This window comes from Alligator mississippiensis, chromosome 2, assembly GCF_030867095.1.
Source record: "Alligator mississippiensis isolate rAllMis1 chromosome 2, rAllMis1, whole genome shotgun sequence".
Classification (NCBI taxonomy): Eukaryota; Metazoa; Chordata; order Crocodylia; family Alligatoridae; genus Alligator; species Alligator mississippiensis.
Genome location: NC_081825.1, coordinates 118396810 through 118540988, shown reverse-complemented (window position 1 = coordinate 118540988; position 144179 = coordinate 118396810). Strand labels below are relative to the sequence as shown.

The window sequence follows — 144179 nt, the reverse complement described above, 5'->3', positions numbered from 1 at the left end:
CTATATCTGTAAAGAAAATGTGTACAGCACCATGAAGTAGAGTTCTCTTATCACTTTGCTTATCTCAAGCTCATTCTTCACAGAATGTTTTAGCAATCCATCCATCTGATGCTGGGTAATAGGTGGTTGATGTGATGTGTTTTGCTAAGTTTTGCCATAATTTCTGAAATGCTATGAAAATAAGCTGTTGACCGTTTGAAGAAAGATCCTCAGGCTAACATGTTAACCAGCACTTCAGTTGTTTATATACCAAAGGTAGTTGTTATGTGCTATATGTTTGACCGCTGATAATAGACATCAACCAACATTCAGCATGGTTGTTTATTGTGTTCTCATTCCCAAGGCTTCATTGCCTACTTTCATGAATGACAGAGACCTGAACCTGGAAGGTTCTGATAGCTATTATGTCAAACACTATAACTACTTTCCTTTTCTATGTCCTGATCTAAAACCAGCTTCCAAAAATAACTTCTGGTCATCCCTTTCATTTTTACTATCCTTCAGTCTTCCTCATATAAATCTTTTTGATATTTTTACTTGAAGATCCCATAGCAACTAAGCAGTTTCTGAGGATAACTCAAATTTCCTGGAAATAATAGCATTTAACTACTTTAGAGTAATGCAGCACAGACATCCCAAAAGTGTTATAGTGCATTACTGTGGCAATATACTGATTTTGCCTGCCACTTTAAGAACATCAGAAAAGCTGTGGAGAGCTGGCAGGTGGGTGTACACCCTCTTAGTAAGTTACCTGACCGCAACGGGCCACCTGATTGGAGGAGGGCTGGGCAGGGAGGGTATAACCCCAGACTCTGGGATCAGAGCTGGCAGTTACTGGGGAGCTGGAAGAAAAATGTTGCACAGCCTGAGGTCTGCAGCTCACATAACACCTGGAGTTTAGGGTAGGAACTATAGGGATGGAGGAGGTTCCTTCTTGTCCTGGGTAATACCTGAAACTGCACCCTGCTAGGGTTGGCTAGTGTGGTGGGACTGTGCCTATGGTGGCACAGCCCCCAGGGAATGCCACACCTGTGCCTCCCCAGTGAAAGGCAAGGATGGGGTGCTGTAAAGCCTCAGCCTGTACTGCCTTATCGGTCACCCTTTAGAAAGGGAAGGCTTGGGGCCAAGGTCCAGTAAGTGGGACCTGAGGCCCGAGGGGAAAAAGATACACTGTGAGTGTTTGGCCCAGTAAAGGGGTGGAGTGACTGTGTGATCCAGACATGGGTTGGAGTGCAGTCCAGTAGGGCCAGGTCCCTCAGTCCACCTAGAGGGACCTGACAGCTTTGTGAGCCAGTAAGGGTCTGGGGGAGTAGTGAGGAGAATTGGAAGCAACCTGTGAGGCATGGGACAAGGTGTAGGGATGGTTCAGAGCCATGTGATTGACTCAGTACACCAGGGCCGCAAATGGGCCAACCTCACCCCAGAGGAAGTCGGCAGTCCTTGGGGTATTGTGGCCCAGCTGCTCAACCTGCTGGGGGTGGGGAAAGGGGGAGGAGAGAGGCTGCCTTTCCAAAGAGAGGGGAGAGACTTTTATCTAAAGTGGTTGCTGGCCCTGTCCCTCTTATGCTGATGGCTGTGAGGGTTGCCTGTCATGTAGCCATGCTCCTCTCCAGCAATTGGTGGTGAGGGGTGGGTCTGCATGACGGTCAGCCTTCACAGCCAATCTGTGGTGAGGTAGGGCCACTGGGGTCCATTGGCCAATCAGAGGTATGGGGGGCCCACCATACTCTGCCCATGAAATAGCTGCTGGGCCCAGTGATGTATCCATGAAATTGGTTGGCAACTGCCTCGACTTAGGTAGTTTCCTAATTATGGGTAGGGACCTACTTAATCCACAATTTTGCAGAAACTGTGAAATCTGTGACTGCAAAATCAACTTAAAACACTGGCTTCCCAGTGGGAGCTAACTGTCCTCAGTACCAGCTGGCAGGGTGGCCCGAAGGGCAGCTAGCAGCCATGATGGCGGCTACCCCTTTTTCCCTCCATTCCCCCTGGGTCCTTTTCACCAATCAACAGTGAGGGGTCTGGCCACACAAAGGGCAGCCAGCAGCCAAGATGCTGGCCACCCCTTCGTCCCTCCTTCCTCCTGGAGCCACACTGCCAATCAGTGGCAACGAGTGGAGCCACTAGGAAATGCCTGTGTAATTGGCTCTTTGTGCCATGACCAAGCCATGAAAATTCCTTGTTCTCTCCGTGAATTAAGTAGGTTCCTAATTATGGATAACTCCAGAGGTACAAATTGACTGGAACTACTCAGTTTCTTTTGGTCATTTCCTCAAATGCCTTATTCTCCTCTCATGTCCAAAACGACTCCATATGTTTCTATAATAGGACAGACAATATGAACTAGTTAATATTGTAATAAATCTTCATTAATAATTTATCCTGGTTAGAAACATCCTTGTTACTAGAACAGTCATAATAACTGCTGTCTTTTAATGACTATAATCCCTGTGCATTTATACAGTGCCCCAGTTAACCCAATTCTTTTAAAACACTTTTTTTTTTACATCAAAACCATATTTTAGTAATCTGTTTAACAAAACTTTGAGAAGGCCCTAATGTTCTTTTGAATGCCTCCAATTAATATGTCATCCAAATAAGAGTACTTGGTCCATTATCCTTTGAAAAACAACAAATGCACAAGTTAACTCAGTCAGTAAACTTTTGTAGACTTATGGGCTTCAGCATCAATTACTTTTGACTGGCTCCAACACTACCTGCCAGTAGTTTTGGGACAGGTCTAATTTAAGAAATTACATTCCTTCTACCAGCCCTAAAGTCATCTCCACAGTTCCCTCTTGTGGCAGTTTCTTCTTAAAAACAATATCCAACAGCTTCTCCCTCAGTCCTGGATGTTTTACTCCAAAAAAACCAAATTGATCCCTGGGGGCCTCTTTAAAAACAACTAGTAGCAAATAATTAAACTTGTAAAAAATTCAAAGACTTTCTCCTGTTAATTGTTTGTTAGATGAAACTTGCATTGTTCTTTGTAAAATATTGTGTTAGGCATATGATCTTTTTAGAAGCTCTGTTATGCCTTTATTCTACACCTCACCCAGAATATTGTGAAAACATCAGTCTTTAAGTACAAAAAATATGTAGATTTCTTTTTCCAATCAATGTAAGGATAATAGCTCTTTGTTTAGGCATACGTTCTATAGCATTAGGCAAAAAATCTGTTTGAGTCTCTGAGTAAATATTTCAAAATCTTTCCCTTTCCATAAAATTGGAAACTGTTTCTGTTGTCACATGTTAGCTATGTTAACTTTGCTTTTTTCCCTCTTAAAATCCTATTACTAGTTTTCTCTGTTATGTGTGTCAAAAAACAAAGACAAGTTGAAAGAACATTAAAAGTCTTCCTCAAGAAGTAGCAGCATAACAGTGTCCTTCTTCATTCGAATCAAGAAGAATAATGCTACACTTCCCTAAAATAAGGCACACTGACAGAGACAAACAATTTAGTCCACCTTATTGCAAAAAGCCTAAATAGTAACTGAAACTGCAAACAAGGTTGTGATTATCTAGTTTTACTGAGCCCACTAGCCTGCAAGCAGGAAATAGGCAGCCCTTTGAAATATGAAGTGATAGCCCAGTTTCTCAGTCTATACCCCAAGGATGGATTGTGCTAACTGAACAAAGATCTTACTCAGTACTGTTTTCTTTTCATTCCAGGAGCTTTCACATACCTTATGTACTGAACATCTTTCAAACATTGCTTTCTATGTTGTGCAAGGTTTCTGTTCATCCTTCTGGTATCTGAGTACTTTTACCTTCACTGCACTGCTATAAAGCAAAATATCAACACCATTTGATGGAGAAGTGAGACACCAAGATAGTGAAAATCAAAATGGCCAATAGCTTTGGGTGCCCAATTTGAGATCTTTATAGCCTAGTCTTTTCAGACGTGTTAGAGTTTTGCAGCCCTTTATGGGCGCATCCACACATGCAAGCATGTGCGCTTGCAGGAGCTCAAATAGAAGTGGTGCAAATATGAGCTGGGGCTTTTTGCTTCAGCGCACGTGCTTGGACATGCACTTTGTTGTGTGGAGCAAATTGTGCCACTTGGGGCAAAATAACCCTGCCTGAGTCCTCCCAGATCTGCAGCCAGGGGGAGCTAGAGCCCAGGGCCAACACCTGTGCTGTCCCCAGTAGTATAAAAAGCCACCCTGGAAAGTAGCTCAGGGATACTAGCTCTCAGGAGTTTTTGGGGCCCAGCCAATTGGTACCTGGGGACACTACCCCTTGTGCCAGCTGGGCTGCTAAAGGAGCCCTGAGAGTTCCCTGCACCCTCTACCCACTGTAGCAGTCTGGCAGCGGGGGCTGCTAACTGTCTGTGACCTGCTGTGCACCTGCCAGACCCAGATGGGGACTACACAGCTAATAGAGGCATCTGCCCCTCTGGGCCAGCTGCCAGTGAGCAGTAGCTGCAGAGTTGGCCTCTGTGCAGCACTACTGCCACATATGCCCCCTGCCCGGCCACCTGGGAAGCTATTGGCTGGAAGATGTTCCAGGTGTGGTGACCTGCTTTGAACCATCAAAGCATGTCCTCCTGTCAAGCTGTCAGCCACAGCCAGCTGGGTCCAAGGTGCCAGATCTGAGAAGGCAGGGTCCTATCACTGGCCTGGCTAGCAGGAATTCTGGTGTTTCCTATTGGAAAACTGAAAAATCCCTGATTTAAAAAAAAAAAAAAATCCAAAAGTCACTCTGTAAAATATCCCCAAATCCATGTTCCTCCACCAGTAAAACAAAAGACCACTATAAAGAGAGAGAGCATAAGAAAGAGACAGGGATCAGTTGGACAATGTTTTATTGATATATAGAGAGTGTTAAAGCATGTCTCTTATCAGAATAATAAAGTGAACTCTAAATACATGTTTCATGAATATATATCTTCCTGCCCTCCCACAGGGGCTATGGCCCCCACACAGGGGTTACAGCCCCAAAACAGGGAATTCAGTCCCCACATAAGGGCTATGGCCCCCCAACAGGAGCTACAGCCCCCACACAGGGGCCAAATGGCCCTCACAGGGGTACCACCTCCCTGCAAGGCCCACATGCCCCATCTCAGCCCCCTGATTGCTGCCCCACATGGCCCATCCCCCACTGGCTGCTGCAGCCCCCCTGATGGCTGTCCTGCCGAGCCCCACCCCCCACTTACACCCCCAGGCCCCCATGACTGCCCCTCCAACCTCAGGCACTATCACTTTAAAGAAGAAAAAATGGGGGGTGGAAACCCTACTTACCCTAGAAGTGGGGGAGGGTGTGTGTGGCTCTGGGGCCTCTTGGCAGAGTTCCTTGGGCAGCACAGGGCAGCAGGGTGCAGGAGAGCCCAAGCTGGGGCTGCTGGGGCTGTCCCTCTGCCCTGTGCTGCGTGGGTGGGACCCAGTGACCCTTATGGCAGCTGACCTGCCGGTAAGTGCCGGGGTTTTTTGTTTGTTTGTTCTTTTTTGTTTTTTAACTTTAGAGATGCTGGGGTGGTGGGATCGGGGGGGGTTGGGGGGCTGGGGCCAGGCAGAGCAAGGTTTGGGGGGGGTCAGGGGGAAGTGAGGGGTGAGGACAGGCAGGGAAGTGATCAGGGGAGCAGGCGGGGGGTGGGGCTGGGCAGAGCAGGGATCGGGGGGATGGGGAAGTGGGTGAGGCCAGCAGGGGTCCCCCCATGGTCCCCTCCCCCCCATAGCCCCCCAACCCCTTACTTACTGCACCGGAGCCCTGGTGTTGAACATGTGGCCTGGTAGGCCATGCGTTTCAGCACAGAGACACTTTGGCAGTCAGAGCGTCTCCATGGAGGACCCAGCTTCCGGTTGCCTTAAGGCACAGTCCTGGACCATGCCCTACCCTGCCTTTTTAAACTTACTTTATTTTACACCCCTGGATATCCAAGGGTTTAATTTTCTCACTGCACTTCAAGTTTGCGGTGTGGGGAACATTTGTTTGTTCCTGAACGTGCCTCTTGCCCCATCTCAAAGGGGTTTGAGATGGGCTAAGAGGCATGTGCGCTCTCATCTGGATGAATCCTGTATGTTCAAAGCACATATAAATTGCAGTTATTTGTGTTCATTCTTGGAAATGTGACTCGGTGGTCTCAAGTGTGACACCGCAGAACCTGGAAAGAATACAGGTAGTACACACCTGTGAAAAGTTTGGTTTAAGTGACATAATGAACAGCTACATTGTTTTGTGAAACAAAACCACTACAATTTCTATAGTGGTTTAAAAATGATACTTGGACTTTCTGTTGTCAGATGCCAGCAGTTTCTTTTAGTTGCATATGTCTAGATCCAGCTTGCATTTGTGAAGAAGAGGTAAAGACTTGGGCAGGGGAGAGAGGGAAGGGAGACCAGGGGATCCAAGACTAAGGAGGAAACATGTCCTAGGTTTCTTTTGGGATGGAGGTGGAGAGGCTCTGCTGAGTGGGGCTATTTACTATGGCTGTGCGAAACAGCACCATTTCATTTCAACTTCTGCTTTGCCATTTTGAAGGGACAGTATTTCATTTCATTTTTCCATTTAATTTCATAGCACTGTTCCGTTTCGTTTTGTTACCACTGTTTTGCTGTTTTGATGCATTTTAATGATTCGCTCATAGGCTATAATGGGGAACCATGGAAATGCCTATAACTTTGTCACTTCTTGCCTGATTGTGATGAAACTAGCAGGGTTGGTAGCTGCTTCTGAGGGCATAAAGACTGCCACGTTTCAAGGAGATGAGTGTAGGGGTTTCTGAGAAACTTCACCTCAAACTGTTCAAAGCAAAACTCATATCACTTGATGGCAGCGGCAGCCTGCTGTCTTCCCGCACACAAATCTGGGGGCCCATGCCTAATGGGAGGGCTGTGGAGCTGTGCTGGACTTTTTGCAGGGGTGCAGGACCCTGGATCTGCATGTGGGATGACAGCATGCTGCCACTGCTGGCTAGGGCCAGCACCAGCACCCGAGTCTGCCTGGTGCAGCCCGCCTGGTGCAGCAGTGCTGGTGCTGGCCCCAGCCGGCAGCAGCAGCCTGTTGTCATCCTGCATGCAGATCTGGGGCCCCGTATCCCCTGGGAGGGCTGTGGGGCTGTGCCAGACTCCTCCCAGGGTGCACAGGCTCCCAGATCTTCATGTGGGATGACAGCATGCTGCTGCTGCCGGCTGGGGCCAGCATCAGCATCAAGCTTCCCAGCATCATGCCACGTGCAGATCCAGGGGCCCTTTCTCCCCTGGGAGGAGTCTGACACAAGCCCACAGCCCTCCTGGGGGGTATGGGCCCCTAGATCTGCATGCGGGATGACAGCATGCTGCTGTTGCTGGCTGGGGCCAGCGGCAGCACTAGGCTTCTTGGCATTTGGCATGGGCTGCGCCCAGTGGTGATCACACCTGGAAGCAACTGCCTCCTGTCATCCTGCATCATCTGGGGGCCTGTGCTCCCTGGGAAGAGCTGCAGGAAGTGATCAGAGAGATAGGGAAAAGATCAGGGATCTGGGGAATCCAACTGGGAACTGGGGGAATGCTCAGGGACCCGAACATTCCCCAGTTTGATTCCCCAACTCTCTGATCACTTCCCAGCAGCCTGCTGAAACCCCATGTGCAGATCAGGGGCCTGCGCCTCCCACGAAGATGTGGGGAAGTGATCAGAGAGCTGGGGAGTTGAACAGGGAGCTAGATATCAGTATCAGAGAGCAGTCCTTCCCCCTCCCTCTCTCTAGTCTCTGTTTAGCTGCCACAAGCCTGGCTTCAAAACTCAAAACCTTTCAAAACTTTTGAAACATTTCAAGTGCCTTTGTTTTGTTTCGATTTTGCTGTTTTGAGCTTGAAACACATTGAAACAGCTTCGAAATGAAACACCAGTCAAAATTTCGCACAGCCTACTATTTACTATATTAAGAAAAACTTTCTCACTAGTAGGGTAGTAAAGCACTGGAACAGGTTACCCAGAGAAGTTGTGGAATATCTGTTTTTGGAGGTTTTTAAGACCTAGCTAGACAAAGCCTTGGCTGGGATGATCTAATTGGTGATGGTTCTGCCTTGAGCAGGGGATTGAACTAGATGACCTCTTGAGGTCCCTTCCTAGCATCATTTTCTATGACTCTATGATCCCTTTGGGCTTACCAACCTGTCTCCTGCCCCCTTCCCAGCTCTCTGTTTTCCTGCACTGCTGTTACTGTCCCATGAAAGGAGAAAACCACCCACTTGATGCCGCCATCACTCTCAGGACTGAGTTCAGCCCCCTGAGGCTGCAGCAGGTGAGTAGGGAGATGCTGAGAAGTCATGAAGGGTGAGGAGGAGGAGGACATGTGAGCAGGATTGAGGGGGGTGCTGGTGAGTTCTGGTTTGGGTGGAAGGGGTGGCAGGTCCTGATTTATGCTGGAGGGGAAGGGGTGTTGGTGGGCCCTGATACAGGTTCGCAGGGCTTATGGGCCCCAATCTGAGCTGGGGGGGTGGCCCTAGCAGGGCCTCTATTCTGAAACCTATACAGCCCTAGAAAGCCAGTGAGCAGGGAAAGCATGGAGCAGACTTGCAGCTCCTAGCCACACCTCTGGTCACCAGACTTCTAGGAGCAGATCAGCTCCGTGCCTGTTAGTGAGGACATTAACACTTACCACATTCTGTGAACAGTTGCATGTTAACTTTAACACAGCTTAACATTTCTTAGGGTTGGTACCTACTAATTGTAACATGTAACAACACCGAAACTCAATCATTTGAGCCTTCTAAACACTTATATCTTAAGGCTTTACCATGGAAATACATCTACTACAGATGTATCTGGGTGGACTGATGAAGTGTTTATTTTTTTTATATGAATTTTGTAATAAACTGCACTTATCCTTAAAATTCAGGGTTCTTAAAACAATATATCTGTGCTATTTGTAATAATGTATCCAATTTATATTTGCAAATGCATTGTGTGATGGAGGTGCTGAGGACAGCTTGCAGTTATGAGGCATGTTGCATGGGATCTAACATTAATCTATGTATATACAGGTTGTTTGAATTAAATCATGAGAGTTGTTCATACCTCTATTCAGGACACAGTTATAAAAAAACTTAAAATTATGTAGGAAGAACAGTTTAGCTTTGTTGTAGCCAAAAAGAGAACAACTTATGGATGGACCGTCATCTTGCTGATTAGTAGCTGGCCATGTGTTGTCTTCGTCGACACATTTCATAGAAAGGGTGGTTTAATGAAGGACGGAATTGGGGAATAATTCATTCCGTGCCATGAGGTTAACCACAAGACTTACAGAAATCACAGAGCTCACTGCTCCTGCAGATGTGCTGGAACTCTATTTTGAGACTGGATTTTTTTCAACACTCTATTTTTTTTCTCTCTCTCATTGTGAGGCACACACCTATCTTGTAGCCAAAACTTTTAATAAAAAATAGATTTATTTTTGCTGTTTCCAAAATCTTTAGCAACCTTCCAGCAATTCAGATCAACCAAAGTCAGAGCAATAAACCCAGAGAACATGGAAATGTGTGCTTTGCAGATGATCTTTTCCCCCCTTTTTTCTTTTTTTCTTTTTTTTTTCTCTTGCTCTCTTTCTTTTCCTTCAGGACGTCTTCTAGAGTGATTGCTTCCCACCCTTTTTTACAGTTATGTGCTAAATAGGTCTCCCAGGAGAGACCTGATATGGAGTAGCCCCCCTCTCTAGAATCTGCTTAACTTTTCCAACCAAAGATGATTTATTCCTGGGTCATGTACAAATACTTATAAGAAACATTTTTTTTTTTTGCCATGACCCAATTTGTACAAGATATAACCGCTCCTTAATTGAACTGACTACGCAGTGTTCTTTCCATTGCTTCGGATGAGACAGAGGAACATGGTGTTGTCCTTGACTACATCAGAGACTACACTAGTTTAACTTAAATTTATTTTTAAACTAATTTGATTAAACTAGAGTGAATTTCAGTGTGGACACTTTTCTGTATTGGTTTAGGTTAAACCTGTTTCCAACAGAAATAAGCCTGGTTTAAATCAAAGTGCTTACGTTTTCCAAGGCCCATTAGTTTAAATCAATGCACCTTTATGTGGACAAGAACAAAATATATTTTTAAGGAATCAAGTTGAACACTTATAGCAAATGTATTTCATGTATGCCCATTCTTTTCTTTCTTTGGCTGCAGTTATCACAGAGGGTTTTTGTTTGAATAGGAAAATAAATTGATATGTTCCCAGTCCTCTATTCTTTTTTTGTAGAACATGTAATCCTAGGGTTACTTTTGTGGGAGTGCTTTGTTAGAATATTGACACAGCTTTTGGGCAACCTTATGTGCTGGGCAAACTGAAGACCTTGACTCCATGATATGTGGACATCCCAAAACCTCCTTAGGGAGTCAACAGATGTTGAGGATATGCTGCAGCTCTTGGGTCACAGACCAACTAAATCTGATCGCTAGCATTTAGTTCAGCTACATCTGCTTAAAAAATAATTTAATTAAATTAGAATATTAGCTATGAGTTTGTCCATGTTGCCTCTATGGTAAACTGGAGAACAATTCTGGGATGCATGACTTCCACTCTGCCCATGCCAGAGCCTGGAAATTGGTGGCTGCAGCTAGTTTCATGTGTCCCTAGAAGCATGCCTGGGACAGATTGCCTGAGAGGCCTGTGCTGATCTGTACACTAAACAATTACATTATTTAATTTTGGGGCTTCAGTGAACACTGAATAGGAGTAAGCAACTATGCTTCTCTTAGGCAGGACAGAGACAGTAAAGACTCAGACTCGCATTTGACATTTTTGCTATTCCAGCCACAAAACGACCCAGGCTTTGGGTTAGGCTGTACTGGTGTCGATGGCTGCATCTACACGAGACACAGACTGTGCAGTGGTTACTGTTCAGTCATTTAGTACCTTCCATTTACAATGGGCAATGGTGTACTAAGCAAGTCCTAAGTGATTCCACAGTAATTGAAGTTACTGCATAGTAGTGTTGCCGAATGGCTTTTGCATGATGCTGACTGCACAGTAGCTCATTACTACTGTGCAATATGTCATGTCATGCTTCCTGCCACATGATGCTACTATGCAGGAATAATGAGCTGCCATGCAGTCAGCATCTCATGTAGATGTGGCCAATGGAAATAAGGTGAGGGAACAGATATGGAATAGGAAGACATTAAAATAAGAAGGGGAACTTAAAGTCCCATTCACAAAGGCTTGAAATATCAGTAGTAGTATTTACACCAGTTGTTCAAAGACAATTGTTCCACGGCCCATCAAAGTCCTGTTCAGGACTAAGCTAATGAAGAAAAGACTGTGAATTCACTTGTATAAATGGCATAAAAATGGAAAAGGTATTTTCTACTTATTTTATATCTCTAATCCAGTGTTTATGAATTCCTTGTAAATTCATTGTTACATAAGTATTATAAGTAAAGATGTCACTCTTGGAGTGTAAACCCAAAATCATATTTTTCAAAGATTTTGGGGAGTTGTTCAGCATTTCTAACAATCATTCTGAATCATATAGAGAACCCAGTTTTGAAAAATATGAGTGTGAATTTCCCTTTGTATTCTATGTCTTTGGACGTAGATAGCCATATGATTAAATTTTCCTGAGCTAAATGTGTGTGGGTATATATAACATGCCAATTACTCCACAGTAATACAGGGTTCCTGTGTACATACCATTGTATGCTTTCATTTACTGTGGGGTAAAAGCATACACCTAGGTAGTAGTGCTGTGCGAAATTTCACCGGGTGTTTCATTTTGACACTGTTTCAACTCATTTCAAGCTTGAAACAATGAAAGTGAGACAAAATGAAAAGCTTTGAAACAGCCTCAAAACAAAATGAGGGCACTCGAGATGTTTCAAAAGTTTCAAAATGTTTCGAGTTTTGAAGCTGGGCTTGCCTGCAGGGAAACAGAAAGTAAGGAGAGGGAGGGGATAGAGATGGGAAAGATTGCTTTGATATTGACTGTGTAGCTGGCCAGTGACTGTGATCCTTCCCTGAGGTCGCTTCCAGTCCTAGTGCTCTGGGGGAGGGACAGAAAAACAGCTTTGCCTTAACACACACACAGTCACACATGTCATGAGTTTTGCTTGTCAGCAGCTTGAGGTGCAGTTTCCCAGAAACCCCTACACCTATATCCTTGAAATCTGGCAGGCTTCATGGCCTCAGCAGGGGCTACCATGCCCACAGTTTTTACCACACTGTGCCTTAACACACAGACACAGTCACACATCATGAGTTTTGCTCTGAACAGTTTGAGGTTCAGTTTCCCATAAACCCCTACACCCATCTCCTTGAAATGTGACAGGCTTTGTGGCCTCAGCAGGGGCTACCCTCCCTGCTGTTTTCATTCAAATCAGGAAAGAAATTAGAAAGTTATAGGCAGGTTTGTCGCCCGCCTTGGGCCAGGTCAACCCGAGCGCAGGTTTGCCTATGGGCAAAATGTTGAAACAGCAAAACAGTTTTGACGAAACAAAATGGAACAGTGCTTTGAAATGAAATAAAACTCAAAACAAAATGCTGTCCTGTTGAAATGGCAAAACAGAAGTCAAAACAAAATAATGTTGTTTCACACAGCCCTACTAGGTAGTACCAATTTATGTGCCCATGTCCCTTAGTTGGCTTTGGAATGACCTTAAATAGCAAAAAAGTTTACATTCTTTTGCTGGTGATGAGATTTGTACATGTAAAGAACCTTGAGGTACAAGAAAACAAGAAATGGTGTGAATGGAACAGATATGTTCATAATATATTACATGTCTGCCAAGTACAGACGGACAGAAAGCCCGAGGCTGAATCGATTCAGTCTTCACAGTTTTTAGTCTAAACAGCATAGACTGAATGGATAAGCAAGGGAACAGACATTCATTTTTAACTCTGGAAATGCAGCCACATGCCTGCAGTGGCCCAGGCCAAAAGCCAGGGGTGGGGGTGGGGGACACTAGAGCATACCTCCCTGCTAGCCCACTTACACTGTGAGACAGGTTTGCAGGGTTGAAGCAAATCATTTTGGGAGACTGCAAGTTAACTTGAATCTGGAGGGGATCTGGGACAGAAGTTAAGTAAATCAATTTAATCTAAATCAGTTAAGTCTGATACTACATTCATCTAGATTTATCTTAAACTGGTTTCAGCCATTTTGAAAGCTGCACTGAACTTCTGTTGTGTTATAGATTTGAACTGGTTTCTGATCACTTTTAGCATTTTATGTAATTACTGTCTCTAGCCATACTACTAATTACCACAAATGTAGGTCTGATTTTCAGTCAGAGAATGTAGTGTTTGGTATAGTAAAGGAGAATAAGACTTCCATCCCTCTTGAAATGTTTGTGCCATACAGAATGCAAACAGACATCATCCTTGTACTGTCATAAAAATGTTTATGGTGGCACAAATTGTGAGCAAACAGCTGTCCTATCCCCTTTTTGTGCTCCAAGTGCCCAAATGTGTTGCTGCAACCATGAACAACGCGTGCCCTTGGAGGCTGGGGGCAGAGGGGGCATGACGAGCACCCGCAAGTGGTGGCGGCAGTTGGGGGCGTGGCGGCGGCAAGCGGTGAGCTCCCGCAGGTGGCCACAGCAGTGGGAGTGGGGGTGGTGAGCAGTAACTGTCTACAGGTGCCACCAGCAGCATCAGTGGCACTTCTATCAGGGAGTGCACCGCCAATCTCAGGGGGTGCACGTGCACTCATAGATTCATAGATTCACAGATGTTAGGGTCGGAAGGGACCTCAATAGATCATCGAGTCCGACCCCCTGCATAAGCAGGAAAGAGTGCTGGGTCTAGATGACCCCAGCTAGATACTCATCTAACCTCCTCTTGAAGACCCCCAGGGTAGGGGAGAGCACCACCTGCCTTGGGAGCCCGTTCCAGACCTTGGCCACTCGAACTGTGAAAAAGTTCTTCCTAATGTCCAATCTAAATCTGCTCTCTGCTAGCTTGTGGCCATTGTTTCTTGTAAACCCCGGGGGCGCCTTGGTGAATAAATACTCACCAATTCCCTTCTGTGCCCCCGTGATGAACTTATAGGCAGCCACAAGGTCGCCTCTCAACCTTCTCTTGCGGAGGCTGAAAAGGTCCAGTTTCTCTAGTCTCTCCTCGTAGGGCTTGGTCTGCAGGCCCTTGACCATACGAGTTGCCCTTCTCTGGACCCTCTCCAGGTTATCCGCATCCTTTTTGAAGTGTGGCGCTCAGAATTGCACGCAGTACTCCAACTGCGGTCTGACCAGCGCCCGATAGAGGGGAAGTATCACCTCCTTGGACCTATTTGTCATGCATCTGCTGATGCACGATAAAGTGCCATTGGCTTTTCTGATGGCTTCGTCACACTACCGGTTCATGTTCATCTTGGAGTCCACTAGGACTCCAAGATCCCTTTCCACCTCTGTGCCACCCAGCAGGTCATTCCCTAGGCTGTAGGTGTGCTGGACATTTTTCCTCCCTAGGAGCAGCACTTTGCATTTCTCCTTGTTGAACTGCATCCTGTTGTTTTCTGCCCACTTGTCCAACCTATCCAGGTCTGCCTGCAGCTGTTCCTTGCCCTCCGACGTGTCCACTTCTCCCCATAGCTTTGTGTCATCTGCAAACTTGGACAGAGTACATTTGACTCCCTTGTCCAAGTCACTGATGAAGACATTAAAGAGTATCGGTCCAAGGACCGAGCCCTGCGGGACCCCACTGCCCACACCCTTCCAGGTCGAGACCGACCCATCTACCACGACTCTTTGGGTGTGACCCTCTAGCCAATTCGCCACCCACCGGACTGTGTAGTCATCCACGTCACAGCCTCTTAGCTTGTTCACCAGTATGGGGTGGGATACCGTATCGAAGGCCTTCCTGAAGTCTAAGTATACAACATCCACCCCTCCTCCTGTGTCCAGGCGTTTCGTAACCTGGTCATAGAAAGAGACTAGGTTGGTCAGGCACGATCTGCCCGCCACAAACCCGTGCTGGTTTCCCCTCAGCATAATTTGCCCTGCCGGGCTCTCACAAATGTGAGCCTTGATAATTTTTTCAAAGACTTTACCAAGGATGGAGGTGAGACTGACTGGCCTATAGTTGCCCGGGTCCTCCTTCCTCCCCTTTTTGAAAATGGGGACCACGTTAGCCCTTTTCCAGTCCTCCGGGACTTGGCCCGTGCGCCACAAGTATTCAAATATTCCCACCAGTGGCTCTGCAATGATGTCGGCCAGTGCCTTCAGCACCCTTGGATGGAGCCCATCCGGGCCTGCCGATTTAAAGGCATCCAGTTCTTCCAAATGACTCTGCACCACCTCAGGATCTACGTATGGAAGTCTGGTGCCTTGCTGCTGCCTCTCTACAACCCCAGTGAGAGACTTGTCGTGCCCCTCACTTAGGAACACTGAGGCAAAGAACTCGTTGAGGAGTTCAGCCTTGTCCCCCCTGTCTGTCACCAATTGTTTCTGCCCATTTAGCAGGGGTCCTATTCCTCCCTGGGCCTTCCTTTTACTCCCAATATATCTAAAAAACAATTTCTTGTTGTCTTTTACTTGGGTTGCCATCCTCAGCTCCATGGTAGCTTTGGCCCGCCTAACTGCCTCCCTACAAGCACGAGCAGAGGAGGTATATTCATCTTTACTGATCTCACCCTGTTTCCACTTTTTATGTGCTCCCCTTTTGGCCCTTAGGCTGCCCTGGATTTCTCTGGTCACTACGTGTCGCCAATGGCTGCAACCAAAGGTAGCATACCAGGGAATCCCACTGCAGGTGATTTTCATGGTGTGCATAGCAGGATGCTGTGCCTCAACTCAGGGCATGCATCTGCAAGTGAAGGAACCTGAATGGGAAGTTTCTCCACTTGCCAATACATGCCCTGGTTTGGAACGCAGCACCTAGGACTGTTGTCTTGCAGGCTCAGGTCTCTGAAGCCCTGGGAGTGGCAGGGACCCAATACTGCAAAACAGTGGTCTCAGTCAATGTCTGTAGACACCAATAAATTGGATCAGTGGATACATCCAAATTTAACTTCTGTTTATACCCGTGGAGAGAAAGTTGTTGGTACCACTTCCCTAAAACCCTTGAGAAGGTTTCTGGGAATAATAGCCTTGTTTATCAACCCACCCTACATGTTCCAGACTGAGATGTTTCCCTACTTCTGCCCTTGATCTGTCTCCCAAGTGTTTTAGTGTGTCAGCAAGTAGCAGATTTACCACCTAATTTGTGAATTTAGGGTCATTGGACAGGGTATGGGTCTTGGTGGCATTTTCTAGGGCACTGGAGAAGCAGCATGGGCATACCATAAGTGAAAGTTTATAATAATTTTTTCAACTTTTTAGGAAAGTCTGGGCCTAATGCTGCTCTTACTTTTACCAGTGTAAGTTAGACCCTATTTTAGAAAAGTAAATGGAGTTACAACTGTGCAGCCACAAAGAGACCCCGTGACTTTGCAGAGGGTAAATGGTTCCATCTGGATATGCAGCACACAAATTATGATTCAGGAATGTGCAGAAGGAAGTTTTGAAACTCATAAGAAAAACACAGTTAGGTGGTAGCATGTTATAAAGCAGGAGGAATTTCTACTGACATTTCATATGCTTAAATCAGAACATTAAAATCGCGACCATATGAACAACAGGTTAAAATTTTCAGATGATGAAAATGGTAAAGGATACCATGTGTCTCACTATTTGGTAAAGATACCATGCAAGAATGCAAGTGAAGTGAACCTGCACTTGGTCTAATGAGATGTTGGATATTCTAACACATGTAGCAAGGGTCTGTATCTTCAACTTCTTTGGTTTCCCACTTCTCTGCCTCATAACAATCTGAAGCCCTGTTCTTTCCAGATACAGCACTGCAAGCCACAACTCCATCAACTTTTACTGTCAGCAGTATTCACTGGTCCATTGCAGTCATGATCCTTCCAAAACTCTCACACTGGTATATGCAGTGATTATGCTACTGGGGTATCTGGAAAAATAAAATCAATGAAATAAACTTTCATATCAATTCTATATGTCTTTTATAGCTGTTTAACAAAATTCTACTTCTGTGAAAATTCCATGTTGGATCCCTATCTATGAAGGGGTTCCTGTAGGCACAGACAGTATCGTTCTGCAACATGGCACTGACCTTTCCACATAACACTGAACTTTCCTGTATAAAAGTGTAGTAAAGCCATATTTTATGTATGATTTTTTATGTTGCTTTTTTAAATAAACCATAGGAGGCAAGGCATGCTCTTGAATCCACAATGAGCACCTGTTCCCTGAAAATCAAGTCTTCTCAACCTAGTCCAAGCTGAGAACCTAAAACCCTTGCTTGTCTTGAAAAGTTAACCTAACTCAGGAGGTTTTACAGCACTGCTCCTCAAGTTTTCTTGGCTCTTTAGATTCAAGGCACCACTTGTAAAATGTCAGCTCTTACTATCCGCTCATATCTGAATAATTCCTCTGTTAAAAGAAGTTAAAAAGACCACAACAGGTCAGAAGGATTTTTGAAGCCATAGATTATTATTCAAAATGCCTGGCTGTCTCTTGTGAATCATGTGTAGGTGTTAGCAGAGCTAATAGTGCTAATATTCTGCAGCACCCTTAAAAGAATCTTGCAGCACCCTAAGCACCACAGTTGAGAATTGCTGTTTTAAAGCATGTTGGATATTGACTTGAAGAAAAGTTCTTTTTCAGCAAAAATATTGGGTAAAGAAGGAAACTCTCCTAAGTTTATGCTTTTAGAGCACTAAGGGGAGATAAGGAAGAGTTGGTTGATAAGGAGGTGTCAGGTGCTCTTCCCACATACTGGGAGAAAAAGTTCTTTAGAAGATCTCTGATGTAAGCCCTATTTCTTCCAGGTTTCTCAGTGTGCAAGTATTTCTATTGGCTTTGTCCGTGTTATAGAATCATAGAAAATTAGGATTCAAATGGATCTCAGGAAGTCATCCAATCCAACCCTGCTCAAGGCAGGCCTAATGCCCAGTTACATCATTCCAGGCAAGGCGTGGTTGAGCTGGACTCTAAAAAGCTCCAAGGATGGAGATTCCACCACCTCCCTAGGTAACCCATTCCACTGTCCTAGTGAGAAAGCTTTTCCTTATGTCCAATCTAAACTTCCCTTGCTGAAACCTGAGACGAATGCTTCTTGCTCTGATATCTGCCATCACTGAGAACAGTCTAGCTCCATCCTTTTTGGAAGCCCCCTTCAGGTAGATAAAGGCTGCTATCAAAATGTCTTTCTAGTTGTATACATAATATTTTGTCTCTGTGTTAAGTAACTTTCAAACCTTGGAAAAAGATTCTGATTTGAAATCACTTCATGACTTGGGCTAATCTTTTCATTCTAAATTAACCACACTAAGAAAGTGAGATTCTTTAGTGCTGCTTTACAGTAGAATTTAACCCTAGCCCTAGCCAAGGTCCAGAGCACCAAAGGTTTTATGTGATCCTTTTTTTTTAACAGAATGATTGCATCTTTATTTAAGTGAAAATAAAGCCAAAGTAATTGATTTCAATTTCACATTCAGTGGAGACAGAACATAAAAACTTCACACAAGGAGAAATGTTGCAATGAACTACACTATTCTGTATTAAATTAGAAACATATGGTGATGAAGAATACAGGACATTTTGCCTTTTGTCTGTCAATGAAGTGAAATGCAAGAAGTAAAGCAAATGGAGAGCTTGATTCTGCTCTCATTGAAATCAATTAGATATTTGCTATTGACTTCAGTGGGGGCAAAATTGGTCCTGGAGTTTCTGCAGAAGAAGAAATCCTAGTGATGATTTCAACAGTGTCTGAATATAGATTATACCCAATTCTAGTTCTTTCTGCACTGTCTTATTTCCTTTCTGATCATCTCAGGATGTGGGATTGAAAGAACTGATACTAGTAACCCAGAAACTGGTCTTGAATTAATTACAGGAAAATGCTTTTTTCAAAGGTTGTGAATAACTTCTGATGGTATAAAATAGAAATGGACAGTCAACCCTTCTTAAATTTTTTCTGGCACAGACTAATGAGATTTTTCAATTTTTATATTGGAGTTAAGTTACCTTAGTGTGATGTAACCTTAATGAAAAAATAGGCCCCAAATCACAAAATGTTATTTTCTACACCCCTTGCTCTTACCAGCTCTCCATTCCTGAGTCTACGTCTATCTACAGTTATAAAAATGCAAATTATAATGGACAAAATTAGGGCAGTCATCTTTGGTAAGTTGCATACATTTTATATCACAGTCTTTAAGCCTTTCATCTTTTTCTGATGTCTTCATTACCTTTCAGGGTCAGAAAGCAACTTCTTTTGTACTTTGCCCAGTATCATGGAGTCCTACTCAGGATGCTAGCTTTTGGGTACAAACATATATATGATTATCAACAAAAAATAAAGCTTAATGCAGTATTGCTTATTCTGTGTGCAGAAGGCAAATACATCTGAAAGATGCCATGTGAATTATAACATTGTGTAATCCTAACTAAAGCTCCTGATGAGGTTAGGGTGCATAAAAAGGCCTATTCCCAAACTATTCTTGTTCACCTGGTATTGGTTCTCTTTTAATCTGAAACTTTATTCAGAAAATGGCATCTTCTTTTGCAATGGATCTGCCTCTTGTATGTATTCCATTTTTGTCCTGCTTCTGTTGCATCTAAAATAAACTTTGCCACAGATGTATACTTTTTAACACTGGCCACAAAGCAGCAACGAAAATGAGCTGGATTCTGTCCCTTTTTGTGCCTCGTGTATAATATAGTTTATATTATAATGTAATCATGCAAAACTGTGAAAACCATGGAATTCTACAGTGACAACTCAGGTATAATGTAGCCTACCGAACCTTTTTATATTGGTGCTGGCACTGAGAAGGAAGGGACCCAGATGGATTTTTTAGCTAGCAAAATCACCTAGTAAAGAGACTGTGGTTGATAGGGTAATTGTTGAAAGCCAATAAAAAACAAACTCCACAATTTATTTATTACAGAGGATAATTCTATTTCAAGCTAAAACGATAGACAACACTATAAAACTGAGTGTGTATACAGACAGAAATTAAGCTTTGATTTCCATGATTAGTATTTTTCTTATCATCTTCCCCTTTATTCTTATTTGAACAATGGCTGTTTCAGTCTAGATTTCCTTCATTAGAAATCACATTTGAATTTACATAATCCTCTGCCAGCTTGGGAACTTTTGACTGCTACAAACAAAATTGGAAACCTTAATTGTCATGCTGGCTGTAGGTAGCCGGGTCAAAGTCAGGAGAAGCCACGAGATCCAAAGCCAGGACATCTGTCTGGGAAACAGTGTTGGAGGTCCAGGGGGTCAGGCAAAACATGAAGTCAGGAGGCTAGCTGGGTCAGGTATTCAGAGAATCCAACAGAATCAACAGCAACATAACCCAAAGGTGCAGCAGCCTAGGTACAAGGTTGCACCTTGTTGCCCAAACACTTCTCCTTCCAGGTCAGAGGCTTATATGGGAAGGAGTAGAAGGTCAGATGATCTTGGCTGGCCATTCTGGTGGCAGGGAGTGGGCATGCACCTAGCCTGCCCACCTCTCCCACCCCATTTCTGGCTACGTGCATCAGCCTTGGGGCACTTCTACATGTGATGGGGGGTTAGACATTAGGGTTGCATTCTATACCCCCTAAATGGAAACAGTGTGTTTTTTATTTAAAACAGTGGGATTGTATTTTTCTGTCACTGTTATGGCAAGGGGCCCAAACCTTTTCTTTTTTTCAGCAGAGCCTGTGGCTGGCAGGTGAGCTGCTGGTGGGGTGAGCAGCCCCTGATGTGGGGGCCCCCGTTCCTTCCCTCCATGGTGGTGGTGCCCCACAGGGCTACCCAGATGGATTGCTAGCAGGCTGGGTGCTGCCCCAGGTTGGAGGCAGCACCTAATCTGATCCAACTCTTCCATGACCCCAAGCTGGGGCAGTACCCAGCCTGCTAGCAGTGCACCTGGGTGGCCCCAGGGGGTACCACCACTTTTCAGGAAAGGATTGCCCCCCCCACCCCCCACAGCTCAGGGGCCACTTAGCTTGGCCATGGGAGAAGCAGGTTCCACTGGAGAAGAAAAAGAAAAGGATCAGGCCCCTTGCTGTTTCTGTATTTAGCAGACACCTGCTGAAGGTAGAAGCAGCAAGAGGCCTGATCCTTTTTTTCTGTGGAGCCTGCTCACCTCTCTGTTGGCCAGGGAGTGAGCTGACTAATAGCTACAATGCAGCGTTGAAAATTAAACTACAACAGAATGCAGTTTAGTTTGCAATGATGTAAACTCATTTAAAACTACGAAAACTCTTGCACGTGTACAGTGTGACTCCATTAAGCCGCACAAAGTGACATTTTTGCCATGTGTACATGGTAATGGCATCGAGTGTACAAGCAGCCTTAGTCATCCACTATAGAGGTGGCAGACCAGGTTATGCCTCTATGCCAGGCTACCGGGGCACTAGGTTCAAGGTGAAAGCCTGCCTTCAATGTAGCCAAGGCTCTCTGCACCACATTTGACACGATGGTAACATAGTGGCAGGTCTTACAACATTACTAATATCACTGGAGCCAGTATAGGAATTAAAAAAAAAAAAAAATCTCTAGTGTTCTCAAGGCACCTATTTTTATTGGAACTATGCTTTAAATTGTTTGTTTGTAAAACTGTAGCTATCTATGGACGGTTATATTCCATGAAGTCTTTCATTCTTCTGAATGTGATCCAGCATATTTTGGCTCTCTTGTCTTTTTTTTTTTTTTTTCTTTTTTACATATGACTTCTTTATATCTTAACTGTACAGATATTTGAGCCAAGTGCATTTTTCCCTCCTCCTTTCTTGTGTTTTGCCAATATATCTTTTAGCATATATCTAAGAACAGCTTTTGTTTTGCTCACTATACTTTTTGCTCCATTTCTAGTGTTATAGTTAAGTGGTTTTCAGACTTTGTAGGTCACATGTCACATTTCACAGGGATGATAGCAATACATTGGAGGTGATTCAATCCTTTCTGTTTAATTTCATGCTAGTGTCTGGAAGATGTTATCTAGGTTAGCCAAGCAGAAGAATATTGTTCTTTTTGTAAATCACCTTTAATTGCTAGACTTTTGACAATCCCACTGTTACTTGGTGTACTATATTGGTTTCATTTTTACAGATATTTATCAGGAGCTGAAGTGTGTATAGGACAGATAAATTACTAGTGTTACCCATTCAATGTGGGTTCATGAGCTGACTGGATTGTCTGAAAAACAATTTTTTTAAAAAAATTAGATGTTGTATTAAAGGCACTGTGAGATTTCTAGAAGTACATTTTGAAATTTCTGGATTATTACACATTATTTCCATTTTATGTTTAATGTCAGTTCTTCAGAAAGATACTTTAATGCATTATTGTTACTGTTGACATGATATTTATCCTATACATTGCTATTCATTTTATTGTTTATGGTATTCTTATTTGAGGAGAACGGAGTCAGAAAAGCACATATATAAAGTATTCATTTAGTGTAAAGCTAACACAATGGAAATGTAAGATACAATGGAAAAAGACAAACATAGCTGAACCTGTGTGTCATGGACAGGTGCAGAATCTGTCCATAATAAGAGTTCCTTCAGAGGATGTTAATAATGAATATAGCAGCACTTCTATTTTATGATTGCAGCTGGTAAACTCTCTAACCCCTCATATATTTGCTCAAATATAACATGATTTGTGAGTGTGCCAATTTTAGTTATTTATTTTCCTTTCTACTTCATCTTTCTGTATGCAATGTTCCACTAGAGTGTCATGACATAAACTATGACTGTCTATGTTGCTTATATACACTGACAGAAAAAGGAACAAGAGCTGGAATAACTGTACACTTGGGTCTCTCTTTAGGCAAGTTTGTTTTGTGGAAATTGGCTTATGTGCAAGACATTATTTACACCAGAAATTTGCTTTGTGTGGGAAAAATTTGCTTTGTGTGAGGCTAGCAGAGTTCCCCCTGCAGGGGGTTGGAAGGAAGTGGAAGGAAGGTGGTGACACAGGGGACTATGTGCATGTACAGCACATGAACATGGCCCCAGGTAGCTTTGAGAACAGCTTTGGTAGGTAAGTGGGGGGCAAGATGGGGATCGAGGGAGCTGGGCATGGCTAAGCTGGGAATGCTGCCCAGCTGGGCAGTGCTTGGCGCCTAGGCTACAGTGTGAGGCTGCAGGACCCCAGAGGGGAGCAGGATGGGGCCTCAGGTGGCTCATTGGGGGAAGAGGAGGGCCAGCCAGGCTGTGAAGGCTCTGAGACAGGGAAGCAGGGCAGCAGGTAACAGCAGGGCTGCATGGAGAACCTGATTGCCCAGCTCTGCCCTGGCAATGCATCCTCTGCACCTGCCACTGCTTGGAGTGCAGAGCTCACAGCTTCTCCACGAGGCCCTGCTGATCCCAGCCACACCATGTTGCTCCTGCTATAGCTACAGAGCCTGGGGAGGGAAGTAGGGCAGCAGGGAAAGGTGGCTGCATGTGCTGCTTCCCTCCTCTGGGCCTGTACAGCCCAGTGGGCCCAACCCAGCATGGCTGGGATCAGTGGGGCTGTGTGGAGAAGCTGCGAGCTCCACACACAGGAGGCAGGTTGCCAGGGCAGCGTGGGATGAGCAGCAGCAGGCGGCGAGATCCCTGCACAGCTCCTCTGCTGTGGGGGAAGGAAGCCGGGCAGCAGGGAACTATGAATTCCCTGTAATAATAGATTCACTTTATGCAAATTCACTTTATGCAAGCATTTTTTGGAATGCAACTCTCGCATCAAGAGAGACCCGAATGTATTTAAATTAGACTTAAAGCAAGGTAAATGGGTTTTCATCTAGTTCATTTAATTGTACATACATACAGGCATGCATGCATACATACATACATATACAAAAATAAAACAACAAAGTATGGTGTGTATAATGAACTAGATACAAGTATTAGCAATTGATTTGCAAGTACTGTAAAATTATTTTTAAAAAGATTTAAATGTATTGCTCATGGACAAATAATGTTCTGTATGGGAAAAAATCTTCTATTAAACCTGCAATGAAAGAACCAAAAAGTGGACTATCCAATCTTAAAATGCATTATTTTTAGTATCAAAATTCTATTATTGATCTTTTTCACTAATGGGAATCTGCAAAGGCCAAAGAAACAAACTGCAAAGTTTTATTACAAAATAAATGTATTTTAAAATGAAACAGTTGAAATAATGACTAACTTAAATATGGAATACACATCATCTGGAAACACTGTAGTATTAAGTCCCATTTCTATTTCCATTGATTTTAATGTAAAAAATCCTGCTGAATTTGGTTAAAGCAGAATTAGGCCCTGGGTAGCAGAACTTGAAGAGGGGCAGAAGAAACCCCACTTTAATTAGATTTAACAAGTCAATAGATACTAATAAGGAGTATCATCCTTTCTCAAATCTACATGAAAAGAGAGAGGTAATTAGCCATATTAATCTTAAGTCAGGCACAGAGCAGGGCAGGGTAGCACCTTAGGATATGTACAGGAGTTACATTTAGATTGACCTAAACAATTGTACAAGTGTGCAGAAGGTTTAAGTTGAACCCCAAAATGACAAGCCCAGTTTAAGTTTGTTCACTTGAAGAGGTGCGCTAACTTAGGTTGGGATCAGGTTAACACAGTCTAAGAAAGGGTTAACCCAATCTTGTGAACATGTTAATATGTTCACAGCATGGCCCTGGGGTTGGAAAAGTCCAGCTACTTGCCTCAGTCCTTGGGCTGCACTATTCCCACCCCACCAAGCATAACTGGGTTATTTTCAGTTTCCTGACTTCCCCCCCTTCCCTGAATGGGGCAACCCCCCATGTGAATTCACCAGCTCCCCCCCGCCACCCCAATCCTGCCAAGTCCCTTGTGGACCCATCAAATCCCCCTGTGTACTCTGTAGCTCTCCTGATCTCACCTGCCTTTCCCCCTCTCCCTGAGTTTCTTGCACTGGTTTCCCTGTGAGGTTTCTGGGACTGGCAAATAGCTTCATGCACTGCTCCTGGTCTACATTCATACAGATTAAAGTAAACCCCATGAATATAGACTGGGTGCAGAAAACAACTGTATGCACCCTTAGAGACTAACTTTAAGTGGACCCCCTGCCCTGCCTTCTCTCAAATATACATGTTAGAAGATTTATCTAGTAGTATATTAATTGCTTTAAATAGGCTGCAATTATTAGTACATTTTCATAAAGTATATAAAATATTAGTACATTTTCACCTGCAACCTTTTTGGGAGGGGGTGAGTATATGGTATAAAATTCTGAATTCAATAGGATAGGAGTAACATTACTTATAATAGTATGGACTATTTTCAGTAACTCCTTTGCAGTTAAAGTGTATTCCTCAATTGCCTTCTAAGGAAGCAGGTTCAGACTGATGATGATGAGTGAAAAAAATTAATTTAAATTTTGCCATTTAAGACTTGTGCTTGAAAAATAGTAAGTAGAGCATGTTTTCTGTTTTATGATTCTCAGTAATAAAGATGTTCTAACAATCTGAATTTAAAGTGACAGTAACTACAAAAGTTTATACAGATAATAACCAATTCCAAGCCACGTGTAAGGATGCCAAAGTCCTATTTTTATATTGAATATAATTAGATAAGTTTACAAATGTACTAATACAATAATTTCAGCTTCGCTATTGAGTGAAGAACTTAGAAGAATTTTTGGTAAGGACACAGGTTTCAGTTATCCTTATAAACCTATAGGGATGTATAACTTTATAGGTAATACTAAAATTTTAGCAGTTAAAATAAAAACCACACAACGGGATATACACCTGGATTCACAACCATTAGATGCTAAGTTTTTAAAAATGCAACGTGATTGTTCAGTAAAATCAATCATCAACTTTCGTAAATCTTATCAATCTGTATTTGAAACAGCATGTTTTTGAGTAGTGGCAATATTTATTATAGTAGCATTATTTATTATCAGACTTACTTTTATTTAAAGAATAAGTAAAGGAGAGAGATTACAAAACAACCCCTTTTATATGGCATGGAGTGAGTTTGGCATTGGTAAGAGTATAGATTGCATGAAAAACAAGGCAAAAATCAAACCTAGTTATAAACAAACAGGATTAAAAAAGAAGGGCCTTGTTGTAAATTAATTTAGGCAGCTCCTAGCACTCTTAACCCTTGGATTGTCCACACATTAACACTTGAAACTAGTTTTAAGCTCACTTTAGGCCATTCCAGGGTGGGTTTATCTGTGATCCGTGTTACCCAGCTCATGTTCCATTAATATGTGACCACTCCCCACAGATGAGCCACCCAAGTTGAGGTCTTCCAGCATCTTGGGATACAGTATCCTCTTCCCAACCCTCCTGTTCCATGTGGACAAACATTCCACCCCCGAACTCAGCTGTCCAGGGGGCAGTTCAGGAATTGAACCAAAGTTCTAATTTGAGTATATAAGTATGCTGGCAAATATCTAAAACTATAGGCATTTATACACATACATTTGTCTGCTCTGATGCGCTAGAGATCCAGCACATCAGAGCAGACTCAGTTAGTTGAGTCAGCTCTTCATATGAGCTGACACACCTAGCACAGCATCGTGTGTATTTGTATAAATGGCAAAATGTGCATCAGCGCACAGAAAATGGCAAGATGTGCTTTTGAACTAAAACACCTTCAGTGTGTTTTACTTCCAAAGTGCGCTGCCACCATTTTCTCAGCACTGGCACGTTTTGCTTTTTATGCAAATGCATGCGCCGCATCACCAGGTGCTTTTAGGAGAGCACGGCACTACAGCGCAAGCATGTGTACAAATTCCCTAAGTTCCCAGAACTATGAAATACAGGCTTTCTTAGTCCTTGGTATGATTCATTAGTCCATTAATCCTTAGTGCGATTAGTTTGATGATTCTGGGACTTGCTGAATAGGGAGACCAGGGAAAAAGAACTTAGAGTCAAGTTTTGAAAGGGACTGTGAGTGGGAGACTGTTGTGTTGGAGGAGGGTGAGATCAAACAAGGTGAAGGGGACTGATGATACTGGGAATGCCAGGAATTGTCTATGGGACAATGAGTATATGGTACAATTTTTGCGAGGGGGTGAGTATATGGTACAATAATGCATCCTTACATGTGGCTTGTAATTGGTTATTATCTGTATAAACTTTTGTAGTTACTGTCACTTTAAATTCAGATTGTTAGAACATCCTTATTACTGAATCACAAAACAGAAAACATGCTCTACTTATTGTTTTTCAAGCACAAGTCTTTAATGGCAAAATTTAAATTATTTTTTTCACTCATCATCTTCAGTCTGAACCTGTTTCCTTAGAAGGCAATTGAGGAAGACACTTTAACTGCAAAGGAGTTACTGAAAATAGTAGTCCATACTGTTATAAGTAATGTTACTCCTATCTTATTGAATTCAGAATCTTGTACCATATACTCACCCCCTCACAAAAATTGTCTATGGGACAATTCCTGGCATCCCTTTCCAAGGAGAAGGTGGGACTTAGAACTAGGATGGCAAAAACTAGATTATCTGTTTTTTCTTATATAGTCATCAGAGATTTTATATTTTAAAGGTAATTGTCATTGCTCTACTGAAAATTAGGAAATAATGCTGCAATGTTATATCCAGAAAGCAATTACTAGTAGTAATATAAGGTTGTAGTTAGAGTGACCATGTGTCCCGGTTTAGCCGGGACAGTCCTGGATTTCAGAGGTAGAAGCAGGTCCGTGCTGGCTCTTGAGAATTATAATTGACATCCTGGAAATGCAGGTGTTCAGGGCACAGTTTGGCCAGGAGTCAGAGCAGCATGAAGCACCTTTCAGGTGGGCAGGTTTATTTCTGATCTGTGTTACCCAGCTCATGTTTCATTAATGTGTGGCTCCTCCCCACAGATAACCCACCCAAGTTACAGTCCTCCAGCATCCCATGATGTAGTTTCCCATCTCTCACCCCCTGTTCCATGTGGGCAGTGTCCCATATGTCCTGGGTTTTCTTACTGTCAGCCTAGTTGCAGTATAATTCTATTATGGTAGGCTTGAACTGCTATAAATAAATAACCCCTTTTTGGAGATGGTATTCTTGGTACTAACTAAGTGCGAGAGCTTGAGCAGTCACTAGCTAAGGGGAGCTGGGGTAGGATGACAATAACTATTGTGGTATATCCTTGCTTTGCATCATTGGGAAGCTGTTAGCCAAAGTCATCATTGTAATGCTGCAGATCCTTGTGGAAAGTCTACCCTGAGTCTCAATGTGGTTCAGATCTAGTAAATCCACAACAGATATGCTATTTTCCTTGAGACAACTACAAGAAAAGTTCTGTGAAAAAAGAAAATCTCTGTACCTAGCATTTGTCAATCTTACCAAACTTTTGATCTTGTCAGCAGAGACGGTTTGTTCTGAATCTTGAATACAATTGGCTGCCCTCCTAAGCTTCTGAACATCATTGTGTTCTTCCATGTCAGTGTGTGAGAAACAGTGTAGGCCAGTGGGTCACATTCAGAAGAATTTGAAATCGTGTGGTGTCAAACAGGGTTGTGTCCTAGCTCCAATGCTTTTTGGGATTTTATTTTCTGTGTTACTCAAATATGCCTTCAGCAGCTCCTCAGAAGGAGTATATCTTCAGACCAGATCCAGTGGGAAAGTCTTTAACCTCACTTGTTTCAAAATGAAAACAGAAACCAAGAAGTTCCTGTCTGTGAAATGCTCTTTGCTGATGTCGCAATGATTATTAGTCATTCAGAAGCAGGACTGCAAATTGTAGGCATATACCACACTGTTCCATGATATTAGGTAAGGTGGCTTCAGCTCACAAGGCCCAAGAATGGGGGCCCTAAGAGTTCTGGCTTTGGGGGAAACAAACCAAATTAGGAAAAGACCTGGAAAGCCCAAATTAGGATCAAGGTTCCCTCTAAGGTGCACGTGTGTGCAGCCATGCATGAGTAAATGTCTGGCCGTGCACAATCTTTTTCAGGCTGCGCACCCACTGGGAATGGAGCTGGGCTGTGGTGTGGGACACTTAGTACTAAGGTAAGCTCCTTCCTTAGGTGAGGTGGAGGCAGGGGCTGGTATGGGCTTCACCAGCTCTGGGGAACTGCTGTGCTCCCCCGCATTGCCTTGGGAAGTGAGGAGACAAGTGGTGTCACGGTTGGGGAGTGGAGCACTTGCCGGAACTGGCAGAGCCTATGGAGCAGTTCCCTGGAGTCAGTGAAGCCTCACTCGGGGCAGCAGCGGCTCCTCCCTGAGGTGAGGCAAGACAGGGATGGAGGCTGGGGCGGGGGCTGGTTCAGGCTCCACCAGCTCCAGGGAACTGCTCCATGGGCTCTGGGAAGTGCTCCACTCCCTAGCCCTGATGCCACATGCCTCCTCAGTCCCTGAGGCAATGCAGGGGAGAGGAGCAGTTTCCCGGAGCCCACGCCAGCCTCCAGGCCCCAGCTGCTCAGCCTCCACCCTCCAGCCAATGTTCCCTCTAAGAAGTAGCAGTCCATGAGTGCGCCACTTCTGTCCATGAGCATGGAGCTTTGGTCCGTGAGTGCGCCACTTCAGTCTTGCCTCCCCCTTTCAGTGCAGCATGGGACACTTACTGAAGCTCCTCACTCTTCACCCAGGGCAGGCAGCGGGGCCTGGGGGGCTGGGGAGCTGGGGCCTGGGGGGCTGGAGTCTGCCTGCCCCAAGTGAGGCTCCGCTGGGGCCTGGGGGGCTGGAGCCTGGGGGCAGGGGGGCTGGAGCCTGGAGATTGGGGGGCTGGGGCCTGGAGGCTGGCACGGGCTCTGGGAAACTGCTCTGCTCTCCTGCATCTTCTTGGGGAGCAAGGAGGCACATGGCATCAGGGCCGGGGAGTGGAGCACTTCCCAGAGCCTGCAGAGCAGTTCCCCAGAGTTGGCAGAGCCTGTGCCAGCTCCCACCCCAGGCTCCACCCTAGCCTCCATCCCTGCTTTGCCTCATCTCAGGGAGGAGCTGCTGCCTGCCCTGAGTGAAGCTCTGCCAGCTCCCGGGAACTGCTCTGTAGGCTCTGCCAGGTCCAGGAAGTGCTCCACTCCCAGGCCCTGATGCCAAGTGCCTCCCCACTCTCCAAGGCCATGCGGGGGGGGGGGGCTAGCCGTTCCCCAGAGCCAGTGAAGCCTGTGCCAGCCCCTGCCTCTGCCTTGCCTAAGGGAGGAGCTTACCTTTACTAAGTGTCCCACACTGCAGCCCAGCTCCATTCCTGGTGGGTGCACAGGCTAAAAAAGTTTGTGCACAGCCAGACTTACTTGTGCACAGCCATGCACATGTGCACCTTAGAGGGAACCTTGCCTCCAGATCCCCCGGCTGCCTGCCCCGGGTGAAGAGTGATGAGCTTACCTTCAGTAAGTGTCCCATGCCACACTGAAAGGGAGAGGTGGGACCAAAGCGGCGTGCTCATGGACTGAAACGGCATGTCATGGACTGCTACTCCTTAGAGGGAATATTGATTAGGATGTGTGAATGTGATGGGCTTGTGAAACAAAAGAATATGCTGGCAGGACAGAACTTGAACAGTATGATGACTACAGGAAAACAAATCAGCGATAGCCATGGATGGGGAATCAGCAGGGGAAAAGAACACAAAAGAATGGGATGTAAAGTAGAAAAGAGTCCTGAGAGAGGAACCCGAGATACCATGTACCGAGGGCATACCACCAGCCCATCTCAGTCACCCCACTGGTTGGGGGGTGGGGGGGGAGGCGTCTTGGCCTCTGACCTCCAGGCTGCTGACATCTGATATCCAAGAGAGAACCTCACAGTGAAGCTTGTGTCCTGGCTAGATGTTCCTTGACTTTGATAACAGCCCTAGGATGGGTAACTATAGAATTGCTTGTATTATTCTTTTCTGTTATCACTGTGTATCAATAATTTTGCCTGTTATTGAATGGAAAGGTCATAGTCAGCCTGAGGGTTTTGGTTCCCCTCAGAAAAAGACATCTTGGTCCTAAATTCAGTGCCAACAGTAGTCATGGGTCAACAAGTTGACCACCCTGTTGAATAATGAAAGCCTGAAAATGATTAAAAAATTCACTTAAGATTCACCATCTCATCAAATCTTGGCTTGGAAGCCAAAATTAATGCTTGCATTGGAAAGGAAAGCAACACCATAGCTAAACTTCAAAAGAGAGTTTGGAAAAACAGAGCATTCACTTTTTCAACAAATATGTCAATTTACAGCACTTGCATACTTAGCTTTCTGTTGTACAGCAGCAAAATATGGACTCAGTATGCTGGCACAAAGTCAACCAAGTTTGTATGTGTAACTTGCCAGAGGGTCTGCTTGTTGCACATCGGACTCCTGAGCCACTCAAGAAGCTGTGGTGGTACCCAGTAACTGACCAAAGCTTCAATCTCCACGGTGTCTCAAGACCAATGGTTGCCAATGTAATTCTTGGTACTATATAACAGTAAGAGCTTAAGCAGTTACTAGTTAAGGAGAGTTGGGGTAGAATGAGAATTCCAAGTATAAAAGGTAAAATTTCTGTTGTAATATTTGGTAATTCTTTCCATTTTTCACTGTTGGGCATTCTCTTTAACAAATGTCAAAACAACTTACATGAACTTACTGCTTTTTTACTGCTATTTGACTATTTACTTTCTTAACAGACCAGATGTCTCAAAAATGAGGCATGAACAGAAAAAGGGATCAGTTAATCATGCAAAAATATCAAACTTGTCAAACTGGGGAACACAGTAGAATCCTTGAAATCATAAGGGTGAATCCTGCAACTCAGAAAACTCCCTTGGTGAATTAAACACATCACTCTAAAGTTGCAATAAGCTGATGGAATATATGAAGTCATTTTAACAATAGGTAAACAGAAAGAAGAATCCTTTTAATAGAATCAGCAATTGGATTTGCTGGAGACAATGGAGACCCAGCAGATGACTGTACCTATTGTCTCCAAGCCACTGGAGGCCACTTTTATACCTAAAACATAAAATTACTATGACTGATTATGTCACTCGTTATGGAATATGTTCAGATGTCTTTTGCATTTAACAGACTAAGCGCAGAAATCATCTAAACAACATTGTCCTGGGAAGATCATAAGAATGAACAAATGTAATGAAGGAAGTAAATTAAAAAGGCATTTTGATCCAATAAACCTCATTTTCAGATGAAGTGATCTTCCCTTAGTCTCTTTTTATGGAAAGAAAACCCCAAATTTTCTACAGTTCGCATAGCTAGCTTGAGGAAATGGAGAGTTATTGAAGAATCACACCTTGTCATGTTGTTGGGGCAGTCAGGAAAATGAGAAGCAGAGTTATAACTTTCATCCAAAATAATTGCTGAAGAAGCAACAGGGCTGATGCACTCTTTGGTGGTATGGTGAGAGGCAGAATAGGACATAGCATAATAATAATAAAGACTAGGAAGGAGATATTACAGTTGTCCAGGCACTGATATTTGGATGTTGTGTAGAGACCTCTTTTCCTGTACAGATGCAAGTCTCATTTAAAGTATAGAAGCTGGAGGTCACGGGTTACTTTGAATATTAAAACTTGACTTACTAGTACCTTGAAAGTGGGCAAAAACTTTGATTATTACCTCTGCTCTCTCTTGACTTTTGCTGGAATGAGGGAAGAAAAAAGGAGATGGAAAATGTTTCAGTAGTATTCATTCTTTTTTGTTGTCCGTCTGGTACAGATTCTGTTTATTTTCAGTGAAAATAGTTTAGGCAAGGATTGGTATTTTGGCTTTGTGTTCACACTCTAGTTCCATAATCTGTGTAAGAGAGAGCCTGACCCTTTGTTAGAAGAGTGAAACATAAAAATCTTCTCATACGTACGTACAAGTAATTCTCAACAAGTAATCTCGTTGATATAAATCAGAATCTGTTGTTATTAAGTTTAATAAGGAAACTCGTTCAGTTGCACACAATCTGAAAACAATAAAGGCATGGCTTCTATAAGCTAAATCCATTTAAAAATAAAAATCCTCCCAGTTTTATTTGTTGAAAAAATGAATTGAGCAGATAGATATGTGGCCACCCACTTGTTTGTGCAAATTATTGGAAGTGAAAATAACTTGTGACAGAGTGCCTGAAGGTTTTGTTTAGCCCCTCACACATGGCCTCAATAACTTTGTGAAACAGCACGCCCCTTCCCCCAAAAACAGAAATCTGTAAAGCATTTTTCAAATTAAATGTGCACTGTTTTTCCTTTAAGTTTTGGGAGCAAGTGGCTGAAAGACATGCTGAGTGATTTGGAAACAGTCTGCATCGTCAACAGAGGGAGATGCCTGCTGCTTTGCAAGTAATGCAGAAAATATGCCAACCATGCAGACCTCTCCATGGTAATAACTTCAGAGTTACTTGATGTGTATATGTGCTATACGCTAGGCTTTTCCAGGCCACTATAGGAAGGAGGGTAGATTTAAAGCACCCTTGGAAAACTATTACAGTTCAGGTCATAATTTATTAGGATACAATATCAGATTTTGAACTGACATTTGTCCCTTGATCCAAGATAATGAGCTCTCTAGAACTGATGTGTGCTTGCTCCCCTGCTGCATGTGTGTAGGTGAACAGGTACTTGGTTTGTCTTTGCTATACAACTCTAGTAAATCTTAGAGTTTGACTGTTTGACATACAGTTAAAGAAGCTGTCATTCTGTCATACTTAAGAAAAGCGGGCAAGACTGTTTTCTGATGGGGAACTGATTGTGCCAGAAAATGTTGGCAAGCATTTTCATTTTACATTTGAGGAATGAGTAACCCAACCTGAGCAGGCCTGCAGCACTTCACAGTGCCATAGGCTGCCAGTAAAATTAGCTTTACACTAACAGACTTGAGATGATTAATAATAATAAAACAAAATAAGAATGAGAGGGTGTGGTGACCCAAATATCTTAAATAATCAAGAAGGAAACCTCAAAAGGTGCCTGGATTAAATTTAAAAAAATGCAGTTGAAATGAGACAATTGGTTGATATGCATTTGTGTTCAAGGTAGACAGGTATATACGGGATGTTTATCATATCCTGTCAGCCTTTCCTCTTTGCCTATACATGGACAGACATTCGTCCTGGTTCGAAGGACCTTGAGAGCAGAGCAGTGGGATGTGGTCAGTCCATAGGAATGTAACAAAATACAGTTAGGTAGGGATTGCCTATTGTAAGCCACATAGGTACCCCTGGGTACCATTGTCAGGCTGTAATAGTGGTCCAACTAACTAGGAAGTGAGGCGGTTATTCCGGATTCCAAACCCTTGAGGAAATCCTCCACCATCTCACTGAGTTCCTTGAAATATACTTCCGGTTAATAAGGATTGTGCTTTTAGTGAGCTAATGAGAAGGTAACATGGTAGCAGTTTTAAACATTTTGTATGTTTAAAAGCTGTTAATTCTCTCTGCTAGGCAGGAAGACAAGGGTAAGGAAGAGATTAAAAACAGAAGATTTGACCATTTAAGAGTTAAATGGTCAAATTCCAACAGGCAATTTGGCCTTACTCTACTATTTTAGGTGCCTGTTTTGAGATTAAGATATGTTGGCATCAGGTTAAACCAGAGCACACTTGAAATAATGAAAGAAAAGGTGAACTTTTATTAGTCACACTTTAGGGTGTATCAGTAATAATAAGTATTTTTACTGTGGAATGGCTAAACACTAAGACATTGCACGGTACTTTAGTTGTCTAAATGTGTATATTAATTTTATTATGATACCTCTAGCATTTGTTTTTACAACAATCAACATACGCTTTTCTCATTGTGTGTAGAAACACCGATTCATTTATATCAGTCAATGTTAATGCATACACATTTGCCATATAGACCTGTAGGTATTAGAAAATCAGAAATAATTCATTGGGCCAATTGAAGACATCGGTATTCCTGTGCTGCTTTGGAACCCTAGTTTAGGTCAGGATATACCATAAGCAGCCTTTGACAGATGGCAGTAAATACCACTTCTTCAAATAGCACATTGGATCTGAACATGATTTGGTAAGTATGTGAATATAAAGTACTTATAATACAATGCTGCATAATCTGGAATGAATATATAAAATATAGTTATAAAAATCATGTCCTGATTGCTCAGATTTCTGTGTATTATATCTTGATCTCTTGTGTACAACATTTTACTTGAGAAGAATTTAGATACATAACATGCAGAATAAATAAAACAAGTTACACATGAATAAATGATTAATAATAATCACACTTCATAACTAGAACACTGTAAATTAGAAATCTTAAAACTGAGAGTTAGAAAATCTTTAGACTTTTTCCCTTACCCCTGGTATTTTTTGAAATACCATTGTTAAATAACATTATCAACCTTAAAAAATATGGAATGGTTATATCATCATCATTCTAAAAGAGCTGGAAGGATAGCAGTGTGACCAAAATTTATAGCACAATCCTTTTGTAATTTCTTTTTTTTTATTGTAGCTCAGTATTCCCAACCCAAAATACACTGAACATTATCAATTGAATCTCAGACTGATGGAATGATTTGATAATGTAATCATTTACAATCATGAAGGTTAGAATTTTTTTAAAAGAAAAGAAAATGTTAGTGCATAATCAGTTGACTCCACAAGTCTGGCCTTTTATAAGCCTTCATTTTAATACTGAGACTTTAAACAAAAAAGTTTAAGTGGTGTAAGGTTGCTCAGCAGCTTAAACATCAAACAGTTTTATTAAATATGGTTCACATTTGAAATAAATAGAATATTAAGATTTCTCCAGCTTTCAAAATCATATTGCAAAGTCCTATTATTCCTCCTCAAAGTACTCCTTGAGAGAGAATAGTCTTCCAATTGTCTACAAAATATTTGTAGCCCATATGCTGATAATTGATGGATTTTAAATGTTTTCATATAGCTTATATCTGTAAAGCTATAATTTTTTATGTGCCACAGACATGGAATTCCCAGGAAATAAAAGGATCAGGAAATAAACTGAAAAAGCATGTAAAGATTTTTTTTTTTTGTCTTTGTGAAAAGGAGATGCAAAAATGTTGCAATATCAGCAAGCAAAATGTAGAACAAAATGATTTAATCGTCACAGAATACTGAATTCACGTAAAGCTAAATTATCCATCATCATCATAAATACAATTACACTGCTTAGGTCAACCATGATTATTTGCCTTAAAATAATATCTTGCTGTTTCCTACTTTTTTCATTCAGACATGAATATTATTTGTGTTCCATATCCAGGTATTATTCTGCATGTTGTTATATAGAGTATGGTATACAGTTTTCCAGAAACTGGAAAGCATAAATAGAGACTTTCTAATTTTTTACAGAGCAACACTGATACTGACACAAGTACTAGGAAAAAAGAGGACAGTTAAATGTTCTGTGAAATGGCTCCTATGTCATCCCCATCGAATGTCAGAAGCAATCACTGTCTGGAATTTTTAAAGATGTTGGTACTGCATTTGTAGAAATAGTTGCTGTGCTTGTTAAATTCCACATATGGGTTGTTATGTTACATGCCAGCACATAGTAGGTATTTCTAGTTAGTAGAGTTTGTGATGGAAAAAAGCATTGTGGTTATTCTGACATTTTCCCCTAAAAGATTAATTTGAAATCCTATGTATTTGCTTTACTGGTCCCCTTATCTTATGGATATTTAGCAGTGATTTATTCATGACATTGCTAGCAGGGGTGGGAAAACTATTCAGAATTCTCCAAGATGTGAACCGAGGTATATAATATGTCATAGTATTTAAACATCTGATCATGCAAACCACAGAGGAAGGGGGAAGTACCTAGAGTGCTGAGCATTTAGAATCTGGAAAGGATTTTTGTCATCTTCTTCTACTACCCAGACAGAGTTGAATCACTACCTGTAGCATAACTTGTCCTTTGTCTTTCCTTTTAAGTATTTTGTAACTAATTAGTGGTATATAACCCCAAATTTACTTTCAGTATATGCAGTATTACATGGCATAGAACAGTAATCCACTTAGAACAGTGAATTTTAAACAAGGTGGTTTCTGCGCCACTGGCATTGTACCACATATGGTGGGAATAAGGTGTAAGGGACTGGGGTGTAGGCAATCTTGCTTAATGGTTAGGCCACTAAGGGGAAGCAGGGCCTGGGGCTGGGTCAAAGAGCAGGAGCTATATACCAAAGTCAGAGGGACATCCAGAAGTAGCCCATAACACAGTCCAGGATCAGGATCTGGGGAGTCAGATGCCGACTACCAATCTGCAGGGCAATCCATAAGGCAAAGTCTAAAAACAGAGCCAAACTGGGGTCTTGATCCCCCTTCCTATATTATTGCTGCATATTATCAATGTGATCAATGTGTCTGTTTTATTTCATATTGTTATTTTATTTTATTATATCATCATTTATTTCATTCCTGATCAATCTCATCTCCTTCTATGACCAGGTGACATATCACCTGGACAAGGGAGAAGAGATTCACATCATATATCTGGATTTTTAAAAAGCCTTTGATCTAGTGTCCCATGATCTCCTCATAGAAAAATTGGTCAACTATGGCCTCAGCTAAATCAGAGTCCAATGGCTGGGGAATTGGCTCCAAGGCCAGACCCAGTGAGTGGTAGTCAATGGAAGTGAATCAGCATGGCGCTCCAAGACCAGTGGTGTCCCCCAAGGCTACGTCCTTGGACTTGTTCTCCTTAACGCCTTTATTAATGATGTGGACACCGGTGTCAGAAGTGGACTGGCCAAGTTTGCCAATGACACCAAACTTTGGGGTAGAGTGTCCACACCTGAGGATAGGCCGGTGATCCAGGCTGACCTCAATAGGCTTAGAAAGTGCGCAGATATAATCCTGATGACATTCAATACCAACAAATGCAAGGTGCTCCACCTCGGGGCAGGGAACCCGCAGCACACTTTTAGGTTCAGCAGTGCTACGCTCACTATTACCAAGGCCAAAAAAGATTTGGGGGTCATGATTGACCACAAGATGAACATGAGTCACCAATGCATTGTTGCAACTAGTAAAACAAACAGAACTCTGGCTTGCATCCATAGATGCTTCTGAAGTAAATCTCAGGATGTCATCCTCCCGCTGTACTCAGCCTTGGTAAGGCTGCAGCTGGAGTACTGCATCCAGTTCTGGGCTCCACAATTCAAGAAGGATATGGAGAAGCTTGAGAGAATCCAGAGGAGAGCCACACGCATGATCAGAGGGCAGGAAAATAGGCCTTATGAAGAGAGTCTGAGAGTCATGGGACTCTTCAGCCTGGAAAAGCGCAGGCTCAGGGGTGACTTGGTGGCAGCCTGTAAGTACATAAGGAGTGTGCATCAGGATCTGGGGGAACACCTGTTCACCAGAGCACCCCAAGGGATAAAAAGGTCCAACAGTCACAAACTCCTCCAAGACCATTTTAGGCTGGACATAAGGGAAAACTTCTTTACTGTCTGAACCCCCAAGGCCTGGAATAGATTTCCTCCAGAGGTGGTTCAACCACCTACTCTGGACTCTTTTAAGAAATGTTTGGTTGCTTATTTTGCTGGGATTCTTTGACCCCAGCTGACTTCCTGCCCCTGGGGCAGGAGGCTGGACTTGATGATTTTCTGAGGTCCCTTCCAGCCCTTAATATCTATGAAATCTATGAAATATTGCTCACAACCCTATTTATAATTGAACTTGTCAATACCAGGAAATGGAAAAATGGTTGCACAAAAAAGGTGTTTTAATTATTTTAGCTGAGAATGGAATAGTTTACTTTTTAATTTAAAATCTTTGAAAGTTTGAGATGTCTCTTTTTCTGCAAAAGGAAGAAAGGGACAATTCTCCTGGGTAGAGCTACTTTTGATTCTTACCTCATCTTGAACTCTTCCATTATAAACAATATTAGAAAAAAAATAAGGAACACTCCCCCCTGAAAAACATATGCTTTTTTAAATTTTTGACTACACAGGTGAATGCATTTCTATTTCCAGCTGTGTATAAAGCAGATGTCAGGCTCGGAAACTTGATTTCCTTTCTGATCGATATTGCAAAATGGATTTTCCATAAGCCTCTTTATTAAGAAGGAATAGTTCTTTTTTTTTTTTTTAAGAGAAAACTCTCGTGTCTTTTCTATCAAGAACACTTTCACAGTAGATTTTAATGTATGTGTTGTTTTTCTGGAGTCTGAGATAGGTTACCTAGGTGTTTAGAATGTGATAATGCTGGTCTGCATTTAGAAGGACTCATAACAGGGATACAGAATAGATAAACATAAGAGGAGAATTTCCATATCCTTAGCCAGCCATTCAGAAACAATAGTTACAGTATGTTTTAATAATAATTAAAAAAAAAATCCTGGACAAATCCTGGAGTTCAACTGGACTTGAACTCTGCTCAGTCTGCAATTAATTTTGAATAGGAAAAGTCCAAGTGATTTTGGCTTTCTTATTAGATGAAACACTGGGATCCATTATCGTTCAATAATCAAGATTTCAGATAGGAAACATTGTGATGGAAAAAGCTATTATATTGTCATGTTGTTTTAAAGGCTGAGAGTTTTCATTTGGAAGGCTCCATTACAAAGCTATTGCTCATTGTTGGCTAATTAAGTAAAATCTATTCTTTCAGGGATAGATGCTTGCTCTCCTTGCCATAATCCCTTGCATCATCATCTAGGAAGGTACAACTACAAACCATTATTTAATACTTACTCATGACTTAATGATGGATTAGTTGGCATGTAATACAAAAACAATAAATTTAGAAGTTTTAAATTGAGATGTTTTCCTTTCCTCAATCTTTGTTGCCTGCAACAACAGCAGTTTCAGAAGTATTGGAGAATTCCTTTTTCCTTGCCTCCTCTGTTACACCAGTTGATCTATAAACTTTCCTGGTGTATGGGCTTAATATTGCCTCCCCATAGGGTTGCAAGATTTTAACTTGAGAGCAAAATTTGAGGGAAAATTCTAATATTCTTACTTGTACTGAGTTTTATACCTAATTATACAAGTAGCCCCACTGAAGCAATTGAGTTTAATGGCAGGATATTAGAATCTGGCCATTACTGGGCATGTCTACATGAGACGCTTACTGCTCAGTAGCCTAATGACACTGGGTAGTAGCGTGCCTGTCAAAAAACATGCGATTAAGCTACTGTTCAGTTTTATTAAACAACTGCTCAGTAACCGTCACAAAAAGAACTGTGCGCTTGGCACTACTATGCAGTAAATGTAGTAAGTACTTCAATAAGGATGTACTAATCTAAATGTGCAGTACCTATGGTGCATTCGTGAACATGTAGTTATGCCCACTGTCCTTTTGCTCTAATATGAAGTGTTCTCTTGTTTCACTTTAAGATATATGTCAAAGAAACATGGAATAGCTGAGTCACAATTTTGAAATGTGGATATCAAGAGCAAGAGGTTCTGAACAGTGTTTGTTTATTGGAGGTGGGGTGCTTGTCACCTCTTAATCAGGTGTGATACAGGCATGGTTTAAAATCTGCTGGAGCCAAAGGCTAAGCATAGATGGTCAAGAAGCCCAAGGCTGACTCATTTCAGTCTTCACAAGTCTAAATCTAAGCTGCATAGATTGAACTGATAAGCAGGTGAACAGACATTATCTTTTGATTCCAGAAATACAGCCACATGCCTGCAGTGGCTCAGGCCATAAGTTTGGGGATGCTAGAGTACACGTCCCTGCTTGTCTGGAGCAGACAGCTTGGGCCAAGGCTAGCCTGCCCACCTTGCAGCTGGGGAGCTATGGGGGAGATTCAACGTTTCTTGGGATGCTGGAATACTGAATCTGGAAAGGATCTGGGATAGAAGTTCAATAAACTGATCTAACCTAAATCAAGTAGGTCTGATACTACATCCATCCAGGTTTATCTTAAACTGGTTTTAGCCATTTTGAAAGTGTTTTATCTGCACTGAACTTCCATTGCATTACAGATTTGAATCAGTTTCTGACCTATATTGGTTTATGTGTAATTTCTCTCCATACCCGAAGAGCTCTTTTCAATTTATCTGAATAGGCATTAGAAGATGTTGTCATTATGGATTTGATGCCTGAACTTAGGCCTCCAGAATGATAGCAGAAGTAACTTGCCTGAAATCATTCAAGAGGACTGTGGAAGAGATGAACAGTATTTACAGATGCAGTCTTATTTCTTAATGGTATAATCATCACTTTTCCCTTGTGAGACAAATACAATCATTATACTCTTATTGGAGCTTGGAAGCAGGCATGATTTTGCAGAGCATATGGATTTCGTTTTCTTATAAAGGTAAAAATGACTTTTTTCTTGGAGGACCCACATTCATTCATAGGTGAGCAAGGAAAAAACTGCAGTAAGTAATGTAAACCCAGTAGTAGGTAGTGCTTGTGGAACCACTGCTGTTTGTCACTGTTGTTTTGTCTTGTAGGTATGCATAGCATCATTTTCACGAAACAGTGGCACTTCTCAGGACCCACAATAGTAGTGAGGTTTTTATTTTGCCATATATGTCTCTAAACATCTGCAAGTCTTATGATGAGAGGCTGAGAGCCATGGAACTCTTCAGCCTGGAAAGGCACAGCCTCAGGTGTGATCTGGTGTCTATCTATAAGTTTATCAGGGATGCTCATCAGGATCTGGGAGAACGTTTGTTCACCAGAGCACCCCAGGGGATGACAAGGTCAAACGGTCATAAACTTCTCCATGACTGTTTCAGGCTGGACATAAGGAAGAACTTCTTTACTGTCCGAGCCTCCGAGGTTTGGAATAGGTGCTTGAACCACCTCCAGCGGCAGTCTACTTTGAATGCCTTCAAGAGACATTTGGATGTTTATCTTGCTGTGATCCTATGATCCCTGCTGACTTCCTGCCCCTGGGGCAGGGGGCTGGACGCAATGATCTTCCAAGTTCCCTTCCAGCCCTAATGTCTATGAATCTACGAAAGTCCTTGCTGATTCTGACATCAGTGTCTAACAGTGCAGGCATTCTTGTTTTCTGTTTTTTGTTGAGCAAAATGTCAGTGGGTTGCAACTCATGCCTCATTGGTGCCATTTTATAATTTAACAGTAGTAAATGTAATCATTAAGTAGTCTGCAATCTTTTTACCAGACTTGTTTTTACACTATTTTCTGGTGGCCCGTTTATTTGGGGATAATGGGCACTGGCAGTTGCACGTCTAAACTTGTACTTCACTGCAAATTGCTGAAGCTCTTCACTAAACTGTGGCCCATAATCAGGCATTACAATGCCATTGTAGCATGCCTGGTAAAAAAGAGGTTTGCTATGCATAGTAATCTGTTTAGTTGCATTGTTTTGAAGCACTATCTGAAGGAAGTGAGAATAGCAATATAGGGCAGATAATGTTTATCCCACACAAATTAAAGAAATCTGTGCCAACTTTCTACTTTTTTTTTTTTTGTTCCACCAGGATAGGCTCCTTCAGTTAATGTGGCCTATATTTTTGGCATATATGACAAGTTTTTCACCTTAATATCAGTCTTAATTTGAAGGCAGTATAAAACATCTCTGTTCCTTTGCTGTGATACTTCAGTTTGAGTTATCTTTACGTATCCTCTGGAACCAGAGATCTCCCCCTTTAACAGATAACAAGCCTGGGAATATGCTGTTTTGCCCTCTTGATCTAATAGCCTTAATTATTTTCTCCAGAAGTACACAGCAGTAGCTCTTGTAATCACAGTCTAATGTCTTCTGCGAATGGAAGATTTTCTTTATCAAACTGACATGTTTATAACCTAACACTGGACTTTGGTCTCCTAAACTTCATTCAGATTCCCTAGAGAGTGTCTGAAACTACCTAATTTATCTTAGGTTTGCACTAAAGTCACAAATTCTACATTTTCAACTGAAAAAATAGTATCTATATGTACACTGGGGTGTTTGCCAAGCCCCTTTTGGCAATGCCAGTAAGTGGTTTATGGCTAGTTTCAGCTAATACTGACCTTCCATAAATAAAGGCATGCGGTTTTTTACACCCATGGATTAAAGCCAAATCATCCTTCTCATTTCAAGTATATTTATTTCAGTTAATATTAGTACCCATGCATAAGTCATTGGTTTCTAATTTTGACCATACTATTGTTAGAGGACTGCATCAATACGCTCTTTGTAAATGTGCAGACACATTATTTTTATTCTCATGTCATCTCAGGACTATGCCATGTTTAGTTAATGCCTTGAAGGTACAGACAGCAGAACAAATTGTAGCAGTATAAAAATGGGGAAAGAAACTTCCTGAATGTCAGCTGGTTTGTAGCAATTGTTTCATGTGTCCATTCCTAGCCCACAGTAAGTGGAAGCTAAACCAAGGCATCATAACCCTTCCTACCTAGTTGTTTCACTACCTCTCTAGTTTACCATCTCAAAGAATCTTTTTGTACTTTTCTTGTTTCCTGGGCAAGGGACAGACATTACACACAAACCAGTTTAAGTGATCAGAAACTGGTTTAAACCTGTAACAGAACAGACATTCAGTGTACATAAACCAGTCTGAAAATGGTTGAAACCAATTTGAGATAAACTCGGTTGAATGCAGTATCAGACGTAACTGATTTGTCTCAAACTGGTTTATGCAATGTCTGTCCCATACCCCTTGCTAGTTTAAGATAAATCAGAGTCCCTCAGCACCCCGGCATGCTCTCTGGCTGGGTAGGGCTCTCTGCTCCACAGCAGGGCTGACCCCTCCCCTCTGCTGCCTTGCTGGAGCTCGCAGTCTCTGCAGGTATCTGCTTGGCTTCTGCTCCACCCCTCCCCTCCCCACTCTGTGCTAAGCAGGCATTCCCCCATCCCTCACAGACACCTTAGCATTAGCTAGCAGACCACATGCTGGTTACAGTCCATGCTGTGGGAGATGACAGAGGCAGACAGACTTTTTGAAGCTATTCAACAGGTAGCTTAATGTTCTTGCTTGGAAAAATTGTTTAAGAGCTGTTTGCTCCCCCTCATGACTTCCTGCTAAGCAGAAATTCCCCCCTGCCCTCTGCCTTGCAGAGAAGGTATCTGTGTATTAGCTAGCAGACCACATGCTAGGTCTGTGCTGAATCAACAGGCAGAATCAACAGATAGCTGGTAATGTCCCACTGTTTTCTTAATGGGACGATAAACGGAAAGAGGGGTGACACTCTTCTCAGCCCCTTCCACCCCTCCAGCTTGCTTTCCTGTCAGTTTGCTGCAGACAGTATACAGAAGCAGGGAGAGAGATTGGAAAACCCCATATTATCAGCAGATGCATGCACTGCACACGTCCCCTTTGCCTCAGTGCTAGCTGGGGGCTGGCAACACTCCTGCCCCTTGAGCTGCAAAAAGCCTGGGACTGCAGGCAGGCTGGGGGTTTACACCCCTCCCTAATCAGAGCCTCCTGCTGGTACCTGGCCATACCTGCCTCAGCTCAGCTCTGCAAGGGAAGGGAGGGCTGCTGTAGTGCCCTCCAGCTTCCAGCCTGAGCCATTGCAGGCATGTGCCTGAATTCTTTAGTCCAGAGGGATTGTTTGTATGGTTGGAAGCTGGTTCAGCCTAGCTATATTAGATTAACCTGCAAAGGTTGAATCAATTCAGGTTCCAGCTTTTTGAATGCCAGCCCCTAGCCCTGGAGAAGGCATTCATTCTACTGTGCTCTATTTACCCCAGTTTACTGTGATCTGTTGAAACACTTTGAACAAATTTTATCTGCAGTATGCTCTGACTGCAGCCGGAACTTAGGTTTTTCTTTGGCTAGCTTTAGCTGAGAAATACTGGTGGTTTCTTCAGTGAGTTCAGACCACTGCTGTTGCTTTTTGTTTTGTTTAAACGTTCTCTCAAATCAAAATGTCACCCTGGTATATCTTAGTGCCCTCTCTACCAGTGATTTGCAACAAGGATGCCAGAGCATTTTGGGGTGCCTTGAGATCCTTCCAGGGGTGTTGGGGGAGGTGATACACAGTGTTAGCACTGTTAAGTTTGAAAACATTTCACAAGACAAACCCAGAGAGATTTCAAGTAGAAATCCATATTTGTGATCTTTCTGGGTCCTTCACAACGAAAAAAAACAATGATTATTTTTCTGTAGTCAAAAAGCGTGTGAAACACCTCAGGTGCCAAATATAATCTAAATGACAGTCTGAAGAAACAGCATATCCCAAAATGGATGTTGAATGTATCCAAATGTATGCCTTGTTTTTCTAAGGGCACCTGCCAGGACCCTGCTCATGCATCAAATGTAAAAAAATATTTGGCCATTTCCCCCCCATCACCAAAAAAACCCTGTTTTTTCCTTGTATTCAATGGAACTTTTTCCTTTTTTTAACACATTAAAATGAACAAAGTGTTACAATGACCAGGAAGTATACATATTCTCTTGATTGTTCTGTTTACTCTGATTCCCAGAACAATGCACCTATCTAACTATTTATTTTAGCATATGTCTGAAAATAAAAGGGGCTTTCTAAGGGACACTATTTCATGAGCTCTTTCAGCACTGTGAGCTGATTGCTAACGTTTAATATTGATAATATGCAAAATCTGAATCTTATTCAACAGCAATATTATAAAGCAATATGCAATGTATTCCCAATTCAATTTAAATACCACTGTGCTATATCAGTGGTGTTCAATCTTCTGGCCTCATGGGCCAGGTGAGTGGTGTAGAGCTAGTCTGCAGACTGGACTAGGCCCCATGTCAGTCCTGCATGTCAGGATTTTTTTCTGGGGTCCCACACCTCTTCTGCATGCTAGAATCAGGCTCTGGGCCCCATGCTGCCTGTGCCTTCTGGGATTAACCCCATGTGCTGGTGTGGGGCTCTGGGACCCTGTACTGCCCCTGCCTAGCTGCACACACTGGGATCAGGCTCTGTATCGGCCTACTATCCAGCTGGTGGGGTTCCCCATGGGCCTGAAAATTTGATAACAGGAAGGTTGCCACTGTTCCCCCACTGTCAAATTTTCAAACGTGTGGGTAGCCCTACAGGCTGGATCACGTGCCACCAAGGCCAGATCTGGCCCATGAATTTGAGCACTCCTGCATTATGTAAATAAGATTCACCACATGCATGTAGTCTATAGGTGGAAAGCAGCTTTATTTGTGTAAATCATTCTTGTTTCCCTCTTTAAATCTTGTGAATGGATAGTCAGTGTTCAGATACATGCCTGAACATGTACTTCGGTGTGGGGTAAATTGTGCCACTTGGGACAAAGTGCCAAGTTTCTCCTGGATCTTCAGCCCGGGGGAGCTAGTGGTTGGGGCCAGCAGTAAAAAAAGCTGCCCTAGTGAGCATCTTGGGGCCACTCACCCTCAGGAGCTTCTGAGGCCTGGCCAGTTGGTATCTGAGGACACTAGCCCCCTGTGCCAGCTGGACTGCTGGAGCAGCCCTAACCTAGAGTGGCCCTTACACCCTCTGCCAACTGCAGCAGTCTGGCAGTCGGGGCTGCTGCCTGGCTGTGACCTCCTGCCACCTTTGACAACATCCAGCTCTTGGACCTGTGGCTGCATGCCTGCCAGACCTGGCTGGGGACCACATGCTCACCTGGGCTGTGGTATGGCACTGCTGCAGAGCTGCCTGCACTTCTGGTCTAGCTGCCAGGGGACTGTGCCTGCACAGCTGGCCTTCCTGTAACACTGCTGTCATGTCTTTCCATGTCTCTGCTTTGCCATCCAGACAGCTATTATCCAGAAGATGTGCTCATTACAGTGGTACACTTTGAACTGTGGAAGCATGATCTCCTCGCCAGGAAGTCAGACACCTTCTCTGCTCTCCAGCTGGGTCCCGGTGCTAGCTTTGGGCAGGCTCCTCTGCCTGGGTCCTGCCACTTGCCTCACCAGCAGGGATCACCAGTGGGGTTTGTAGGGGTGTGTGTGTGTGAGGGGAATTTGGAAGGCTGGGGCAGGGTTTTTTGGGTGTGGGGTCCGTGGGGGGAGCAGCCACATGCCCACCTAGTTGCTCCACCTCATGGTGCACAGCCCCTACCGCCAACAGCAGCAGCAGCCAGCAGCAGGCCTTTGGGCTGCTTATGACCCGCCACAGGCAGAACCCTCCAGTGGCATGTGGCACCATCTGAGTCCTGGGGGCTATATGTGGTGCGTGGAGCTGGCCCAGCCCACTAGTGTAGCCTTCACCCAGGACCAAGCTGGATCCTGTTGCTTCCCAGGCTTTCAGCACTGCAGGCAGTAGCTGTGTGCCATTGGACTGGGCTGACTCCCACCTCCACAGGTCAGGCACATGGAAGCAGGAGCCAGACTAGGCTGATGGCGCCCAAGCCATGTAGAGGCTGGAGCCAGCCCAGCCCAATGGTGCATGTTTCCTGCCTGCAGTGCTGGGCATCCCATATGGTGGCAGAAGCCAGCCCAGTCCTGCTTGAAGATGCATGCTAGTAGGCCAGGGCAGCACTGTGCACTATATATGGCCCCCAGGACTCAGGCAGCATGACACACTGCTGGGGTCCTTTCCATGCAGGGGTCCCACCTCAAGGGCCCGCTGCTGGCTATTGCCATCAACAGCGGGGGAGAGGGGTGTGCCATGGTGGGGGACCCACCCCTCCCATAGAGTCCCCCTCCCATATAGCCTGCAGTCTTCCCCATCCCCATGTCCCTGCTTTACAGGAACAGAGCCTGGGTTTGCTGCCAACCATGCCTCGTTCTATTTCCTGGAGCAAGCTGGAGCAGCAGGGGCACATAGCAGGCATGGAGACATTCTGGCTGGATGCTAAAATGTCTCCTAGGAGGACCCAGCCTCCAGTTGCTTTGGGGCATGCTCCAGGAGTGTGTCTTGTGCCACTTTTTTCTGGCGTGTTTTCTTCCAGCAGTGCCCGGCTGGTAAGTCTGTTGGGGAGGAAGGGGTGTGGGAGAGGGAAGGGGTTGGGTGGGGGAAGATCAAGGCACCTGGAGTGAGTGAGGGAGAGAGTGGGACTGGGGCAGGAGCCAGGTGCTGCCCAGCCAGGGCAGGGTGTGGGATAGAGCTGCACAGCTCATTCAGGGAAGAAGGGGAGGCAACTTCGCCGCTACATGCAGCCCCGGGGTAGCCATGGTGGGGAATGTGCAAGGGGTGAGGTCAGGTTGCCACTGTGGGATGGGGGCAGGGCTGGTGCAAGGCTCTTCCTGGTGGGGGTCTGGGCTGGGGCTGCACTCAGGGAGGGTGGGGGAGGGGGTTACAGTGTGGTCCACTCCATAATTTGCTGTAGCGCCCCCCTTCTAGTACTACTGCTGCCTGTCCTGAGTGCAGCCTCAGCCCAGCCCCCTCACCACTGGGAAGAGACTGGTGCTGGCCCCATCCCAATCTCACACTGGCAACCTACCCTTGCCCCACAGACAGGTCCAGGGGGCACACACCCCCCATGGCTCCTCTGGGGGCGCACATAGCAGTGGAATCCAGGCACCCTCCTTCCCACAGCCCCCAGATGAGCTGTGTGGCTCTCTCCTGTGTTCCACCCTGCCCTGGCTGGGCAGTGCCTGCCCCCACCCCAGCCCCACTCCCTCCCTCCCTCACTATAGGGGCCTCGATCTACTCCCCCATGCCCTTTCCTTCCCCCTCCCCCTTCTCTCCAAACAGACTTACCAGCCAAATGCTACTTTCTAAGCTGCCAAGCTGGCCGTGTGCATGCTGTGGCTACATGAATGCATGGAGCATTTTTTGGTGACATTATCAGCCACATCAGCCAAAAAAAGCCAATTGCCGATAATGTCAATTTTCCTTTTATCAGCGCTTATACAAAATGGACTGATGTATCGGTGCACCTGTGTGTGTGTGTGTGTGTGTACACACACACACACACAGACTTGCAACTTTCAGCACTTAAAACTAGGCTGTTATTTTAGTGGGGCTTAAGTTATAAGATGGCTAGCATATGTAGCTTCAAACAGGTGAGCCTGTACACTGATAGTACTTTTAAAATCATGTCACACCAATCAGTTTGAGCTAAAAAAAGTGAAACCTTATTTATTTGCCTGTAAAAATAGATATAAGAGCGACTATGATATATATGGAACATACTGTCAAAGAGCTTCTAATCACCAGATCACCCTACTACAGAAAATTCTGTAAGTTTAGTTTAATTATATGGGCAGTTAGATTTTGGAGAAAGGATATTGATGATGTGGATACAATTATTTGTAGAAGCTGAGGTATGGTCAATTGAGTTTCTCCTTTTCTTTGACTACAATAATTTATGCACAGCTGTTATAAAGAAAAAAATTGTTTTATTAAAAATGTGTTGCTGGTATTAAAGATTAATGTAGCACTATTGATTTATTTTAGTCTTTGATCAAAACTGTATTATATATTGAAATAGTAGTAGCTTTGTATAGCTACATACTTGCATAGGTCATATTAAAGTCAAAGTTCACTATTTGATATGGGGGCTTAGTGGCTCCAATGGCAGGTGACAGAATTCTGTGGCAAACAGAGATATTCTGATGATTCCTAGAGCTCTGAGTATATTGTCTGAATACACCTAATATGCCGTTTAAAAAATCCAGCATGTACCTCTAGTGAATGTGTACCCCTTTAAGGTGTCAAGCACAGATGATATAGTTTTAATACTCCTCCCCTCCATTCATTTTGAGCATATAGTTCAGGAGCTCACAGAATTAATCCTTGATAGATTTATCTTCACAAAACTCTTAAAGCTTTGTAGTGCATGTCACTAAAATACGTTTTTTAAAAAGACAGTGGATCACTGGGCCAAATATTCTTTTGTACATAGTACAACCTTAAATGGAGTAGATTTTTTTCACATTATTTGGATTAATATTTATTGTCAAACAGATTTTCACAAGTATTTGATTATTCTCATCAAGGAACAGATTCCTCTGTCCCTTTTGCTGTTGGGTAAAAATGCCATATCACAGAGTTGTGGTTTGTTTTTCTTGACTTGTCTTTGCTACTTGTCAAGCAGCAATCTGGGGTGGAGGGAAAGACTTCAAAATACTTTTGTAAAAACTTGACACAACTCAGAAAAGAGGGAAATGGAAAGTGGGCTGCAATATCTGCCAGTTGGCCAGTACTCAGTCTAGAGTGAGACAGCTTGTTCTGCCAGTCACGAAGAATGCTAGTGGTCAGCTAGCACGTTACCGAGCAAGCTCTCTGGATTCCAGATGAAGGGAGGCAAAGGAAACCATCATTTCATTGCTGGCATTCACCATGTGATATATTGGACTATTTTAGGTTAATCTTTCTGGCCATAAATTGGGAACAACTGTGGTTAAAGCATCCTGTATTCTGTGGTTAGTAGTTGGTGTTGGCAAATTCTGTGGTAACATACTTGGTAGCTAATGCTTTTTATGAATTCCAGATTTTCTTTAAAGACTGGAAGTATGGCTATCCATGCTGCATTGCATCAGGGACCAGGAAGATTATTTGGACAAGAGTTATGAGAGGCTGGTACTGAAGAGGCCAAAGGGCAGTGAAGAGAAGTGGCAGTATGTGACTACTTAAAGAAGGAGGCTCCCCAGAACTGAAGAGCATCAGACTGAAGTAAGAAACTACTTTCAAGCATTCTGTGATGAAAATGCTGAGGAGCAAAGGCAGAAAAGAGGACATCTTCAGGTCTGAGGCAGAGCCTAGAGGGAAGTACAAGGCATTAAGGACACTGCACCAAGGAGGAAGAGTTGGCAATTCTCTTCTGTGGGTGACAGAGGCGCCAATTGGTTATCCAGATTTGGGGGCCCAGGAGGTGTGCTGCCTGCCTGGAACCTGAATTCAGGACATCACAGAGAGACTATCAAAGCTCATCCATCCTTTGGACTGCTACCCCTTCCTGCTTGTCCTTGTAGGTGACAACCCAGGATGCAAAGAAGGATCTACTCAACAGCTCCTTTGCCTCAGTTTTCAAAAAAAAATTAAGCTGTGGCCAGACACCTCATGAGGATTATTTGGATGTAGAAGGAGGCAAGCTGAGGAGGAGATAACTAAAAGGAATCCTGTGGATATAATGTATCTGGACTTCCATAAGACTTTTGACAAGGTCCCACACAGCCTTCTCATAAACAGATTGAAGAAGTAGGGACCAGATTAAATTACTATAAGGTGGATAGATAACTGGCTCAGTAGCCACAAGCAAAGGATAATTATTAATGGGTCCATATCAGAATGGCAGGTGGTTTTGAGTGGAGTCCCACAGGGGTCTGTTTTCTTTAAATCTCCTCCCCCTGCCTCTGCCTCACTGTGCCGGCCTGGCTAGCATCCAGCCATGCTGCCCGCCTGCTGCCCGCCCTCTGCCTGACTCATGTTGCCCGCCCCTCTTCCTCCCTCCTTTGAAGGGAGGAAGAGGGGTGGGATGTAAACCTTCTTTCCCCTTCACCTCAGCATGCTGGCCTGATTGGCATCTGGCTACCTCCCTGCTCCCCACTCTGCTGGAGCAAGGCAAAGGCTAAGGGACTGCTCCACCCCTGCCAGGGAGACAACAGCTGGTGTTTAGAGCCAGGTTTTCCATCCTCACCCCCTTCTCAGTCAGCCAGAGCAGTGATAGTGCTCCAGCTAAGAAGCAGAGGCGGGACCAACCCTACTCCACTGGAGCAGACAGCACAGCCCAAGGCTGCAAAGCAGTCTGGCATGCTGGGGAACTTTTGAGTTTTTTGATCACTTGAACTGGGAAGTGGTCCAGGACAGAAGTTCCATAAACTGCTTTGTCCAAAATCACTTAAATCTGATACTACATTGAACCAAGTTTATCTTAAACAGGTTTCAACCATTTTGTAAGTGGTTTAAGTGCACTGAACGTCTGCTCTGTTACAGGTTTGAACTGGTTTCAGATCACTCAACCTGGTTTATGTGTAACTTCTTTCCCTAGCCTTTGAGGTCAGGCGGGAATTTTACCCCATGATCCAATTGGTATGGACTGTGCCTTCCTCTTTAGTAGGGAGCTTGGCCCTCTACCTGGGGTATCTTGAGTATATATTGGCATCATTTCCTAAAAGCAGGTCACTGGCTGTGATGGTCCCCCTGCTCTACCTGTGGCAGGTTAGGGTGTTAGTCTTATGTAGAGTTATATTATGGGTTGTATAGGATTATTTGGAAAGGTATGATCCTGTGTCAAGCAGGAGTAGATGACCTCTGAAGGTTCCTTCCAGCTCTACTTCTCTAGGATTCTAGGGTTCCTCCTGGGTAATTATGGCTTTGGAGCATACATCGTGGATTGTCATCTGGTTACCTTACTTTTGCCTAGAAGATCTCAAGTCTCTCTTTTCTCATATGTCCTTTATATGTTCTTTGGTAAATGACATGGAGGAATGCTTGCATGTTTGTAGCTTGATTTAGGACATTTATGTGAGCTAGATGGTACAAATTTCTCATTTAAATACTTCAATATATGCTGTATTTTTCATTGATTTAGCAAGGAAACTTAACGGAAGTGAAGGTTACCATGTTATCTATGACCGGCAAGTGAAACCTGGCTCCTTATCTGTGCTTTGGAACATGTGAACAAGTTGCAGTAGGTTAAAGGAGTCAGGGCTTTAGAGGTTCAGTTGCTCTTTGATTACACCATAGTAAATGTGCCCCTTATGTTCCTGTGCATTCTTCATTACACTGTAGAGATGGGGGGAGCTTGGCTCTGAAAGAGACAGACTGGATGCACTGCAGAAGCTTGAAGAAAGAAGAAAGAATAACAGACAGAAAATCGGAAATAACAGGATCAAGAATAAATGAGAAAAATGACAATAGGGTTATATATAGATATCTCTATACATATGTAGATAGATATTAATGGGAAGGAAAAGCTTCCATTTCTAAAAATATTTTTCATATTACATATGTATTTGGCAGAACTTCTGATTCTTCCATCTTTAATGAGAATCCAAGTCTGTGCACAGGGTCTTTGTAAGTAATGTTCTACCTCTATTCCCTCCTGCTATTTCTTTTTCTCCTTGAAAATCCCACAGGTTATGTATTATGTTTTTATTCTGTCTTTCGAGTTTTTTTGATAAGAAGCCCTTCTGGTTTTTCCTGGGTTAATGTGGATTTCTCATCTAATAGTTAACATTTTATATGTAGTTCTTTTCATCTTCAAAACCCTTTCCAAGACATTAACTAATAATCCCCACAACACCCCTGTCAAGTAAGTAAATTAGTATAATGATGTATTTTACAGATGGAAAAATGGGAGCAGAAAAGTTAAGTGATTCAGTCACAGATATGGTAGGTATCAAAGCTGAAATTAAAATTTACTGCTACCAGATTATTGGTCCTGCATTCAGGTAATTAGACCATGCTGCTTTCTTATGTGTAAAAATATTATAATCGCTTGCTCCTAAATTTTCTTATTTTGAAATTCTTGGTTGGCTTTTAACAAGTAGGAATAGGCTTGTGAGTAATTTGGCACAGTTTTAAAAAACATATTAAAGACAAGCCTGTTCACTAGAAGGGGTTTCTGGAGTTTTTCCAGATCTACCGAGACCATTTTAAGATCCTCGTTTAGTATAAAGGATCTCTTAATTATTCTACCATTCATCTTACAATATCACATACAGTGCGCTGCAGTAAATGTAATGTTACTTTCAGCAATCTCATGGGGAAATAAAGTAACAGTGAGATGTATACGGAATGAAAGAGACATAGAAGGAACTACATTTTAAGTAATCAACATTCATTTTCAGAAAACCTCAAAAAGCCTAGGTTAAATAAATAGGAAAGAATGGGGCTGGTCAAATAGAAAGTTAGTAGATTTACTGTAGTCTGATACGCTCAGCAATACTATTCTTGCTTTGTTTTGTGCTTTCAGTCTTATACTAGTAAATATATTTTAAAGAATTTGTCAGGAGGTGTGAAAAGGATGGTATAGCGACTTAAATAGCATAGTTTAACTCCCTCTAAATCCCCAGTAAATCACTGTAGGATATGCATACATACCTATGGAACAATCATATCTATTGTTTCTGGACAGCCTTTCCATTTTTGTCCTTATCCGTGAAGTGCTTATGTTAGTTACATCAGTGTAGGCTTTGCCTTATGCTGCAGGGAGGGAGAGTCATACTTCCAGCAGGTTTTTTAGAAAATGTCTTTGCTTTCTACTCACTATTTAGATCTCACATATTTTAAGATTTTATTGCTTGGAAAGAGCTGTAAACCTTTTCCCTTCCTCCTCCTGCCCCCAGCAGAAAAACAGTCTTTCTAAGTTACAAAGCCACTCAGCAACCTAAAACAGCCCCTCCTTCCCAGCACCATCCTCACCCTCCCCTTCACCCCCACATACTATACTTTAAATATAGCCTTGAATGCTTGCCAGCTGCTTACCCAGCCTTCACAGAGAAGTCTGCAGGGGAATCATCTTTCTGCCTTCATTTGGAAGCAGTGAGGAAATAATCATGGGGCAGTGGAGGAAATTTCATATTTTGAGTACTATTATTTAATTCAATCTCCTCTTTGCTCACTTGGCCAGACAGCCAATCCACCATGAAATGCTCATGTAAGAGATTTTGTAACTTGGTGTGGTTAAAAGGAATCCATATTGAGTCTCTAGGGACTCAAGATGAAGATGGCTTATTCCATAAACTTCTCTAGGTCTCAAAATAAAACTACAACAGAAATTCTGGACTGACTTACAGTAGTTCTGTTAGTTCAGTAAAGGGGTTTGGACTGAAGCAGTTGCTTTCCTTTCAGGATACGGGGGAATTGAGTTAAGGGGTCCAATGGCAAAGTGATTCCATGATAGGGAGTATTAGGGAAAATTCATCTTAATGGATGGATACAACTGTAAATTGATTAGAAATATTAGTCATATATGTGAACTAGACATAGACAAAAATTGACAATTGTTGATCTTATGTTTTGTAAAATTTAATTTAACAAATTTTGGCTTTTACTTGTGGCTCAGATTGGTTCAATGAATATTTTAGAGGAATATATCTCTATATATTTCTGTCTATAGTTTACTTGTGAACTATTTGCCATGGATTAAATTCTTTCCATTTAGGTGAATAGGAATAAGCCAAAAGGAAATTTGACCCTACGTATCCAACTGTTCAGCACCTATTCACTATTTGGTATTTCTGTTGTATGATTGACATCAAGTGTAAGCCATATTCTGTGCTGAGTCAGTGTTGGTGGGATATCAATGAGAATTCATGATGGCCACCCAAGAAGTTTTGGAGGCAACCATACTAAAGGCACGTGCATGCAAGTATTTGGAAGTGTTTTGCTTTCCACAAGCACTGTGGTGAAAAAAAAAATATATGAATCTAGCATGGGAAATGAGAACATGGCATATACTATTAGCATGAAATTGCAATTCCGATTAGTGTTTCTAAATATTAGCCCACTTTACTGTGACTGTTTTGTTAATCTCCTAGCTGGAGGGTTGCACAGGTGCTGCTGGCTGACCCCAGATACTTGACACCTCTTCTTTTCTCTAGCTGAGCTGAGTGGGTAGCAGCTGGGGAGTCAGGTAAGGGCCCACCAAGCAGATACAATATGAGACTCTGCCCTGGCACCCAGAGCTCTGGTTTAGAAAACTAATTACTGCAGCTTAAGCCTCTGCCAGGGTACAAAGACTAGCAACAGATGTTGAATTTGTTCTGGGGCAATTTGTGCCTGCGTTTGTCCAAAACAGAAAAGTCCTAAGTTTGACACATGCATACCACTCAGGGTTTAGGAAGTGGCTGAATGCACTACCACTTTTCAGCCATCAATTCAGTGATGCATTCCCAGGCAAAATTCAGACATGCTTCAAAGTGTCCCAGGGCAACATGTTAACACTTCTTATCCCATGAATCTTTTAGGGTTTGTCCTGGGATAATGGACATAGATGTCTGAACAATTGCACTTTGTTTCCACATAAAATGGTTTCTCTTAGGACAAATGCAACGTCTGCTTGTGGCTAAGTGAGAAGCTGGGGAGCCCTGAATGCTCATTATGTAGCAAGACAAGGTTCCTTGGGTGAATTTGATATCTTTTATTAGACCAACCCAAATGGTTGGAGAATATTTATTAAGCAAGCTTTCGGGTTCAAAAACCCTTCGTCAAGCTAAGGAAGCTTCAGCAGTTGATAGCAATACTTTCACTTTCCCACAACAGAGGCTCAAGCTGCAGAAGCTTTCTATAGTTCCTTGCTTAAAATGCATGCTCCAGCATGCAATTTCCAAAAACTGTTTTTGGGGGGTTTTTGGGGTGGGGGTGGGGGGAAAGGTGCATACTGTATGCGAAGGAACATGGTATTCAAAAATATTGAAATGGAATGAAGAGATGAGGCAGTTCTGGAGCTCCCAAGTGTGTGTGAGGATTGGACACACTTGATCTCACCTTTGGATATTGGAGCATGCTTTATTTTCTGTACCCTATTAATTCACCAAAGTCATAATATGTAGGAGAATGGACTTCTGCTATTTCAATCTGAACAAAGTGAGCCCTTGGGGGAATCATTTCTGTGCTGCCTAGAGTGCAAGGCCTGAGTTGTTCTTGGATCTTTCAGAGACAAACCTTTGTCCCCTCTATAAGGACTGGGACCAACTGCCTGATACTTCAGTCATCTTTTACTGCCTTGAAATTTTCATGAAAAGCAATGGAATGCTCCTCAGACTATGCATGTAACAGCAAGCACATGGTTTACTACAAAGGTCAAGAACTAGTCCTTCCTAATAACTTCAGAGAACTTAATGGAGAAGACCTATTAGGACATCTAGTGCATTGTCTTCCCAGTGCAGGATCGTTCTCAACAGTATATTTTCTAGTGCTTTGTTCAGACTGCTTGAAGGACTCACAGGGTTTACCATCTTGGCTTTTTGACAGTATGCACTACATTGCACTTCCTGATTGTTTTAGAAGTACAAGGGGAAAAGTATATGAATTCCACATACCCTAAGTACCTGACACTGAAACAGAAACATGTTAACAAATTACTTAGAATTATGGAACATTTTAACTAGAAGTGCTAAAATACACAAGGGCAAAGCGGAACTATAGAAGATGAACTTTTGCAGCTGTCAGTTTTTTAAAGCTAGATTAACATTTATGTTCCTAATAAACTATTTTTTTTTAGCTCAAGTAAGTTTTATATTTCTCCTGTTTCTCTCCCCTTCTCACTTCTATCTGTCTGTCCTCCTTGTCTTTACATATGCCATTTATATAACAGCATACTATTTCTCTCTCCCTTTGGACTACCCTTGCCTACTGCTTCCTTACAATTTATCTCTTGGCACCCCATATTTTTTGTTGTCTGTCTCTTCTCCCTCCCATTCCCCACTAACCATTTTCTTTTCTATGTCTTTGTGTCTGTCTTTAATCCCTGGATTTTTAACTTATTTTTTTACACCATCATTTCCTCTTCCTCAATACAGAAAAGGAATGTAGTTTTTCATTCAGATGTTTCAGCATAATACTTTTGGTGTCTGTAATTTTCTTTGTGGCCTAGAGCAGGGGTTCAACCAGGGGTACACATACCCCTGGGGGTACTTTGAAATGTCCTAGGGATTACATGGGGATGTGTGGAGACAGAAAGCTGCCACCACCCTGCGCTGCTGCCTCAAAGGAGCAGGGCTGTGGCAAGGCAGGCTGCACAGACACTGTGCTGCCACTGCTCCACCTCTTGCCATGCCCCTGCTTCGTGTCAAGCTGCTCACTACCCCTCGCCCCCACCCACTCAGCATCCAGCCGCTTACCATCCCCCTTCTCCCCACTCACCATCCAGCCGATAACTCCCCCCCTGGGGGTACACTTACTAAAAAGGGGGTACACTTATTTTTTAAAAGTTGAAAACCCCTGGCCTAGAACATTGTCTTCTCATTTAACAAAGAACTTGACCTGGATATCTCTGTCCTCTCAGTTTTATATTTAGAGACAAGGAAGAACAGAAGTTCCTTCTCTACCTTATTTATATCATTCATTATTTTATATACTTTTGTCCCTTTTTTTAAATTATTGCATCAGTGAAAGTCAGCTATTGGATGTTCATGATGGAAAAGAAAACAGCTGTATTCCAAATCACTATAAAGAGATTTCTGGCAGGAAATATAAGTGTTAACTGCTGCTTATTTAGCTATTAATACAGATGTTATTTCTACCACCAATTAATTAACTGAGAAATGGCAGAGCATACCCATGTGAAGAGTAGCCAACCAGAACAAAATAATAAAGTGAATCTGAAAACAGCTGAGAAATCCTGTGGTAGGATAAAAACAGGCATGGATTTCAGGGTTGGGGGTGCAGTGGTATGCTTGCACCCCCCTTTCCATGGTGAAGGTCACTTGCTGGCAGCTCTTCCCCCTCCCCACCCAGCCCTAGATACCTAGGTCCCTTGCAGGTCTGAGGCACAGCTGGAGCCCTGGGTTGGAATGGAACTACTGGGGAGATGAAGTGGGGAGCAGATGAGGAAGTAGGAACCGTCACACTGCTGCTGCTTGTTTCCAGTTGACCTGGAGGTGAGAAGGCCCAGGACCCACTCCTGTTTCACTCCTGCTGATGGCTTATGGGGTACCAGGTTCCTGCTCTTTCTCCCCCCACTGTTTACCGTACTGGCCCGAAAGCCCCAATTGCATGGAACAGCTATGCAGAGTGCTGGGCAGGGCTGGAGGTAGTGGCATGAGAGGGTGTGTATAGATGAAATGAGGGGCATGTGTGCACAACACTCTAAAACAGGTTAAATTATTTTGCACTACTGTAATGGCATTGGCGTTTGCACACATCGGTGGCGTATTGCGCATTAATTCCAGCCACTATAGCACATTCAGTAGCGTAACGTGCCTTAAATGACTTTGTGGTGCAGCAAACTAAAACACCTCCGAGGAGTTTTAGTTTGCTGCTCTATAGCTGCAGAGTGAAACACTGGGCTCTGTGCAGCTCAGGGGCCGTGCAGGCAGCCTGGCACCAGCCCAGGAAGGCAGGCTCCACTGAAGACAAAAAAAAAAAGTCATCTTTTTTTTTTTTTTTCTTCCCCTGGAGCCTGCATGCGCTGTGTGGGGACCTGGTCCTTCTCTCTGCAGCTGTGGTGGCCCTCGGGACTGCCTGAGCCAGGTGCCCAGGGGTGCATGCTGTCTGGAGCGGGCACTGATGCCACAGAGGGAAGCAACAGCCCTCCCTCCCCCCACACAAGCCAGGGACCACTCCGTCCACTGGCGGCTCGCCCTCCCTTCCCCACCACCGGAGAGACAGGTAAGACATGAGTGTACATGACACAGGGGTTTACTTCACCCTAATTTGAAGTGGTGTTTTTAAAATCCCCGTTTCATCTACACACACCCAGAGTCCACATAATACTCTTCATCCTCTCCCTAGTGACTGCTGGAATGGACGCTATTTGTGCCTGAAAAGCTTAGTCCTTAATTCTGTTTCCATTAAGGTCAATATGTCTAACTAGTGACGTATCTGAGTAAAATGTTCCACATGTGATGACTCATTATGACAGCATGAAATAAATGTTTACATAATTGAAAAAATTAAAATATAAATCTAAGGCTGTTCTCCTATAATTTGCTGCAGCAAGAAGGAAACTCAAAGTCTCTGCATCAGTCTGACTCCATGGGATAAACTGGGTCCTAAATGTTGTCCTTAAAATAGTGGCAGATCAAATTAATTCCTGGTGAAATCCCACTAAAATCAAGCAAATTTGTTCATGGGAACAAATGTAAAATACAACAAATTAAAGCAAGGTGTGGTAACTCAACTATGAAAACCTGGTGTTGTTTTTCTGAAGGTAAAATGTCTCTCTGCTGCAGTAGTTATTTTCCCTAAACACCAGTGGGAGAGCCGCAAGACTTTTGTTAATTCAGTTAACATCAAGCCCTGACTCCTTTTTAGGAACAACAAACAATGCATATAAAATGTAAAGTGTTTCTGGAGTTGGCAAGTTTTTTAGGTTCCCAAATGCCTATCTCAAAACTATGCATAACTATGCTGCTTTTTTCACCCCATCTTTTCTTAAACCACAGGAAAATTCACTGCTTACAGAAAAGGAATGAGAACAGATCATGTTACCAACAAAACACTATCATGTACTGGGTGCAATGTTGCCTCAGTGGAAGGAGTTAAAGCAACACTCACATCCTGCCTTTGGTAAATGAAAAGATTACATTGGTTAATCCCACTATAAAGCATCCCTGGCTAATCCCACTCTAATGCATCTGTGCCTTCAGTGAGAGAAACTGGTTGTAATTAGAGCCATAAGGCATATTAGTTTTGTTGTTTATAGCAACAGAGATAATTGTGTTGCTGGATTAAAATTAAGTAAGAAAAAACTTTCAGGTTTGGCATGAATATTCCTAATTCCTGAGGAAAAGGCAGCATATATAGGGTTTTATTACCTCACAGATGAATGAAATTTAATATGACAAATGCCATGTTGTGATGACAATGTAGCCTCTGTGTTCATGAAATGGCAGTTTTTTATTTAACAGTTCTAGCTCGGACGTTCTGCCTTGTGCTTGCTGCACATCTAAGCCAAAATGGCTTTTAATGGGGGGCAAGGGGGAGGCATGGAAAGATTGTTTTGATTAAAAAGAAACCAGAGATGAAATTAAAGGCACAGTTCAGAAGTGGCTATTATATTTTTTGGCAGACATTTCTTTCACATTTTAGCTTTTATTTAAAAGCTGCTGTAAGTTTAAACACTTATATTCGTATCTGTAGGGAAATACCCTAAAACAATGCATACATTTTATTGAATGAGTAAAAAAAAACATTCTTTTAGGATCAGGAGCAGGTGAGACTTGTTCTAATGGATCAAAGTGAGGTTGTTGTTGATGTTTTCTACAAAATAAAATAACTTCTTGTAGTATGCCTGAGCAAAGTTTGGCTGATTTTCAGAGCATTTTTTAGTTTTTTCTCCTCATTATGGAGGGCCATATGAGAAGAATGACAAATGCCATTTCGTTGCATTGCAGAAGAGTACTTGGATACAACTATCCAGGGGTTCTGTGTGTGATGGGCTTACCCATAGCTGCCTGGTGCATCTGGACTCAGAGAATCTTCACTGTGATTGGTGGAGCCCTTCCACCAATCAAGTGAATGCTGGGGAGGAACTTGCCCCGCCCCTACCCAGGCAAGGCAGAGAACCCACACCTGGGTGAAGCCTTCACTTTGTTTCAATCTGATTGGTCCATTTGCAATCTGGGCGTGGAGCTCTCAGAAGGTATAAGGAGAGCAGCATGCCCGGCACATGGGTGGCTGTGTCAAGGGATGGAGAACCCCTGGCTCAGGGCTAGGCATTCAGTGCTGACAGCACAGCACGGAGTGGTCTGGGAGGGATTGGGACCTTGGAAGCTGCTCATGGCAGCTTGGGTCTGGGTCCCTGGCACAGAGCCAGCAGTCCAGTGCAGACAATGCTGCATGGAGGGTCTGGGAGTGAACTGAGCCCCAGTGTTGCATGAGGTGACTTGGGCCTCCGACCTTAGCAGCAGGCAAAGCCCTGGGAGCATGTGACAGTGCTTGGGGCTCCAAACAGGCCAGCGGCCCAGAAGAAGTAAAAGGCCCAGAAGGCTCCTGCAAGTGAGGAGCAATGTGCCTGAGAGGCCAAGGACCACTCACTTTGGACCTTGGAGTCATGAGTTCCTGAGGAAAGGGGAGGAAATTCCTCCTGGTTAGAAAGTGGCTGCTGGAGGGGAGGTCCCAGGGGGAGAGGGCCCTGTCTAAGTTTATGGGATTCATTGGGGTTTGTGGAAGGCCTAAAGGGCATTAGGGTTTTCCCCTCCCACTAGCCACTGGAGCACAGACCAGGCCATAGGAATAGCCTGGGATTTGGGGACTTTTGAACAGTCAAGTTTATTTTTGATGTTTATGCACCTTATATTTTGTGATAGAATGCCTCATATTTTGTAACACTGCATCTTATATTTTGTGTATTTTTATAATTGTATATGGGTAGATTAACAGAGTGTGGCCCCCTCATGGCTGATTCTGCTGACTGGGGGGAGGGTCCCCAGGTGGCAGCCAATCCCTCTGCTCCAAAACTGGCAGTAGTGCACCCCTGGCACTTCTGGGTGCACCACTAGCACTTCCAGGTCAGCAGGATTGGCTGCTATGTGGGGACCGCTTCTCCTGGCACACTCCCTGGCCGGTGCTGTCATGGGGGGCACTAGCTCTCTTGTCTGCCCCCCCCCCCCCGCCTGAGAGCACTGGCTGACAGGGGGTGCACCAACATTCTCAGGGGGTGCACGTGCACCCCCTACACATTGCCACTGATTTGCAGGATAGAATGTTACATGACAATTGTATATCTGTGTATATATGTTTCTCAATATTGATTTCTTTAGATTTTGTATATATTAATAAATCTGTATCTAGTTAAGCATTCCTTGTCCTGGTCTGACTCTATAAGGAATAGAGAGAACTGGTTTTCATTTGCAGATTCCTCTCACAGCACTCCTGCCTAGCCACCCATCCCTCCTATTTGGAGAGAGAAGCACATATGTGGGTGCACCTGGGTTATGTGCATCTCCCTTGTATAATGTAAGCCCAAACAGGGGAGGCCTCAGGTGGAGCCAGGTGATAAAGCTCTTAAAAATGTGTATTTTGACTGAATATTTTCTTGCTACTTTACCAAGTAAACCAATTTTGCAATCTGAAATAGCTTTTCCCTTCCCACCACTGAGCCTGTGATAGATGGTAAACCTATTTTGGTATATGAATATGAGCCAACAGTGTGCCCTTGTTGCCAAGAAAGCTAATACAGTACTGGGCTGCATTAGTAGGAGCATTGCCAGCAGATCAAGGGAAGTGATTCTTTCTCTTTTTCAGAGCTAGTGAAATCATATCTGGAGTACTGTGTCCATTTTTGGGTCCCCCACTACAAAAAGGATGTAGACAAATTGGACAGAGTCCAATACAGGGCAATGGAAATGGTTAGGGGGCTGGGGCATGACTTCTAAGGAGAGGCTGAGGGAACTGGGCTTATTTAGTCTGGAGAAGAGAAGGCCAAGGCGGAATTTAATAGCAGCCTTCAGCTACCTGAAGAGCCATTCCAAGGAGGATGGAGCCAGACTTTTCTCAGTGGTGGCAGATGACAGAGGAAGGAGCAAAGGTCTCAAGCTGCGGCAAATGGAAGTTTAGGTTAGATTTTAGGAAAAAAAAGCTTTCTTACCAGGAGGGTAGTAAAGCACTGGAAGAGATTACTCAGAGAAGTTGTGGAATCTCCCTTTTTAGAGGTTTTTAACACCTGGGTAGACTAAGCCTTGGCTGGGATGACACAGTTGGGGCTGGTCCTGCTCTGAACAGGGGGTTCGACTAGATGACCTCCTGTGGTCCTTTCCAACCCTGATTATGATTTTATGATTGTAGTCAGGGAAAAAACATCCTTGGAAGCAAGCTAAAAAGCAAATTAAAACCAAAAACTTGATCTGGGGATGATGGAGATCCCAGGGGTGGTAATCAACCATCACTTACCTCAGGCAGGAAAAAGAGCAGCTGGAGCCCAGAGCACTGCACTGTGTTTCTGCAGTGACTGCTCCATCTGGATTAGCAGCTGGGAAGCTCAGAGCAGTACTTCCAGCCTTGGAGAGAGGCAACTGGGGAGAGACTGTGGGGTCTGCTGGAGGATTCTATGGTCAGCACCAACCTGCAGCTAGCTGTGGGAGAAGGGTGTACATTAACAGGCATGGGTAGTTGAAGGACCACCCGTGAGTACAGAGATTCTCAGTGGACGGTCAGTTTGACTTACCATTTTCAGGGGTGAAGCCTTGCACCCAAAGCAGGTATTTTAACTCATGGGAGGTGTGAGACTTGGGACCACCAGCCTGCTGGGTACAGGGCAACTCAAGCCAGCTGGTACAAGTGCTGTTCCTAAATTGATTCTGCCATTGCGGGACTGCTGAAGGAAATTGAGGATGAAGAATCATCCACGAAGGAAGAATGGAAACAGCTTAAGTTGACTGTTGTTTCAGTTTGTGTTGAGGATCCCCGAATGAATTGATAAAGGGTGGGGGGGAGTGGATCAACCCCTGATGAAAGAGAAGATTTCATTTGATTTTATTATTTCATTCTGGACCACTAAAGTGCTCTGACAGAGGAGGGAGATCAACCCTAGGGTACAGGGGTGGACTTAAGTGAACTCTCCTGTTTGGGTCAGCAAGGAATTGATGCAGGATGTCAACCCTGGATGTAAGAAGGGATGGCAGCCAATGAATCTTTATTGCACAGTTCATGAATGTAGGAAACTAACTTAAGTTACTTTGTTTTGGAAGGCTGTTAGTCCATTAAAAGCAGAAGAATCTTGTATGAATGGCAAGATAGAATAGCCCTGGTGTGCTGATTACCAGGGGATCTATTAGAATGTTAGAATATCAGTTAGAATAGCCCTGGTGTGCTGTTTGCCAGGGGATCAATTAGAAGGGGTGTGACCCAGATCCCAGCAGACTAAGGAAGGCTTCTAGATTTTCTGCAAGGGGTCAGTCCTCAAAAGAAGTCATACACATTGAAGAAGTGGTAATGGTGGGGGGCGTAGGAGAGGCAGAGCCCCACGAAGAAATTCCTCCAACAGGCCCAGACATCACCCAGTGGAACCAGCTCCCTATCAGATGTGGCAGGTGAGAAAACACCAGAGAGCAGCTGGGATACCACTGACCCCTGCCCATCCTGATGTCATTCATCAGGAAGACAGCAGGCTGGAGAGGGCCTAGGCTTCACAGCACCTACCCTCGATAGTGTTGCAGTGCCCAACAAGGCTAAACTGTTCCACACTTGCATCACTTCTACCACTATTGATTGGCATGAGTCTGTTGGACATTGGAAGGCTTGAAAACTGGTTAAATGCCATGTTTTGTGCATATGCAGCTAACTGAATGCACTGGCAATTTCCCTAAGAGCAGAGAGAGTTACAACTGGCCACAAAGAATTTATATGTGCTGTAGTCTGGGAGAGGAAAAGAGTACTTCCCAAAATACCTGGTGATCAATGCAGATAGTCTGCTACTTAGAATATGTACTCCTTCTGAAAATACAGAGTATTAACAGGGAAAATATACCACAGCTCATTTAATACAAAATAAAAAGCTGCCTTAAATTTACTTTTCATTGTTGAGATTTTTCTTCTTTTTAAATTTGGAACATATACTACTTATTTCTGCTGCTTGGCATAGCAGGCTTGTAAAATTGAATTAGGGGAGTGGGGTGGGAAACCTGAGCAAATACTGGGTTTGTGTTGCTTTGTGTAAATTGACAAAACTTACACCATTTATTGACAATTTGAACAATAAAACCAAGAAATAAATGGGCAGAGACACAACTATCCACTCATGCCCTTTGTGCAGTTCCTTCAACTAAGAGTTGACATGCAATTGGCACTTGAAGCTTTACATTAAGTATTCCATGGATAAACACATCTTTATTTGCCATGCCTTACTGTTCTAGCAATTTTCACAAACACGTCAATTTTTTTTAAACAAAAGTATTTGCTAATAAAGTTATATAATAACATTGCAAAATTTACATTCTGGGGTTTTTTTTACAGAAAACATGCCTTAAAGGGAGCAGTGCTAAGGTTTTATGAAAACAGTAACAATGACAAAAACAACAAAAAATCTACTGAAAGGAATTGCTCCGTATTTATTTTGTCCTCTATTTGTATACATAGTTATGGCAGAAATCACTATGGTCAGTGGCAATTTTGTTGCAGATTATAACATTTTCTACCCCATTTAAGAACAATTTTTTTGGTTGAATGGTACACTCAAATCTATACTAAATGACAATATGGGAAATAGAAGGAACTTGTAAACTAAGGAAATGGAAAGTTTGGTTCAGATATTACTGGCTAAGGAAAAAAGGCTTGCTATCAGTTTAAGTTTGTTTTGGGTTCTCAGTCTACTTGGAATTAAAATGTAGGTTTTCTATGCTTGGAAATGTAATAGGAAAAATCTCCGAGTTTGCTCTGCATAGCAATATTGGAATTTAAGTCTGTAATATTATTCCATATTTTTTGAGAGTGATACATTTTGTTGTTGTTAAAAATATTATATTTTGAAATATAGATTTCAAAGAATGTACAGTCTGACCTACCCTACCCTACCCTCTTTCTTTGTATGAATGCATGAAGGCTTCAGCTCTGCAAGCTTCTTTTCATGGACAAGTCTATATAAGGATTTGTGGGACCATCCACACAAAAGGACTTGTGCCGGGGCCAAAAGTGTTTTTAAGATTATTATACTTAAAAGAAAAAGTATGAGGGAGAGGATCTCCTCTGCATCACAAAAATTTGGTGATCAAAAGCTAGCAATAGATAGCTGTAGGGATGTCAAAGTATACTTAGGAGAAAAATAGGGAATAGTCTTTAAAGTTAATTGGGTGATAGGAATTTTCTGGAGGAGCAAAATTAAATCAGTTGGATATTTTTCTGTAAGGACTTTTCTGCCTAAATAGTTAGGGCAGCCTTACATGTGTTACAGACTGCAGAACTGTTATATATACAGACCCAAGGCTGCCTTAGTTCTGCCTCTGATACTGGATATCACCACAATACTGGAGTATACAGAGGGTCAGCAGTCTATACTATGGTATGAATTATTTTTCATATCAAGGAAATTTCCTGTAAATGTCTTTACTTCAATATGAGCCTATCTTGAGCATTTAGTTTAAGAAAATAATATTAAATGACACTCATTTCTTTATCCCAGAAAGAGCTTTCTCCTTAATTTCTCACTCAGTTTAGTCAAGCATATTGTATATAAAATGAGTTTGGGAAGATTGTTAAAAAAGGTGGGGAGTTAGTTGTCATGCCACATACTTTATTTTTTCCAAGTTACAGCATAATTCATGTTTAGCATGTATGTCATCACTTCTCTCCCTGGTAGTGTGAAAGTGCAGATGAATGCCAAGAGAAAGATGGCACAGGATGGTACTTGTTCACTTTAACACTGATGTCATGTACTGTGCTGGCACAAAAGGGATGCTTCTTTTCATCAGAAAGTGTGACTGCTTTTCAATAGTGGTTATACATTGGTGCAGGTATATTGTAATTAAGGTCTCCAATTTCCCAAGATGGAAAATGTTATAAACAACATTCTTGGTCTCAGCTCTTCTATGTAGATGAGATGTTTATGAGAGATTTGTCCAATGGCATAACCACCAAATTTAACTAATGGGAACTTCTACATGAGTAAATTACTCCAGAGTAAACCCACCTTGGACAGGCATCTATACATGCAGGGATTGAGGACCAGATTTGCTGCTCCTGGCAGCAGTCTCCCCCTGGGTGCTAGTCCAGGGACTGGCAGGGAGCATGGGGCCAGGAGACAGCTGTCTCCTGGTGGGGGGCTGGAAGATTGTTCCCTGGTCCTGGGAGCTGCCTGCTGCTGGGGCAGGCTCCAGTTGTGAAGCCCGGGCAGGGACAATGTCCACAGCAGGGAACTCCTGGCCCCCGCTCCCCAGTCAAGGGCAGGGCACTTGGTAAGAGCTTTGGGGAGGGGCAGATCCCCTGCTCTATCAGAGGGACAGCTAGTAGTGAACCCCCAGCAGGGAAGGGAATCCTGAAGCTCTTTCCAAACCCCATGCCTTGATTACATGTTTGGGGCAGGGGTTGGGACCTGCCCCTGACTGGGACACCCCCAGGCTTTGTTGGGAAGTCTGCACATGCAGCTCAGAGCTGGCTGGGGACTGCCTGAAATGAGCTAGTCCCCCGCCACCTCCAGGTGGCACATACAGGTTTCCCTGTGGAGCCTGGGGCTGGCTGGGACTGTCCCAGTCAGGGGCGATTGCAGGACAGTGACTAGGAACTGGGAACAGTTTCCTAGTCCGCACTCCAGGATCATGGAGTGGGGGCTGGGAGCTGCCTGCTACCAGGGCAGGGGGTATAAGTGTCAGAGTCTGCCTTGGCAGCAGGGAGCTCCTGGGGACAGGGAGCAGTCTCTCGCCCCCAGCTGACCGGGACCAAATGTGCTCCCGGTTGGCTGTCTACATGTGCTCTGCTGTTCAGTAACTGCTCGGCAGTTAATTTGCTACTTGCATTTGCAGGTAGCAAATTAACTGCCAAATAGAGGAAATTATTGTGCAGTAAGAGTCAGCATGTGTAGACAATGACACTTACTACACAGTAATTAGCTCTACTGTGCAGTAAGGCATCTCATAGATACGCCACTCAACATGATTTTGGGCAATCCTGTCTGCTGCTTCATATGACATATTTGTTTTCTTCAGGTTTTTTTTTTTAATTTATGCTTTCTCTTCCCTCTTTCTTCTCTTCATATCTAACAATATCTCAACTGACTACAAGTCAAGGAAAGTTCATTGTGCTAGGGTAAGTTTATGATTCATGAATCTTCATCTGAAGACACTTTGGTTTGGCTCAGTTTGATCTAAATTTACGTCAGTGAGAGTTGGTTTGGATTCTGTTTTTCAGAATTCTTTCTGGACATTTAAGCCTCAGTATTTTTACATTTTTGTTAATAGAAGTACCAGCCTTTACAAGTCTATCAAAAGAACACTTTAGATAGAAAAAGAGATGCTTCGTAGTCACTTGTGCATATGCTGATATTAAGGTTAAGTTTATATATAGCCTCTGTAGCAAGGTCTTGACCACTGCCAAGAAAGAATCCCTTTTCATTAGCAGTGGCTTTATATACACTCCCCTAGTATGCAGCAGTCTTGAGCACAGACCTCAGCATCTGCCTGGAGACAGGGAATCTTGCCAGGAGTGGTGGGTAGTGGGGTGCAGTGGTGCAGTGAAGGTCATGGACTGTCAGCTTCATTTCTCTGTGACTCCATATGTCTGGGTCTCCTGTTGTGTTCAAGGCATGGATGGAGCCCCAGGCTGGAGTGGGACATCTGGGAGACCAAAAAGGGAGCAGGTAAGGAAGAGAAGCTTTACCTGCTGCCTCTGAGGCTGTCCCCAGCTGACCTAGAGGTAAAGGGTCCTGCCTCCTGTCCCACTCAAGCTGGAGGAAGAAGGGAGTGGCTGCATGGGGTTCTGGGTTCCTGCTCCCTCCCCCTTCACTGCATTTTATCAGCTGGCCTGAGGGCTCCAGCTGTGGGAAGCTGCTGGGTGGAGTGCCAGGTAGAGCTGGGGATGGTGGCGTAAGTGGGTTTATCCCCTCCTCCCCTTTCCAGTGCCTGCTCCTGGACCACGGCAGATGGCTGGGGAGGAGGCCAGACAGAAGGCGGAAGTCCTTGGAAGGGGGAGACAAAAGTCTTACCTGAGTGTAACCTGCTTTGGAGACTTCAAACTATGGAAAATCAGACCCTAGTTTTGTTTGTTTGTTTGTTTTCTTTTCTGTTTCAATTCTCTGTTTCTATTCCTTGAATAAATAAGCCTACACCTTTTGTTCTTATGTTAATGAACTCTGATTTTTTTTTCCCCTTATCATGGATTTTTCAAAAAAGAAAGATAAAAGTTAAGAACTTATAATCATTTCCCGGGGAAAGGAATAAGATGTATAATACATATTCAGTGGTGAATATGGTATCTTTACCACCTTTGTTCTACTATGCAGATCTTATTATTTGGTGAGAAGAACTGTTTTGGTTCTTAACATTTTGGTCCATTAATATCTAGGGCTGTGAAGTCATGAAGGAGAGCAGAATTATAATTTTTTTAAACCATAAAGCATTGTATTACAAATGGCTTATTTTGGTTTTTGAACATCAGAATGAGCCAAAGTCTTTTTCTTCCATCCCATTGATTAAATGAAATGTCATCCAAATAGACTGCATATTTTGGTGAAGCTGTACTTAGTAAAGAAATGCTTGGTGTTTCATATAAACAAGGAGAGACGGTCTCTGGCCCACAAGATTTAGCTGTACTGGTGCCCTAAATTTGATGATGTCTATGTTGGTGAACATCTTTGCGAGTCATGAGTTCCAGAGTCAGGGCCTATGTAAAGAAATGTCACAAGGAGGAGAGACAGAAGCAGATGCAAGTTGAGGACAACAAGAGGGAGGTTCAAGGGTTGTAATAACTGAGTTAATTGAAAATGTTCATTTATATTTTGGTTGTTATACATATTTTGGCTATTTTTATTATCTTTTAAAATAGGGCAGTAGAACTGACATTTGGGATTAATGACAGTAAGCTTTAGAAATGGACTAAGGCAAGGCATTCTATACCAATGGGGCAACACAGAAAAATATTTTAGAAATACAAGGTACTTAGGTATATTATGATCTTAGGGGTGCTGTGGCACAATGGAATAAAGCATTTTGTTGCAGTTGCAGAAGCAGGAATTCAGGGCTCAACTTGGATTTGGACCTGTGGGCTGTCTTCAATCAACACATCTGCAAAAGTACCAAGTAATTCATGTGGATGACTTAAAGGCAGTTGAATATGAACGCTGCTCATATCATTCCCTTGTATAAAGCTGGCTATAGAAGTTAGTATGCCTTACCTATGCTAGGGTAAGGCAGACCTTAATGACCGCTGACAATTAATTTACTTCCGTTTTGTCTTTCATTCAGCTTTGAAATTGTTAGCATTTGGGACTGATCCAGCAACCCCTAAAACTTCAAGGGTAGGCTTAGCTGTGAAGAGAATGTTGTCTGGCTGCTATTAAGCAATGAAGACCATGCGATTGAATGATCCACGTAAAAGAGACCATGATATGATGCTTAATTTCTTTTGAACTGCATTGTTGTATACATACCATTAACGAATTCCATGTCTATGGTTATGGTTCACTTCATTTTTAATCCATTTCTAGTGTAGCACATCTATGAAATTCTTTCTCTTCTTGCTTTCAACCACCACTTTTATTTTGTTGTCCAAATGATTGAGATTGCACAAAAATGGCTTTATCTCCTGAGAAAAGGGGTAATTCGACAAAATATTTCTGCCATTGAGAAAATTTCAATTAAGATTTCTAACGAAAGCTTTTACTGTAACCAGACCTTCACTCCTAGTTTGTTTGATTTGGACTAGAGAGTTTCTAGATTGAATGACATGCCTCATTCCAGTGTCTGAGTTGATGACTGTGTTAAGATGGGCTGATGAATATTAATTTCTTTTACATGAAACCCTGACACTGAGACATTCTTGTTGTCTGCTTGTTTCATGAAATAATGAAAGGTTTTGGTGGTTTCCTCCAAAGTGTGTATATTGGCAGATGGATCTGACAGGCATATTTCACACAGCATGTGGTATAAACTGCTTTGTTTTTGTCATTTCTGGAGTCCATGGAAGATGCCTTTATGATACTTTGACTGAACATACTTGATGCCACAAACTCCTTTGGAGACTATCCCATAGCTTATTTGTAATATGCTGATGTTCGCCTATTTCTTCACAGAAGCATGAAGAAACTTGTTTTTACTGCTGGTATTTCTTTCAGTGTCCAGTAAAACAGCTATGCAATTTTTTTCTAACGAAATGTTATGGCAATCTGACTAAAATATCATCCTATCTTCATTTCCCTATAGGTTTCAAGAGCTTAAGCAAGCACCTGAATAAGCTTTTGAAACTTGTCAGGTAATGTAATTTTGCACTGTTATTATATGTGTGTTTCAACTGGCACCTTGTATAACAAATTGTTTGTGGAACTGCTTGCCTTTTTGGGAGCCTTTTGAAAATTGGTCCAAAACTACAACATAAACACAAATTTATAGGAGGCAGAATGAAGGTTTTTAAATTTTATTTATTTATTTATTTTTACTAATTCTGGACCAGAGGTGTATTGGCTCTAGAGGAATTTTCCAATCTTGGTTTATGTTCTTTCTAGTGGTTTGTTTATGTGAAAAATGTAAATGATGGCAATGCTTTGTATTTACCCACTCTGCAGACAGATGTCCTTTTTACCAGATCTCATATTAACAGTTCTTAAAGAAACCAATTTTTTGCTCACTGTTGTTTATTCCCTTTCCCCAATAGTTATTGCCAGAAGCAATCTTCTGAAATTTAAGAGCCACTACCCATTTTTAAATAATACATGACCTTGGTCTAAAGGTTATATGAGGCCTATATTGTGAGGGCCAGCCCTTAATGGCCTGATTTAAGTTATATTCTTTCATTACTTTTTTCCAAAAATGTGTTTTATTTTATCTCATTTTAGTTCCCCTGGCTGAAATCAGAGGAAAAATACTAATGTAATTATTTTCAAACCATAAATACATTTTACTTAGATGGGGACATAATAATTGGTGTGCTGAGATTTAAGAAAAAGCAACAATTTGGAATTTAATACAAGTTGGTAAATATCCTCGTATGTGATATAATCTGAAAAAAAAGTACTGAGTGAAATAATAATTACAAAGGTGACAGTGAAGGACATTAACTAGTGGTATCTACTATACCTGTAAGGAGTGAAAGTCATCTTAATTTATAAAAAAGGGTTAAGCAATATTATGTTTGCTTTGTCATGCCCTCTATAGCTAAATCTGCATTTACAGAAATAAATCTGTAATTTGCCTCTGCTGGCTGCTAGTGTAATCCTGCTCACAGCAGAATAATGAAATCCATACTATAGGTAGGATTCAGGCCTGTTTTAAGAAATGGATCATTTAATTTTTAGAAAGGGTAATACATGAGCTGTCACAAATATTGCTACACTAGTGCTAAATTAGTGGCCTAATTTTGTGGGGGGAAATGTCACCCAATCAACTACTAATGTTTAGAAATAATTTAATCTTTCAGATGAAAATATAATTTATAGTGAAAAATACAATAAGTTTTGTCTTCTATAGATATGGAGATTGTGGTCTAAACTATTCCCCCACTCCCTACTCTGAGATCCTGAGGAGGAGGAGGAGGAGATATTTCTTGTCATCCATTTCTGTTCTGAATTTTGCTTTTCCAATTTAAATGTTTTCCATTTAACTCATTTCTTCTTAACACAAACATTGCCATGTTGATGTTAATCTCCATGTTAGAAGGATCCCAAGTGGCAATTAATGTTACAATTCTGTGGCAGCTAAACAAAACACATTTCAGTGAAATATGTCTGCTATGAACTGATGACTTTTCCTTATTCAGAAAAAGGTTATGGGAAGACAGAAGCAGGAGATAAACTTTCTTATATTTTCAGTGCCTCACACTTTCCTTCTTTGTTTTAAGGAATGAGGAAATTCTCATTTTGCTTCTTGTACTACCTCCAAGCATTCACTAAAAAAATGCCTTTTAATCTTTTATTGCAGTTCATTGTAGGGATAGCAAGATATTAAAAGTTTCTAGGTATTTAGAAAAAGACACTAACAAAAGAGTCCAGAATAGGTGCTTGCAACACCTCTGGACGGAGACTATTCCAGGCCTTGGGGGCTCGGACAGGAAAGAATGTTTTCCTTTTCTCCAGCCTTAAATGGTCTTGGAGGAGTTTGTGACCATTGGACCTTGTCATCCCTTGTGGTGCTCTGGTGAACAGGCATTTCCCCAGATCCTGATGTATACCCCTGATGTACTTATAGGCTGCCACCAGGTCACCCCTGAGCCTGTGCTTTTCCAGGCTGAAGTGTCTCATGACTCTCAGCCTCTCTTCATAAGGGCTATTCTTTTGCCCTCTAATCATGCGCGTGGCTCTCCTCTGGACTCTCTCAAGCTTCTCCACATCCTTCTTGAATTGTGAAACCCAGAACTGGATGCAGTACTCCAGCTGCGGCTTCACCAAGGCTCAGTACAGTGGTAGGATGACATTCTGAGATTTACTTCAGAAGCATCTATGGATGCAAGCCAGAGTTTGGTTTGTTTTACCAGCTGCAACATCGCATTGATGGCTCATGCTCATCTTGTAGTCAGTCATGACTCCCAAGTCTCTTTCGGCTATAGTGCTAGTGAGTGTAACACTGCCGAGCCTATAAGCGTGCAGTGAGTTTTATCCCCCCAAGGTGAAGTACCTTCCATTTGTCAGGATTGAATGTCAATGGCCACAGTTGGCCATTTTTTTCATGTAACTCTGGTCTTCCAGCCCTTTCTGTAAGTTGCAACTGTAGTGTTTCTTATTAATTTTGAAAAACTAGTCATAGAGTCCTAGACAAGTCCTAGGCAAGTCCTAGACAAGTAGGGATGGAAGGGGCCTCTAGAAGTCATTTAGTCCATGCCCCTGCCTGAGGCAGGATCATCCATATCCAAACCAGCCTATGCAATCCATAATATAACTCTGCATAAGACTACCATCAACCCTGACACAATATAGACATAACACCATCATCTGCCACAGGTAAAGCAGGGGATCTATGGCAGCCAATGTCTTGCTTCTATAAAATGTTGTCAATATATGCTCAAGAGATCCCAGGTAGAGGGCCATGTCCCCAGCTATAGAGGAAGGCAAAATCCCCCATAGTCCATACCAATAGAACCATGGGCTAAAATTCTTTCCTAACCTCCAAATATGGCGATCAATCTGACCCTGAGTGGAGGGGCAAGATGGTTTTGCCAGAGACATCTGGCTTTGGTCCTAGCAGAATTGGCATACTCCAATCAAAGTCCCCAGCTCTGGCTGTAGCCAACACCCAATGCCTCTAAGGGAGGATTAAAAACAACCTGATGAATATAGCAGAAAGTAGGAGAGGGAGCAACCAAAAAATCCCAGAAGCGTGGAAAATACCCATAGTAGAACGTAGATATAGCTATGCCTAGATCATCCCCAACCAGTGGCTATCCAACCTGTTCTTGAACATCTCCAGAAATGGAGAGTCAACAACTTCCCTAGGCAGTCTATTCTACTGCCTCACTTATCTCAACGTGAAGAAGTTGTTCCAGATATTCGATCTACACTTACTTTGCTGCAACTTCAAGCCAGTGGTCTGTATCCTTCTCTCTGCAGCAAGAGAGAAAAGGTGCTTTCCCTCTTCTTTATGCAAGCCCTTTGAATATTTGCAGACTGCTATCATGTCTCCTCTCTCAAGCACCTTTTCTACGACCTGAACAGGCCTAGATCTTTCAGCCTCACCTCATATGTCTTGCTTTTCAAACCCTTTATCATCTCTCTTGCCTGCCTCTGGACCCTCTCTAATTTGTCTGCATCCTTTTTTTTTTAAATACAGAGCCCAGAACTGCACACAGTATTCCAGATGAGGCCTAATAGTGCAAAGAAGATAAGCATTATCACCTCTTGCATCCTACACGTAATGCTTCTATTGGCTTCATTTCACTGCAGACTCATATTGAGTCTGTAATCTACCAAGCCTCCCAGACGCATAGTGCTGCCATTCAACCAGTTGTTTTTCATTTTGTATTTATGTCCTTGATTATTCCTTCTTATGTTTAACACCTTGCATAGCTCTAGCTCAACTTTCCAGTCTGTTGAGATCGTTCTGAATTGCGCTTGCATTCTCCAATGTGTTTGCAATCTTTCCCAGTTTCATGTCATGCACAAAGTCACTCAGACATGCTCAAGAGACTTTCTATGCCAGTATCCAAATCATTAATAAGCACATTGAATAATACTGGGCCCAGGACAGACTTCTATAGGACTCCACTTGAAACCTTCTGACATTCTGACACGGACTCATTAATAATTACCCTTTGCTTGTGGCTATTGAGCCAGTTATCTATCCACCTTATAGTAGTTTTATCTAGCCCACATTTCTTCAATTTGTTTTTGAGAAGGTTGTGTGCGACTTTGTCAAAAGCCTTGCTGAAGGGCCTGAAGTCCAGATACACTATTCCCTTCATTCCCTTCATCCATCCAAGTCATTACCTTGTCAAGGAGGAGACCAAGGTGTTTTTTTATGATTTTTTATTCATAATTCGACGCTGGCTGCTTGTGATCAGTCTTTCCTCCTCCAGGTGCTTGCAAATGGCCTTCTTTAGGCTATGCACTAGTAACTTCCCAGGTATTGAGGTGAGGCTAACCCCTCTGTAGTTCCCTGCATCCACCTTTGGATCTGGCTTAGAGATGAGTATTATGTTCACCTTTTCCAGTCCTCTGTACCTGGCCCATCTCCCATGTTTGCAGAATGTCCCCCAAATTGGGGACAGACACCTGAAGTATGTTGTTCCTCAGGATCAGACCCCTGATGCCTCAGGAGTGGCAAAGTCCTGATCCTTTGGGGCAACAGCCCTGGACAATGCCTGTCTCTGTCAATCAGTTGTATCAGCTATGCCAGGACACATCATGGGACAGCTGATGTCTCCACAGAAACAATGCTTGTTTGTAGCTTCTGAACTCTTCTGTAGTGATCACCAATGACAATACTGCTACTTCAACAAGGTTTGATGCTTACTGTTTGAGTACAATCTCCTATTTATACCCCATTGTTCAGAGCCTCCAGTTTCTCCCATATGCTTTAACTTTTTTATTACTATTCTTTCCTAGTAGCTGCTGTGCTGTTGATTTTCCATTGGGGGGATCTTCCTGTGTAACTGTTCTTATCAAGAAGGATCTACGTGAACTATTTGTTCTGTTGTGCAGACAGCCATTCATCACATTGCTCAGGCATTGAATGAAGCAGAACTCTGTCACACTCCTTGGCTCTGGGTAGCTGCTGACTAACACATAATACCAGAAGGAAAACAAGCAAACAAAACAACCTGCATGGAAAAAGGGAACAGGCCTCACCAGAAATAAAACTCTCTCTAAAAATGGAGGCTAATTCGGGAAGGTTTAAACAGCACTTTTCAAAGTTTCTTTAGACAACTCAATGGCAAATATCACAAGCCAAAACAATACTTCACATGTGGAAAGAACATCTGGTTCTCCAGTGAGTTACATCACTGTGCTAGTGTTTGTAAGTGACAGCAGTGTGTACTTAGCATGGATGTGGATGGCAGCAGTACAGTTCTCTCAGAGTAATGTCCTAACAGAAGTTGATGGGACTATCAGCCTGAAAGCAAATGGAAGATTTATTTTATTTTTATTTTTAAGTTGGATATGACTGAGCAAGACAGTGCGCTGTCAGAAACAGTGATAATAAAAGAAAAGCCTCCATCAGAAAAAAGATAAATGGGTAGAAGTCAGGGATTTTAAAGAAGTCAGCATATTTCCATTAGCAAAATCTTTGAACTAAGTGTATAGATAATAGGGCTGTGCGAAGCTTCGGGTGCTGATTTGATTCAGAGGAGATTTGAGCCGATTCAGTGGCCGAAACTCTGAATCCAGATTGAATCAGGGGACCAATTAGGGAATCGATTTGGAAAAGATTCAAAGAGCTTTGGCAGTCCCTGCCCACTGCAGCAGAGAGCTGGACCCTGACTCCATGCTGGTAAGTAGGGAGCGGGTGAGGAGGGGGCTGGAGGATGGGGAGGAGACTATGGGGGGACCCCTCCCAGGTCTCATCCCCTGCCTGCTCCTCCAGACCCTCTGAGTGCCCCCCGATGCCTGCCCCAGCTCCCAGTTGTTTAAAAAAAAAAGCCTCCACTCACCAGCAGCTGCCAGTTGGGGGAGGGTGATTCCCGTTGCGCCCCAAAACCCCATGCTGCATGGGGGGCTCTGCCATGAGCCCTCCAACCCCTGCCCACTCTCCCAGCCCCCTATGGCTGCCACACCTGCCCCAGCTCCCGGCCCTTTAACAACCCCCCCCAAAAAAACTCCACCCCCTGTACTCACTGGCTGAAGCAGCAGCCTCGGGGCTTCTGGGGGCTCATGCAGAGCCCCCATGCAGCATGGGGCAGTGGCAGGCAGTGGGGATTGCCTCCCTGTACTGGGCAGCTGCTGGTGAGTGGGGACATTTTTTGTTTTTTGTTTTTTTAAAGGGCCAGAGCTGCAGTGGGCAGGGCAGCCATGGGGGGCTGGGACAGTGGGTGGGGGTTAGGGGCCTCATAGCAGAGCCCCCCATGTGGTGTGGGGCAGTGGAAATCGCCCCCCGCCAGGCAGGAGCCAGTGAGTCAGGGCTTTTCTTTTCAAAGAGCTGGGGACTAGGGTGTGGAAGGGCAGCCATTCTCAGGGCTTGGAGAGTGGGCGAGGGCTGGGGCCTGTGTGATTCAGAGATCCAGCTGATTTGGCAACAGCCGCATCTCTGAATCAGATTCGGCTGAACTGATTCAGGACAGTGATTTGAATCACCAAATCGAATCACTGTCCCCTGAATTGTCCAAAACTGAATCCAAAGCAAATACTAGCCACTTCGCACAGGCCTAATAGATAAATAACAAGTGGGGATAAATGCTGAGTACCTACAAAGGGCACAACACTACCTTAATAATATTGCATGTATTTGATCTTTTCAACAGGGTATGCTCATTGTAAAAGTAAAGGACTAAAATCATTGAGGGTGGTTTTCAGAGGATAAGGCAAGTTCTTAGAATGCCAAAAAGAGAGAATTGAGAGAGCTGAACTTTCCGACAATTCATATCCCTAGGAAAGTTGTTCATACTTTAAGGTGGAAACTAAAATAATAGCTGGATAAAATTATTACTCCTGGACTTGTGCAAGAAGTAGTAGATCCATCAAAGTGAGTATACTTGCTAGTCATTGTAGAAAGAGAGAGAAAAAACAGAAGAGATGGAACCTTCCCCTTGCGTAAAGACCCCAAATAATTCAATACATAAGTATAAAGTGAACATTTTTCCATGACCTATGAGAAGGGAAGTTTGAGAGATGGTTGATGCTAAATATTTATTTACACTTGATATATCAGCAGGGTCCTAGAAGGTGCCCTTAGAAAAACAGAGCACAAGTTAACATACTCAACACCCTCTTTGGGAGACACTGGGCACAGCTACATGATACACTTACTGTGCAGTAGCACATTAGGCTTGAACCATGCCGTGATGCTACTATGCAGTAGTAACAAGCTACTGCACAGTAGTAATGAACTAACACACAGTAAGAATCACTAGGCAGCTGTGCATCACTAGGGACACTACTGCTCAGTAGCGCTGGTTACTATGCAGTCATTTAGTACTTGGTTATACAAGTGCTAAATGATTGCATAGTAACAATTGCGCAGCGGGCATCTTGTGTAGATGCATCCACTGTTTCCTAAAACTACCATTGGGGTTGTATTTGGTACCTGAGAGGTCGAACAAGAAAATAGTATAATTTTTTGGTGATGCAGAGGATCTACAGAGATGATGGTTTGTTCTGTGGAAAAATGGTAGAAAAGCATAAACCATATGATCTGAACAGCCTTAGCTGCTGGACTATAATGAATAAAAACAAAGAAATGGGAAAAAATAATCACATCAACAAAACCAACCAAACAAACAAAAAAGATAAATTAATTGTAACAGAAATAATATAAATGGGAGAGAAGTTATATACCTAGGTAAGACTCACAGTAAGACTGAAGCCCTCACTGACACATGCGCACCAAGAAACAAGAAGGGTGTTCCAAGATGCCTTGGAATGGTGAATTCTGTAGTGGAGTTCATTTTATATGTAAGTTGTGTGAGCCACCAACCTGAGAGCACTTTTTTGCAAAATAGTATAATGGACGTGGGATACCAATCTGAGTGAAGAGTTTGAGAAATGGAAGGTGTTAATGACCACAGTTGTTAGGTATTACGAAGGTGAAATTAATTTGTTTGTGGATGCTTCCAAGTTGCCACTATTGTCTTAAAACGGTGTAGTCAGAACTGAGGATCAGTGACTGAAAATTGTGTTAAAATGGCATGCAGCACCCTCTTGAGAGCGTACCTGTACTGTATTTAAAAAAAAATAATGGTCTGCAATTTTAATTCAAACCTGGGAGAGACTTAAGCCTCATACAGACATCCCCATGATCTAATCCAGTACCATGCAGCTTAGTTTAAGTGGTGCAATTGTAGATAGGGTGCTGGTTATACAGATGTTTGCTGGTGCCAGAAGCCTGAACTAAGTAAATTGGGATGGGAGGTAAAAGTGGGTGGGATTGTGGGGGGGGGGGGGGGGCTAGCAGGTTCACAAAAGAAGTTGGTGAGGTCTGGGGGTGGTGGGATCAGAGAAGCTAGTAGGTCCTCAGGAGTGGGCTGATGGGTTTGAGGGAAGTTTGGCGGGATCCAGGGGGGTTGGTGGGATTGGAGGGGCTAACAGGTGCATGGGGAGGTTGTCTATCTGTGGAGGGGGCGGTTCAGAGGACTAAAGATAGCCCAGTCAGAGTGGGGAGGGGCCAGGAGAGGGTAAGAAAGCATAGCCCCAGCACTGGGGGAAATGGCTGAACTTTTCCAGCCCTGGGGCTGCACTGTGAATAAGATGTATAGACATTCCTGGGACCTGAATTAGAATTACATGGCTCACTTTAAGCAATGTGATCATAAATCAGGTCCTGTGTATACAGATGTTATACCTACTGCACTTGAAATGCATGAAAAGTTCTATAAATCTGTAACTAAACAGATGTTTATGGCTCTTAGAGCATTTTAAAAATGGCAGATTGTGCTATAAGTTAACCCTTGATGGATGAGGTATTAAAGCACTTTCTGTTTTAGCACTTTATCAAATGTCTGTGCCAGATCCCATTAAGGGTTAACTTAGCACAATCACTCCCTCCCAGGTGGCATTGTGTAGAGCTGTGCTGTAACCTTGGGCAGAACTTGTTTGGTCTGCCCAAGCGCTGGGTTGGTCCTGCCCCCTTAGCTGTCACTGACCCAAGTCAGTGACAGCCTCTGATCCTAGACCCACCTCCTCCTTCCAGCTAGCTGTGAGCCACAGCCAGTGGGGGTTGAGGAAGGGTAGTCTCTCTGCCCACAGCAGCTCCGGTCCTGTGGTGTACTGCTGCCTGGCTGGGGCTGTTGTGGGAACATAAACCCCAGACCCTTCCCACAGCCTTTCCCAGGCTGGCTAGGAGGGTTTGCTGGCCAGAGAGGGGTCCACAGGGGAAGAGGTTTATAGATTCATAGATTGTAGAGATGGAAGGGACCCCAAAGGATGACCGTGTCCAACCCCCTACCCCAGGCAGGAAACGGACTGAGGTCAGATGACCCCGGCCAGGAAATGGAGTTAGGTCCAGGGTCTCTCCATCCCCAGCTGCTGCTGACAGTTGCCTTCAGGTAGGAGAGGTTGGGCAGCCTCCTAGGAGGCATTCAGGGGTGCCCCCAGCCGCCACTCGGGGCAGGCTTTGAGCACTCCTCCCCACCGAACAGTGAACATCTGTTTGGTTCACTTGTGCTCTTATAGTGCTTTAAATAAAGCACAATACTTAGATCGCTGCTATCAGGGGCTTTTTGGACATCTATACTTGGCCCAAGAAGTCTGAATCTTACTTTCTGACTTTGGACTAACACCACTAACTACCTCTCAGAAACAGAGTATGGAGGAGATCTCTGACTCCAGAACAGCCAGTATTCTCTTACTAAAAGCACCTATGTTGGATGCAGGAGACTGAGCTTTCTGCCACATCCCAAGAGACATCTGTGACAAGGCTATTGACTATTATGGCCAAGGTGTCTCACCTTCTCTCTCTTTCTCTGTCTCATAGGAGATCTTCCATTTTAATATAAATAATAAAAGGAATATAGGTTCAATGATTTGAATCTGGTTTTTCCACAAAGATGAGTGCCTAGACTACTGTATTACAACTTTTCTCTGTTTTTGGAAAGACATACCATACTGGACTCAAGAAAGTTACAGGTGTAAATTTTGTCAGAATCTGCATTTGTGCATGCGCAAGCACACACACACACCCTTTCAACAACTGGAATTTTCTCATGTTAAAAACTGTTTCATCAAAAATTCCAGACCAGCTCCTAACATAACTGAGTCAATGGTAGGTATTACATTAAAAACTAAATATATCTTTCTGTTTAATCAGGTGCTAAATGAGACATTAAGAAGATAATCTAAACCTTCAAAATCAAACACTGGAGCATTGCAATCCATGCTGACAAGCATCAATTGATCAAATCTTAAGAAAACTGTGAACACAGAGATACAAGTAACTGGTTTAAATCACTAGGGACAAAATCAATACAAGAGAAAATCAGAAAGATAAATATTTTTAAATGCTTAGACACAACTATTTTAGAGATATGCTACTTGGCTTTGAGAGGACTCTTTGTGGGCATGAAAAATAAGAACATGCACCTGTAATGTCTGATAGCATTTGTAAGGAAAAAAGTCTCAATATTGCAGCAAATAGTAGAGTTAATGTTAAAAATTATGACATAAAATAAAAATTTCACACAAGATAGAGCACTATCTGTGTGCTTAAAGCATGATAAGTGTAATATCTGTACCTAGGCTTAGTTTGTAAGATGCCATTCTGCCCTGAAGCTGGTTCACTGTTTCTGAAAGATGTCAGAGAGGGATCTTGTTTTTACTGAAATGCACAAGAAAATTTTTGAAATCTCAAGATGTGTTGCAGGACAGGAGAAAAGCTATCTATATATAGGAATAGCTCTACATGGGAGAATTTTTATGCGTGTTTCTTCTGTACAGTAGCTTGAGGATGAAGACCTCATTTAAAAAAACAAATGACAAAAAATCTCTACTTTCCATACAAAATATTATTTCTGATTTGTTGCATGCTTAAATTCACGTTTTGTGAGATATTTATCCTTATTACTGTTGTTTTAAAATTTAGTTCAATTCAAACCTAATTAAATGTAATATACATTTCTACATCAATATTTAAATCATCATTTTTTTCTATCTTAGAGGAGTATAACTCTTACTAAAAATATAAAAAAACCCCCAAACCCTAGGAGTATCAATAATCAGTGTATCTAGGATTTCGAAAAGTGTGGTGCATCATCCTGTACAATACAATATATATTTTTCTCCAGTAAAAAAAAAAACAAATCTTGAAATTTTACTAGTATGCTGGGAACCTAGGGCTATATTTTTCAGTTTAAGATTGAAGCAAAAACAAATGCAACTTTGTAGGAATGCACATTCATTTTCTGTATCATATATTACGTATAAAAATACAGTTATTGTTTCATTAGACCTGTAGCTATTAGAATTAAATGTAAGTCTCCCTTTCAGTTTCATAAAATAAAATCTGGTCTTCCTGAGCATCTGGAGAGCCCCTTAATTAATATTCACCTGAGTTAATGTTTTAGGTAGAGTTAAAAACAGTTTGCAGGGCTGAGAAACAGGAACTACATTACCAGGAGCTACTAACAGACAGCAAAATGGCAGAAGAAAGATAGCTTGATTAGTGGAACATCAAGACCATTCAAAAGAATACAGGGTTGTTAAAACCTATTGAATGAAGGTTTTAGAAGGAAGCAGCTAGATTTTAATAAACCATTACATCAATTGACTCCTTCACTGATGCCTGTATAGAAATTCTGCTGCCCATACCAGACAGTTGTTTTTAAAGTTTGGATGGACGAAGAATCAAAGAGGGATGTAATTGCACCATTGCATTCCCCTGGATCTACTTTGATATCAATGATTTCTTTTACAAGCCTTCAATTTGTTAAACAATCTGCTGGAATAATATTGTGACTGTTCATAAAATGGTAAGCCAGTTTTTAGATAGTAAATGCACAACTAAAAAAATAATTCACAATATCAAATATGGCACCTTATCATAAAGTTCAGAAAATCTCTATTATTCTGAACCAATCAGTTTACTTCTACTAAAGGCAGAAGCTAACGTGGCTGTCTCCAGTACCATTGCAACAGGGAAGGACTTTTTGCTGATATCTTTTATTGGAACAATTGAATAATTGGGAGAGATGTTACACAAACTTTCAGGCACAAAATGCCTTTCCTCAAGTTTGGGAAAGAAGAAGATACAGATTGAGCTAAATAACATATGGGAAAATGGAATGAATTGGCTCTGAATTCCAAATAAATGATTGTTTTGCATCAAGTAGAAGGGTAGCTTTTAGTGCTGTGGCACAGTTTAAATATAAAGATCAAACTCAATCTTGCCTTTGTGTGATGCTCTGCTCTTGATGTCTCTTAACCACTGAATTTCAGACTTTGCTATGATTTGTGATTGCAACATACTTCAAACTTTAGAGAATAGGAATGTAACCATGGACTGTAGCGTAGGCCAGAGATTCTGAGTACTTGTAATAGTATATGGTTCTAAAACAAGCGATTAGGCTACTAATAACCAGGTAACTTTTTGCTCTTATATGAATCAATGGAGGATTTAAAGATCTCCACCCAATGATAGCCATACTACTATCGCAGCACTGCAGATTGACTATGCTAAATGTTGATATTTCAATATGTTTGTTTGTTTGTGTTCATAGATTCTGACAAAAGAACTCTATCCTCCTTGCCTCGATAAACATTTAGTTGTGTGGACAGAATTTTTCTGGACTGACTTAATAACGCTGATCATTATATTAAATATAATGACTTAAATACACTGATTAGCAATCTACTGGATACAATAAATCACAGACTAAATATAGACGTAGGATTTATGGCACATTATAATCTGCCTACCATCTGATAATCCTAGGTAATCTCTACAATTTACCAGCTACATTCTGTCACCAAGTCACCATTTTCCCTCCTGTCTTTTACCTGCCCCCACACCTGTCTCTCGCCCCCTCTGACCCTCATTTACTTACATTTGCATTCTCACTGATCTGCATTCTTGCATACTGGCTTCTATCCCATCCAGAAGAGCACAAAACAACTGCAAACTCTCCCCCCTGCCTGAAGAAGGGCATTTGTACCTCAAAGCCTGCAAAGAACAATTTTTCCAACTATTTAGTTGGTCTAATAAAAGATGTCACATTTACCCAAACAACCTTGTCTGATCATTATATGCACTCTTATCATGGGTAAATTATTTGTTAAGGTGTTGCCTGCAGATAGTCAGACTTGTGCATATGATTCTTACTGCTTGCCTTAGGAATGAAAAAAAATTCTCTACTCTTGATGTTGGTCATCCCATGCTCATTATAGGCTTAGTGAATCAGTAATTATATATGAATGGTTTTTCTACAAGACATGATTCTGCTCCAGATCATCACATTTCAAAGTAAAACCTATGGCATGAGAGGGAGCTCTGTGTGGATCCTGTTGCTGACATCTTCCACATCAGCACAACCCTGTGCCTTCAGGTTCCTATCAAATTGCCCTCTGCACAAATCTCTAGACCATGAAGACATGCCTTTTTAAGATCTAGAGGAAGGATGAAGGTTCTTTCTATACAGTCAGGGGCAATCTGATGATGACAGTTCTTGGGGGCATTGCTGGTTGCCTGCTGAGTGGTAACACCTTCTGGCCACAAGCTGAGAGCCCTGAAATCCCATATAAGTCACACTCTGAGGGTCAAAGTCCCGGTGGAAACCAATGAATAAAACTCTAGGGGTAAAGTTTCTAAGCTTTTTAGCACTCTGGACACTTCAAGTCAAAGGCTGGAAACCTGCTATTATAAGGGAGTCGTTGTTCTATTATTTTGACTAACACAGCACAGATTAGGCACAAAAATAGAAACTGTGAAGTACCTGCCAATATTTCTTGTTGAAATGGCTCCCTTGAAAGAAAATATTTGGTTGGATATAAAAACATAACCTGATTAGGTAGCAATTTGGTGAAAAACATCTGGAAAATAAATGAGAATCTTTGAGATTGGTATCAGTTCTCAAAAAGTGTGGATGCCATCAATTTTACTGAATGGTGGGAGTCTTAGAACCTCAAAGAGGAAAAAAGATTAATTATGGTGGAAATAAACCAGCTCAGGAAAAATCGTAAAAGTGTCGTGAGTTAGGTCTGATCAAAAACACGCTGATGAGAATGCTGGCAAAAGAAAAGACAGAGCAAGATTTATTGTGTCTATCAAGCAATTGAGTTGTATTCTGAAACATTTAGGTTTCCATGGGCTGAGAATTACTGGAATAAAACATTTACTTAGAAACAGAGAGGACACATAGCCATTATGCTGATTATGACATATATATTGAGAAGAGGAAAATCAAATGTTTTTTCCTGCTATATGATTGATTTCTATTTCCATTGATCATTGACCACACTGAATATATCAAAGAAACAATAGTCATGAGCAACAATCATGACATCACCCAGTATCCTTTCCAAAGAGTAACTAAGTATTGGAAAAGTTTACCCCATACAAACTGTGAAAAATAAGTATGTTTTATCTCAATCTCCCCATACCTCCTCTTTCCACCCAGGTAGAATTAATAAAAGTAGTAGCTAGGCACTATTCTCGTATCAAGTTAGAAAAAGCAATTTTAAGAAATCTACTTCATTAAAAAATACTTGGATTATGTTGGCTAAAACTTCCAAGAAATATACACTGTCATATTCACAACTGTAGTGTGTTTAAGCACTAATTGTGAATATTGTTTAAGATCACTGTTGTTAAATATGTTGCTACAGATCATTTTAATGAATTACACTGCTTAAGTACTAGTATGAACATTTCTTTTACAGTTGCAAGAATAATGACATATGTTTTAAAGATGTGAAATAATGAATATCCTATCTGATCCAATATTTTCTCCCTGAAGGAATCATGGCAAAGGAAAGACAGAAATGTAGATCAGTGAATATATTATATTACTAAGGCATATTTAGAAATTCCTTAATGCTTAAAGTGGCATTAGCACAAAGAACAGACCTTTATGATAGTTAAGCATGCATGCAAATGACCTTACAGGGCACATCCCCATGAATGTGCACATGTGGTTTGCAGTGCCTCAAAGCCATTTAAGGTGCCACAAACTACACACTGTGCACATGCATCCATGTGCCACACTGCTAATTTGTAGTGTGGTGGGTTTTTTTGACACAGGCACAGCTCCCTTAAGGGAGTCTGGCATGCCATTACTCAGGCCAAAAACAATAAGGTGCCAAGACTAGATGGCATTCCCGCAAAGGTCTTCAAAGCTGGTGGAACAGCACTAATGCAAAAATTTCACCAAGTTCTTATCAAAATATGGGTTAATAAGGAAGCTCCATCTGACTTAAAGAATGCCAACCTTGTGACCATCTTCAAGAAAGGGGACAAGTCAGTGTACTGGAATTACTGAGGCATTGCCCTTCTCTTCGTTGCTGGGAAGATTCTTACTCGCATCCTTCTGAATTCCCTCCTCCCCCTTGCCGATGATGTCCTTCCAGAATTCCAGTGTGGCTTTAGACCATCATGGGGTACCACCAACATGATTTTTGTTGCATGACAGATCCAGGAGAAGTGTAGAGAGCACCACCAGGAGCTGTTTATGGCATTCATTGACCTAACCAAGGCCTTTGACTCCATCAGTTGTGAAGCCTTATGGAAGGTGCTGTTTAGGTTTGGTTGTTCCCTGAAGTTGATCAGCATCCTCAGGCTACTTCATGATGGGATGACTGCCATAGTCTGTTGCAACCATACTGGTGTCAAGCAGGCCTGTGTCATTGCTCCAACCCTTTTCTCCATCTATCTGGCTGTGATTTTGATTCTCATCCATGACTTCCTTCCTTCCTCCCAGAATTGGGGTTGAGTATCAAATGGATGGTCAGCTTTTTAACCTGTAGCACCCTCACTGTAAAATGAAAGTTACCAAGACTGGCATCGCCTACCTTCATTACGCTGGTGACTGTGTTATCCTTGCACACACTGAGACCGATCTGTATTCCACCCTTAATCTTTTTTCATAGCTTGGCACTCTCCCTTAATGTTAGGAAGAATAAAGTGCTCCATCAGCCTGCCCCAACACAAGCTGTCTCCATGTTCCCATAAATTACCATTGGTGGAGAACCCTGGAAAACACTGAACGTTTCTCATACCATGGCAGCCGCTTCTCCCAGTCAGTCAGTCAGTCTTGATATATAAATTGAACATAGGATTCACTGAGCCAGCATATCCTTTGGAAAGTTGCTTTGCCATGTCTTTATAGACCAAAATCTGAAGATGGAACTTAAGATCCTGGACTACAATGCAGCACTTATCCCTAGGCTCCTTTTTGGGTGTGACATATGGTGGGTGACATATCAAAGCCATCTTAAGTACCTGGAATGGTTCCATCAGCGTTGCCTCAGGAAGATTCTTCATATTAGATGGGAAGACCAGTGCACCAATGCTATCATCCTCATTGCAACTAACTTAACCAGCATTGGGGCAAATATCATGAAACATTAACTCCACTGGGCTGGCCACTGTGTGTGGATGGCTGGCACTCATCTCCTGAAGCAAGTCCTCCTTAATTCAGTCACAGTAAGAAGACCCATGGAGGACAGAGGAAGTGTTACAAGGATATCCTGAAAGCATATCTTAAGAAGGGTAGCATGAAGCTAAGAAACCAGAAAGTGCTGTCTGGTAGCAGATCTCAATGGTGTTGCACTATACATCAAGTACAGCCCACTTGGAAGAGGAGTGCCTTAGTGTCTTGCTCAGGAAGCTGAGAAATGGCAGAGGAGGAAGGAAAGCGTATGACATTCTGGCCAACAGCTGTACCCCCTCCTCCCTCCCAAGGCACCACCTGTCATATCTATGGAAAAACTTGCACAGCATGGATTGGACTCTTTGGCCATCTTAAAACTCACCAGTAATCCTCCCCGCCCAGCAGACATCATCCCCATATTGAGGGATAGCCAAAGAGATAAAGAAACTAATGTAAAAGATGTGTGGAAGGAGAGCAGGGAATCCAAATGTGTTAATCAGGAAAAGGAGAAAAATATTAGGAAGAAAATACTATTTTCAAATATTTGAATGCATTACACAATAATGCCAGTAAGAAAAAACAAACACAAAAAAAGGAAATTGAAAATTTTGTTTAAAAATCATTGACAGGCTTTGTCTCAAGTTAAAGTTAATGAAAAAAATAGTAATCTGTAGACCAGAGCAAAGCCATGGATGTTTTTTAGATTTGAGATTTTAAGCATTTTTTGTAACACAAAAATGTTTTTGTTGTTTTCCTAAGATTTTACTATGAGGTTCTTTTTTTACTTTTTGAGGTTGTAAGATTCCTGCCACACAGTAATCACCATTCTTGGGATTTTCAAGATATTCAGTTATAAAGACATACTCTCTCATTCCCTCATTTTTATTCCTCCTTTCAGGCAATTCTTGCTTGGCTTTACATAAAAGGAATAACATAAATAACATAATCAAGAATATTAACAGTAGTAAAACACATGTACAAGTACCATACGTATGGCTTCAGTAGTTCTAATATAAGGACATGCAGAAAACTCACCATCAATACTGCAATAGTATTACACATATAAAACATTCAAAAGATATGTAATAAAGATATGTATACTATTCATACTGTTTCATAACCAGAAGAATAGCTGGAAAAAACTCTCTAACTAGTAGTTAAGTTTTAGGCTTGGTAATTTTCCAAACGCTTTGTTAAACTAACCCAAAATGTATTTTTTTTTTCATATGTCCAATCCAGCGGAAACCTGGACCTGTAGACCTTCCTCCCCATACTATCATCATACCTACCCATGCTAGTCCTACAACAGCCTCTTTTCTAGGCCTGTAGCAACATTTCTCTGCTCTATCTCACTTTGTATGTTCTGCTGGCCATGGCTAGACCCTTATTTTTGCCTGAGGTAGCAAACGTAAAGTGAGCCTGACCGAAGACACCTTCTTATCTGCAAAAAACCTATCTGATTTGTATTAAAATTGGTGGGTTTCTGGAGCCTGAAATCTAAATCTACTCTTAGCTGTTTTAGTTGTGCTTTCCTGAACAAACTTCCTCGGGGTTATTTTGTGAGAAGATGCCATTGAGCAGGAATAAAAATGGGTATATGGGACCTGGGGTAGAGGGAAGTGTCAGATTATGGGTTCTGAGTTTTCTCCATAACCTTTTCCTGTATTTATAAAGATCATAATTTATTAAAATTAACAACAAAAAAATTAAGAATTTCCATCATTTATACTTTTTCATTACAGTTTGCACCTTAGATCGCTTAACTTCATTTTCAGGCAATAGTGGAAATCTGATGTTTTGGGGTTTGTAATTATTCAAGAAAATGTTTGCATTTAAAAAAGGCCATTGAAATTTCAAAGTAAAAATGTGATTATTAAAATAATATTATTAAAATAAAATTAAGAATAAAATTATTTGACATCTATTTGAATGCCACAATAATGATTACATATTATAATGTATAATAAAACGATAATAAATATTTAAAACTTTTAATGTACTGACTCAAATGAATAGATTTTTAAGACATTTCAAAATTGTTTATTTGTATAAAAGGGAGAAAACAGTAACATGGATAGAGAAGGAAAGGAATGATACTTAAAGGGGTTAATATAAGGCAGTGGTTGTGGTACAATGATACCAGAGAACATAATAAAAAGTCTTTGTGTAATCTAAATTTAGTATTATCAGAATCTGGGGGAAATTGACTGAGATGCTATTAGAAAAAGAACAAAGTCTAGTGCTGGAGAATATGGACGAAGGCAAGCTAAAAGCATCTTTATTTACAGATGATTCAAATCTGAACAGTAGTTCAGAAAATTGCTCTCTAAAAATGGAAACCATTACCGTATTACAATTCACATGGAAGTGAAAAAACAGAAAGCAAGAGCCCCAGTATTGAGAAAGGAATTCGTGTGTCGGGCTAGGAAGAATTTCTTTTAAAAAAAGGGAGGTTGAGATAAACATGCCAGAAAGATATAAAGTAGGGAAGGAAAGGCACATAGTATAATGATATATGTTTAAATAATAGAACACCTGTGATTCTGGTGTTAAGAGTTAATCCTTTAATGCAAAATATTCTTCTTCTTTTTTTAATATTTATTACAATAAATTATTGAACTTAATGATGTGTGTGACTGCACCCAAGCTCCATACTTCATGAACATTGAGGAGGTTTGGAATTTGAACCTGAATCTAGATCCAAATTTTCCATATGGTTTCCCTCGCTGCAGTGGGTCAACCCAAAATCTCACATTCAAACAGCTTTAAGATTAGCATTGTTCAAAATCCAGTGCTGAATTTCACTCCTCAAGCTCATAGGTAATGTGTAGATCTTATCTGCTACTTTGCCTGCCATGGCTAAGTGAGTAATTAGGTCTGGGTATACTGTATATTTTACTGAAAGCTCTTTTTTAATCCAATGCAGCTTTTCAGTGTTTTAGCAATAATTTTTAGCAATAAATCATTTTCATAATAATGAATTATCTTGCATATATTCAGCATATTGGGATTTTGTTTCAACTCACATTTATTTAAAATCATTATTACAAAGTAACATAAAAATGATCAAATGCATATATTAGAAATATCCTGACTAATGATTTCTACTAATCATCAAATTTGGTCAAAGTGCTCTAAAACGTGTATGACTATATGTGTTGTAAGATAACCGATGCTTATTCAGTTTAGTCTTTACTCAGAAATAAATCTTACGCTTCAATAACGTATACCTCAATTCTCCCTTTGAGGCACCAGTTAGGGGGTCAGCTTTTCACTGCACACTCAAACTCCCTTTCAGAGAATCCAGTATCAGAAACCCTGGATGAAGTTCAATCCTCATGTAGGTAGGCGCAGCTCTTTCAAAGTCAGTTGACTTGCACTTGGATACAGTTAAACTACATATGATTTTCTAAATCATATTTATTAATGAGTCACAATTATGGAGAACAGGAAGACTCCCTAACTAAGAGCAAAACCCAATCTATCCTTATAAAAATTATGCAAAACCATTAAGTGAAAGTAGCTTTAGTGGGACAAAAAAGGTCTCATTTTGACATTTTTATTCCTGTTTTTCTTGTCATAGATTCTCCTCTATGTGCAGATTAGTAGAAGTTGTAGTCAAAACAATATATATTTCCCATTCCCCTGCAGGTTTCACAAAGTTTGTAAAACTTCAGTTTTATTTTTTTTTTCTGTTAAATGTTTCCTATTTATTGTTCACATGAGAAAAAATCATTAGAGAATTGGGACATGTTTTTTTATTATCTGATTGTTGTCTGTGTCAATATATAAAAACTGAAAACATCTTGAATTTTATAAGCTAAAGTAATCATGCAGGGCTCATGATAATAAAATCCTGTTTTGACTAGTAATGTTGTGGTATGAACTTCATCAGGACATTATCATATAATCAAGCTGTCTTTTCTGGAAAAGGATACTTTTTCGCTTAAGTGGCACTTTGAAATTACTTTTTTTCCTCCACACACCCCTTTTCTTTCCTCTCCACCCCCTCAATGAAGGATCTCTCTTGCTACAAGTGAGTTAGAAATGAGAAAATACTTGACTACTTCTGATGATGGGACCATAGACAAAGGCCAAGTTTTCTAGTTACTATAGATTAAATACCCTTTTGCTCAGAATAAACTCATAGCAACACACTGAATACCATTTAATCTTGCAAGAAATATATGTCAAATTAAAGACTATTAGTACAGTTGCTAAGGCGTCTCTCACTGCAGTAGTTTTGCATTGACTCCCTTCAGTGGACATTTTCTAATTGTGTATGCAACCTCTGGAAGTTAAGACTACTTAAGACAGTCAGGAACCAAGAAGTAGCTTGGGGAGGAGGGGCATCTTTTTGACTCTCACTTACATAGTTCACTTTTCCTAAAAGATGTTGGTCACCAGATGGCACTGTAATATATAGTTTTGCAAATTATTTTTCATCTGTAAGCAAGTTTTTTTGCTTTTGAAGGCTTGAAGTACTAAATTGTTCATTCTGGTCTGCAATATTCATTTAAAATAAACTATGGCAGAGACTGATTTCACTTTGTTGGCTTTTTTATAAGTATACAATAAGTAACAATCTTATTTTTACTGGTTGATTTTTCTAAATCTTATTTATTCTTCTGCTTTTTTATATTTGGAGGCAGTTTTTTGGGTAGAGTAACTTCTTGAGAACCTTGAAAGTTTCTGGAAGGGGGCATCACATACATGCTGTAAGTTGTGGCCTTTACTACACGATTGGAATTTGTGACTCAGGTCACAAATTGTCACTCAGGTCACCCAGATTTTAGTCTATTTGTTTCTTCTTCTCTTGGAAGATGCCTTTCAAGATCTCAATTCTGATTTTGCTTGGCAAAGGGATGACATTAATATTCAAAGAAGGAACAATAATAGAATATTTTCTAAACAAGATTTAGAAAATCAACCAGTAAAAATAAAATTGTCTACTTTTGCATTAAAAACAGTCAGTCTAATATGAAATTGGATAAGTATTCCTTTTTAAATTGTATTTTGGTGGGCATTAGGGTCAATTTGTATTTTTTGTTCATATTATTTACAGTGAATTTGTTATCTCTTTCGGTGTTGGGAGCTTTAATGTTATTATGAATATATTTTATGTTTATTATTTATTTTTATACTTTGTTTAAGTGCCTAGGAGTTAGACGTTAAAGCACTTTTATGAATTAAAAAATATATTAATTCGCCAAGGGTCATACTGGAATAATGCTTTTTGCATGAATTAATAAGTTCTTATAGGATACTGACCCTAGCCACAGGGCATGTCCACATGTGCATTTATACTGGCTTAAATTTACTTCACAGTAAATTACTATGCAGTAAGCGGGAATAGGCTGGCATCTATGCATACGGGCATTAAAGCGCATTAATGCTGTGTGTGCACTGACTTGGGACTCAAGTTTAGTCCCAAGTCAGCCCACACACACAATGTTCCTGTGCAGTAAGGTATCTATACATGCCTTACTTCACAGTAACTAATCAGGTGTAAATTTGATACCTGCATGTTTCAGGTATCAAATTTACACTCAAGTCACCATAAGTCACCATATTTACTGTGCAGTATGGGTGTGCATATGTAGATGCACTGCGTACTGCGCAGTAGTTTTGGTTATTGCACAGTAAATGTTCAGTATGTAAGCACACCCACAGTGTCTTAAAAATACATTTAATTCAGAAGACCAGTAACTATTTTATCTAAGATAAATAATTCCATATTATTTTTCTACTTTTGGGTCCTAATGTACTCTTTTTATGTGCCATTAGTCAGGGTAGGCAATTCAGATGCCCTTTGAGCTAAGAATGGCTTACTTAATGTTCTCAGATGACATTAAGCCAGATATATCTGCAAAGAAACCCACTATAGTACCCAGAAAGAAAAGAAGACAATTATATTCCCAAGTGTGTGTGTGTGTGTGTGAGAGAGAGAGAATTGTCAAGGGGAAAAAGCAAAAATGTTTTAGAAGCAAAAATCTCTCTCTCTCTCTCTGCATTCACACATCTGAAACCATCCACTAATGGTGGTAATACCTGGCCACTGTGCAGCAAAGAATTAATGACTCATAGGGCCAGAGAGAGCAAACAAAGAAGAATTCAATTCTGTTTTCTATCATTTAGGGCACTTACTGGAAAATGGGTCATTTTGGGCTCTGGTCTTCGTTCTCTTTCTCACTCAATAATTGCAGGTGAGAAGCAGAGACAAGAACCTTGACTTTTCTTGTTGTTTGGCTAGGTATAAATATTCATTAATCATAACAGTTTTGGGCCAAATGGTTTTGGCTCCCATGAATTTTTTTTGACAATTATTTCATTTCAAAATTTCTTACCAACTCTATTAGGGTACTATGGTTAGGGTTAGGGTGTGAGGTACTACAGTCTTGGAAGCCATATCAGGGCCATGTACAGATAAAAAAAAATAGATACAATAAGAAAACAAGCCAAAATAATTCAAATCCAAAATATTTATTTACTTGTTTATTTACTTGTTTGTTTATTTTTACAAATCTCACCCTGCAATTTTTCGAGGCTCTTTTTGAAAACTGTTTCCAGTGTGTTCCATTTTTTAAAGGATTAATAACTAACAATAACTAGTGAAGCCATATTGACCTTCTATTACATTACACTTTTTTTCTTTAAGAGGAAGAGCTCTTGGCATCACTGTAATGGGGATCCTACCATTGTGCTGATATTCTATTTTTAAATGAGCAGCAGGAGTTGATAGGGCAGTTTAGTTTCCATTCTTATACAGCCCTAAATTTCCCTTTTGAGACTGGCTATCAGTTCATGGCTGCAGGTATTTTTGTGTTGTTGTTACCTGTCAAAACTTGTCTGCTTAGGACTAGAAGTGAGCCCAACTAGTTTATTTCATATTTGCCACTTGATGTCATTGAATAGTAAAAACCTTTGGTCATCATCAGATGAAGGAGTTTTAGATTAGCAAACTAGAGGTAAAAATCTTAATGTTTGTCCCTGTGCCTTGTGACATACACAGCACTGAAGTTCTTTCATCTTCACTTGTCAAATGGATTCTAGAATATTTCTATTGATTGTAATTTTGCTGCTGACTTTTCATTACGTTTTCATAGGACAGCGGGAAGTTCAAAAAAATAAAGGAAATCCTTAATGAAGGTATATATTTTTTGTTTCCCCGGTGAACAATCTTCTTCTGTCATCTTTGTTAGATTATAGTTGATTTTGTATATGATGTTGGAATATTTATCTTTTAGTATTCAATTCTTTCTTTTCAGGAATCTGGGATATTAATGTGTGTGTGTGTGTGTGAGTTTTCATTTCAGCAGAGCCCAGTTTATAACTCAATACATCAAATGCATGAAGTAACATAAAACCGCTCTGCCTAATTCAGAAGACAATTGTAACTAGTAACTTATAGATAATAGCTCTGGTATTCAGAAATCAATTATTTATTATAGAAAACTTTCACTCATACATCACCCAGGATGGACTCAGTGCTGCTTTTGCACCCCATCCCTCACCGCCTAAGAAGACTGAAGTGTCTTAAAAATCTATTCATTTGTCAGTACATTAAACATTTTAACTCTCAGTTAGTATTTGCATAAATAAGTACTAAATGACTACACTGTAACAACTGTGCAGTCCATTGCACATGCAGACACAGCCAAAGAGTAGAAACTATTTGAAATAAAAACAAAGAAGTACACAGTACTTAAGGTCTTTCTAATTATGAACTAAAATGAAAATGAAGTCTCAAATGAGAAAAAAAAATGAAGGGGTGGGAAGGGATCAGGTTTTCAATGAAAGTGGGTCAGCTTGAGACAAAGCAAGAAAATACATTTTGGAAGGATGGCAACCCTGTTTTCCAAAATAATTTATTTAACAAATGTAGAGGAACCTCAGTAACTTCTGTGCTAGAAGACCATGAACCCCCATGCTATTAATGATAGCAAATATGCATGGATGAAGTGACATATAGTTTTTTTTTGTTTTTGTTTTGTAGAAAGGTCACCTGCAAAGAGGTACTTTCAACTGATAATTTACAGTAATGGTTTTTCAACTGGCAACGTTACAAAGGAAAATCAGTGTGGAGAAACAGGGGACAATGATAATGTTAATATAACGTAAAGCAAGAAGTATCATGCTCCCATACTCCGTTACACCCTTGACCTACAAAGTCAAATATTTCCTGTCAACTTCTCAAAAGACACAGACAGATGGATGCAGCCACTGATAACATTATTATAACTTATTGTAACTCTTACAGTAAACTCATGTATTTTTTCTGCTCTGAATAAGATATTTCCAGGACAAGGTACCCCATAGATGAAAGGATTACATTAAAAGGACAAGTGTTAAATATAATTCATGGATTTAAAAAGCTTGGTTTGGTAGTCATGAGCTATGGAAGGGTTAGAGAACAGCTGAGAAGAAGGTTTCAGCTTTCAGAATTTTTTTGGTATGAGATTGATGTACCTAGGAAGCAAAGGTCACAATACATAGCACTTATTATGCTTCTCGTGCTCATTAGGTTGTATGGTTCAGAGTCTTGGATTCTAATGATGTAGGAATTGAAGCTAGTTACAAGCTGCAGAAATGAATTTTCTAAAGATAGTTTTACAGAAGTTAAGAAGAGATTGAGGGGAATTTAAGAGATGAAGAAGACCAGTGTCCCAAGAGACATACTAAATCAGGAGAGTTAGAAAACACAAGAAGAAAGGCTGAGGTTGATGTGGTTTGAACAAAGGAAAAAAATATGTGAGGATAAGTTACTGCATGGAATTCTGAAGATGGTGCATGAAGACACGAGGCCAAGGAGAGCAGACCAGCAGAGACCCCCTGTGCCTGAAGAAGGGTGACTGCCCCTGAAAGCTTGCCAAGAACTTTTTTCCAGCTACTCAGTTGGTCTAATAAAAGATATTACATCTACTCAAAGAACCTTGCCTGCCAAGAGGCCAAGGAGAAATTTCATGGAGAAGATGAGGTAACTCCTGGGAGGAAATCACAGAAGGAAGATTCATGGATTGTAAGACCAGAAGGGACTTCAGATGATCACCAGGTCCAGCTCCCTGCACCAGGCAGGAAAGACAACTGGGGGTCAGGTGACCCTGACAAGATGACCATCCAGTCTCCTCTTGAAGATCTCCAGGGTAGGCAATTGCACCACCTCTGGAGGGAGCTTATTCCACAGTCTGAACACCCTGACTGTGAAGAAGTTTTTCCTAATGTTGAGCCTGAATCGATCTTCCAGGAGTTTGTAGCCATTACTCCTAGTTTTCCACTCGGTGCCCTGGTGAACAGTTGCTCACTGAGCCCTTGATGTACTCCCCTAGTGTAGCGGTAAGAGAAAGATGTACTTAGCCTGTTGCCAGACCCAATGAGATATTAGAACTGGCTCCTGATAATGAAGTACAGGGTTACTAAACCAACATGTCTGAGTAATGCTACCTAATGTATACAAAATAGATACCTCCTGATCTCAATGAATTAGATCCATTATTGGAAAACAATTGCTGAATTATTTGTAGAGAATTCAACAAGCTTTTTGCTTATTAATAAATAATAAGATACATATGAGAATGTTATTTTGCAAGCTTGTTTCCTTATTGTAATACCCTGTGCTCAGGAAATAATATTCAAGCTTCTCAGATACTCTAATTGATTCAAAATATGGCAACCCACTTGCTCAGATTGTGGGCAGAATTATACATTGGTCAATGCTAGTGTCTGAACTCATTTTGTTGCAATGTCCCAGAGAGTTCATCTTATTGCTGCTAGTTTTCAGAAGTCCTGAGTTGCTGTCTAAGCTACTCAGGAATACTTACCTTCCCTACCTATACCCAGCACGTTTCATATCAGCTCCATTTCTCAGGGAAAATGCCATACTGACAGAATAAGCTCTGAGAGAGCTAAGGATCTTTCTTTTTGCAGCTGAAATATGGCAATGGGACTCCTTTTCTCAAAGGATCAGAATATCACTGCCATCAGATCTAACCACAACGTCCATCTCTTTCCCTTTGTTTTTCATAAAAATGAGGTTTATAATAATTTTTCTTTAAAAACCCCTCACACTTTGGTTCAAGCTATCCTAACCTTTCCTTTCCATTTTCCACATTCCATTCCAATCATTAAAAAAGCAATGCATCCTAGTCCAAATTCTTCTCTCAGGAGCAGTGTAACTGAGAGGAGAATTTGTCAGTTTGTGTTTGGAGTGATATAGCTGGAAGCCATTTCAAGCATTCACAGAAAAATCTGGCCTGGCATCTTTCTGTTGTTATTGCTGGTAAAAAGTTAATAAGCCTGCACTAAGCACTTTATCCTGTAGTGGTGGGTGGTGGAATGAATGTATGGATAGGCAGAACTAATTCCAGGCAGGTTCTAGAGTGCACGTAAAAAAAAAATCTCTTAATGTTTTTGCATTAGCTCTTGCCAAAACAGTGCTCAAGGCTTTAACTAAAACATACCTTTCCCTCTTGTCTGCTTAGAATATAAATGTAAAAATGCCAGCAAGTTTATTTCTAACGGAAAATTAATTTGTTGATTCATATAACCTGTTGAATAATTTAGAGCTAGATTGTCATTTTACAATGCCAGGTAGAAAAACACGCTGTCATGGACCAGGGAATGAACTGTAGCACTGAGAAGCACAAGTCATTCTCTGGTTTTCCTCTTACTCCTGCAAGGATGCAATCTGCTCCATACCTACCTTATGGGATAGAATTCTGGCTCTTTACGCAATTTTCCGCTCTGTGCTTCCTTGGTCCCTGCATAGTTGGGAGAAGAGTCTTGCTGTTCCAGAAACTACTCTATTTCTGTGACCTGTATTAATGGTGGACTAAATGGATGCACAGAGAGTGTAAATGTACACAGACACTGTAACATAAACCTTTTGCATTGCATTTAGAATCCTAGGAGCCCATGTAGAGAGAACATTTATATCATCTCACAAAGGTATTTAGTCTCCCTAACGCAAGAATTCACTGGGCACCATTCACAAAGTATTAGTGACCAAAACCAGGTCAGGCACTTGAACTATATGTTTTTCATAAAACAGCGACATTCCTAAAATATTTGCATCCTCTGTGTAACTGTTCTTTCACTGCTGCTAAAATACACACTGTTTTGCTTTAACACCTGACACTGCCTTTCATACTCTGCTTATGTTCCCAGTAGGGATCAAAAAAAGCTAGCCATTTGTCCAAGAATTTTGCTTACGTCTCATTTCCATCTTCAAATTTAATTAGGCCCAAAGAGCCCAAGACATTGAAAAGAAAACATCAACTTGTTTTCAAAAGGAGTGGAATACATGTCCCCTTACCTTGCCCTACATCCAGGTCTCCCTGCCAAACTATCTCAGCTGATGCCAGTTCCCTGTTTGTTAGCTAAAACCATTTGCTGCTACATGTAAACTCATGGTTCAGTCAGCACTCATTCATCTTGGATTTGCTGGAAACTTGTGCTCACAGTCCTGTTCTGGTGGCCATTTTATCTGGTGTCTCTCTGTGCTTCCTGCATTAATGCTTAATGCAGTGCACTCAGCTGTCATTCCTGAGTTTGGGGTTGGCTTGCAACACAATTCTGTTTCTTACTTTTTCCAGCCATCCACATTTTCCTCCAACTGTGAGACAGGGGTCCCAGTTTTTAGTTCTGGCTGAGCTCAGCTGAGATGGAGTGGAAAGGTGGCTGTATAGCAAATTTTGTCTCCTTGTATTTTTAAGCTGGCTGGGGACCTATCTGGCCTCTGTCTTAAATTAGATTCCAAGGCCTGCTCTGATTTACATTCAGCTGCCTATTTCCCTCAGGGGTTGTCACAATGTCCAAGAGCTCTGGTAGGATCCAGCCATACCACTGAACTCCTGCCATTTCCCTGGTGTGCCACAATGTGTTGGACTCTTTGTTTTTGGAAGCAAGAGTGGGATTTAACACTATTCTGGTAAATGCATGCACCTGGGAAATCCCATTGGGCTGAGCATGTTCCCTGATGTCAACTCTGCTACCTTTTTAGACCTTTTATGATGCACTGTAGGCCAGCAGAGACTTGTGTTCATGATCTGTCTTCTTTCTTTTTGCTGGAGAGCAACTTAGAAAGCCTTACAGTCAGACTGGAATCTGGGTCCAGCTTGCAAATGAAAACACGGGAGCCAGTGGATCTTTTCTCTAAAACATTTATTAAATGTAGATGTTTGAGGTAAGTAGATTTTGCTAAAACAAACATCCTCCACTGCCATACAACAACCCAAGGTCCAGCCTACTTTTCAATGTTCTTATGTGAAACCTACTTTAAGGATTCCCCTGACACAGACCAAATGGTATTGTCTTATGATCCCTCCTTCCAGAGATGGCGGCGGCTATGGATGGGCAAAATAGATTATGGCTGGAATGCCCTATCCATGTGGGAGCTCTGTCTATTACTGTAGGCTGTAGAAAGCAGGAGCAATGTTTTAATCCACAAACCTGAGATCAGGATGCTGCAAAGCCAGCTTAAAATGACCATATCTTCAGCTGGGCCTTAAGCTGCTCTGATACAGCAGATGATCAGATCCCTTTTACTAAGAAACCTTTCCTGCCTCAATTGGCCAGGTTTACTACTTGTCCTAATCATGAGAATTTTCCAGTCATTTATAGTTGTTTGGAGGGTGTGAATTACCAATATAAGATACCTTTAAATAAAACCAAAAAAAAAAAAAAATGTAATGTGCAAATGAAATGCAATGCACTGTAGATGTATGACAGCAGGGAGAGCAGCTCTGCTGAGTGTGAACTGCCAAACTGTGCTAACTGCATGTAACAACAACTCCCAGAGACCCTGTGGGCTGGGAGACAAAAGACACAGGAAGCAGAAAGGAGGAACAGAGTGTGGGAACCAGCAGCAGAGCACAGATGCAGTGGCAGAGGGGAAATGCATGGCCAGAGACTCCAGAGGAGTGACGGAGCCAGGACTGTCAGGCTGTAACAGCAGGGCACGGATGTGCAGACAGCAATTGAGCACTCTCAAGACTAGAGGCTGGTTTGGGACACCTGTGGAGGTGTGGGAGGGTACAAGGTCCTTCGAGGGTCTGTACTTTAGTACTGGTGTGTGTTATTAGTTACCTGTTTTTGAGTGAATATACCACAGTATTACTGCTTGTTATCTATTTTTCAGCTTCTAAGTGGATGTACTTTAATCATAGAAAATCAAGGTTGGAAGAAACCTCAGGAGGTCATCTTGTTTAACCCCCTGCTCAAAGCAAGGGCCACCCCCAACTAGATCATCCCAGCCAAGGCTTTGTTGAGTTGGGTCTTAAGATTCTCCAAGGATGGAGACTCCGCAACGTTTTTGGGTAACCTGTTCCAGTGCTTTACTGGCTTCCTAGTGTGAGAGTTTTTTCCTAATGTCCAGCCTAAACTTCCCTTGCAGCAATTTGAGACTGTTAATCTTTGTTCTGTCATCTGCCACCACTGAGAACAGTCCAGCTTCATCCTCTTTGGAACCACCCTTCAGGTAGTTGAAGGTTGCTATTAAATCCCCCCATGGTATTCTCTTCTCCAGACCAAATAAGCCCAGTTCCTTCTGCCTCTCCTCAGAAATCATGTTCCCCAGCCCCCTACCAATTTCTACTACTGGACTCTTTCCAATCTGTTTACATCCTTTCTGGAGTTGGGGCCCCAAAACTGGACACAGACCTCCAGATGTAGCCACACCAGTGCTGAATAGAGGGGAAGAATCACTTTCCTCAATATCCTGGCAGTGCTCCTACCACTGCAGCCCAGTATGCCATTAGCTTTCTTCTCAACAATGGCACACTGTTGGCTCATATTCAACTTATTGTTCACTGTAACCCCCAGGTCCTTTTCGTCTGAGCTGCTGGCCAGCCAATCATCCCCCAGCCTGTGCAGGTGCATGGTATTATTCTATCCTAAGTGCAGGACTTTGCACTTGTCTTTATTGAACCTCATGAGATAACTTTTGGACCAATCCTCCAGTTTGTCGAGGGCTCTCTAAATCCTAGCTCTACCCTTCAGCACATGCATTACTTCCCCCAGTTTAGTGTCATCTGTGAACTTGCTGAGGGTGCAATCCATCCTATCTTTCAGGCCACTGATGAGCAAAACTAGCCCCAGGACTGACCCTGGGGCACTCTACTTGATACCGGCTGCAAACTAGACATCAAGCCATTGACTACTACCCTCTAAACCTGATGATCCAGACAGTTTTCTATCCACATTACAGTTCATTCATCCATAATGTTAATGCTTATCTACTTGTATTTGTTTATTTCTCCCTAGCCTGTTGGCTTGTGATCCTAATCCCTAGCTTCCCTTTGGCTTTCTGTGCCAGTTCCTGGGGTTGCGGGCTTTAGTACCATATTCTGCCCATTAGTATTTATATTTTTTGTAGAAGTGGGAGGGGGTTGAGATTTCCTGCTCTGATCAGTTCAATGGCAGATACACCCTTTATGTGGGGACTTTGTATAGGCCATCTGGTAAAATTCTGGCTGGAATTTGACCCCTAAAACTTCTTTTGGAATTAAAAACTACTGATACTAACACTCACATTTTATAAAAGCTGATGTCCATTATAATCTCCACACTGTACCAGCTCTGTTCAAATCCAGTCATAAAGGACACCACCAGTGAATCCCCTGGGAGAAACAGCAATCTAATCAAACTCTTCAGGTGCAGTACAGTAACAGAAACTTCTTCCCTGCTACCAACCTCCTCTCCCTTTCAAGGATTCTGACAGTCAATTCCAGCTATGTATTCAGGGAGCACTAAGGCACCACTTCTGGAAGCACTATCATACCAGACTGATATATAGAGAAGATGCATTGTGATGCCAGAGAGAAAGGAGAATCAGACCATGCATGGTAACTGCATCAGTATGGAGCTGTAAGAGACAATTGTGTTAGCATGTGTGAAATTGGTGGGGTGGGGGATATTCAAAGGCATTAACAGTCTTTGTGACTCTATGTTGTGGGTGGGAGGGTTTCACTCTTACCCTTGTCTTGCTTCTGGCAGGTGGTTTTGGCCATCTGTCTTCAAACTGGTGATGGCTCTTGAGGTCCTTTACATATATGTTCCTCAACTATTGGATAGTATCGGATACCATAAGGCACCTCATCTGTTTTGAGTAGTGGCAGGGTACTCTGTAGGCTTATAGGATGATCTCATTGCTTGGGTCTCATGTTGCAAGTGCCCCAACAATCAGTGCTTGCATTGTTGCATCATACCCCTTCTCCCTCAGGTTATCAGCCAGTTGTCTGTACTTGGACAGGTTTTGCTCCGTGGCTTTGGTGAAATCCTGCCACTGGTTTTTGAATGTAGGATTGTCATGTTGATCATCAGGATCTTTTTTCTTGTCATCATTTGTTACCACAGTGCCCAGACACAGCTGGCTATAGCAGGTTGGGATGGCCTAGTTTGTAGCTCATGTCCTGACTGATGCCAAGATGGCTTTCACCAGCTGACTCTGTATGGCACTTTGGCAGAATTGCCACACCCTTACAATGAGCTCGCAGCCATATGGGATATGGGTAGGGGGAACAAGGTAGGAAAAACTGTTTAAAAGTTGTCATGCTTAGGTGAATTATTTTTTTTTTTCTTTCCAAATATTTTTCAATTTATTTTTCAGTCTGTCTTGCATAGGAACTTATTGAAAGTCAAAATATGCCACACACATATATGGGCTATCAGTCTGTGTATGAACATTGGAGGTGTCCTTTCAGTTGGAGAAAAATGTTGACAACACTAGTTGGGCATTCACAGCCAAGGTACAAAGATAAATAGGACAAGGGACCTCTGGTCTTTTCCTACAAGCTAAGCCTATTTTTTTAGAAATTAGGAGACTCTGGAAGGCCTGGATATAGATCAAACCAGCTGGTATTTTCAGTTCTGTTGCTGTTCAGAAGAACTTTGTTCCAAGTTCACTCATCCCTACTAACAACAAGACAGTACCTCACACTGTTCCAGCTCTGGTCCTACTTGGCTGTGTGCAATATCCCTGTGTTCACTTTGTATAGACTTACAAAGCCCACCTGGAGATAAAAGAAAAAACAACAAAGAAAAGCAAAGACAGCCACTTTTTGATTAATTGTGGTTACAGGAAAGCTTTGCATTTTCTTTTTTCTACACAGTTTTTTGAAGAATAGCATGAAACTGAGAGAGAGGTATTGACTGACTAAACTTCGAGGCTGCATAAACCTTAAGCACATGAAAAGTAACCAGCATTTCCTCCTTAATATAAATGTTGCCTCTATATAATGATGATTTTCAGTGGCAATCTAGCAGGTAGCACAAATGTAAAGTTGCTCTAGCAACTACACTTCCCCAGAGCATCAGAAAGGAATGGCATTTGGAATCAGGTACCCCTTGATAAATCATATATAAACCTCACCAGTGACTTTTCCTGCCAGCAGAAAGAGTTTGAGTATCCACTGTTTGAATCTCTCAGACAGTAAAGAGTGCCATATGCATCAGACTGAGGTTTTAAAACTGCTGATGTTCACATTTAACCCACACAGGCTTAATCCAATCTTGAAAAATTAATATAGTGCAAAATTTTGCCTTGTGAGGTAATGTCTTTTCAGAGCTTTTTTTTTTTTTTTTTACATGTGGATCATCAAATGCTAATACTAATGCATCCTGCTACAACAGCAGAATGAATGTCTGCATGCTAAAGAAATATGGTCTGTGCCAGGTAGAGTATGGTATCTGTACTGTATATTTTACTGGGATTTTATTATTTTTTTGGTGGGCTTTTTTCCCTTTCCCTGTCCAGACATAGGATATGAATGACCAGAAAAGAAGAGGCGGTGCTTAGTAAGCACTATAGTGCTTACCATTCTGCTCTATGCTATTTGCAGCCAAAGTAAATAAAGTAGAGTAATTGCCACCACAAGCATCTCACAGTAGATCTGCCTTTTTTATTGATGTTGTTATTAAACTGCTATAAATGTTTTAGGCTGCTGCTAGAGATGAACCCCCCCCCCCCCGCAACGCCTCAGCTGCTGTCTGTCACTAAAGGCTATTAAGTTTATCATTTAGCAAAATCAGACAGTGCAGGAAGCAGGCTAAACAGTAATGTTATACTCCAATATGTTTTAAATAGCTGCAAAGAAAAATTAGACTGCAAAGGAGCAGGAAAGCTAGTTTACCATACCATAATATAAAAGACGACATGTTGACCTGATTTACTTATATGTGGAGATATTATGTGCTCTTCAGGGAGGAAATCGGTTCTCTGAAGTTTATGCAGGCAGACTAAATGCCATATACTTCTCCATTTATAAATATGGAATAGTATAAAGGTTTCTTCTTCACTTAGAGAGCAAATTCCTGGGTGCTGCATGTTATAACACAGGTGTTAATGCAAATCACAAACTAGCCACCCAGTTTATAGATTACTTTTGGAATTATAATAAAGCTATGTAAAAACACTCTAACACAAGTATGATAGATGTATCATAGTTTGTTTACAGAGTATTTTTAAAATTGTGACAGAATATGTTTTGTACTTGCTATGGAAATATGAAGGTTATAAAAGCAGATCCTCTGCCATGCTGAGAGTTTCCCATTTCCTGGCCTAATCCAAGCTTTTGTGAGCCTCTGTGAGAAACAAGCATCCATGGGCACATTCTCCATCCTCAAGGAGTCTGGCTATGAAAGCTAAGAAAAATGGAAAGAAGTCATTGTAAAACCTTTTTATTTGGGCTGGTCTTCAACAGGCAGATTAAAAGTTTTGGGGGTGTTTCTTGATGAGTGTTTTAGTACTTATTGTTTTATTTTTAATATTGGTCTTTATAATGTATCTGGTTTTTATTATGAGCTGTCCTGAGCCTCCTTTGTAAAGGCTGGCATAGAAATCTTATAAAATAAATTTATGTGTGTGGAGGGGGCATACAAGCATCAGTGCATTAGTATAATATTTTCTCCCATTTTTTACCCAGTGGGTGCATCTACACAAGATGCTAACTGTGCAGTAGCCTAATTTTACTGTGCAATAGTGTGCCAGGCAAAACCTATCCTAATATGCTACTGTGCAGTAATATCAGGCTACTAGTATCACTAAAAAGCCATGCACTGGCACTACTGCACAGTAGCACCAGTGATTGCATGTTGATTTAGTACTTAGTTATGCAAGTACTAAATTTAATGTGCAGTAACTACGGCACATTAATGAATGTGTACATGCACCCACATTTCCCCCAAAAAACAACTGATGCAATTGGAAGCATGCATTATATGCAAGAAAATATGGTAACAATAGGTTCTGCCTCTGATGCTCAGAGTACACCTGCTGGGGCAGCTCCATGACTTACTTGGCCTGCAGAGACCAGTCATAGAGCTCTTCAGGCTGTATCCACATGAGCATGGAAGTTTGGTTCTCCAGGGACAATTAGCATTGGCATACCTTGTGCCACCACTAGTTGTCCCTTGGGAACACGTGTACCATGAGCCCTCTAGTGCGCAGCAGGTTACTCTGGATGGGGCAGGGGAGGCTGGGGCCAGCACTTGGCTCATCCCAGCAGCCTTTCCTGGAGTCCTGGGGGCCTTCTGGGGCTGTAGCAGCAGCAATCCTGCCACTTGGAGCCTGGCTTCAGCCAGCCAAGCTCCAGTTTTGAGTGGCACATGCTGCCCTGACATGCACTGCTCCACTTTTTTTAGCATGGGTTTTTTTGACCCCTGGATCTCCAAGGCTAGGGATAGAAGTTACACATAAGCTGATTTAAGTGATCAGAAATTGGTTTAAACCTGTAACAGAAGCTCAGTGCACATAAATGAGTTTCAAAATGGCTGAAACTGATTTAAGATAAACCTGAAAAGAAATGGAAGTGCAAGACCCCTGCTTAACACCTCAGGACAGCTAATAACTGACATGCAGGAAAAAACTGAACTCCTGAATGCCCACTTTGCTTTGGTATTTCACTGGACCATGGGGATAGTCAAGTGAGATAAGGCTCATAGGGGGCATGCTGGGACTGTCAGCTTCCCCACTGTGGATGCTGAGTGAGTGCAATACCAACTAGAAAAGCTATACATTTATAAGTTGGTGGGACCGGTAGACTCATCTGACAGTGCTGAAAGAGCTGGCTGAGGTCACTGCAGAACCCCTAGCAAAGCTCTTTCAGAATTTGTGGTGCACAGGGGAGATCCCTGGGGACTGGAAGAAGGCCAACCTTGTGCCCATCTTTAAGAAGGGAAAGAGGGAAGATCCAGGCAACTATAAGCCAACCAACCTAACTTCTATCCCAGGGAAAATCCTGGAAAAGCTCATTAAAGAATCTATGTGTGATATGCTCACTGAAGGTAAGATTCTGAATGACAGCCAGCATGGCTTTGTTGCAGGTAGGTCTTGACTTACCAATCTCATCTCCTTCTATGACCAGGTCTCTCACCACCTGGACATGGGAGACAAGGTAGATGTTCTAACCTAGACTTCCAAAAGGTTTTTGATCAAGTATCCCATGATATCCTTGTGGGAAAACTGGAATATTGTGGGTCAGCTGCTTGACGGTTCAGTGGGTGGGAAACTGGCTACAGGGTAGGACCCAGAGAGTTCTCTTGAATGGATCCGTGTCATCTTGACAAAAAATGGCAAGTGGTGTCCTTCATGGGTCCATGCTTGGACCAGTGATTTTCAGCATCTTTATCAATGATTTGAATCAGGGAGTGAAACGCTCGCTGGCCAAGCTCTTGGATGACACCAAGTTATGGGGCAGTGTGGCCATGCCAGAAGATAGGTTGCTGATACAGGCAGACCTGGACAGGCTCGAGAGTTGGGCAGACTGGAACCAGATGAAGTTTAACACTTCCAAATGTAAGGTGCTCCATTCGGGGTCAAATAACCCTCAACTTGCATACAGGCTTGGAGGTGACACCCCGACCTGCACCATGGCTGAATGGGACCTAAGCTGACCCACCTCTCTGCTCCCTAGGCAGAGAAGTGAGGGCTGATTGCCAAAGGGGTGGGGAAAGGGGGGCAAGCCTGGCTGGGATGCAGCCTAGTCTGGGGGGAGGGGAACTGCCCCTCCCCCCAGGCAAACCCTGCCTGGGGTCTGGGGCCAGGGACGGGTGTTAAACACCCCTTCCTTCATTCAAATTTACTGCTGGCTGCAACTGGACTATGAATCCCAGAGGCACCTGGAAGCAGGAAGAGGAAGTGATAAGCAAACCTGCAGAATCCTGCTGCTGTAAGTCTGGACTGAAATCTCAGAGAGCTCAGGGGCATCAGGAAGAGGAAGTGAACACAAAGGCCATGCTGGCTACATGCCAGAGAGCTGTGCTGTAGTGGTCCCCCCCAGCTTCTGGCCTGAGCCACTGCAGGCATATGGCTTAATTTCCTGAATCAAAGGTTAATGTTTGTTCACTTCTATTTCAATTTAATCTCTGTAGCTTAGACTAACCTGCAAAGACTGAATCAATTCAACCTCAGGCTTTTTGACTGTACTTAGCCTAGGGTTTAAGAAAAATCAGCCACGCTGCTCCCTTGTAACATGGAGAACAGGTGAATTTGCAGTATATAGTGCCGCAGATGTGTCTGCGGCACCACATACTACATGGCTCCGCTTGTTTGGATGCAGTCCCTGGGTCTAGAAATTTGGCAGAATAGGAACTATGCCATTAATTATTTTGGCCCTCTGACAGAGCAACTCTCCAGCTCCCCTTGCTGGCAAATGCTGGCAGAACAAGTCCTCAGGGCACTCTTTCTCCTCTGGATAGCTTGCCCTGTGAACCTGAAGTAGGTCACACAGTGTGACAATTTTTGTCAAGCAGCAGTACCTGTTGTTTAATGGAAATGATGTCTGCCAGGGTCCTATGTGAAATCTAATGACCTGTGACATGAGGAGATCATACTAACTGGTCCAAATGCTCCTTCTGCCCTATGAAACTAAAACAATAAAATAAAACAGGAATAAAAGGCAGTTTACAATGGACACTTTAGCATAAGATCCTTGCTAAGCAGGACTTTGACAAATCTGATTTATCTAAAATTAGACATTAATTTCAAGTTTCCAATGTCTTTCAAATGAAACATACTCTAATGAATAACCTTAAGAGGCAAAATTCAGAGCCATTTAGTCCAGGGAACTTGTCTTCTGGCGGCTTTCCTATGTAGGCTTTGGGTATGCATATACACATCCCACTGTAAGAATAAAAAATATTAAATATCTTTGTTTTCTCTGTCTTTCAATATCTCCCTCTTATTTGAAGAGATTTTTAAATGGTTTGTTATTGCCATTTTATGGGGAGTCCGGCAACAAGCTTGCAAAATAGCAGTTGTTAGTGGCTAGTATTTATCAGGGGATAAATGCACCACAGAAAAATGAGTTCAAAAACATTTCCCAGAATAACTCCATTAAAGCTGATGGATTTGTTAAGCCAATGCAACTGAGATCAAGCCAATCTCTGTTCTCAGTTACATCTATACAAATAGGGAATAAGTCCATTGAAGTGAATGGCTTGGCAATGGTATATCTTAAAGCAAAATTGGACGCATTAAGAATCAAAGTAATTTTTGGTGTAGCTCTGCTGTTTTCACTTGTTTTAGACTAAAAATGAATTTGGCTTAATAACTATGGAATAACAGTTGTTCCTTGCATCAAAAAGTTTTCCACTTCAAAAAATGTGATTAAAGAAAGCATGCATATTGCTGCCGTGTTAACAAAATGACACAAAATACTGGGGGTCGAGTTGCAAAAAAAAATTAAATGCAGTAATGTTAATGCAGAAAATGTAATCTAGCTGAAAATATTACACACCAAATATTTTGATCAATTCTGCCTTTTACTGACAATATATATCCAGTTTCTGGATAATTGCACTGCTTTAGAGAAATAGCCCTGCCACAATGTATAGTAATAGTACTAACATTTCTAGACATTTTTATTATTTAATATACCATGTGCTTCGAGTAAATATTGAAAAAGCTATCTAATGCCTAGTGTAGTCCTGTTTGACACAGGTTTGTTTTTAAAGTTGGATGAATATTAAATAGCAGCTTTCATCTTTTTAGTGACTAAAAAAAAAAACAAACATTTTTCAATCAGTGCTAATTTCTGTTATGGAGGTTATATGAGGGTTGAAATATTTTCATTGTGTTTTGGCAGCTTTTCAGGCATGTTAAAAATTGTCTATCTTGGAATAAAAGGAAAGAAAAGAGGATATTATTTTCAATGAGGTATTTTGGGGTTGAGGAAAGGAGTTGAGAAGAACTATATCTTTTGCCTGATTTGTCATGTTTGTAAGCATTTTTCCTTTTTATTTAGCATAATCAGATCATTCCAGTAAATTTACCTTTTAATGACCTTTATATAAATCTTTTCTTGTAGTATCTTCACTTATTATTTTGAAATTGGAACAATAAAACACTAGTTATGTGATAAGTTATAAATTAAGCATTTGATTAAATGTTTGCAGGGCCAAAAAGGCTTCCCTCCTCACTGCACCTCTTTTTCTTTTTACTTAGTAAAAAACCTATGTTTGCTAGTCACATATCTGTATTATATGCACAAGTTCACAGTGTCCTATCTTTTAGCCAATACATGACACTACAGCATGTATATTGACAGTTCAAATGATCTCCATTTAATTTCAGTTCTGTATCTTTCAACAGAACCAAGGTTTAGCAAGGTTACCTTCTCAGAGGCCATTTGCAAACTTAAGCAAGCTGAAGATCAGTCAAGACCTTTTGGGTCACTCATTGTTTGAGATTAGCCTTTTACTAATGGTGGGTGAAACACGGCAGAGTTTTATAAGTCTTTATGTTCCTTCTTCTCTGAGTCAGTGAGACTTTACTGAATTTATTTGTGTATTCCTCTGTTTATTAATTTATATTAATTTATTTAACTTGGCTTTCCCTCAATAAGATCTTCCCATGTACAGATGCACAACTCAAACAGATATATCCCTCAGTTATAAGTAATAAAACACAATCAAAACAGAGAAAGCAACCAAGTGGTTTGTTCGACAGACATGTAGGAAGGACAACAGACATTTTTCTGTCTTAAAATATCTGGAAGGTGCTTACAGAGGATGGTATAAAAAGAGCATAAAATACAATATCTTGATAGATTATGGTACCGCAGAAATCACTTCATAGTTGAGCTTGAAACAAAGTTTACAATCTAAACCTTATTTTACCTCCCAGTGGGGCAGAACTGTATTGCTACAGAGTGTGTCCACAGATGGCAGATAGTGAAATGACCTTCAGGGATCAGATAGCTGTGAAATAAGCAGGGATAACGCTGATGAATTAGCAGTTGCGGAGCAAGCAGCAACAGCATCAGCAAGCTGTGGTGCGGACAGCAGATGGCAATTCTTTCCCTCCTGAAAAGCAACATATATCTTTTGGCGGTGTTGTAACATAGCGAGTACAGGTTGCTACTATAATAAGCCTGCCTACACGTCAGCCATGGGTCTGCATGCTCTCAATGGTAGAAAAAGGTGTTAGAATCTCAATGGCTGCAAAAGCTGGAGCAGAATGAGATCCCTAGTTGTCTTGGTCTCCTTGCCATTGGATCAAGGGCATGTTCTGTCAAGAGCTATGTGGAAGCTGATATACAGCAGTTTCTCCATGATAAAAGAAGTCATGCACAGGCATATTCCATGGAAACAGCTTTTCCAACACATTCCTCAAGCCCTTTGATAACCAACGAATGGCGAGGGGAGCAGAATTTTGAGGTCTGAAAGTGTCTAGTTATGAACTGGTATGAAGGTGACAGTTACAAGAAGGTCATTTAGCACTTGGACAAGACAGGAGTGTGATTTGGCAGCTGTAATTGTGACTGAGCAGCTCTCTTCAGGATCTTCTCTGCTCACCCCACATGTAGAGGGACTAGAAAGAGTGCCCTAAGCATAGCCTATCTACCTTCTTCCTGACTGGATAATCACATCCAGTGAGATCACCTTTACTGTGGTCAAAAATACCAGCAAAGGCACATCATTTTTGGGACCTGGAATGTCAGGACCCTCATGAAAAACCCTAATAGTGAATGCCCAGGGTACTGCACTGCAACTGTGGCCTGAAAACTCAGGTGACACAGCACAGATGTAGCTGCACTGAGCAAGACTCAGAAAGTGAGAAATTGGAAGATCAAAGAACACGGAGGCAGCTATATCTCCTCCTGGAAAGGTAAACAGGAAGGAGAATGCTGACTTCATGGAGTTAGTTTTTCCATTAAGAATAAACTCATAAACCAATTCAGTGAATTCCCTATGGCTGCAGCAGAAGCAATGCCGATGGAAGAGCAACGTTAAAGGACTCAAGAACCCAAGTGAGACCTCTTCCACCGGTGCCTCAACAAAAAACTGGTGAATTTCAATCATCACCAATGGGAGAATGTCAGCAGTGTTTGGGGTGCCCTCAAGACCACTGTCATCAGTGCCTGTGAAGAGACGCTTGGATTTTCTACCAGGAAACATCAAGACTAGTTTGATGAGAATGATCAGGAGATCCAAGAGTTTATCAATTGGAAGAGCAAGGTCTTTTGTGCAAAACAATACCAACTTCAAGAAAAAGAAATTGGATCTCCAACAAGCCAAGGCAGAGGTCCAAAGGAAGACCAGCAGTATGAAAAACAAATCGTGGGAAGCCAGGGCTAAGGAGATTCAACATCTCACTGACATCCACAATATGTAGTGTTTCTTCAGTGCCACCAAAGCCATCTATGTTCTGAGCACTCAAGGATCAACCCCCTTGAGACCTAAGGATGGTGGAGATCTGAAGAAAAGAAGAGCCATCAATGCCTGTTGGAAAGATCATTTTGAAGACCTTTTCAATCAACACTCTTTTTGACTAGAGTGTTCTCAATTCCATCATGCAACATGCAGTTAGAGATTATCTCAGAATCCCTCCAACCCTTGAGGTAAGGAAGGTCATCAAGCAGATGAAGAATGACAAGGCATCTGGAACAGATGGAATCCCTGCAGAAATCTTCAAGTGGGTGGCGGGCAGAGGGAGAGGATCCCCCCTCATCTTAAGGATCTGAAATGGAGGAAAGGCAGCAAAAGGACACAACACCCCTCTTGGCTCTCCAGGGAACTAGCAGACCTCCTGTGGACCTCGTGCATCTTAAAAGGAAGACCTAAAAAGCATGGAGGACTGGAACCACCACCAAGGAGGAATACTCTGCTCTGGTCCAGACCTGCAGAGAGCAAACCAGGAAAGCCAAGGCTGCGATGGAACTCCAGCTAGCTACAAATATCAAGGACAATAAAAAGTCCTTTTTCAGATGTGCGGGGAGCTGGAGGAAAAGCAAGGGCAACACTGGACCCCTGCTAAACCAGATGGGACAACTGACAACCGATGCCCATAAAAAAGTAAACTTGCTTAATGGGTACTTTGCACCAGTTTTTCACCAGTCCCATGGGATGCCCCTGCCCACTGTGGGTCAGGGAGACCCAGGTATGGGAGATTCCTTACCCTGCATCAAAGCTGACCTCATGAAGGAACACCTTGACAGGCTGGATACCTTCAAGTCAGCCGGCCCTGACGGTTTACACCCAAGGGTACTCAAGGAGCTGGCAAGCATCATAGCTCAGCCCCTGGCATGGATCTTTGAGAACTCCTGGTGCTCTGGTGAAGTGCCCAAAGATTGGAGGATGTCCAATGTGGTACCTATCTACAAGAAAGGGGGAAAGTAGATCCGGCAAACTATTTGCCCATCAGCCTGGAGAAGTTCTGCGGTAGGACCCAGAGGGTGGTGGTTGACGGAAGTCAACCGTCTTGGTGTGCTGTGACCAGTGGGGTCCCTCAAGGCTCTGTCCTAGGGCCTGTACTTATAAAAATCTTCATCAATGATGTAGACATTGGTGTCAGCAGTGTGCTGGTCAAGTTTGCCGATGACACCAAATTCTGGGGTAAAGCATCCACACCTGAAGATAGGAGGGTGATCCAGGCAGGTCTTGACAGGATCATGAAATGGGCGGATAAGAACCTGATGGTGTTTAACACTGAAAAATGCAAAGTTCTCCACCTTGGGAGGAAAAACCTGCAGCAAGCTTATAGGCTCATCAGTGCAATGCTGGCTAGCACTATGGATGAAAGGGACTTGGGGGTCATGATTAACCACAAAATGAACGTGAGCCTTCAATATGATGCTGCAGCTAGTAAAGTGAGCAAAACGCTGGCTTGCATCCGTAGATGCTTCTCAAGCAAATCCCAGGACATCATTCTGCCATTGTACTTGACCTTGGTGAGGCCACAGCTGGAGTACTGCATCCAGTTTTGGGCTCCACAATTCAAAAAGGATGTGGAGAAGCTTGAGAGAGTCCAGAGGAGAGCCATGTGCATGATCAGAGGTGAGGAAAACAGACCTTATGATGACAGGTTGAGAGCCATAGGACTCTTCAGCCTGGAAAAGAACAGGCTCAGGGGTGATCTGGTGGCCACCTATAATTTTATCAGGGGTGTTCACCAGGATCTGAGGGAATGTCTATTCACCAGAGTGCCCCAAGGGATGACAAGATCGAACTATCACGAACTCCACTGCAACCGATTCAGGTTGGACATATGGAAGAACTTCTTTACTGTCCAAGCCCCCAAGGTTTAGAATACACTGCCACCGGAGGTGGTTCAAGCACCCACTTTGAATGCCTTCAAGACACATTTGGATGTTTATCTTGCTGGGATCCTATGATCCCAGCTGACTGCCTGCCCCTGGGGCAGCGGGCTGGACTCGATCCTTCGGGGTCCCTTCCAGCCCAAATGTCTATGAAATTTATGATCAGGAAATCTGAGAAGACCTCAGGAACACCATAATTGTTACAGACTTCAAGAAAGGAAACAGATCCAACTGTGAAAATTACAGAGGGATCATCTTTCTGCCCACCACAGGAAAGATCATTGAGAGAACCCTCCTGAACCATCTCCTTCTGCTTGCTGAAGAGTTTCTCCCAGAATCTCAGTGCGAGTTTAGGGCATCAAAAGGCACAACTGACATGATCTTCACAGCTCACCAGCTGCAGGACAAATGCCAGGAGCAACATAAGCCTCTCTACATGGCCTTCTTTGACCTCACATGGAAGCTTTCAGGTCTGTCAGCTAAGAAGTGTTGTAGAGGATCCTTCTCAAGTGTGGATGCCCACTAAAATTTGTCACCATCCTCTCCCTTCTCCATGATGGAATGTGAGTAGTGGGTCTCATTTATGAATCTATCACAGATCCCTTTCAGGTTAAAATGGGAGTTAAGCAAGGCTACATCATCACTCTGACACTCTTCTTAATATTCCTTGCTACAATGCTACATCAGATCACCAACAAGCTTCCAGCCAGAGTGGAGCTACACTACCAAATGGATGGTAAGCTGTTTAACCTCAGCTGACTCTAAGCCAAAACCAAGACCACCCCAACCTCAATCATTGAGCTCCAGTACGCTGATGATACTGTAGTGTGTGCTCATTTGGAAGCAGACCTTCAGGCAATTGTTGATGTCTTTACCAAGGCATACAAGAAATGGGAACTGATGCTTAACTTTCAGAAGACTATGGTATTCCACCAACAAGCTCCCAATGAACAGTTCCCAGTTCCAATAATCCAGGTCCATAGTAAGACTCTGGAGAATGTTTAGTATTTCCCATACCTTGGAAGCTATCTCTCACAGAAGGCTGACATCAATGAAGAAATTCCATATCACCTCAAATGTGCAAGTGGACATTTTTGTGCCTGAAGAAATGGGTGTTCAAAGATCACAACATCAGATCCGAAACCAAGTTCATGGTTTATTCAAGGAGTCATGATCCTCTCCTTGATATATGGAGCTGAGACGGACAAATTACAGGAGACATCTAAAGTTGTTGGAGAAATACTACTGATACCCCCTGTAGAAAATCCTCCGAATCCAGTGGGAAGACAAATGCACCAGTGTTAGTGTCCTCCTGCAACACCATGCATATTGAGGTGATGATCATCTGATATTAACTTAATTGCAGGGGCAATGCGTAGGGGGTGCATGCAAGTGCATGTGTACCCCCTGAGTGTAGTGGTATACTCCCTGCAGAAAGGCAATGCCTGCACTGCAGAAAGGCACTGCCTGCACTGTCAGCAGTGCCTGCAGGTGGTTGCAGCTTGCTACCCCACCACCAACACTGCTGGCAGCTGCTGTGGGTGGTCACCAACCTTTGGTTGGTATGCGCCGCCACCCCCCCCGCTGCTGACAGCACCAGTGGCAGCTGTGGGAGCTCCCCCACTTACTGTCACTGAGCTCCTGCTGCTCCTCCTCCCACTGCCACCACCACACTCCCACCGCCGCTGTGCCCCCCCAGCTGCCAGAGGCACACTTCATTGGGCTGGCCATGTCATCCAGATTTCTGACTTCAGACTTCTGAAGCAAGTTTTATTCTCCCAGATCAGCTAAGGTGTATGCTCAAGAGGAGGGCAGAGAAAGTCTTCAGGGATGTCTTCAAGGTCAACTTAAAATAAATGCAACATCAATGTCAACTTATGGGAAACTATTTCCCAGGACCACCCCAAATGCAGGAAGAGTCTGCCTTTGGCATCTCAATAGGGATCTCAGAACATAGGAACCTCACAACAATAGGAGATGGAAAAGTGGGAGCAGCAGAAACAGATTGTTGTGGACCAAATCAAGAATCCAGTGGCACCCACCCCACAGAGAAACACACGTCCAAGCTGCAATAGTCTGTCAATCCCAGACAGACCTCATCAGCCATTTTAGGACACACAGATAAGACAATCATGGAAGACAGTCATTCTCAACTGCGAGGGATTGCTGAAGATTTTTTTTTTTTAATTCCATAAAATATCATATTGGTTTTACATGTCATAGGTTAGATGTGAAGCTGAAGTAGAACCTTCCACAAATCCTGATGTAAATTGGATGAAGGGTTTTTGGGTGGCTGAATTAGAGGCCAAAAATATCCCAATTGTTTTTGAAAATGTGTACAAAATTAGAGCGCAACAGAGCAGGACCCCCCCCCCCCCACCTATCTTTACTTACTGAACTGCCTTGCTCAGGTCTAGTGCACAGCATCAGAGTTAATTTAACTGAACTCAATATTCAAAATTGCTGTGGAACACCTGCAAGATCTAACTTAATATATCACTTGGAAAGACTGCATCAGGTATCCACTCTTTTGTTTGCAGGAGACCGTTAAAAAAAAGCTGTGGTAACTCCTACATACTGGGTGTGACTACACATGCATTTACTGCGCAGTATCTTACTGCACAGTAAGCGGTTTTTAGGCTGGCATCTACATGTGCAGCCATTAAGGTGCAGTGGTGCTGTGTGTGGACTGATTTGAGATTAAAATTAGTCCCAAAGCAGTCCACACACAATGTTACTGCACAAGAAGGCATCTACATATGTGTTACTGAGCAGTAAGTAATTGGGCGTAAATGTGCATGATGAAGGTATCAAATTTACACCAGAGCAAGTCACCATAGTTATTGTGTAGTATGGGCATGCACGAGTAGCCATATGCCCACACTGCACAGTGATTTTTGATTACTGCAGGGTAACATGAATTAGTGTGAAGTAAATGTGCACATGTAGACACACCCACTAAAAAGAATGTTTAAGGTGAAGTTAAAATTCGTGATATGTGTGCTTTTAGTAAGTACTACCTTAGGACCTTAGCACCAGATTGCATTTTACCTACTAGGTCCGTAAGTATGATCCTATCCTACTTTGCTCAAATCCTGAAATACGAGTAATATGAAGTGTTGATGGGTCTCCTCCTGCTCACAGCTTTTTGTGAGTCTTAATGCTTAGATGACAGTGGGCAAATCTACATGTGCACAGGACTGTGCAGTAACTGGTGTTACCGTACAGTCCTGACACCGCACAGGTTTTTTTCCCCACACTACTGCACAGTAGCAATGAGTTACTGCACAGTAGCATTGGCATCATTGGAAGTGCTCGCCAACACTATGTCACTGTAGCAATGAGCTATGGAGACAGCTTGTCGCTATGGCGATGTAGCATCTCATGTAGATACACCCAGTATGTTACAAAATTAGGTGAGTTAACATTCTATCATGGAATTAAGTAGGAGAGGAGTATACTTAGACACCTACGTTTACTTAGGTATCTAACGGATAGGATAGAATCTGACCCTTAGCATTTAAAATAAAAAGGTCAAACTTCAAAACCCCAGGAAATACAGATTTATGAGTGTATTTCTCAAACATGGTAACTCAAGTACCTTTGCTTTGCTCTATAGCAGTGTGATCAATCTTCTGATCCCATGGGCTGGATGAGTGGCCTGGGATTGGTCTGTGGTCCAGTTCCTATGGGTAGTGTTGGACTGCAGGCCACATCCAGTATGGGGTTGTTACACTGAGTTAGCCTATAGGTACAATCTGGCATGCTGGTGTCCCCACATGCTGCACATCGAATCTGTCTGTACCCTGATCCTACATGTAGGCCTAACCCCATACACCAGATTTGGCTGTGGAGTGATCCTGCATAGTAGGTTGACCTGGCACGTGGGGTCATGTCATACAGCCATCAGGGCTCCCCCTGGGTCTGGAAATTTGGCAGCAGGGGAGTTAGGCCAACATTAATTGTTACAGCTCTGGAAACCATGGCAATAAATGCTGCTACTGTTCCCCTGCTGCCAAATTTCCACACCCATGGGGAGTGTTGTGGGCTGGGTGACAAAGCCCCATAGGTTGCATTCAGGTTGTGGGCTAGAAGGTGAACACTACTGTTCTATACTGAAATTAGGAAACCTTGACAAATTTATCCATTGCAAATAGATTTATTTGATCAGTGACCTCAACACCTAGAATCTTTCTCTTAATCATATGATCACTGTGAAAATTTATAGTCTTCCTTTGGTGATACAAATTTAAAAAAATGTTACAAATTCTTGAGTACAAAATCAGCATATTGAGGGCAGATGTTCCTCTTCATTAAAGGCCCAATCCTAGCAGGTGGTAATAGTACTGAGTCCATGACAGCTGCTCAGAGTTGATAAGATCCTGGTCTAGAATTCTGCATAACACCTAATCTTTTAAACATGGGTTTCCAAATTGTAGTACACGTACCCATGGGGGTATGCAAGACATCTCTTCGGGGTACATGGGAGAAATTGTGTAATGGCAGGTTTAATTTTTATTATAAGTGGCATTTAAAGGGTTAAAATATAAAATGTATGCTGGCAGGGGTACATGGGCAGCTGGTAAAGGTGGTACGGAATAAGAAAAATGTTTGGGAACCTCTGTTCTAGACCAGTGGTAAGCATGCAACATAAAGCTTTCAAAAGTTTTGCCCAAATAAAATATTCTGGCACTTCTCCTTTTAGCAAATACAGATCCAACATGAATACAGATTTTATATTGTGGTGCATGGATTAATGAGTATCCCATATGAGAACATGATCAATTTAGTCTTGCATATATCCATGTGCCTTGCTGTAACATGAAGCTGGCAGTATGAGTGCTATATAGGCAGGTGCAAGAGAGAGATTTCCTCCAGCTGGATTACAAGGGCACTTTTACACATATTCCAGGGGCGGGGGGTGGGCAACACTTTAATTAGTGAGGCTGTGAGAGCCTTGTGCCTCATGTATCAGAGTGTCTTGTGTATCAGTGTCCCAGTACTTTAAAATAGCAGTGGGGTTGCTTAAAGCTTATTTGACAAGTTTTAGTTTAAGTGCCCCTGCTGCCATTTTTAAGCATGGGGACACTGATGCATGAGACACAGGAGGTTGCCAGAGCATAGTAACTGTGATGCTTAATTGATTAATTAGTAATTGATTAATACACAGACTCAGTAACTGATTAATTGAGTCTGCTCCAATGCGGTGGAACTCCAGCACATTGAAGCAGACTCTGCACTCGTGTATAGGTACCCAAAGAGCCCTGCTTACATAGTAGGCTCTAAAATGTTGAATCTGGATTATGCAAAATTTTCAATCCAAAATCCTCCAGGTTAGCAATACATGGAAAATGTATTGACATCTATTTGGCCTTCCACAAGCATGCTTCCCCCCATATTTTTGTCTTTAAATGTTATGGAATCTTGAGAAGAAAGTGGTTTGGAAAATGACATCCTTGAATCCACTTGGTTTGACAGTACTTCTACAGTTTCTCCATCTGCACAGCTACATCACAAGGATGGTGGCAGGAATAATGAGTTAATGTCTGTATGACGCTTTGAACATCTCAAACACCTTATAAATAATAAGTATTATTAAGCTGCTATGTAAGTCATCTAGCCACAGAAATTTGATATTGCTTTACTATAGCTGTTCTGTAGATGTAACTTCTCAGATGATTTTGTGACAGAAAGAACAGCCTCTTGCTTTCTCCTGTAAAATATAAAGTGAACAGCAACAGCCACTTGAATTGCACCAGCATCAAGTTGTCTCATTGGCAATGCTCTGTACATCACTACCCTGTAAATATTGCTTTATGGTTTCATCTCCAAACCATGGTGCCTTTGGAGCTGTTGCTGAATCCATTCCAATTATACATAGCCTTGTAACTGGATATGTCCAAGCAGTAAAAAAGGTTGTAAAATGTAGGTTTAATAAAGAATAACATAAATAAGAAGCAGTGAAAGGTGCCTGAAACTTGAGACTTTGGCCAGACACTAGAAAAGATTCTGGAACTTGTTTCAGTAATGAGCTTGTAGACTGTCCCAGTCACTCTGAGAAGTGAAGCCTATTTAGACGGTAGGATTCTTATGGTTGCACAAACAAAAACATAGGCTGCTTGTAAACGCCATGGGGTTTAATTTGGTTTAGTTCTCCCTAAATTGAAATGATGGGTTTTTAAAAACACCCCTTCAATTTAGGGAGAATTAAATCAAACTAAACCCCCGTGGCTTGTACACAAAGGTGGGGGCCTGATCCTTACCTGCCACTTTGGGGGGCCAAGAGACCCCTGAGCTGTGTGGGGGCCCTGTAGAGGGAATCACCGCCCCCATCCTGCCCCTGCAGCCACGGAGGGAAGCACTGGGCCCCCACACAGCTTAGGCAGGCAGTTAGGGTTTAGGGAAAAAAAAAAAAAGATCAGGCTCACTGTTTTTTTTTTTTCTTCTTCAGTGGAGCCCTCCTACAAGGGCTGCCACCAGGTCCCACAGCCCCTGAGCTATGCAGGGCCTGCCAAGCTCCGAGCTTGTTGGCTTCCAGCATCCTGTACATTATTGCACTTTGTTAGGTAGAAATCTAAAACACCTCGGAGGTGTTTTATTGTGCTACATACCAAAGTAATTTCAAGTGGAATATGCTGCCAAGTGTGCAAACAGCAATGCCATCAAAGTAGTGCAAAAGGGCATTTAAGCTGCTTTAAAAGTGAATTTTGTGGTGTGTACAAAGGCCCATGAATGTTAGTGTCTGGAAATACAAATTTTATGACTCATAATCTGAGTGTTAGTGTTGTGTAACCTGAAATAGTTATAAGGTTGCATTTGGAGGACCCAGTTTAAGTTTAGACTGTTTGCTTTAAACTGCCTGAAGCTAAACTGGGATTGGCGCATGAAGGTATTTGCTGCTTGTCAGGAGTGGTGTGACTAGACCAAGATAAGTAACCTGACAGGGAGGGGCTGGTGGGATTGGGTGGGGAGGAAGGAATGTTGTTGGGGGAAAAATCACTCTTTTAAACCAAATTATAAAACAGGCCCAAACAGCTGCTTCCTCGTGGATCTCTCCCCAGACAGGTATGGTGGGTCTTCGCCCTGTCCATATCTATTAACAGTTTTAATTAATAATCATTAAGAGAACTGCTTAAGGTACATGAATAAAATGATTTATTGATTAACACACCTTGGGACAAACAGTAAAGTTAACTACAAAGTATAAACACACAGTGAAAATTTTATAAATCTGAACTTTGTCAAAGATCAGAGATTCAGAGAGAGATTTATTTATTGAAGGCTCCGCCGGTGTTCGGCTGTTTCCCCTTCAATCCAGTACCTGGAGCTTACCTAGTTCTGTGTGGGTTGCTGGTCACTTACATGGTTTCAGGACAGTGATAGCCAGTATCTAGTCCCACCTAGGAGGGGTGATACTTACACCAGAATCAGGGGAGCTGCTACTACAGCACTGTCGTGCAACTGACGGGGAATTGTCGGGGAGCCGACTCCTTCCTGACTCCAGGCAATCTCAGAGATGGATGCACCCTGGTGATGGGAGGAATCTCAGCTCCACACTGTGGTCCTGTTCATGTTTCACCTTTCACCTAGTCACTCTCTTCAGCCCACTTATTACTCTTTCTTTCTCCGTCTCAGTCTATTTCTCAGTCTGTCCTATACTCAGTCCCCTTCTCACTCTCTCTCTCATATCCTTCCTGTAACTTCTCTGTCTCCTCACACTCACACACACCCACACTGAGAGAGCGCCACCCTTGCAGGGTCTCTTAAAGGGCCTTTGCGCACATTCCTCCATCAGATAGTACATGATACACAAATGTGCACCCAACTCTCCATTTCCAAAGCCTCCTTAGGCAATGACCCAACCCTAAAGTCCACTGGGTCATACAGAGTGCATGCGCTGGCCTACTTATAACAAATTCCAGTGGAATTCCATAGAAACCATAACTATACTATAGCCATAGGTCAGCCCCGATCTCACTCTCAATGTCCAATCCAGGAAGTTGTAGTCAGGCTTAGAGGGTTAGGAGCAATGCATCCCCTTGGCTTGGATGAGTGGCTAGGTTGTGAATGTGTACAGGTGTTTATTAAAATGGATTGAACCATTTTAGATTAGATTAACCCAGGCCAATCTAAAGTTAGTTTACCTTTAAGGTGAACTAACTTTAGATTGGGTCTGCCATATTTGGGGTGACCAAATGTTTGCACACCTGGCCAGTTAGATCAACCTAACCATGGTTAGTTCAATCTAAAAGTAACCCTTGTATGTACCGTATATGAAAAGGAGAAGCTGTCATTTTGTTATGTACTCTGACTGCATTTGTAAAAATGTTAATTAAATTAAATTTTGGGATGTGCCTTCAATAGATTCACCAGATATGAGTACAGTAAGCCTTTCACCAAACCAGAACAAGCAAAGCCAAAAGTTTAGTGTAAGCAGCCTTCTTCCTCTGGGCAGCATAGTTTCAGAACCTCATTCATTATATATCACACATGTTGTACTGAATGTTGTCTTTTTTCAGTACAGTTGGATATACTAACGAGCGACTGTAAGCCTCTTTCATTCAAACCAACAGAGGAAGGGAGTTAGTAAAATCTACTAAAAAAACCATCGTACTAATGTATGATTAGTGCTAATCAAAAATCAGAATTTTCATCTATGGGAAATTCTGATATGTCCGCACTTATCTTTATGCTGACTTTGGATAAAGTCAGACTATTGATATACCATATTTCATGTGCAAAAAGGGTTCTGACATTTTGATATTTATTTGAAATTGAACCTGATAGCCAGTTCTGCTCTCAGGATTTCTAGGCTTCCTATCACTCTGATGAAGACCTGGAAGACTAGCTTCTCTGGATTCCCAGGCTGATGGAGGGCCTTGAACAGCAATGGCTTGTGCTGAGGTCCCTTTTAGAAGTTATACTGCATTTACTAGTATATTGGGTTATAAACAGCGGGTGTTGTGTTTCTTCCCTTGCTTCCCAAGCTTGCAGTTGTAGGAGCTATTTCACAGTATGGGACCACTTGGCCTTCTGAGTCCTATTCATATTATAGCTTGAAGTGGCTTTCTTAACCTTGTAGGGCAGCAAGCAAAAATGTATAGTCAAATTTTTATGAGTATACACCATGTATATGTATGCATATATTTGTGATTGGGCTAAACTGGCTTTTTTTTTTTTTTTTAGACTTTGTTCTAAAATTAACTTCTGGATTTGAAGCTGTATGATCCTTAGCCAAAAAATGTGTTTTGCAGTCTGGATAAGATAATCCAAACCTAGGATGTCATAGTAGAAATAATGCACTTGCCTTTCCTTTACTGTTTGGATAATCAAGTCCTGTCTGAAGTCAAAGTTGAAATGAATTTGCACTTATGAACTTGTGTAATAATTTAACATAATTATCAGTCTCCTTTCAAAGGAACCGTTACACTACAATAGTCAGAGGTCTGTGGTAGATCTGTAAGGGATTCTAGCATAGACCTGTATCTATTTTTCCTTTCTTCAGAATGATTAGAGGGTTTGGGGTTGTTTTTTTTTGTTTGTTTGTTTTGCTTTTTTGCTTTCTTGAATCTAAAACAAGGTTGAAGAGAGTACTATATTGATCTATGCCAATTTTTACCACCTGATCTGGTACGCCTACCTATTCTTAACTAAAAAAAGCAACAATATATGGGGATAAGAGAACTGGTTTTGCTAACTTCAGAATCCACATAGAACTATGAGCTATAGATTTTAAAACAGTTGCTTTTTATAATGTGTATGCAGTAATAATAGCCCAGTCTGACCCTGCAGTCATTTTGCACCAAACATTCCCACTAAAATGAATGGATGTTTTGGGTATACAAGGAATGCTGAATCAGTCAGTTGTATCTTCAGCCATTCTAAGAGCAGTCTCTTGCAATATGGGGACCATAGTATATCTAGGTTTTTTTTTTCCTGACAGGTATACTTGCCACATAAATAGCATACAATACATGTATTTTACATAGTACATATATACATGCAAACATATACACAGGGATATGTAAGTTAATATATAAGTTATACACATGCACATAATAGCTATTTGTAAATGTCAACAAGAAGATATGAGGTACAATTTTATCACATCACTTTACATAAAATTGTGAAAACAAGTGTTAATGTTGAAACTGGCTATTAACCAAAACACTTGCTGTCAAATTAAGTATTCCCATCTGAGGCAATGAATAGAGAGAACATAACTGTAAACCATGGCTTATGAAAAAAACCTCATTGACATCTGGCTATAACATCTGGCTTTGTAACTGATGCTCCAAAGCAAACAGGATATGTACTTCCAGGTTTTCAAGAACATATATTTCTGAATCATGTAACTAATTAATATCACACAGCTATACCACATTGGAACTGAAGATTGCATTTCAAAATGATCACACATAACGTAAAATATTGTAAAAATATTAGTATTGTGCACCTGTACATGAGACATCATTAAATTAGTTTCAGTCAGAAACATGATAGATTCATGCCTCATCCCTGTAACAACAAATATTGTATTCCCACATTGAGCTCTGCTTTCTGCAGAGGACAGAGTATTTGGTCTGATTTTTATCACTGCCATTGCTATTTTGAAGGCAATGAGGAAGCCTGTGGTCCAAAGCATCAGCTTGTTTTGGGAGATCATTCGATAATAGGGAATGATTTATGTTTCTGGTCTCTACTTTACATGTAAAAAAGAATTATATTTACAGTAAACATTAACAGTGTTTATAGGTTCAAAGGTTTGCACTTTTCAGTTGTGTAATTTTGATATCTGCTGACTTCACTTGAGATTCAGAAACTGGCTACTGATTCTGCCACAACTACAACCTATATTGTTACTTCTGGGAGTGCTTCCACTGACTGCCTGTGCAAAACCTTTTGATGTACAAAGACGTTTCCACTATTCTACTTCAATGGGGAGGCACAAACATTACCTAATACATGTGTCAAATTTATTAGATCAATAAGTTACTCACATCCCCATTTCATAGGTGAATAATCTGGTACTTGGACAGCTGTTGTGATTAATTTAAATGGAGGATTGTTATTTTATTATAGCAGCACTCAAAGGTCTCAGTTAGGATATGCTCCCAAATATGCTAGACCAAGTACAAAACACACAGTGAAATAAAGACCCTGCTTTGAAAAGCTTATAACTATAAAAGTAAAGGAGTAACAGGGCAGTTCTGTGCGCTGGGAAGCAGTGACACACATGGCAGGACTACCTTCTGGTGACTGCTGGTAGCAATGTTTGTCTCATCTTCCCAAAGGCAGTACCCCATCCACCCCTCCCTTAGTTACACTACTAGTTAAAAAAGACAGGAAGGTCAGAGGAAACAGGATACAATATCCAAGTAAAGTGGTTGGGATGATGATAAATGCATGTTTTCACTCCATGTTTCCCCCACAAACTCCAATGTATAATAGGGTACGTGAAATATACATCAGAGAAGCATATTTTGCATGCGTATAAAATGTTAGAGATGAAGTGTGCAAGATTCTCAGAGTAGGAGTCTCAGAAGAAATGGATCATAGGAATTTGAAGGTCTAGCCTTAGAGACTGGTGTAGGCAGAGCATTCCATGCCTAAGGGACAGCAAAAATCATAGGCTTATAAGCAAATAGGGCTGGAAGAGATCTTATAAGCTCATCTAGTCCAGCCCCCTGCTCAAGGAAGGAGCATCCCCAACTAAACCATTTAAATTAGTGTCTGTCTAACCTGCATTTGAAAGTTTCCAAGAATGAAGATTCTTCACTTTCTCTAGGTAGTCCGTTCCAATACTTGACCCATCTCATGGTCAAAAAGCTCCTCCAAATCTCAATCCTAAATTTCCCCTGCTGCACCTGGAAGCCATTACTTCTAGTCCTGTCTCCTACTGCCAGAGACAAATGCCCATCTCCATCTTCTTTGTAGTTGTCCTTCAGGTATTTGAAGGCTTATCAAATCCCCCCTCAGTCTTGTCTTGTCTAAACAAAATAACCGCGGCTTTTTCAATGTTTCCTCATAAATCTTGTCTCCCAGATCTCTCTCTGTCTCTTTGATCATTTTTGTTGCTCTGCACCGGACTCTTTCCAAACTGCCTGCATCTCTTTTGAAGTGTGGGGCCTGAAACTGGACACAGTACTCCAGGTGAGACTTCACTAGTGCTGAATTGAGTGGAAGTATCACTTCCTTTGATTTGCAAGTGACACTCTTGGTTAGTACAACTGTTGGCTTTTTTTTTTAAGAGACAGTCAGGAGAAATAGTGCTTTTCAAATACGTTCATCTCCTTTTCATATATTTCCCTCTAAACTCTGTGACTCATATTGTACAAAATCCAATGCAATACAAAATAGTTGGAGGGTTACCTGTTCCAGGGCAAATCCTAAATTCCCCAACACCTGCATGGCCCTAAGACTAGGTACAGACATTCAAAAGCCTGAGGCAGTATCCATCTAAGTTATGCAGTTTTCTGTAAGAGATGTAGTTTAGATTGATAGCAAACAGCACACACATTCACTCTTTGGTAGGAGTGGGAGGAAATCTTAGACTGGGTTCTGCCATTTTTAAATCAGTCTAGGTGTGCTGAATTTTTGTTCTGTTATGGCTATAGAGTGGTTTCTGATCACTTATACTAGGAAAAGTGTAATGTTTGTACCTGGCATAAAATAGTAAAGCTGCTGGGTTTGCTGCTAAGGAAAGAGTGAAGCCTTCTTCCCTCATATTTGACCTTCCTTTGAAGTGGAAAGGACAGGGTTTAGCTAGGTGTCAGTGTTATTATAGGTACTGATCTTAAAAGCTCCCAAACTTTAGTGGAATTGTTCATAGTAATAAGTAGCATGCTCTGTCTTGGGAGTTGGTTCCAAATTGCATTGCTTTTTCATGGTAAGCCTATTTAGGATATATGAAAATTCACTGTTTTGTATTGTGTAAATACATGCATGCTATACATGCTTCTCTTCTAACCCTATAATATTTTCTTAAGTTCATCTCAGTGAATATGTTCTATGTATCTAAGGCTTGGTCAGCCCTACAACATTTTGTCAGCATAACTAAACAAAAAAGAGAGAAGAAATCAAAAAACATATTATATTATGTTGGTTAATCCCCTGTTGTAGATTCAGCTATGTGAATAGAAGAATGTTTTGGTTGGCTTAAGTAATGTCATTCCGGGGGCTACGGCTGAGGAAAAATTCTGATGGCATCAACTGCATCTCCACTAGGGAGCTCTACTAACAGAGTTATACCAGTATACCTCTACCAACAGGATAATTTAGACATGCACTCATACAATCTACTATGTAACAACATGAAAAATCATGTCCTGGGAGTTAATGTTACTGTGTTGAGTAAATTAGGTGACTGTAAAATGAAGTGAGAAGAAGTGAGAATTAGAGAGGGTGAGGTGAATTCACTTAGGATTGCATTCAAGACCTAAAAAAGTTGATGAAGATATTCTTGTGGAGTTACATCATGATGTAAGTATGTTTTTCCTTGATTATTTTCTTCATTTTCTTAAAAAGAAAAGTAGCTTTGGTGGTACAGAAGTTTAAAATATAAATATATTTAGTTCATCTACTTGCTACCAGCCTTTTTGATCAATATAGAGCAAAAGAACTGAACATGTGTAACCCAAGAAAAGCTGGACTGGCATACAGCCTTAGTTCAGACAGGTTGTCCAGTGCCTGGTAACATAAAAAATGAAGAAAAATCTGACAGTCTTTATCTGGGGGTCCTCCTAGCATTATTTCTACCAAACATTGCACTTCTACTAAGAATGATTTATGCCTTTCTAGTTTTCCACTGATTATCCTCTCGTTTTGTTTACTTTTATATTTTTGGCTTCTCCAGTGCACCTAAAAGCAGGGCTGAAAAAAAGGGGATGGCTTCATAGGGTTTAACAAGGAAAATGCTCTGTTGTGGTGCCAGCAGCTCTGAATAGCAGATATTCTGTTTCCCAGCTGTATGAAATATATACATTTTATTTTACAGTACACAAGGAGAAATTTTTCATAGCTCTGCAGACAGAGCAATTAAAGTCTAGTTCAGACTTACTGGGTCAAGGACAGAGGTTACATGTTAGTGTCGAAATCTTACTTGGACTGACAAATGTACTTCCTGAAGTTTCATTTCTGCTGAAAAAGTAAAACCCTCCCTTCCACAAGTTTAATTGTTTTTCTTCCCATTTACCATGGTAATTGCTCAGGAAGAACTTTTAAAAATACCTTGTAACATAGGAATTGGCATTCTGGATCAGGCTAGTCTGGTATCCTGTCTTTAACTGGACAGTACCAGATGCTTCAAGAAATCCCTTAATGGATAATTATGGAATAACCTTCCCATGGAGAATTTACCACTTAATCCCCTTCAGTCAGAAGACATGCAACTTCATAACCTCTTTCATTTTTTTCAAATTCTATGTAATATGATTGGATGTTCTCATTATCCATATACATTTTACATTCACTTTTGAAGTATCAGTGGTATTGAGTGAAGGATCATCTTGAAGCATGAATTTTATTAAAATATTCTGTTTTCATGAAAGATATCACTGAATCACTTGTTCCTCTGAAGATCAACTCCTTTACAGTAAACTAAAATAGAAAATAAATTGTTAAAGGGTACTAGTATATTTGCAGTTGACAATGTTACTTCTCTTTTATTTTTGCCTTTAAGCCATGGGATTCAGTATAGTGGCTAATCACAGAGAACTTTCTCTTCTTCGCATCTTTAGAGAAAAATCTATTTTACCTAAACAAAGAGAAGATCCATCTTGATCAATGACATCTGTTTAGATATGCTTTTCTGCTGGTTGTGTGTATAGTTAGAAATCCTAACTTGCATCTTGAGTACAGTAGCGATGCCACCAGCCAAAGTGTTTGATGGAGGGAAAATCATATTTCAAATCCTTGTCAGAAGCTTCCTGTTTCCTGCAATTTTGGGTCATATTTTCCATTCCCTAGTTATACCAAAATCCCCTTGTCACACTGTCTTTTAACCCTAAAGTCAAGTTGGTTATAAAACCATGACAATCTCATTTGCTTATTACTCATCTAACATACAGCTGATACACAGGACAAATAAATTATTTTTGGTAATAATCTAGCCTTCCTCCTCTCCCCATTTTAATCCAGTAGACCATATGTTGTAGTTCTCTTTTAAGTCCGTCCAAGAACATTTCAAAATAAAAAAGAAAAGGAGGTTGTAAAATATCATAAGACCATGACTTCAAATTTATTTTCAAATTAGAATAGTACAGCAAATAATGATATCCATTATAGATTTCATCTGTCTACAGTGGAATTTATTCTGGAGGAATAAAAATGCTGGAATGTTTTTCGCATTTTAAACCTCTAGTGGAGAGTCTTTGCTTAGCGGCTGTATACATTTGAATATATTTTAATAATTATTATTCAGGCTTTCAACATTATGAGGTATCAGAATGGTAGCTGCAATCTATTATTTATTACTTTAAATATTGAAAGGTTGCTTTATTAGCATAATAAGTTATTTGCTTGACTTTTATAAATGCCTGGGAGAATCTAAATTCTGTGTAAAACTGTGTGTGCAGCTGTGGGGAACCCAGTGCAGTTGCTCTGGTCAGAAATTGATCCCAAATCTCAAATTCCAGTTGAGCACCTTAATTACAAAACCATCTTTCAGAAGATAGAGGAGGTTTAGGTGTCTGCTTCAATTAGTCTGATTGGAGCTAGTCATGATACTGAAAGGGCTGGGGAAGAGCTCACAATGGTGTGTACACATCTCCTGAGTGAGATGTATTTCACATATATTAGCTGGACTAACCAACATTAAGTTATCTTATATTTAAACTCTGACAAAGTACGATTAATTCAGACAGTCACAGGAAAACCAGGAACTCACTGTTATCTAAGGCAAGTAAAAAGAGCTAAAAGCATGTGGTCTAAACTGTAAAGGCAAAATTTTGATGCTGCTTATATTATGGTGAAATGCATCTTATGGAAATAGTGTGATCATTATAGACTCATAAGTCTCTGAGCATGCCCAGAGTTTGACTGAACAGAATACTCATGGAGTTAGGAAAACACATCACTTTCACCCTAACCAGTCCGACCTCAGAGAGGCTGTTAAACGTTACACATGCCTCTCCAAATTAGGGTATGAGGTATTCAATGTTTAGTTTCAAGCCTATTTTTATATTTTTAAACATGGAATCTATACTGTAGCTGACATTTTGCACACTGTGCAGTTAATGTAAGGGAGCCCTAAAGCTAATAAAAAGCCAAGTTCTCAGCAACTCTATAGTTACAGCCATTTTCACTGAGAAAATTAGAATTTTTTGGCTTCATTATCTTTTTCAGTTTCAAATATTACACTTCAAAGACACCTTCAGACATATTCAATATACTTATAAGTGACCAAAGACACAGCTATTAAGCTCCAGTTAAGTTTCTTATTAGCTCAGCTATTATTTGAGTGGGCTTCAAACTCATTGGCCCTGAATGAAAGTAAAACATTGACGTTTTTTCATTTTGACACAAGTGGAAAAATAATATATTTATTTTATCATTTGTAAGACTTGAACACTGAGCTAATTTTAACCCTGATAAGAAAGTCTCTGGACTGTTAGGTGGAATGGTTTTGTTAGAATGTAATTTCTTTCTAGAAGTAGGCCACACTTTTCTTTGTATTGTTAAAGTACCTAGCACCAAAAGCCTACGGTCTCTTGACACTGCCACAACTTAACTTTATTTTACCCTCTAATCTTAATATAGGGTAGGGAGTGGGCATGAGTGCTGGCTTTAGGGCTGGTCATAAATTTATTTTCTGTGGGAGGTGGGTAGGATTTTTGTTTTTAACTTTCGTTAAGGAATGCAATTCTTCTTAAACAGAGGGGGAATATTTGATACTATTTATTATCCTGTTTTAAATTAAATTGCCAAAAATACCTTGTTAAAATGTTTTTTTTTCTATTTCTTCATTGAAATGGCATTGTTTTGAAATTCAAATTAGTGTATTTTAAAATGTTGACATTGAAATGAAGACAGCAGCAGAGAGGGCTGCAGAGGGGAACACTGAAGAGGGGTTGGGCAGCATGGCAGAGCTGCTTGCCTCCAATTTTGTGCCTCCCTGGACTGGATCCAAGCACTTTGTGGTCCAGATCTGGCCTGCAGGCCATAGGTTGCTGACACTGGGGTTAAGAAACATTTGTCTAGGATGATTTAGAAAGGGATCATCCGACCTTAAGTAGGGGGGTTGGACTAAATGACTTGATGTCCTTTCCCTGCTTTTCTGTCTGATTCTGTGATTGAACCAAATCTTTTTTGAAGTTTGGTTAACAATGATTTTTGAACTATTGGTGACTTATTTAAAATTCTGGTAGGAAAACATTTGGAAATCTTGAAAATTATTACAGGTTAAGAAGGCAGTCTGCTTATCAAATCTAGTTGGTTTTCCTATCTAGCTGGGTTTACCACTTAAAGGTATATTCCAAGTCCTCATGTACCATCAGATAGCAAAAAGGAGATGGAATGGTAGTTGAGATTCTGGACCTCTTGATTTTAAAATCTATGTTGCTTGTTCATTTTTTCCTGTCTTGTGAGACACCAATAGCTGTTTCACCTGGTGTCCCTGCACTTTTCTCTTGCAACATTTGAAATAATTTTTGTCATTTATAATCCTTTCTGGAACGTTAGTAATGTCCATTGGAAAGTGAATCAGCTTGAGTGCTGCAGAAAGAACCATTGAAAACTTCCTTTTTGGACTCAATAGGCAAGTTGAAGTTTTCCATTCTTACTGAAAGTGCTCTATAGGAAACAGCCTTTTCTGTGCAAGGGTAGACCGTATGACTTGATTTCCATTGTTCTGGTTTCATTTTGTTAGGTCTTGTAGGCCTTAAATTCATACCAAATAAAGAAACAAGCATTTTTAACGTAAGACATTCTAAAACAAATACGTGCTAGATCATGTGAAATGTGAGCCTCTTCTATCTGTCGAGTACAGCATCTAGTAAAAGATTTTGCTGACACTAGTTTAGCCAGTGTACAAACACTTCGTCAGACATTCCCACTTCAGAACCTATGATCTAGGTAAAGAAGATGATGATGAGGAGAAAGAAATAGGCAAATAAAGGTAAATTGTTATGCTGAAGCTTACCCCACAGAGCTAGGAAGAGTCACCCAGTCACCTGACTGAGTTGTATGAGACAGGATACGTTGTCTCTCTTGCTCAGGAAATTGTAGATAAGTGCCCTACTTGTTCAAGAATGTAGGCCAAGAACCAAATATACTCATCCAGAAAAAGGAAAAGAGAGCAATATTTGTGCACACTGAGAAGGGACTGAGTGGGAGTTAATTGCTGAGTAGGCAAAATGAAAAAAAAATGAAGATTAATTCAAGAGTACATGACTAAACATAGAATATTAAGTAAACCTTTAGCCTACCAGTGTATGGGAGACTGCACAAAAAATAGGTGTCTTTAGGGCAACAGAATAATGGATCACAGATTATAGCATTGGAAAAAGACATTTTTAAGTCAGAAGCAAGAACTGCTGTATTGAAAGTTCCAAGGCACTCCGAAGTGCAGCATACAGAAGTAATACATATATTAAATTCATTTCTATTTCTGTTCCAGAAGGAAAAGTGAAGCATCTTGAATATCCACTAAACTCATTTAAGGAAGGTACAGTAAGATGTGACTTTATCACTCTGCATGATTACTACACCTCTAACATCTGAATATTCTTATACTGGTTAAAAAAGCTTGGCAGAGTCAGGTATAAAAAGATCCTAAAATAAAAATGGAGTTGATATACCTTGGAAATAGAGTTGGCCTAAAAACTAAAAATAAGTCGCTCTCAAATTTTTAGAACTTAAAAAAAAGTTTTTTTTTAATGTTTTAAAGTTTTCAAAAAGTGCCGAGTCCTGAAATTATCACAAAATTTCTTTCTCATATCGTAGTTTAGTCAAGTTTTAATTTTTGTTGTCTCCACCCCTTTCCCCCATTCTGCATATTTCCCTTTTCTCTCATTCTGCCTTTGTTTAGGGTTCACCCCCCCCCCCCCCCCCCGCATTTTGCCATGGAGAAAGGGTGAGAAGGGAGGAAAAAAATGTTTAAGTTTTACTAATATATTGGATATTGGAGGAATGAGACACAATTTAAAACCCTAAAACTTTTACAAACTTCTGGTAGACCTGGACCTGAGACTGACACATTTTATAACTGTACTAGTTCTTTGCTTTTGAAATCCAAGTTGTATTGCGGCAGAACTGCCAACATAGTTATTGCTGTGCTAGCATGTGAAAGAAATAGGATAGTTGTGAAGCATTTATTTCAGTTTTTAAGATATTTTGGGTAAAATGAATGTGAGGACAACTATATACTATGCAAGTGATGAAAACTCCCTATTTTATACTGCAGTCATCATGATGCCATTACTAACTGAAGAAAACTAGTTCTGTGAGTGTGGAAACTGAGTTTTTTGAAACAAGCCATAAAATGTCAACACAAAATTGAGGTGGATGTTCACTCTTTAAAATGAACCTTGTATTACCCAGTGCTTTTTTCTTGACATCTTAATTGGAAAAATAGATTGCTTTCAAAGTCATGAACTATTTGTTCTGCATAAAAGGGCTCATGTTCAGAGACAACCTAAACTGTACACCAGAAGGCTCATTTCTTCACCATTTCACCAAGAACAAAGTTAAGTTTCCATGAACAGAAATCATTTAATTTGGCTTTAAGTCTTCCGAAGCCTGATCATTATAATTCATTTTATATGTTACTATTTTAAGTATTTTTATTGTTCCACACAATTAATAATTTGACAAGAATAATTTGTCTTTCATCTAAGGCTTGGACTCTTTAGACATGTCAGTGCATTTTCATTCCTGGCGTTATCTCAGTACATGGGCATTACTATTTATTTTTACTGCTGAAAAAGACTAATGGCTTCATTTTTTTAAAGCAGCCTTTCTGTGGCCTGAGACAACTATGACTTGATAACAGGTTCTAATGACTGACAGTGAGGTAGGTGGATATTCAGGTCTTCTGACATCAATTTTTGGTGAGCAGATTTTCAGTAAAACTCAGTACCCTCAATAGGGACCAGTTTATCAGAAGAGTTTAACTCACATTTAGGCATCTAAATAAATGGTCACGTTTCCAGAACTCAGTACATTAATTTCAATGAGAGATTCCAGCTGCTGAGCGCTTTTGGAAATATGAACTTTATTTAGATGCCTAAATGAGTTCTGGGCTTTTTTGAAAAGCTGGCCACACATACCTAAATTTAAACATCTACTGTTAGACACTGTATTTAAAAACCTGGTTTCTGGTGGCTCATCTGAGGACACATGAATTAAGATCAAAACTGAAAATAGAGATTTTCAGATCCGATATTTGGTAACCATGATACTGTACTCAGCCTTTGAAAACAGCTAACATTTAGCAAAAGCCAAAAATATTCAACAAAAGATCTCAAATTTAGATTTTAAAATAGTTAGAGAGTCTGACACCCATCCAAGTCTCTAGGAGAAGTCTATCTCATTGAAGGAGGGCTAACAATATGAGAGCTTTCTACTCTGAATCTGGCCCTGAGACTGAAGACAACAACCAGAAAACAAATGTGACAAAAGCAACAAATGCATCTCCTGAAGCTACAAAAATGTACATAAATAATCTTGTAAAATAGGAGCCAGCACTGTAGAACAGATTACACCCTATACTAATACCCTGGTTCACTGAGATAGTCAATCATGTGAACAGTTTGATTAAAGGCATTAGCTCTGGCATTTTGCAGCAGTAAAAGTAGTGAAACTGCTCACATACTTTTAACCTTTTACTCCCTTTCATTGTGTTTTCACATCTCCAACATCTTATTTCCTGGTATCTCTAATTTAGTATTTACACTTATTTTCTTCTTGTTCAAGTACAGGAGTAACAGACTTCCTTTCAGTTCTAAGGAATGATGGGACTTTGTTCATCTTATAAGCTAGGAACAGACATTCAAAAACCTGAGGCTAAATTGATTCAATCTTTGCAGGTTAGTCTAACCTGGCTAGGCTAAATCACTTTGTAACCACACAGACTTCCCAGAAACATAGGTACATACCTGCATTGGCTCAGGCTAGAAGTGGGAATGGTGGTGGGGAGGGATGTGTGTGCTAGAGCAGCCCTCCCTTCCCTTGCACAGTGTTGAGCTGGGGGTGGGGGGTGACTAGGCCCCAGCAGGATGCTTTGATAAGGGAGGGGTTTCCCCTCTTGTGACCAGCCCAGCAGGGAATTGATACCAGTGTTTATCACCCCAAACTCAGTGTTTATCACCTGATAAAAAAAATAACAGAGGGACATTACCAGCTACCTGTTGACTCTCCCTTTGTCCTGTCTGCCATGGCATGGACCGTAGCCAGCATATGGTCTGCTAGCTAATGCTGAGAGGTGTTTGTAAGGCAGAGGAGTAGGGATGCCTGCAGTCTGTGCTGAGATCCAGCCACGGAGCCAAGGGGAGGGGCCAGCTCTGCTGTGGAGCAGAGAGCCCCACCTAGCCCAAAGAGCATGCCAGGATGCTGTGGGAGTCTTGTTTAACTTAAACCAGCAAGGAGTCTGGGACAGACATTGCATAAACTGGTTTGACCCAAATAGTTAAGTCTGAAACTACATTCAACCAGGTTTATCTCAAACCAGTTTCAGCCACTTTCAAACTGGTTTATGTGCACTGAACTGCTGTCCTGTTACAGGTTTAAATCAGTCTCTGATCACTTAAATTGGTTTATGTGTAATGTCTGTCCATAGCCATAAAGAAAAGTTTAGAGCGCCTTTTCTTTCCTTCTGTCCTATATGAGACCTGTTTTCAACAGCATATACATGTATTATTGCAGGCTGCAATTACTAAGTGACAATTCCCAGGCAACTAGGCTGTACCATTCTAAATTCAGCATTACCACATTTTACTGTAAATTGCTATTTTTTCTTTTAAAATGCCATGACATCTAAAGAGAGAAGAAAATGTTGAAAACAAAATGAAACAATCTTATTATGTGGTCATATGAAATGTCTGCAGCAGATCAAATATTGCAGACCAGCCAACCAACTAAATGCTGTTGAAAATGACAATGGAAAATGAACAAAATAAATAAGTAATAATGTTGAATCCTACAAATAAGTAGCATGTTCAGACTTCACACTGTTTTTTTTGTCTGGAAGTTCTAGTTATCTGAATGCCACTGCAATTCTTTTCCAGCAATTCATTGCCAATATCACTTTTCAAAAAATTGCATTTGAATTCCCAGTTAAGAGAGTTCATTATTCTCACTTATATAATAATTGTCTCATCCTTCTCTAATCTTGTGCTCTAATAAAATGGAGCTCCCAAAAAATCTGAGTGGATCTGAATGGAGGGAGTGAATTTCAATGAAGATGTCTCACTTTTTCTTCTACTATGGTGTTTATAGCTTTCAGACATTTCAACATAGTGGCTGCCAATTTTGAACATTAATTACCATTTGTCTAAGTTCCACATAGTAATTGACAAAAAAAATGTTCATAAATCAGTCTATCACCCTCGTGTTTATAGTTGATCATCCCTAATTTCCTGGTCAGCCACAGAATCATCCAGGATCAAATGGGGTGCCATCTATCTGGAGCTGAAAGCATGGCCTTCCTGTTTTGTGCTGTCTCACTCATTTAGTTTAAGATCTCTTTAGTGACCATGTTTGATTTGTTGTTCTCTATAGCTATTCTTTAATGTTTGTAATATGAAAAAGCTTGGAGGCCAACTGGATTGGGAGATGATTGTGGGGATCTGTCTATATACAATTTATGAATTCTCATTAATTTTTATGAAACTGCTCTATCACTGAACTCTAAGGCTGTGAGAAGCTCTGGTCACTGATTCGATTCAGCAGAGATTCGGCCCAATTTGGCAGCTGAACCTCCGAAGCTGAATCAAAGCAGGAGACCCTTTAATCTCTCCAAATCGAATCCAAACCCTCCAAATTGATTTAGAGAGATTCGATGATTCAGACATAGACATAGTTTTAAATGTTTTATTACATACCTCAAGGTACCAGGCGGCTCAGGAGCGCTGAGACAGTGGGATGGATGGAGCGTCCCACAAGAGCACAGGAGTATCCCTAATGTGCTCCATGCCAGACCCGCTCCACACCAGACCTGCAGACCCGGGCTCTGGGTCCACTGTGGAGCGTGCATGCACCCCCCCCCCCACCTCCTGGATCAGCAACTGATGCCTCCTGGGTCTGAGGGGGCAAGCAGGGGCCCTCCATGGCCAATTGCTAAGCTGGGGTTGTGTGGGGAGGTCACCAGCATGCTTGACAGCAGACCCGGAAGTGAACTGGAAGTACTTCTGGTCCACTTCTGGGTCCACCGCCGAGCACGTGGGGGGTCCCCCATGCTTCTGTGAGATGCCTCATCTGCCCCACCATCTCAGCATTCACAAGCCATGCCTGGTACCTTGAGGTATGTAGAAAAAACCTTTAAAGCTGTGTCTCTGGCTGAATCGCTGATTTTCCAAATCAGCATCAAATGTTCAGATTCAGCCAAATTGAATCAGGACAGTGATGTGCATTAATGAATCAAATCACTGTTCCCTAAATCTGAATCAAATACGGCCCTCTTTGCACACCCCTACTGAACTCTTTAATGTATAACAAATCAGCCAGTAGTGTAGTGACCCACTCTGTCTGAAAGAAGCTACAGAATAATCAAAATAAATTGTTAACCTTAATGAGTATGCTTTGGCTGAGCAAAAGAGCTAAGAAAGGTGCCTGGAAAACCAGTTGGCATAAAGTTATCTTTATGGGTGGAATATAGAATATGGGTGGCATTGGGAGGGAAACAAAGGAGCAAAGGCAATGAAGCAGGGATTCAGAAAGACAAAGGAAGCTTGAGGTAGATAGAAGAGCAGAGACATGTTTTAATAGAAGATGGGTGTTTTTTTATTGCAGGACCATTCAAGAAAAATGAAAGATGTCTGCAGAAGAAAGAGACTCCATGATTCAGGCCTGCTACTGCCTCACTGTAGATGTCTGCACCAAAAAACAAAAAAAATCAAGGAAAGCCTGCAGCTTTTCCAGACTTAAGGAAACTTCAGATCACTTGGGTTCAGGGTGCTGGGACCAAACACAGTTTCTTGTCCTACAGAGAACATTTGATAAAGGACTGCTCAAAAAAAGCCTTATTCATTAATCTTTTTAAACTTGATTGAATTCTAGTAGTCTCCTTTCCATTGAAATAGTGTTTCTGAGTTAATTCTCTACTACCATATTTACCTGTATTAGTCAAGGTTGAATATCATATAGTGTAACCAGCACATATTTTAATTTCCTTAGATTTATTCTGGCTTTGATTTCTTTGAAAAACAGTTGTATTCTTTTTGATTTCCAGATCATGTTTCACATGAAATATACCAACTTCAGAGAGCTGTTTTCATCACTAATTGTTTGATGCAGTTCTAGCAGCCTCCCTTCTTTGCTAGTGTCCAATAAGTATGAAAAAGTATTGTCATTAGTTTTAATTGTGTCATTAATTTGTGTACAAGTATCAGTAAGTAAATGTTGCATATGTTTTATCTTGCTAACAGTACTATTATTATTGACATCCTTTCTTCTGCGAGACACGGTGGATATTGCAGCCTATGATGTAGATGGTTTGCAGTGTCTCGTGTGACTGAATAGTTCAATCCGAGATTTGCATGATCTGTGGCAGTGGTTGCAAGTGTGTGTGTGTGTGTGTGTGTGTGATGGTTGGGTGAGTTCATGAGCTGCTTTCTTCCTATGGACTCTTTTCTCTTCAAGCTGTTGATGCTAATTCCTGTCATGGATTTTAATGCCCTGGTGAAGATAATGATGCCACTTGAACCTAAGTAGCTGAATTTTTGGAATACTTCTAGCTGGTTCTCATTAAGGATGATTGATGGATATTGTGAAACTCCCTGTCCAAGTATGACTGTTTTCTTTATGCTGACAGTGAGAGCAAATGCCTAACAAGATCTTGAAAGGCGACACATGAGCTCTTGTAGTAGGTCTTCATTGTGGTCTGTAAGGGCAGCATCATCAGTGAATAGAAGCTCCCTGAGAAGCACCTTTCTAACTTTAGTCTATGCCTTGAGTTGTGACAGGCTGAAGAGTTTCCCATCCAATCTTGTGTGAAGGTACTCTTCACCTTCCATATCTTTAAACACGCAGTTCAGGAGTACTGAGAAAAGATGTCAAAGACTGTAGAAGCAAGAGCACACCCTTGCTTCACTCTGCTTTTCATCTCAAAGCTGTCTAAAGTGAACCCATTAAGCTGAACAGTTGCTTTCATGTTGTCATAGAAGGAAAGTATAAGACTTAACAGGATTTGGGCATCCTATCTTTTCTACGACTGCAAATAGGCTTGCTCTGTTGACGGTGTCAAATGCTTTGGTTAGATCCATGAAGGCGATGTACAATGGTCAGTTTTGCTTTCTGCACTTTTCTTGAAGTTGACACAGGGAAAATATCATGCCTATGGTTGATCTTCCAGCCCTGAATCCCAGTGACAGTGGTTGCAATGACTCACCAGCTGTTGTGGGTGGACCAAGATGACCCTTGCAAAAGCTTTTCCTTCTGTACTTAGTAGCAAGATACCTCTGTAGTTGCTGCAGTCACCCTTATCTCTTTTATTTTTATACGTAGCGATGTTGTTTGTGTAACACATGTTTTGTGGTACCTCACTATCTTTCCAGCATTTGAGTGGCAGCTGATGAAGATATGGTAGTAGGCTTTCTTTCCCACACTTGAGAATTTCTGTTAGGATGCCATCTTTTTCAGGAGCCTTGCCACTTAATAATGAATCAATAGCCTTGCTTAGCTCTTCTACAGTGGGCTAACACCATGTATAACTCTGGTGTGTCTTGTAGAGTTGGTATTTGGTCCAGTGATTCACTGGTGATGTTTCTTTCTTGTGAGTGTAGCTCTGAGTAATGTTCAACCAATGAGGCATCTGCTTGCTTCTAGCTGTAATGGCTTCACTGCTGCATGTTTGGAGCAGGGTATCCTTGTTGACAATAGGGCCTAGAGCTTTCTTCAGACCATTGTACAAGACTTTTATGTTTCCTGTGTCTGAGGCTGTCTGTATCTCTTCACAGGAGTTAGTCCAGTACTGATTTGCACAGCATCTGTTTGCTCTTTGTACCTTGTTTTTTGTATGTCAAAGTCTCAGTTTGGTGCTTACTGTTGGCTTCTTGTTGTGTTCTTGTTCTTGTTGTGTAGTCTGTGGTCTTGATGTTGGTGACAGGTAATAGTTCTTCTGCCTTTTCTTTGAAGCAGTCCTTATTGGGTGTTCTCTTTTCCTCAAATGTAGCTTTCGCTGTTTCATGGATTGCAGTTCTTAAACCTTCCTAAATTTCCTCTGCCTTCTTTAGTAGTAACTTCTCAAACATGCTGAGTTTGAAAGCATTTACAAACTCTTGGCACTTCCTCTGGTTCTTGGTGTTAGTGGTATTGATTTTGGCCTCGCTCCTAAGTTTTGCTCTATGCAGTTTCTTGGCTGTAATCTTCACCTTGCTAATGATCAGGGAGTGATTGGTGTCACAATAGGTACTGTGGAATGTGTAGGTCTTCTGCGCTGAAGGTAGGTTTTTCCTCCTAACAATAACAAGGTCTTGTTGGTGCCAGTGTCCTGATTGTGGATGTCACTATGAAACTTTGTGGTTATCTTTTTCAGCAAAATATGAATTGGTAATGTACAATTGGTTTTGGGGACAGAATTCAAGATGTCATTGGCTGTTTTCATTCATTTTACCAATGACAATATGTCCTAGGCAAACTGGCCATGAGTTATTGTTTCCGCCAACTTTTGTATTGAAATCTCTGAGGAGGAATAGTCACTCAAGTTGATGGTATTCCTTTGATGACTTGGTGCAGTGTGTCGTAAAATGTGTCCTTCTCCTCAGGGCTAGAGCTGAGCGTTGGTGCATATGTGCTGATGATGTTCACAAAACTTATATGAGATGATGTGCTCTGACTTCCCAGTGGGTATTTCTATAAGCTTTACCAACTTGTTACTCACAGGAAAACCAATGCCATGCTGACAATTTTCTTCAGTGCTTTTCCCTTGCCACAAGAAGGTATAATTGGCCTCTTGGATAGAATCATTATCTGCAAGTCTCATTTCCTGGAGCACTGTAATGTCAACATTGAGTCTGTACAGCTCACGGTCAATCAAGACTGACTTCTGTATGCTGCTTCTGTACTGTAGGTCATCACCATCTGTCAAGCCAGGATACATGGTCCTGACATTCCAGCTTCCAAGCCAGAAACTTGTTGGTTTCTCATTTTTGCCAGGTGTAGGGTTTCCATCTGCTTTTCAGCTTTTGGCCTAGCCCCAGGTAGTTTTAAATTAAAAACTGAGATTAATTTAGAGAGGGATATACAGAAATATTCAATGCTACTATTCTGGTTCCTTTCGTATTTTACAGATAAAGTTAATGCATTAATCCTAATCTGTTTCCGAGCTCACTTAAAAGGTTAGTATTTTAGGTAAATAAGTAATGAATTAACCCGTTACAGAGTAGGCTCAAAAAAATATTATTATGATGTAAGCAGTAGGATTTTCTTAAATATGTTATAAAAAGCAGAAAATCTAACTCCACTGAAATCAAAGTACAATGGGACAATATGACTCAAGGTTTTCATTATATTAAGGGAACAGTGACACCTTATGTAAAAAATACAATATTTGGCTCAAAATTTACATGTGAATTCTTACAGAGTTCTTGCATTAGCTTTCAAAAATAGCCAGTTCACATTATTTTGTTCTTATACTGTTCCTGAATTAAAAAATAAGTGAAATACTTCTAAAAAATATTTCTTAAAAAAAAATTACTACAATTGATTCCCACAGTCATATGTAAAATGATAATTATCAGAATCAGTGTGGTAAAGATTATTTTTATCTTTGAAAATAAAAATGTTGGCCATTTAAATATTCACAGCGTGTGAAATGTTTACAACTCATCATATGCTTTCAGCTTTCAACCCAGAGGATCAAGACAGTGCTAATTATTTCTAATTCAAATGGCTGACCCTTTTTTAATGTGGCTGTTTCTTTATCACTACTTTCAACACTTCAGTATTATGAAATACTTTGCACATATTTAAAAAAATGAATCCCACTTGTTGAGGTATTAATAGTTCTAGCAATATTGCTCATTTTAAATATAAGGTCGAGATATGAACGTTAATGTGTGTCTGTGGTAAATATCTTGAATTAATTAAATAGTTCTTTAAATGACTGAACTTACCTAGAGTATATTACCAAAAAATGCTTTGGAACAGGCATAGATTTTGTCATGCATATATTCATCCAATCCATACAGAAATTCATTACCATTTAAAAGATGCTCAGCTGCAGTGTTGGAGATCAGGCAAGCCAATTAGTGAGATACATCTACTTTTTTATCTTTTTTGCTAAGCTTCCACCTATTATGGCACTTACTTTAATCAAATATTGAAGAAGAAGCTTTTACACCTTTTCAGTGGAATCAACAGGATCCTTATCACATCTCTTCTGTTTGTAGTCTCTGACTAATAAAACAGTGGTTCATCAATGCTGAACGTATTATTGCTTTGTTCTCAGCAAAGATTGTACCTCCTCACTGATTGCTACAAGTATACCTAATTTGTATACCTGTTGGTACTTTCTTCTGCATGTCTTGGCTTTCCCACTTTTATTATTGTAAATTATTTACATCACAAATGCTATATCATGATACTTGGATTTGTAAAGAATGCCATGTGCACTAAGGATCTAAACACAGTGGATGGAGAGGCAGCCATGTGCGGCTTGAGGCACCACACACCTCTGTAGCATCTCAAATCATATGCCCAGCATGTTAAAATGTGCCCCACACTGCAAATTTCCAGTTGGGGGCAAAATTTGCCCTGGGAAATCCCGGTAGCAAAAAAAAATCCCACAAAAGAAAGTGGCACAGTACATGCCACAGGAGCATGTGCCAGCAGACAGAGGCTTGATCCTCCTAGGAAATACTTTGGCTGCCAGCCAGAGTGTCTCCCCTTCTCTAGTTTGGCCTTGGGTTCTCCAGCGTGCTGGGACCTGGGAGGAGTGGGGAAATGGTAGTTTTTCCAAAGTGGGTCATTTTGCCCCACGCCAAAGCCCGCATGCAGGAGTGTGCACAGCAGCAAAAAGTAGCCACACAAATTCGTGCCACTACTTTTTTTGCCACTGCAAGTGCACGTCCCTGCATGTGGGGATACACCCAATGCATGCATTTACAGGTTCATTAATGTGCCGTAATTTTGGAGCATCCAGCTTTAGTACCTGTATTTACAGATACTAAACTTAATGTGCTGTAATTGGTGCTACTGCCCATTAGCACAGACGAACAACTTTTGTGATGCTAATGTTTAGTAGATTAATTCTACTAAGTATTAGCACATTAGTACAGTTTTTGTCAGCCATATTAATGCACAGTAGAATTTGTCTACTGCGACATTAGTGTCTCATATAGACTCGTCCAATATGCTTTAAGATACCGCTGTACTTATTTATCTGTCTCTCTCATTTAGTGTTGTTGTATTATATTGGACCCTTGTCAGGCTGACAGATATGGGAAAGGCTTTAAGGATGAACTAGCATGGAAAATTGCTTCATTCTCTTACCCTAAAATATGGCCTTAGTGAGATTGTGAAATGCTGTGAAAGAACTGGCATTGTGGTAGCAATGGCTATATTTTATGTTATCTGGCTTTAGCTTTTTTCTTGTATAGGAATTGGTAAATGAGCCATAGAGAATGGGGAAGAAATCAAATCAAGTGAAATAATCTCAATGACTGCTGTGAACTTCTAATAGGGATATAAACAAGAAACTGTATGAGTTCTTATATGGAGGTGTAAATGTCTTATCTCTACATGCTGGCTATAATTTGAGCCCCATAATGTTTTAAGATGAAATAAGTCCCTGTTGGTTTGCTTTGTCAAGGAACAGAGCCCATTTCATTTCTTAATCTTATTTCTATTTTTTTAAACAAAAAAAATGCTTAGGTATACACATTTTATGTTATGCACAGGAATGTTAGCCACCCTTCAAAGTTTATTATATTCTTAGATATAAACAAAGATCCTGATTAAGAGGCCTGAAGTATTTTCATTGCCATGGAGATGGGAAGAGTACAGGAGGACTACACTGAAGTCTATCA

The 144179-nt window shown here is 41.5% G+C and overlaps 1 long non-coding RNA gene across 3 annotated transcripts; it reads left to right on the top strand.

Moving 5' to 3' along the window:
* Positions 1-50055: 50055 nt before the first annotated feature.
* Positions 50056-141951, top strand: LOC132248588 (uncharacterized). 3 transcript variants are annotated; one of them, XR_009459848.1, is made up of 8 exons: positions 50056-52576; positions 71014-71062; positions 95460-99644; positions 100599-100776; positions 104090-104132; positions 132614-132661; positions 134916-135023; positions 137944-141951. It is a non-coding gene; the product is annotated as an uncharacterized LOC132248588 (long non-coding RNA). The 3 variants fall into 3 exon arrangements; XR_009459847.1 differs by having other exon boundaries at positions 100599-104132; XR_009459846.1 differs by lacking the exons at positions 95460-99644; positions 100599-100776; positions 104090-104132.
* Positions 141952-144179: the final 2228 nt, after the last annotated feature.